At 44.3% G+C, this 144179-nt stretch overlaps 1 protein-coding gene across 2 annotated transcripts; it reads left to right on the top strand.

Annotated features, from left to right (window-relative positions):
• Positions 1-62856: 62856 nt before the first annotated feature.
• SNAP25 (synaptosome associated protein 25) lies at positions 62857-143316 on the top strand. 2 transcript variants are annotated; one of them, XM_028722226.2, is made up of 8 exons: positions 62857-63012; positions 116904-117040; positions 118677-118718; positions 125985-126033; positions 132705-132822; positions 137260-137385; positions 139227-139371; positions 141652-143316. In XM_028722226.2, the coding sequence occupies exons 2-8, from the start codon at positions 116969-116971 to the stop codon at positions 141718-141720; spliced, it is 621 nt and encodes a 206-aa protein (XP_028578059.1). In that variant the 5' UTR covers positions 62857-63012; positions 116904-116968; the 3' UTR covers positions 141721-143316. The 2 variants fall into 2 exon arrangements, with proteins under 2 accessions (XP_028578059.1, XP_028578060.1); XM_028722227.2 differs by lacking the exon at positions 132705-132822 and adding an exon at positions 132434-132551.
• The last annotated feature ends 863 nt before the right edge of the window (positions 143317-144179 follow it).

Genomic DNA, 144179 nt, shown 5'->3' with positions numbered 1-144179 from the left:
ACGGGAGCTCACCCCGTAGCGGGGATTCGAACCGCCGACCTTCTGCGGTTTAGTCCACAGTGCCACCCACGTCCCAATAGAATATTAAAAACACAATAAAACATCAAACATTAAAAACTTCCCTAAACAGGGCTGCCTTCAGATCTCATAAGAGATGCTTCAAGCAACCACATATTCAATCAGGGGCATCTTGCCCATAGAGGCAAGTGGCGCAGCGCGCCAGGGCACCAAGTTCTGGAGGGTGCCAGGGAAGAGGCGGAGGCTGGACGTGGCTCCTCCTGGCATCAGCTCGCCTCCATCACCCACCTCGCTGAAGCAGCACTGCACTCAGAGCCTCCGCCTCTTCCCTGCGGTAGAAGCCGCCCTCCAGCCGCTGCCCGCCTCCTCCAGCCCCGCAAAGCTGCCGGCAGTGCCATAAAAAGGTCGGCAACTCTGGGAAACCGTGTGTGTGTGTGTGTGTGTGTGTGTGGCACCAGAGTGATCTTTGTACCACAGCACTGGATATACTTAAGATGGCCCTGTATTCAATCCTTCTTCTCCATCCCATTCTTGGAGAACAACTATTTAGACAAAAGTGTGGGAGATTTTAATTCCCCCCCCCCCCCCGCAAACAGAAGAGAACCCAGCAGATTTGCATTGCAAACATCTTCGATATATAGAATCATAAAACCAAAGCAAAACATTTGGAAACACAACATTATTCCTCCTGTATTAGGTAAATGTCACCACTTCCCCCCCCAACCCCCAGGTACCAAACGGCTGCAAATATTTGAACCACCGCTGCCCTCTGGTGGCAATTTTGAAAGGATATTTTATATAGTCGGAGGATAAACCTATCAATGGCCGGTAGCCACAATGGCTATGTTCAATCTCCTCCGTCAGAGGCATACCATACTGTATGCTTGTGAAACATGGACCACCTATAACCACCATCTCCAACTCCTCAAAAGATTCCATCAACGTCTCTGGAAAATTTTACACATCACTTGGGAAGGCAGGCAAACAAATGCCAGTGTACTGGAAGAAGCGAAGACCAGCAGTGTCGAAGCAATGATTCTTCAATGTCAACTTTGTTGGACTGGTCATGTTGTGCGGAAGCCTGATGATCGTCTTCCAAAGCAACTACTCTATTCTGAACTTAAAAATGGAAAGCGTCATGCCGGTGGTCAACAAAAGAGGTTTAAAGACTCTCTCAGGGCAAATCTTTAAAAAATGTAGTATAAACACCGACAACTGGGAAACACTGGCCTGCGAGCACTCCAATTGGAGAAAAGCCTTTACCAAAGGTGTCATGGGCTCTAAAGATGCTCAAACTCAGGACGAGAGGGAGAAACATGATAAGAGGAAGGCATGCTTGGCAAATTCTCACCATGATCAACTCCTGCCCGGAAACCTATGACCCCACTGTAGAAGGGCATGTGGATCCAGAACTCCACAGTCACTTACGGACTCACTGTTAAAACCGTGTTTATGGAAGACAATCTTACTCAGCTATGAGTGATCGCCAAAGAAGAAGAAAGAAGAAGCTTCCAAATGGCCAGTTGCTGTAAATCACAGAAGGGGAAAGTGCTACTGTGCACAGGTCCTGTTTGAAGTCTTTCTATAGGCATCTGGTTGGCCACTGTGAGAATGCAATGCTGGACCAGATTTGCCATTGGGCTAACCTAGCAGAGCTTCTTCTTTGTGTGTATGTTAGAGTTGTTCAGCTGAATCCCTGGTCTGGAACTTGCATAGAAATAAATTCTCTCTACCAGAAAAAATGTGTTTCAAGGCTTTAAAGGTAAAGGTAAAGGGACCCCTGACCATTAGGTCCAGTCGTGACCGACTCTGGGGTTGCAGCGCTCATCTCGCTTTATTGGCCAAGGGAGCCGGCGTACAGCTTCCGGGTCATGTGGCCAGCATGACTAAGCCGCTTCTGGTGAACCAGAGCAGCACATGGAAACGCTATTTACCTTCCCGCCAGAGCGGTACCTATTTATCTACTTGCACTTTGACATGCTTTCGAACTGCTAGGTTGGCAGGAGCAGGGACTGAGCAACGGGAGCTCACCCCGTCACGGGGATTCAAACTGCTGACCTTCTGATCGGCAAGTCCTAGGCTCTATGGTTTAACCCACAGTGCCACCCGCATCCCTCGTTTCAAGGCTTTACTGCAGAACAATGTTAAATACTAGTTGCAATAAGTTAAATGTTACAAAATAACACATTGCAAACAAGCTACTGCTGCTACTTACCATCTCCCAGGCTTCTCAAGTTTCAGCTTCCTGCTGTGAGAGCTCTGCAGTTCCTGTTTCTGGAGATGAGACATCAGGCAGCTTATCTCACTTTAATGGAAAAATACCAGCCTTCTCTGACGCTTTTGCCAGAGTGCAACCTTTTTGCCTTAGGTAAACTTCCCATTGCAGCATTTTAAATACAATGCATTCAATCACAGCATTTTATGTACTTTAAACTTATTTTAACAGTTTATATTTGGCAAAATTGCCTAGGAACTTCCTTTGGGCAAGTCCCACTGAAAACAAGGAGAGTTCTTTTCTACTTCCATTCATTTTTGCTGGGAGAATGTCTCTTATGCATTGTGCCCATGTTGCTTCTAGTCTCGTATTTATATTTAACATTGTAAGAAGTGATTAATTTGTTGTATAGAATGATTTTATTTTTTTAATGTTATGACCTAGTTCTGGAAAATTTGTATCTGAGCTGTATCACTTTTGGTTCGCAGATGAAGGAATAACATGTTTAAATGCTCTTCCATACGAAAGCTGCACATAGAAAAGTAGGGTGTCAGGGAAAGGGATGTTAAACTAGCCTACTTCCTACTGTGCTTAGCATCCCTACCTGCAAGGTAAAAACCAGAGAGAAGTTTTGTAGGAATTAGGCCCATAGGATACTGTTGTTTTTGTTGGCATCTTTCTGCTAACAATGAAGTACAGCTCCAGAGGTGAAGTCCGGTAACTTGTAACTGCTGCCTCCCATATTGTTTTCATTGCATTAGCAGCACCAAAGTGACCTCTCTGGCCTGCAAGCCTGGGCAGTGTGTATGGAGTTCCTGGGCTGCCCAGACGACATTGATGTGGTCCAAAAGAAAGTAGAGCAGTACATTTGGTGCCAGCTTGGCTGCAGGATTTGCTGGAAAGAGGCATACACGATACCATCCAACCATCTTAAGGGTTCTGTCTGAATGCTGTCAGCGGCTCCCGGCTGGTTGCCCAGGAAAGTATAAAGACAAGGGAAAGCTTCTTACAGCCCTTTTTTATTTCAATATTACAGAGAGAGGCTATAGAACCCAGCCTCTTGGATGATGATGATGATGATGATGATAATAATAATAATAATAATAATAATAATAATAATAATAATAATAATAATTTATTTATACCCTGCCCTCCCCAGCCAAGACCAGGCTCAGGGTGGCTAACAACCAATAATAAAATCAAGTTGATTAAAATACAATTTAAAAAAGATTAGAATACAACATTAAAACATTAGGATGCAGCCTCTTCACAGGAGGAGAAAGGAAAAAGAAAGAGGGGGAGGGAATCAAACTGATTGTAAGCCAAAGGCCAGGTGGAACAACTCTGTCTTACAGGCCCTGCGGAAAGAAATCAGATCCCGCAGGTCCCTGGTCTCATGAGACAGAGTGTTCCACCAGGCCGGAGCCAGTGTTGAGAAGGCCCTGGCTCTGGTTGAGGCTAATCTAACTTCCTTACGGCCCAGGACCTCTAGGGTGTTGCTATATATGGACCTTAAGGTCCTCCAAGGGGCATACCAGGAGAGGCGGTCCCGTAGGTACAAGTGTCCTAGGCCATGAAGGGTGAATCTTTTCTGTTGTTTTTCCGTTGTTCTGAGTGAATCTCCACCCCTCATCTTGCCCACTTCCTCATTCGTCACTTCTACGGGTGTTGCTACGTGCCCTCTGTCTTTGAGCTCTTTGCTCTCCTACTTTTAAGGCTTGCCAGGTTCTGGGAGATGATGGGTCTGGAATGCTTTCTAATGGCAACATGTCAGCTGGGTGTTGCTCTGGTTCTCCCATGATTTCCCAACCCTTCCCCTCATCTGCCTCTGCCTCAAACTCCCGTTGTAAATCTATTCTGTCTTTCTCTTCCTTCTCCCTGGAGGGGTCAGGATGTGGAGGCGGTCTCCACCATTCCTCCTCTTCCCAGTCCCTGACAGTTTCCAGGTTTGGCTATTTCTTGTTAGCCATCCTTTGCAACATAATTCTATACATATCTGTTCAGAAGTAAATCCCTATAGTTGGGTACTCCTAGGACTGTAAAGCCAAATAATGCTTACCATATTTACTCAGAAGTAAATTCTATTGCATTTAGCAGGGATTACTCCCAGGTAAGGGGGATGGTAGCCTTGATTCAATAGGACATAAAGCATTCCACAGACTTATGCTCATTGCAAACTGACTGCAAGTTGGAAAATTATCACTTTTTTTTATAAAAAAAGTAGGTTTTCACATTTAAGTAGTAAGGATTAAATAGCATTTCACCCAATACAGCAGACAAAAAGCATCCGTTTGCCAGTATCAGTAAAGACCTAGAATATTAATAGAGTTATATATAACTTCATTTGCCAACTGTATATATTTGTCATTACCGCGCTAGTTGTTTAGAAGGGGAGAGGAAGAGAATGGGTTCCCCAAGGCTATTAAGATTCAGAGAAATCCTGAATAAGAGAGGTGGCAGGCTGTTATTGCTTGCAATATAACTAATTGATATTATTGATTGCTATGTATTTACTGGACTGAGTACTCCAGTCAGATACAGTATATCTTGGCTCAGTTGCTGTTCCAATTCTGTTGACGAGTGAATAAAGACACAGAACCTGATTCACTGCAGATGATTCTGAAATGAGAAACTCGAAAAGCAGCCCTCCTCTCTTTCCGGTATATTTATTTTCCTTTGGCATGTCTGATGTGGTTTGCATCCCAACTTTGTTATATGCAGAGCTGCAGATTTTGTGCCAGCTGGTCTTGACCTCGCTCTTCAGACCACAGGGTTTCAGATGGGCTTTGGTGTAATTTTTTGAGACCTTTTGCTCTCCATCCTTTGTGCTGTAGCTTGTTTCAGGCTCCTGTCCCTAAAGGCAGGCTTGGTAATTCTGCCGAATAGCAGTAGCAAGTGAACAGGAGATGTGGCCTATATTAATATGTACACACAAGGCAGGTGTTTCTTATATGTGCTGTTGTTAAGGCCTAGAACTTAGGATCAAACTACATTGCATTTTGGTTCTCTTTTCTCCAGGGATGCAGATTTTAATCAGGTTAGGCAGGCTGTCAATTGGAATCCTGGAAGGGTAGGAGGGGAGGGGCTGCTTCATCCTTTTCCCTCCAGTCATTTCTCCCGCAAGTGAGAAGATACCAGCATTACTGGGTGTTAAAGTTAAAAGTGTAACGTGCATAAAATGTAATGTCTGTATGCACTGAAGTTAAAACTTATGTAAAGGTTTGCATTTCCAAAGCAGAGAAGTTTGCATTAAGCAAGAGGTTTCACTCTAGGTGAAAGCGGAAGGCTAGTGCATTTCCATTTCAGAGAGTTCAGGCTACCTGATGACTCATCCCTTGAAACCTGAGCAGGTCCCTCCCTGAGAAGCTCTGTGTCTCTGTGTTGTGTGAAGCCAGCAGAGAGTTTGCCAGCTCAGTGTGTTGGGAGAAGGAATTTCCAGCAAACTGGAGACTCTCTCTGGGATCAGAGAAAGAAGTTACTGGACTATATTAAAGAACTTAAAAGACTGAACCACATTGCCTGTGACATGAGTGCAATGTGTTACTTTGTATTTTGTTCTTTGCAACATTTATATGTAACTGGTTTTAAGACTGTTTCACCTTTGGTCTTTGGGCCTGAGGTTCCCCAACCCTATGCTAACCCTTTGTGAGAAGATCTTTCCATCCTTTGTAATATATTAGTAGTAGCATTATATAGAATTTATTATTCTTTATGTGATTTAAATTCCATCCCACACAATCTCAAATGCATGGAGCAGGGCACAAGTCTTTTAACCATGGTTGTGATCCAGACATCCTGTGCTAAATGTAGGGCTGCAACACACAGCCCAGTGCTTTGATTCACAATCACCATCACTTAATCGAACCAACCCATTCATAAGTTAGAGGGGTCTGCTGGAATTCAAACATAACCAGAGGAACATTGAGCTGTAAAACTGCAAATCCTATCATAGTCTACCACAGTTTTAATGGATTAAAGGCATCCAACAGGGTATTTGGTGTAATGCTGTAGAAGGGACTTGTGGCCCTGCAGATGTTACCAGGTTCCCATCAGCCCTAGCCATAATGGCTCATGGTCAGATGATGGGAGTTGTAGTCCCACAACATCTGGAGGACCACAAATTCCCACCACATTCATGGAGCAAACTATGTTTTATCAATTCAGAAATCACAGAAAAACAGAGTTAAGGTTACTCAGCCATGATTTGGCAAAAATATCAGAATTGAGCCATTGTGTCTTGTGACCTGGTTGAAAACGAGTAGAATTTATTGCTGAATTATCCTAGCTTTGGAAAAGAGTTGAAATAAATGTAGGGATGGAGGAGAATTTCAGTTAGGTGAACATAGCAAATTCACATTTTTTGAAATAATACGCTAACCAAGTCCTTTGAAACCCACACGTCTCTGAATTTTGCAATGCAGCTCTCCAACCAAGTAAAAGCGTACCAAAAAAATGCACATTCTAGGATAGAGTGTGCACATAAATGTATATATTAGTGAATATGCTGACAAATTGTCATGAGTACTTTAAAAAAAAGAAATCTGCAAACTATGTGGAAATGTGACAAGCTGAACTTAAGGTTGGAAAAATGAAATACTGAAATTGGCATATTTCTCTGTCCCAAAATAGATAGACACACAAAAAAATCTGTTTCTAGGTGTAGCTTCCTCTCTTGCAGGTCTGCTCTGCAGTGTACCTGCTGAGTTTCCCCCTGACACTACAAGCATCGGCGTCTGATGCACCAGGAGATGGCAATCCTACCCCTGTTGCACCACTAAAAATTGCTTCTGTGTATTAGTTACCTGGACGCCGTGCTGAGGAATCCACCAGAAGCTGCTGTAGCGAGCACTTCATGATTTAGCATCTGTGTATGAGGAAGGAGGCCAGGACAATACAGCCTGCTGCTGATCTTTTAAGAAATGTCATCTTGATTTAAACCTCTGTTGATTTAAACCCTCCTCCCATACTGCAGCAAACTTTGCTAATGCGCTCGCTCGCTCTCTCTCTCTCTCTCTCTCTCTCTCTCTCTCTGCCCCCACAGCCTTGGGCAGCGGGTAGCAGCTTGGATTCCTTTAAGACAGACACCACAATGTTTGCACTTAATCTGTGCTAACCTCAAAACACCCAGAGTGTGGAAATGGCACAAGAGGCAAGAAAAGATCTTAAAGAAAGCTTCGTTGTCGCTTGAGCAGAGAGAGAGAGAGAGAGAGAGAGAGAGAGAGATTGAGAGAGAGAAGCTAGGGACCCGAATCAGCAAGTCGTATGAAGAAAATAAAAAGGTAAAGGTACCCCTGCCCGTACGGGCCAGTCTTGACAGACTCTAGGGTTGTGCGCCCATCTCACTTAAGAGGCCGGGAGCCAGCGCTGTCCGCAGACACTTCCGGGTCACGTGGCCAGCGTGACAAGCTGCATCTGGCGAGCCAGCGCAACACACGGAAATGCCGTTTACCTTCCCGCCAGTAAGTGGTCCCTATTTATCTACTTGCACCCAGGGGTGCTTTCGAACTGCTAGGTTGGCAGGCGCTGGGACTGAGCAACGGGAGCGCACCCCGCCGCGGGGATTCGAACCGCCGACCTTTCGATCAGCAAGCCCTAGGCGCTGAGGCTTTTACCCACAGCGCCACCCGCGTCCCATGAAGAAAATAACATCATCTAATAAGCAGCAATTGTTTTCCTGCTGCCTGTACAGATAACATGGCAAAAAGAGAGAGATGCTTTCAAGGCCTTGGTTTCTCCAGACCTAGAGCCGTCCCTGAAAGTTATTCTGAATCAAATCAACACAACTTTTTCTGTTCGTGTTTGCTTTTCGCTCGAGGCTGCTATATTTCCTCAGCAATCATGTCCTTGCTTTCTTTGCCCTTTCTTGTGACAGTGTTGTCTTGCTCGATTTCTTGCCTCCGTGTATCCTCCGCAAAGTTGATACGTCGTGGATTCCTTTCCCTCTCTCTGTGCTGCCTGTCTTTTTATATATAAGAAAAGAAAAGAAAAATATCTATTTCAAGCAGTAGAATGAGCATCTGTAATCAAGTCCATGACCCTACCCCAGAATATAAAATGTTTTTAAAATAATAAAGGGTGGAAGGGTGCTGCAGTGACCTGTGGCAGTCTCACTGGGCTCAAGCATGTTCAGTTGCAGAAGTGAGATCTGCTTGATGCTCTCTTCATCATCTGTCACTTTTCACATGATGTGTATGTGACCAGGATATGAGACTCTGGACTTCAGCGAGGGGTGGAATATAGTGATCCTTGGTCATATGATGCACTGAATGAGCCCACAATTAGGTGTCCCCAAATGAATCGGATGCAGGTGGCGCTGTGGGTTAAACCACAGAGCCTACGACTTGCCGATCAGAAGGTCGGCGGTTCGAATCCTCATGACGGAGTGAGCTCCCGTTGCTCGGTCCCTGCTCCTGCCAACCTAGCAATTCGAGAGCACGTCAAAAGTGCAAGTAGATAAATAGGTACCGCTGCGGCGGAAAGTAAACGGCATTTCCGTGCACTGCTCTGGTTCGCCAGAAGCAGCTTGGTCATGCTAGCCACATGACCCGGAAGCTGTACACCGGCTCCCTCGACCAGTAAAGTGAGATGAGCGCCGCAACCCCAGAGTCGGCCACGACTGGACCTAATGGTCAGGGGTTCCTTTACCTTTACCTTTAAATGAATCTTCTCAGTAATAGAATCATAAATTTGGAGAGTTGGAAGGGACCCTGCGCAATGCAAGCTGAGACCCTACCTGCTCACAGACTGTCTCACTAGAGTGGTGCATGCTCTGGTTATCTCCTGCTTGGACTACTGCAATGTGCTCTATGTGGGGCTACCTTTGAAGGTGACCCGGAAACTGCAACTAATTCAGAATGCGGCGGCTAGACTGGTGACAGGGAGTGGCTGCCAAGACCACATAACACCAGTCTTGAAAGACCTACATTGGCTCCCAGTATGTTTCTGAGCACAATTCAAAGTTTTGGTGCTGACCTTTAAAGCCTTAAATGGCCTCGGCCCAGGATACCTAAAGGAGCATCTCCACCCCCATCGTTCAGCCCACACACTGAGGTCCAGCTTCGAGGGCCTTCTGGCGCTTCCCTCACTGCGAGAAGTGAGGTTAAAGGGAACCAGACAGAGGGCCTTCTCGGTGGTGGCACCCGCCCTATGGAACACCCTCCCATCAAGGAAATAAACAACTATCTGACTTTTAGAAGACATCTAGAAGCAGCCCTGTTTAGGGAAGTTTGTAATGTTTAATGTTGTATCATGTTTTTAATATTCTGTTGGTGTTAAGTTGGTGTTAAGTTGTGGGTGAACATATCAGACGACACAGCAATTCCTCAAACAGCTCTTGTTTATTCACAGGCCAGAACAGAACTGAACTGAAGGGTTCAGCCAGCCTGCTTATATAGAGCTCCAGTACAACGTAACTGTAACAACTTTCTGCAACTATCCAATCACTGAACGTCACTTTTGATCCCTTATTTGCATATGTGGACCTGAACTATCTACAGTATCCCCCTGCTGGACCAGGGTGAGAACTTCAGTACATAACACCTGGGAGCCACCCAGAGTGGCTGGGGAAACCCAGCCAGATGGGCAGGGTATAAATAAATTATTATTCATGATGATGATGGTGATGATGATGGATCTTCTCAATTTTGCAGCTCCTTGTCTCATAGCCCTTGGGGGGGGGGAGGAACCATACACACCACCCTAAATCCAGCACACTGCTTCACCCTAGGCACCCTTCCTTTCCTGCACCACCTTGGGAAAGTCCTACAGAGGTGAGTTTCAGGTTGCAAGGATTAAGCAATCCCACCTGCTATTTCTCCCCGATAAATGCCCCCAACTCCCCGCTCCCCTTTTCCAATTAACTGGCAAACATGTGCTTTCTGGCGCATCATGTACTTCTGCCCCCGGCTCCTGACTCAACAAGGGACCTTTAATCAGCCCAGCGATTAACCTGCTAAGCCTCAGGTTGCACCAGGCAGTGGAGATTTGCCATGAAGCCATAACTCAAAGGGAGGCCTTGCCCTCCCCCAACGACTTGCGCCAAGTAGCACTCGAAGAGACTACAGAGGCTTGGAGCTGAGCCTTAAGATTGGCAGTTGCCATGTGCGCACACTTACTGTGCTGCCGCCTTCCTCTTTCATGTTTGCAAGCTCTCCGAAGCAGCGCTGCACCCGAGTCTTTGCCCTCAATTAGCCCCGTCTGCTGTAGAAGAATATATGGAGGCAGATTGAATACAAAGAGGGCTTCATCACCCTCCTCGACACACTGCCTCTGTGAGCTAACATTTTCAGGATCATTAATGCTCTCCGGCTTATCAGGGACAGACGACTGGCTCTTATCTCGCCATACCTCTGCCAGCAACTGTTGACTCCTCCTCATCTTGACCTTCAGCAAGATCTTCTCTTTCTCACTAGATTATTGCCCATTTCTCTGGAATCAAATGAACTGAAATGCATGTTCTTTGTTTTTTTAAATCATTTTTATTTGATTTTACAAATATAAATTTATAACAATACCAAATGCATATCCGTACAAAGAGATTTCTCTGAATCTCCAGACTTCAACCCCATCCCTTCCACGGGTCCTATTGTCAACATTTACAACTGCATATTATTCCATAATCTATGCTTTATATCGATCCATATAATCCATAGTATTTGTTACAGTACAAGTGAAATTAGAATCCTGCTAATGTTTTCATCTGCTTATAGTGGTCTCCTAAACAGATTATCATTTTTTCCCATTCTTTTTGAACGTTTTTGTCCTCTTACTTCCTGAACGTTCCAATCAGCTTTGCCATTACAGCGTAGTCCATCAGCTTAGTTTGCCATTCCACTCTTCTTTCTTCTTTCCATCTCTAGGCTAATAGCATCCATGTGGCTGTTGTCACATAAATAAAAAGTCTTTTCTGCTCCTTTGGAATGTCGGCACCTATAATTCCTAACAGAAAAGCTTCTGTTTTTTAACAAAAAATATTTTAAACGTTCTTTTCATTTCATTGTATATCATTTCCCAGAAAGCTTTTACTATCTTACACAACCACCACATGTGATAAAAGGTACCTTCTTTTTAGGGATGCGGGTGGCGCTGTGGGTTAAACCACAGAGCCTACGACTTGCCGATCAGAAGGTCGGTGGTTCGAATCCCCACAACGGGGTGAGTTCCTGTTGCTCGGTCCCTGCTCCTGCCAACCTAGCAGTTTGGAAGCATGTCAAAGTGCAAGTAGATAAATAGGTACCGCTCCAGCGGGAAGGTAAACGGCGTTTCCGTGCGCTGCTCTGGTTCGCCAGAAGCGGCTTAGTCATGCTGGCCACATGACCCGGAAGCTGTACGCCGGCTCCCTTGGCCAATAAAGCGAGATGAGTGCCACAACCCCAGAGTCAACCACGACTGGACCTAATGGTCAGGGGTCCCTTTACCTTTACCTTACCTTCTTTTTCTTTACATTTCCAGCAGCTATATGTGGATGTTCTATCCCAACGCTTTTCTCCAGGGTGGCATCATGGCAGGCAACTTCTTCAATATAGCACAGCATCATAAGAGCATGAAGCAAGCCCTGCTGGATCACACTCAATGGCCCATCTCATCTAGTATCCTGTTCTCACAGTTGCCGGCAAAATGCATCTAGATATCTGCTGTTGGGTGGCCATCTGTCACGTATGGCTTAGTTGAGGTTGAACTTGATGACCCCCAGCTTCCCTACCAAATCCATTTTTTAGCTTTTCTTGCAATTTCTATTTTTTTATTTTTAAATATAATTTTTATTAATTTTCTATTAAAAAAATCACTTCTACTTTCTATTTGAATCGAGTCTGCACCTTTGGTAACAAAACAATATTACATTGCAGACTTCTGTGTTGCCATTTTTGTTGAGAGGGATACTAAAGGGAACGATCTAGTCTGGCAAGACATCCTGGATAATGATAGAAAGCCACGCAGCTTCGTCCCAAGTTTCCATGTTAATGCTGCAAAGGGTGGTACAGTGGTACCTTGGGTTACATACGCTTCAGGTTACATACGCTTCAGGTTACAGACTCCACTAACCCAGAAATATTACCTCGGGTTAAGAACTTTGCTTCAGGATGAGAACAGAAATCGTGCAGGGGCGGCACAGCAGCAGCAGGAGGCCCCATTAGCTAAAGTGGTGCTTCAGGTTAAGAACAGTTTCAGGTTAAGAACAGACCTCCAGAACGAATTAAGTTCTTAACCCGAGGTACAACTGTATAGACTTAATTCTGCTAAACATGATGCTAACCATACTTAAGTGAGTTATGGGCATGATCCAGCCAAAGTTGATGTGTTTTGGATCCCATTGATTTGAGTAAGAGAGTTTAGTACATGTTTATACCTCTGCTGTTGAAATCAATGGAAATCATTAGAATTTAAAAGCACATGTTCATACCTCTCCCGTTGAAATCAATGGAGTTTTAAAGTGATTGATTTTTCTCTGGATCATGTTCACTGCTCTGAAGGGAGCACAGTAGTGTAGCTGGGGCTGCGAGGTGAAAGCGTACCTAATAACTGATGTTTCCTCTTCTGGGCAAACAGGAAAGGGGTGAACTATAAGCTTGGTGGTAGAGGACGTGCTTTCATGTGGATTTTCCCAGCATCCTTAGCTAAAAGGTATTATTCCTTCCTCTGAAGGAGCAGGTTCATAGCTTGGGGGTCCTCCTGGATCCTTTGCTGTCGCTCAAGGCTCAGGTGGCCTCAGTGGCCCGGAGTGCCTTCCATCAACTTCGGATAGTGGCCCAGCTATGACCCTGTCTGGACAGGGGTAGCCTAACTACTGTTGTCTATGCCCTGGTAACCTCAAGGTTAGATTACTGCAATGTGTTATAATGCAGTGCTGCCTCTGAAGATGGTTTGGAAACTTCAGCTAGTGCAGAATTCAGCGGCCAAGTTGCTCACCGGAGCAAGACGGTTTGAGCATATTACACTGATCCTGGTCCAACTGCACTGCCTACCAATTAGTTTCCGGGCCCATTTCAAAATGCTAGTTTTGACCTACAGTATAAAGCCTGAAATGGCTCAGGACCACAATACCTCAAGGACTGCCTCTTTCCATATGAACCTAACCGAACCCTGATATCATCTTCTGAGGTCCTTCTTCATGTGCCTCCTTCTCGAGAGATCCAGAGGGTGGCAACACGAGAACGGGCCTTCTCTGCAGTGGCTCCCCATCTGTGGAATGTTCTCCCCAGGGAAGTTCGCCTGGCACTGTCATTATACACCTTTAGGCACCATGCAAAAAGTTCCTTTTCAACCAGGCCTTAGGTTGATCTGATTTACATCCTATGCCCTTTTAAAATGTCACTCTTTGGGGGTGGGGTTTATTGGGTTGTTGTTTTATTTTGATTATATACAGTGGTACCCCGGGTTACATATGCTTCAGGTTACATACGCTTCAGGTTACAGACTCTGCTAACCCAGAACTATTACCTCGGGTTAAGAACTTTGCTTCAGGATGAGAACAGAAATCGTGCTCTGGCGACACGGCAGCAGCAGGAGGCCCCATTAGCTAAAGTGGTGCTTCAGGTTAAGAACAGTTTCAGGTTAAGAACGGACCTCCGGAATGAATTAAGTACATAACCTGAGGTACCACTGTATATATTGTGGTTTTTATGTTGATCTTTTCTGTGAATTGCCCTGAGACCTCTGGGTATAGGGCGGTATAATAATAATAATAATAATAATAATAATAATAATAATAATAATAATAATAATATATCTGCATGGGGAAGCAAAACCTCTGCCTGTGACCCAGAGCAATAGCTAAATCAGAATTGACAGTCCTGGGCTAGATGGACCGATACCCAATACCGACTTAACTTTATATACATCGTTGGTTGGTTGTTTGTTTGGTTGGTTTTTACTCCACCACAATATTGTTGAAGTGCAGGGGGTGTTTGTAGATGCCTTAAATAGCTTCATGTTTCCATAAGCAATCCAAGATGTGATGCTTGATGAAATGTTAATACTAATGCATTTGGCTTCTGGAACTTCTTCCAAAGAAAATGCCAACAATTTTTCGTGCCCCAAATTGGGAGGAGTTCAAGGAATTCTACTGCTGAAGCTGGGGCTTCCAAGGAATACTTGAAAGTCTGTCATGGTTTAGCACTTGCATTGAAATGCTACAGTGCTGATCATTTTACACCAACTTCGACATAGATTGGAATCCAGGAAAAACTAAAGTGTTCAGAGGAGCAGCTGGTACATTGTATCATGGCACACTGTCAGCTTCTGTTGGACAGGTAAATAGCTTGGCATGTTGTCACGGTGCAGAAAAGGTTAGCACTGCTACAGAGAGGGCCAGTATTCAGCAGAAATCAGATAATAAATTATAAGTGAGCATAAAGAGGAAAAATGTTAGCCGGCATAGTATAGTGGCAATGAAGGCTGTGTTCCTATAGATATTTACTTGGAAATAAATCCAACTGTATAGTTGTCCATATAGTTAAAGCTATGGTTTTCCCAGTAGTGATGTATGGAAGTGAGAGCTGGACCATAAAGAAGGCTGATCGCCGAAGAATTGATGCTTTTGAATTATGGTGCTGGAGGAGACTCTTGAGAGTCCCATGGACTGCAAGAAGATCAAACCTATTCATTCTGAAGGAAATCAGCCCTGAGTGCTCACTGGAAGGACAGATCGTGAAGCTGAGGCTCCGATACTTTGGCTACCTCATGAGAAGAGAAGACTCCCTGGAAAAGACCCTGATGTTGGGAAAGATGGAGGGCACAAGGAGAAGGGGATGACAGAGGACAAGATGGTTGGACAGTGTTCTTGAAGCTACGAACCTGAGTTTGACCAAACTGCGGGAGGCAGCGGAAGACAGGAGAGCCTGGCGTGCTCTGGTCCATGGGGTCACGGAGAGTCAGACACGACTAAACGACTAAACAACAACAACAAATCCAACTGAACTTCATTTCTGAGTTTGTTGTTCTCGTCATCCATCTCAAGAGAGAGAGACTGGAGTGCACCTCCAGGGGTGAAGTTAAACTGCTGTGTTAGTAGCACCGAAGTGACCTCCCCAGGGTGCAAGTCTGAGCAGTGTGTACGGAGCTCCTGGGCTACCAAGAGGACAAGATATTGGCCTTGATGAGGTGGTCCAAAGGAAACCAGTTGGGCTGCAGGAGTTGCCAGAAAGAGGCATGCAAAATGCCATCCAACCATCTTAGAGACTCCACTCTGGATTTGTGTACGGTTTACTTCTTAACCCTTTCTTCTCCCAAAATATCCCTCAGAGCAGCAGAGATTTAGGATCACAGTTTCCCTTCTACCTTCCCAGGTTGATGAACCCCACCTACCCCTCACTTCCCCTTCTTGACTGTTGGACCCACTATTGGTCTCATCCACTAAATCCACTGGAGCCTATCTTCACATTCCGGAAGAAGTCCCTAATTTACCAAGGCTTTGAGACCCATTGGCTACCCTCTGAGTAGACATGATAGAACTGTACTAGAAGAGACCAAGCTATGAATCACAATGACCCTACTTCAAATCTTGCCTCTACCAGGAACACAGCTTGTGGCCTTCCTCACCCTCTGCCTCTTCCAACAATAAGCGGTTCTACATTTCAGGATTCTCGAAAATATTGCAGCAATGTAATAGCTCAATTCAGACCCACAACCAAACCATGGTTTGGAGATGCTAAAATACGCCACACGCTCATTGATTTGCTTTACTTGCAGTTTAGTGCTCACCATAATTCATTGTGACATCAGAGTTGGAGCTCTATAGTCAGTGCTTGCTCTCTGGGCCAGAATGGATGGAAAACTCAATTTCTGCATTTTTAATATTTAGATCCTGCCTTATCACCCAGACACAAAACTGAAGGTGGCTTGTTCCAGTCAATAAATGCTTCTATGGGCCAAATATCCACATCACCACCAGCACCACTCTCACAGGACCAAAGTGTCAAGGAGCATCATACTCTTGGTCAAGACGTAGGCAATGTGATCTCCTGCAGACATTGCTGAACTATAAGTCCCACAATTCCTGACCATTGGTCATGCTGGCTGGGACAGATGGGAGTTGCAGTCCAACAAACATCTGGAGGGCACCATATTGACTTCTCCTGATTTGCAGCATTCTGCAGAGGCTAGCCATGCCAGCTGTTGAAGGAGTAACAGCAATGGACTGTTGTTGGCAATGTTCAAAAGGAAGGGGAAAAACTTCTTGCCATCTCATCTTGAATAAATAAAAAGAAGCCTCATGAATATTTATCTAGCAGTTGTGGGCATCTCTCCTCTAAAATGATGACTCTGGGCCAAATTCTTGGGCCCAGTGCTTACATTCAAAATTACAACAACAACAACAACAACAAAAACCCTAACTCAGAAAACAGCCTGATCTATAAAATTCTACTTTCTTGCTTTCATAAATATGACCCTTTAAAACTGGGGAAGTTAGTTCAGGTTGCCTTGACCATGCTGAACTGCTGAGGCTGTCACAGTCCAAGCTATGGCGACTGTGCCTATGCTCTCTTTGCCAGGACTAGTGGCCCTTTAAAATTAGGAGGGAGAGAGCTTGTGCATGTGGGAGTCCATGCAGCCGTCACAGGGTCATGTTGCTCTTCTCCTGGCAGAGGACGATGGCCTGGACTGTCCAAGTTGCCAACCGTAATCTTAAAAGGGCAAAGGTAAAGCATCTGGGGGAACAAAACTGCCTCTACATTGTGGTAATGCTCAGAGATGCAGGAGAGGATATATTGTCTGACAATATATCTTTCCAACTTGTGTTAACAAGTTCACAATTTAGCAGAGTAACATTCCCCCTTTTAAACTTGCAGCGGATGCGTTTGCTCAGGCTCGCTAAAGCCTCTGTAATAACTGTTCTGGTATTTCCCCCTTATTCCCTCATAAAAGATAAGACACGACACAGTCTTCTATAAAAGTATAAAAAGGTTTACTTACACATCATTCTGTTCACAATAGGATCCCAGAAGGCAGACTTAGCTTAGAAAAGTAATATATATCTAGAAACTATCTCATAAGAAGACAGTCCCTTTGTCCTCTCTTAGCTGGAAGCCAAGACGGCATCGTTGGCTAAGCAGATGTTGCTTCTTCGATGCATGTAGTCCAAGAGAGAGAGGTGGCTGCCCTGCCCTGTGCTTTTGTCGTTACCTGCACAGGTGAGGCCACACCCACCTCTAGTTACATGCAGAGGAAGTCTGTCCCAGCCCAGAAGGAAACAGAAAGTTTACCTGCTGGACAAACATTCCTCCCCATGTGTAAACATGTTCACTCTAGGAATGTTGTACTTGATTGCTCTTGTGTTTCACATTCCACATACATTTGTGTGGGCCCTGCAAATGGTGGTATGTCACTTTGCAGTGTAGGCAAAGGAAACATACTTTAACCCTGGCAACACAGCCTTTAGCTAAATTGAAGGGACAGAGTGAAACAGCCATTTTACCCATGCAAGAGCTGGCCCCTTCAATGTGCTGTCCATTCCCTCTAACATCATTACTATTATTACTACTACTACTACTACTTATACTCCACCCATCTGACTGGGTTGCCCCAGCCGCTGTGGGTGACTTCCAACATATATAAAAACATGATAAAACATTACTTTAAAAAAACCCAAAAAAACTTACAGTATACAGGGCTGCCTTCAGATGTCTTCTATTTATTTATTTTTGTAAACACTTTTTATTAAATTTTCTGTTTTACAATTTAAAATACTCATTTAAACATACTTAAAATATCAATGACTTCCCTTCTTCTCTTTCCATGGTTCATTTTGCATATCATAAATCCCTGCATATTTTACAAAAACTAAACCATTCAGTATTCCATTATTACATCCATCAAAACTTATTTACACTGCTGAATTTATCTTAATGCTGCCAACGTTTTCAAGTGTGCACATTTTTCCCCACATATATTCAATAAACTTTTTCCAATCTTCTTTAAATGTATATTCTTGTTGTTCTCTTATTCTATATCTTAGTTTTGCAAGCTATGCATATTTCAACAGTTTCAGTTGCCATTCTTCTTTGGTTGGGACCTTGCTCATTTTCCATTTTGGGGCTAACAAAACACGGGCTGCAGTAGTGACATACATAAATAACCTTATTGGACACCTGGGAATTTCCATCTGAATTATCCCCAACAGAAAGGACTCTGGGGTTTTTTTGGAAAAGTACTTTTAAACATTTTTTTCCAGTTCATTGTTATTTCAATTCATGATTATTTCCCAATACTCTTTTACCCTTTTACAAGTCTACCACAACGTTAGATGTCTTCTAAAGGTTGTATTTACCTCCTTAGCTTGGGGGTCGCATAACTCCATACCCTCCAACATTTCTCCAATGAAAATAAGGACATCCTAAGGAAAAGTGGAACATCAGAAACTGGGATGGCTTCTGTAAATCTGGGACTGTCCCTGGAAAATAGGTCTGCTGTCCTATTTCAAGGGGTAGCGCTGAGGTCATAGCAAGGAACTCCTCCACCGTCTTCAGTGAAGGGCATGGAAGTTATTTTCATGAACCGGCCTTTGGCAGAAATGTGAGTCGCTTTAATCATGCCAGCCAGACACTTAAACGATGAGGAGGCAGGGAAATCCTTAGCGAATTTCTCATTAGCACTGTGAAGATCAAACATGGAAAGTCACTGGCAACAAATGTTCTGTTCTTTAGAAGTGAAGGCTGATTGCTATGTGAGATTTTCGCAGTGCTGCCAAACCTCCAAAATCCAAACAAAATTAAAACCCCAATTACAGAGGTTCCCAAACTGTAGACAAGGGACCACCAGTGGTCTGTGAGTTTTTTCCAGGTGATCTGTGGCATACCTGTGGATTTGTGGCTGAAAATGGGAGATGGCCCACCCGACACATTAAATAGACATATTGATTTTTAATTGTATTTTTATTGCTGCTTTTATTTCTTATAATGTATTTGAGTGTATTGCACTTTGAGTTGTACGGAATACAATTCATTACAATATATAAGAAGTAAAATAAGCAATAAAAATGTAATGGAAAACCGTTCGGCATTTGGCACAGTGCTATAGCACAATTGCTATAGCAGGCAGAAAAATCATTAAGTGGTCCCCCAAGACCACCAGCAACTTTCAAGTGATCCATGGGGAGCGGAGAGATTTGGAAACCACTTCCCCATAAGGACCTGAAGAAGATACCCTAATTTGTACGTGGTCCTCCAGATATTGTTGGACTTCCAACTCTCATCAGTCCTAGGCAGTGAAGCCAATGCTCAGGGATGATTGGAGCTGTTTTAACTGAATTCACCCAATGGGCATGACTAAGTTAGAGCAAGGCCATCAGCAACTTTCAAGTGGGGAGATTTGGAAACCACTTCCTTATAAGGACTAAGTGGAATTAAATAAGGCGGCCGAGAGAAAATGGCTTGGGCAAGGTTTTTAGAGTTGTTGCATATATCGGTTGAAGGGACGCGGGTGGCGCTGTGGGTTAAACCACAGAGCCTAGGACTTGTCGATCGAAGGTTGACGGTTCGAATCCCCGCTGCCGTTGCTCGGTTCCTGCTCCTGCCAACCTAGCAGTTCGAAAGCACATCAAAGTGCAAGTAGATAAATAGGTACCACTCCGGCGGGAAGGTAAACGGCATTTCCGTGCGCTGCTCTGGTTCGCCAGAAGCGGCTTAGTCATGCTGGCCACATGACCCAGAAGCTGTACGCTCCCTTGGCTAATAAAGCGAGATGAGTGCTGCAACCCCAGAGTCGGTCACGACTGGACCTAATGGCCAGGCCTCCCTTTACCTTTTATATATGGGTTGAAGTAGGGTTCAACTGCCCAGTCACCATGTATACATAGATCACTGAGATATTTCTGGTGGTCCTCTACAACACCAGAGTTTGCTTGGCCTTTCCTAGGGACTGAGCTTTTAGAATGAGCTGGGGAACCTCTGGCCTACTGTTGGTCTCCAAATCCCATCAGTTCCAGTCAGTGGTCAGGGATGATGAGAGTTGTAGTCCAAGAATATCTAGAGGACCACAGGTTCCCCATGCCTGATTTAAACTGCCCTGCTGAATTGGCACCATAAACAGGCAGCCAGAAAGCAGCATTTTCTATTCCCAGCAGAGTGAAATAGAAATCTCTGTTCCCCACCCCTGGCCCCCGCCAGTCTCCCCATCTCCTGTCACTTAGTACAATGGGCTTCAAACATCCTTTTTGGTTAACGGGGTGTGTGTGTGGCAGAATGCATCTCTTTCTTTCATCTTAGACACTGGTGTCAGCATTTTCAGATGTGTTCCGCATCCTTACCAACTCCTCCTAAAGAATGTTTTATTTTCCCTTCATGAATTCCTCTGTAATTGAGGAGCTGGAGCTAGCTGATTGTGAATGATGGCTTCTCTATTTAGGGAAGAGCTGTTCTGCCTTCTGATTCCAGAGCACCGCTAGTACTTTCTGAATAATGCTGGTAGGAATATGACACATAGTTGGAATCGTTGTCTTTCTCGGGGTCTTCGGGGAGCAGAGGGGATGTCTCATCCTTTCTCACAGTGCAGAAATTTAGGACCCATCCAGCACATGTCTTCAGAGTTGAGAAGCCCAGAGCAATAAATGGAACTCTTCTGTTTGCTTTCCCTATTTATAAAAAAAGCCACAATAGAAAGTTCGCTTCTTAGGGGCCGGTGATGGTGGGGATTGCATCTTATGCAAATACCCAAGGTGAATGTTCAGAGAAACAGAGAACAGATCAGAGAATTATATTTCCCTTGTTTTGCAGAGAATTAGAAAAAGAATTTAGGCTGTTGTAAGCAGAGCTACTTTATTCCCACTTGAGTATCATGTTAAAGATCCAGAAGCAGTTAGATTGCTTTTGACCTCGAACCAAGGGCATAAAGACTGCTTGGGATTAGATTGTTGTTTTTTTAAATGCCAAGGTAGATGTGGTCTCGATGGGGCTAAAATGATCTAGGTGAAACGATCTAGGGGACATATTCTGTGTTGTAGCTAATGTCTTTTTGGAGATAGCAAGGAAAAGGGTAATGAAATGCTGAACTGGAAATGTCCCATGAACTTTTAAGCTTCCCTTACAATAGAACTGGTGGTGGTTCGAGTCCAGTAGATTATCATTAAAAGACAGACATATACACACACATAAGCAAATGTTCTGCCATGTGTGTGGCTACTTCTGCTAGCAATGTGATCCAACAAGAAACATCTCATCAAAGTATCTCTTTTCTTTTTGGATAATAATTTTTATTATTTTTCAATTATAATCCAATAATAGCCTCATTATAACAATGCCAAATTATAATACAGTTACTAATACGAATCGTTCAAATACCAAAACATGTAATTTAGGTACCCCCCCCCCTCCACATGCTAGAATTGATGGTTTGATGATTTTCTTTTCTTTCTTTTTTAAATGATATTTATTAAAAGTTTAACAGTTACAGAAAAAAGAGGGGGGAAAGACAATAAAAGGTTACAATACATCAAAAAATAAAAAGCAGAATAAAAAAAACAAAAAAACACATTTAAAAACAAAAACATTTAAAAACACATCCAGTATTTCCTTATCTTTGTCTTTCATTTACTTGTTTCATCGACCTCCTCACACCTCCCTTTTTTGTATTCTAATTCAATTAGCTATTTCAGCAAATCCTTTCCATCTTTCTCAATTTTTGTTCTATAATTTACCTTAACACAATCTGACCTTAAATTTTGCACTTTGGCCCATTAACAATCCATCTTTACTTAGTTCTTTATAACATTTCTGCTAAAACCATGTAACTTCATTCTAGCATCCTTCTAGCATTCATTAATTTTACAATGTTTCCGTAAATATACTTTAAATTTTTTCCAATCTTCTTCCACCGACTCTTCTCCCTGGTCTCGGATTCTGCCAGTCATTTCCGCCAATTCCATATGGTCCATCAGCTTCATCTGCCATTCTTCCCAGGTGGGTAGATCTTGTGTCTTCCAGTGCTTTGCGATAAGTATTCTTGCTGCTGTTGTAGCATACATAAAAAAAGTTCTATCCTTCTTTGGCACCAGTTGGCCGACTATGCCCAGGAGAAAGGCCTCTGGTTTCTTCAAGAAGGGATTTGATGATTTTCTTTATTTCTGCGTTTCAAAATCTTATTAATTTCAATTTCATTCCAGTCAAAATAATAATCCCTTATACAACAACTGCAATATTAATAACTTCTATTCGTATTGACACGTTAAATGATTTATAATTCTACAAGTGAGACACTCAAATGATATCCTTGTTCTTCCTATGTGTGGCAATTATTCTGTCCATGATGCTTCTTCCTGTCCTTGAAAAATGTTATGTCTATCTTTTCCCAGTTGTTGCTGTTCTCCATCATGCCTTGGGCGGAGTTAATATCCCATTGTTGTTTCAGAAATTCCTCCATTGCTCTCTCCCATCTCATCAAAGTATCTCAGCTAGTATATCTTATTAGCTTCCTTAAGAATGCTAATCAAACAAATGTACCCTGGATATAGAAACCTAGGGAAAAGATTTAGCTTATGGGTGAGGAACCTGTGGTCCTCCAAATGTTTATTTGTTTGCTTTATTTATTTGAAAAAAAAAGGTTTAAACCCCTAAAAAGACTAGGTTATGGTCAGAGGAGATGACCCACCCAACTTCCACCTCCAAGCCAAGGGCCAGGAGAACTAGTCAAAAAAAGGATCATGAGTCTACAGTTTTGAACAGAGATAGAGCTGAGTTTGGGCCCTGGAAGGTAGTAGAAATTTGAGGAGTCATTTCTACTTTGAGAGCAAAGAGAAATCAGTGGCCTTTGACTGTCTGATCAGGTGTCTTAAGTTCCACCACCACTTCGGCTGGCATATTTGTAATTAATACATAAACAGTACAAAATGGCATTATGACTTCAGAGCCTAGGACTTGCCGATCAGAAGGTCGGCGGTTCGAATCCCCGTGACGGGGTGAGCTCCCGTTGCTCTGTCCCAGCTTGTGCCCACCTAGCACTTCGAAAGCATGTCAAAGTGCAAGTAGATAAATAGGTACCACTCCTGCGGGAAGGTAAACGGCGTTTCCGTGCACTGCTCTGGTTTGTCAGAAGCGGCTTAATCATGCTGGCCACATGACCCGGAAGCTGTACACCGGCTCCCTTGGCCAATAAAGCGAGATGAGCACCACAACCCCAGAGTCGGTCACGACTGGACCTAATGGTCAGGGGTCCTTTACCTTTAACTTCCTTCCAAAGGGAACCAGTGGGTTGTATTCAATGCTAGTCTGACTCAACTGAAATAAAATGAAATGACTAACTTAGGTCCATTAATTCCAATGGGACTAACATTTGATTACACTTTAAGCACATTTCTACCACTTTATTAGTCATGGTTTGCCCCAAAGAATCCTGGGAACTGTAGTTTGTTAAGGGTGCTGAGAGTTGTTTAAAAGACCCCTACAAAGCTACAATCCCCAGAGATCCCTGGGAAGAGGGGTTGATTCACTCTGGAAATCATAGCTCTCATCTTGAGAAGCAAGGATCTGTCCATTTCAATTCTTTCAGTTTCTCATTTTTCTGGTCTTCAGTTCTCCACATTTCACAACAATTCACGTGTTTTAAAAATAATAGCCTTCGTGAAAATTCCTCAGCATGTTAGTTCAATTTCTTCTAATTAACTTATTTTTATATGTAGTTTTGACTAATGCTCACATTTTTACAAACAATTCCCCCTAATATAATGCATTTTTGTAAGTTATTTTCACCAGTATCTTCATTTTTATGCATACTTTCCCCTAATGTATTTGTAAACACACTACTTGAAGAAGTGGGGTGAGCAAAGGAATGCTTCTTTTTTTAAAAAAAAATAAAGAAGCAGTAAATTTGCTTATGTGATTTATTATCATTCCAGACTGTCAAATGGGATCAAATCACTGACATCATATTTTAACGTATTGGTTGTTAAGATCCATGGCTAATGGAATTTACAGTCATACATAAAGTGTCATTAAACATGAGCTGGCTTAAAATAAACCTCCATGCAATGAGACTCACAATCAGCAAGGGACCATTTGGTTAAAATAAATGGCCTTTCCTATCAAAAGCAAGACATTTCGCTCTCTCTGTCTGAAACATGTACACATCAAAGGAGATAAAGCATGAAAGTTAAATGAATGGCGGCAAAGAAAACTTTCAGATAGATCTTTTTCTTTTTTTAAAAAAAAAAAGTTTGTGTAATTTCCAGAAGCTATATTGTGACAACCAAAATATATATTATATTTGCACTAAGGTCACAGTATCAGAAGAAAATACGTGCTAGGAAATGGAATGTGTTTTCTACTGCAAAAGAGCTGGCTTCAACTTAGGGAGCTGATTTATCCCCAAAGCCAGGGGATTACATACAAATAAGCAATATTTTTGTCTACAGTATTGTTGCCACTGATAGGCTATTTGTGGTTTGTGTGTGTGTGTTTGAGAGATGTCCATTTAACCCCCCCCCCCAATGATATTTTCTTCCATTAATCTCTGTACAGTGGTACCTCGGGTTACAGACGCTTCGGGTTATGTACGCTTCAGGTTACAGACTCTGCTAACCCAGAAATAGTACCTTGGGTTAAGAATCGTAATAGTACCTTGGGTTAAGAAGAAATAGTACCTTGGGTTAAGAAGCCGCCACTGCACGATTTCTGTTCTCATCCTGAAGCAAAGTTCTTAACCTGAAGCACTATTTCTGGGTTAGTGGAGTTTGTAACCTGAAGCGTATGTAACCTGAAGCGTATGGAACCTGAGGTACCACTGTATTTAATACCTTGTCTGGTTTCCTAAATACATTACTGATGCCTCTCTCCCCCCAATTTACCTTATGAGGGGTGAAAACAATTCCATGCCCTCTTGATCATCGCCAATGGGCGATGGTGATTATTTGTCTCTATTAAATCTTTGCTAATTAATCAAATTGTTTAATTAATCTTTATTGGGTCTCAAGGCGACATACAGTAGATACAATAAACGTGATAACAAGCGATTCTACATTGATTCTCAACAATTAACCCCCCCCCCCATTCCCCAAGTACATTAGTATGCTCAACATTAACACAGTAAACAGAGCAACATCAGAAAGTAAAGAATCGATGGGTGGGTGTTATTTTATCAAAGGCCTCTCCTGCCCTCATCTCCCTTGCACTGAAGTCAACCAGCCATAATGTGTGACTGGCTGCTGAGTGTGCAAAGCCTCTCTGTGGCTTATCACACACTCGTGTGTTTTCTTCCTGCCCTGCCTGAAACTGTCCCTTATATAGATAGGGCTTTGAAAGGCAAGAGAACGTGTATGCATGAAACCCACAGTGCCTCATACCTGCATCTCTTCCTCCTCCTCGAGAGCCAGTGTGGTGTAGTGGTTAAGAGCGGTAGTCTCGTAATCTGGTGAACCGGGTTCGCTTCCCCGCTCCTCCACATGCAGCTGCTGGGTGACCTTGGGCCAGTCACACTTCTCTGAAGTCTCTCAGCCTCGCTCACCTCACAGAGTGTTTGTTGTGGGGGAGGAAGGGAAATGTTAGCTGCTTTGAGACTACTTCGGGTAGTGATAAAGCGGGATATCAAATCCAAACTTTTCTCCTCCTCCTCCTCCTCCTCCTTCTTAAATTTTATTTATACTTTTCAAATTAATACATTTCATCAAACTTACAATCATCTTGATATTTCAAAACTTGACTTCCTTCCCCTTCTTTCTGTGGTTCCTTAAATTCATTTTTAATATCTTCTGCATATCCAAATTAATTTAATTTGCTCATTTATTCATCTTCTTTAAATATATACTCTTATAAAACTGCAGGTTGTTACAATATCCCTACTAATGTTTTTATCTGTTTGCAATTTATCTGTAAATATTCAATAAACCATTTCCATTCTTTACAAAAAGTTTATTATCTTGATTTCTTATCCTATTTGTTATCTTGATTTCTTATTCATTTCTGCATATTCCAAGTTTTTGTATCCATTCTTCCTTTGCTGGGACTTCTGCTTCTTTCCATTTTAGGGCAAACAACATTCTTGCCACTGTAGTAGCATACATAAAAATAAAAAATAAATCTATAGAGTTTAGGCAGTTCTGTCCCTTTAATTCCCAAAAGAAAATCTTCTGGGTTTGTTTGTTTTTACAAAGGTTATTTTAAACTTTTCAATTCATTACAGTATATATCAAATTCCCAGTAAGCTTTAGCCTTGCTACAAGGCCACCACACATGATAAAAAGAACCTTTCTTTCTCTTTACATTTTCAACACTTAATCGGCTTAGATTTATACATTCTTGCCAATTTACTTGGTGTTAGGTACCATCTAGACACCATTTTCATATGATTTTCTCTTAAACTGTAACATGCTGCAAATTTTATATCCCTATTCCGCAATCGTTCCCGCTGCATCTCTTCCTTCGAATCGAGCCACGCTCTCTTCCCCTCTCCATCTCCCCCTCCACACTCCTTAGCGCCGGGTGAATGAGTCAAAAGTCCTCTGCGCCGAATGCTGCAATAGGAAAGCGAGATACAGAGTTCTCCTGCTTGCCTGTGCCAAGCCACTGCTGCAATGAATCGATTCTGCCACACTCGGCCGCGATTCGTTAAACCCCCCTCCACCTGTGTAGGGGTTAGCTGGATTGCTGCAGAAAAGCATACTGCTGTTTGTTTGTCTCGTTTAACCACGTGACCAAAGTCCTAGCAGCCATAAACATTTTATTTCTCCGTATTTATATATATATATTTCCTCCCCTCAATGGATGGAGATGAAATGGCTGCGTCTACACTCTCACGTCTCCAGAATATTATCAATGGAGAGAGAGAGAGAGAGAGAGAGAGAGAGAGAGAGAGAGAGAGAGAGAGAGAGAGAGAGAGAGCGCTCTGGCTTTATTAGTATTCCAGGGCATGCCTTTTCGCCCCTGCTGCATTTTGTTCTGTGGCACTCCAGGCACAGAAGGCAGAGAGGAAAGAAGCCCAGAAAATCTATGCAGGTGTCTGGAAGAAATCAGAGCTACTCAGCAGGGAAACACACTTAGATACAGTTCATTTTCAGGCTGCAGCCGCATCGAGATATTGCTAACTCATCTCTTTGTTTGTGGCTAAACATCTGAAGGGCAGAGGCTTGGTCAGTACAGTGGTACCTCAGGCTACAGACGCTTCAGGTTACAGACGCTTCAGGTTACAGACTCCGCTAACCCAGAAATATTACCTCGGGTTAAGAACTTTGCTTCAGGATGGGAACAGAAATTGCACAGCGGTGATGTGGCAGGAGCAGGAGGCCCCATAAGCTAAAGTGGTACCTCAGGTTAAGAACAGTTTCAGTTAAAGAACGGATCTCCGGAACGCATTAAGTTCTTAACCTGAGGTACCACTGTGTGTTGTACAAATTTCATTTGCTTTAAAAAAAAAAAAAAGTTATCCAGCATGACATTTCATTCTCCCTACAAAACTACTATTGTCAGTGTAGTCAACATTGAGCAAGATAGACCAAAAGGCAGTTCCCAATGTTCTTATGTAAGTTTTGCTGATAAGTATATAACAGGCATAGGCAAACTCGGTCCTCCAGATGTTTTGGGACTACAACTCCCATCATCCCTAGCTAACAGGACCAGTGGTCAGGGATGATAGGAATTGTAGTCCCAAAACTTCTGGAGGGCTGAGTTTGTTTATGCCTGGTATATAAGGATGGAGGGTGGCTTTAATAGATTGCTGCAGCTAAACTGGCGATGGGGAGCGACTGCTGGGACCATATAACACCGGTCCTGAAAGACCTACATTGGCTCCCAGTACGTTTCCAAGCACAATTCAAAGTGTTGGTGTTGACCTTTAAAGCCCTAAACGGCCTTGGCCCAGTATACCCGAAGGAGTGTCTCCACCCCTAAGGTCCAGCTCCGAAGGCCTTCTGGTGGTTCCCTCCCTGTGAGAAGTGAGGTTACAGGGAACCAGGCAGAGGGCCTTCTCGGTGGTGGCACCCACCCTGTGGAATGCACTCCCATCAGATGTCAAGGAGATAAGTAACTGGACAACCTTTAGAAGACATCTGAAGACAGCTCTGTATAAGGAAGCTTTTAATGTTTAGTGCTTTATTATGTGTTTGTAGATGCTGGAAGCTGCCCAGACTGGCAAGCATACTGTTATAGAGCTCCTCACCTCCAGCACATTCCCAGTGGTGGGGAGTTCCAGGTGCAATACGAGAAGAGGCTTTAGTTGCCTGACAGTACCCTCAAGACCCTGAGTGGTCTTGTGGTAAGGTTAAAGCTTACTGGGAAATGATATATAATGAATTGAAAATGATGTTTAAAATAACCTTTGTAAAAAAAAAAACAGAAGCTTTTCTTTGGGGAATTATAGGGACAGAACTACCTAAATTGTATAGAATTTTTTTTTAATGTATGCGACTACAGCAGCAAGAATGCTACTCGTCCAAAAATGGAAAGAAGCAGAAGTCCCAGCAAAGGAAGAATGGATACAAAAACTTATGGAATATGCAGAAATGGTGAAACTTGCTGGAAGAATAAGAAATCGAGATAACAAACTTTTTATAAAAGAATGGAAATGTTTTATTGGATATTTACAGATAAACTGCAAACAGATAAAAACTTTGGCAGGATTATTGTCATCATCTGCAGCTATATAAGAGTAGATATTTAAATTAGATAATTAAATGAGCAAACCAAATGAATTTGGATATGCAGATGATACTAAAAAATAATTTAAGGAACCACAGAGAGTCAAACTTTGAAATGTTACAATGATTGTAAAATTATTGAAATGTATAAATTTGAAAAGTATAAATAAAAACTTTTTTTAAAAGAGTACCCTGAAGAACGAAGGCATCTTTGTAACCCTGGTTGTATTTAAACCTATAATCCTGGCACAGTGAAGACAATTGGATACACTATTAAGGAGTGAGCACAGCCTACATCAGCTTTCCCAAGAGAAACTTACAAAGTCCTGCCAAAGTTTCCAGCTAATGAAGTCCTCACAACTCCCCAAGTTCCTTTGCAGGATGAAACAACATTTTGCTATCTCTTCATCCCTTCTCCCCAAGTGGAGGACTGTCACCATCTTTGAGCTCTGAGCTCATTCCAGAAGCTCAAGAGATATCCTCAGCTATCAGGAGGCCATCATTTGTCATTCGCTCCCACCGATGAAACATCTGCTGATCATGCTGAACTCTTTATCAGATGATCTGCCTAGAGGAAAGATGGTCTGTTGGCAGCTTTTAGCAATATAGAAGATAAAAAAAGACTCCCCAAACACATCTTTGACTCTCTCACCTAGTAGCTTCAAATCCATGCGACCCATTTTGCCAACTGAAATGAGTACATTCTCTGCATTCTCATTGAAATATGTAGCTTAATAAGAAGCATAGCACAGGGTGAGAAAAGCCTAGGTGTCCTACACACACCCACACCCACACACACCCACACACAATATATATATATATATATATATATATATATATATATATATATATATGCAGGTTTTGGTGTCCTCGGGTGTCTTCCCGTGTAAAAGTTGGGGTGTCTAGGCGACGTTTCGACGAGGTCTCACTCGTCATCTTCAGGCTGGTGCTTTTGGCTTCTTGTTACTGGAACAGAGCAGGATCTCAGTGTTTGAGTTCCTATAAATACTGTTGAGGGGTGTGGTGTATAGCCTCCAATGTTCTGGGCAGAGAGGAAGTTCCCAGGCTAGTGTGCCTTTTCTTCTTTTGTTCCTTAATTGCTTGAGGGATATCTAGAGTGATTTCTTGAGTGATATCCTGAGTACCACTTAGGTGGGTCATTAGGTGTGGATTAGTTGCTGAAGCCTTTGTGTCTTGACCTCTTGAACTTTGTGAAGAGTTTTTTTGAGAAGATGGCTGTACTGCATTTAGTTGTGCTCTGGCTTGGCTTCGTGTATAGGGGCGAGCTGTGGTTTTGTGGCCTGTGCCAGCCAGATCTGTGTAGGGATTGCAGGGGGGTGCATCATCCGGAGGTGCCACCATGGTTTGGCTACTGGATGGTGTCTGTAATTTATCTGTGGAGAGGGTCTGGGTTTGGGTCTGGTGTGGTTGATTGGTGATGGCGTTCTGTGTGCCTCTGGATCTGGTGTCAGTTTTTGTGGGGAGGGCTAATTTCCAGATGTCTGGCAAGCGGGATGTGTCGTCACGCTTGTTCATGTTGTGAGGGTGTTTCTCTATCTCGATGGCTTCCATGATTATTCTCTTGTGGTGATGTTCCATGTTAGAGAGCAATTTGGAATCTGCAAAATTAATTTCGTGTCCTGTTTCTTTCATGTGTTGGAAAAGAGAGGAAGTTTTTTCTTCTTTTTTGACGGCATTCTTGTGTTCTGCGATACGTGCATTTATTCGTCTGTTTGTTTGTCCAATGTACGTGGCTGGGCAGACTTTGCAGGGTATTTCATAGACCCCTTGGTTTTCCAACTGGATTTTATCCTTGGGGTTTCTGAGGATATTGGCTATTTTTTGGTTGGCGCAAAAGGCTGTTTTGATATTGTGTTTATGGAGGATTTTGCTAATTTTATCTGTAGTGCCCTTGATATAAGGAAGGAGGGCCATGCCATTGTTTTCTTCTGTGTCTTGGTTTTTGGGGGGTGTTTCTTTTTGGATTAGCTTCGTAACCCTGTTTTGCTGGTATCCATTGGCAATTAACACATTTGAGAGATTCTGTAACTCAGTTGTCAAGTGGTCTTTGTCAGCCAGGCGTTTGGTTCTGGAGATGAGAGTCTTGGCTACGGAGTTTATTTGTGCAGGGTGGTGGTGTGATTGTGCATGTAAGTAGCGGTTGGTGTGTGTTTTTTTCCGGTAGATAGTGTGTCCTAGGGAGCCATCAGGTTTTTTGTAGATTAGGACGTCAAGGAAGGGAAGTTGGTTGTTGGCTTCTATTTCCATAGTGAATTGTATTTTGGGGTGTAGGCTGTTGAGATGTGTGAGGAAGCTGTCCAGTTTTTCCTTCCCGTGTGGCCAAATTACAAAGGTGTCGTCAACATATCTGAGCCAAAGTTTAGGTTTGTGTTCTGACTTGTCTAAAGCATAGGTTTCAAAGTGTTCCATGTACAGGTTTGCGATGACCGGTGAGAGGGGTGATCCCATAGGTGCTCCTTCTATCTGTTTGTATCTTTGTCCATTGTGGATGAAGTACGTGTTGGTTAGGCAGTGGTTGGTCAGGTCCAAGATGTATTCGGGGGGATTGTATTTGTTTTGAATGGCTGTCAAGGCTTCATTAATGGGCACTTGTGTGAAGAGAGATACAACATCGAAGCTCACAAGTAGGTCATTGGGATGTAGGTTTTGCTTCTTTATTGTTTCTATGAACTGGAAGGAGTTTGGAACGTGTGAAATACACCCCTCAACAGTATTTATAGGAACTCAAACACTCAACAGTATTTATAGGAACTCAAACACTGAGATCCTGCTCTGTTCCAGTAACAAGAAGCCAAAAGCACCAGCCTGAAGATGACGAGTGAGACCTCGTCGAAACGTCGCCTAGACACCCCAACTTTTACACGGGAAGACACCCGAGGACACCAAAACCTGCATTCCTGTACCCGTGAAAATCTACGAAAGCAAATATATATATATATATATATATATATATATATAATGTGCTTTTGCAAAACATTTTGATTGCACATCGCCCTTAGATGTGTGGCCAAGCAACCCAGACACACGTTGAAATCATATTCTAAAAAGTACTGTAAATGTTAATTGGCACAAATGCCATCTTCCTTAACTGACGTAACCAGCTGTGCTCTTAGATAAATAAGATACACTATTAATTGTATCAAATTGTAAATTTCAACAGAAGTAACTCATAAAGTTCAACAAATGAACAAAGCAGTTGGTTGGGCCATTTGTCTGCTTAATTCCGATAACGAACGAGACTCTGGCATGCTAACTAGTTATGCAACCCCCGATCAATTTGTGGAACTGTAACAACCTTTCATGTGGATTGTTTGGACTTTATGAACAGACAGGTGGAATAGACACCATTACACGGATGGACCTTATGCATGAACCGACTAGAGAATGATCTGATCCACTGGGTCTTCTGCTTTGAACTTTACGAGTTACAGTGGTACCTCGGGTTACATATGCTTCAGGTTACATACTCCACTAACCCAGAAATATTACCTCGGGTTAAGAACTTTGCTTCAGGATGAGAACAGAAATCGTGCAGTGGTGGCACAGTGGCAGAAGGAGGCCCCATTAGCTAAAGTAGTGCTTCAGGTTAAGAACAGTTTCAGGTTAAGAACAGACCTCCAGAACGAATTAAGTTCTTAACCCAAGGTACCACTGTACTTCTGTTGAAATTTACAATTTGATACAATGAATAGTATATCTTATGTCTCTAAGAACACAGCCGGTTACGTCTTGTGTGTTTATTGAGGATGCTTTACATGACCATAGGTTTGTTTGTTGTTATCTTCCTTAACTGAGGCATATATTTTCAGCTATTTGGATCTTCTAGGACTGACCCCTTTAAGCATAATCTAGCATTGTAAACAAGCAACAAAACTGGGGATGCTCACCCAGAGCCTGGTCTGTGTGCCTAAATGATAATCCTCTCCCTTGATCTGAACCTCACCTCCCAGGTTTCTCGTCTCCCCTGTGACAAGGCAGCCGCTGACTCCTGATTTGCCATATTGCAACGCTCCCCGGCAACTGCTCTTACCGCTACAGGCTCTTAAGAGCCGCTTCAGACACTATAGAAAGATGAGGCATGGGGACATGCCAGCTCCATCTGAAAAGGCACTGTTTTATTTCTGCACTATTTATTTCCTCAGCGCAACTGCAATATCCTGGAAGGCATTTTGAGACTTCGGGGGCTGGATGCAGATGACTGTTTGCTGCACGACGTCAGCAGAGAAACCGGGTATGGAGAGGCAAATCTGACTCTGCCAGCCTCAGCTCACACGGTGAGATTTTCTGCGTGGTCAGATACCACCGTTTGTACGTGGCCTGAACCGCGGTCTGACTCTACCCCCTATTACAAGGGATTTCTTCTGGGCAACAGCAAAATAATACTGTATTGTTTTGACTACTGGGGGAAGATGATTGCGTGAATTATTCTGCTCTTTTAAAACTCAAGTTTCAAGATAACTTGACTGGCCTCAGATACTGAGCACCTTCACTTGTGGGGCAGCATTTGATTCTTCGTCTCAGACAGCAAAATGTCTTGGTCTGCCTTGTGAGCTATGACCACCACCAACCCCTCCAGCTGTCAGGGATTGTACTAAGACGTCAGATTCCTCCATCCCTATCCTTTTTAAAAAATATATATATTTATTAAGATTTTCAAATTTAATACAATAAAAAAGAATCAAAAAGAAAAGAGCAAAAAAGATTAAAAACACATAAAGTTCACAATACCTATATTTCAATAACATATTTCCCTGACCTCCTCATACCTCCCTTTCTTGTATTCCAGTTCAAATTGTTAATTCAGCAAATCCTTATCCATAATTTTTAACCTATTTCTATACTTAGTTTAACATATTATTATTTTACTTTTTCTCTTTCATCCATTTCCTCAATTTATTTTTGCTAACCTTATTTTCATTTAATTTAGTTCATTTTAAAAAAAACAATTTTACCTTATCCAAACTTAAACATCAATACTTATACATCAATACACATTCTTAAAACATTCTTTCTAAAGTCAACCCAAATTCCCTTCCACGAATTTCCCAATTTTCATACACATTACAAAAACAAAATAAAAACAGAACACATTGTAATTATGTACCCTTTGGATTCCCAAACCCTCCATCCCTATCCTTTGGCACAGTCCAGCTTCCTTTTTTATTTTTATTTTAGTATGAATCTTCTGGAGGGAAGGGCCTGTGGCTCGCAGCCAAACATTTCTGCCCCCTCGCCAAGTTTTGAAGTAGGCAAAAGAGTTGGAGCGTACATGGCATGATCTAGCCTATGGCAAGCAAAGCTGTCAAGGCAATTATCCAGCCATCGCCAGGACCTGTACAACTAGCAACTAGGATGATTCATGAGCTGATGCTGTTCTTCTGGTGGGGAGACTGTTCCAAATTTGTAAAATTCTCTGGAAAATGATCACTCATCATGCTCCCATCTTTTAAGAACCCTGAATTCAAGCCAGGTTTCTGAATTCTGAATTAAATATTAAGGCTGGGAATCTTGGGTCCAAAGACCTACTTTACGCATTCCCAAATGATTGGCCACACTCAGTGGGAGTCTGGATTTCTTTCTTTCTTTGAACATTTCCTCTGTGTTGTCTTTGCCACATGGCATTACATAAAACAAACACATACACACCAATCACAAAATCCTTTTTGGCATGCAGACTTGGTTGAGCAGTTCTTTGGAATTGAGAGTATTTGGGCAGGCTGTTGCTGTATCGCCTGGAATACATGGGGGAATGTTGGAACATCTGGAATGAGGAAGCTGGGAGGAATCAGTTATGACCATGCATGAGAGCCTGTTCCCTTCATTAAAGCAGCAACAACAAAAATAAAATGATGGCTATTTATATCTTTCTTGGGTTTAGAATTCGCAGGTTGAAATTGTTATGGTTTTTAAGCTGGGGGGGTTATGTTAATTCAGAATTATTTTTAATATAATGTTTTTCTGTTTTTCCCTGTAGCAATATACATCTTTAATGACAAATTGAGTCATTATTGCAGTCTGAGCATGGGCTGCGAAAGTAGTCTGATTTGAACAGAAAGCTTTTTTGCAGCACAGAGGTGCTGCATTCAAGGTATCTCATAATAATAATATAATAATTTATTATCTATACCCCGCCCATCTGGCCAGGTTTCCCCAGCCACTCTGGGCGGCTTCCAACAAAGATTAAAAATACATTAAAATGTCACACATTAAAAACTTCCCTAAATAGGGCTGCCTTCAGATGTCTTCTGAATGTCAGGTAATTATTTATCTCTTTGACATCTGATGGGAGGGCGTTCCACAGGGAGGGCGCCACTACCAAGAAGGCCCTCTGCCTGGTTCCCTGTAGCCTTTCTTTTCACAGTGAGGGAACCGCCAGAAGGCCCTTGGCACTGGACCTCAGTGTCCGGGCAGAACTTCAGTATATGAAGTGTCAGGTAACAGGTGGTGGCGCTATTCAGATTATGTGAAAGGCATCTTTCTACCTGATACCCTTGAGAGCAGGAAGTAAATGTATCCCTCCAGGCCTCTCTAGCTGCCCCTTCTCCTCAAGCCACCTTGAGCCACGCCTCATAGCAGCCCCACTTTGCCCCCACCTTGAGGGTGCACTCCAACGTGACCCTCAATCTTCCGTTTCAACAATGCAAGGATTTCTGCTTGTGCAATGAGAAGCTTGCCCCTTCTCCTTCACCTCTCTCCAGGCCCTCCCCGAGCCCAGATCTGTTCCTGGGGGTTCCCCTGACCCTCTGGAGCAGATCTGGGGAGGGCATGGGGTTTGCTCAGGGAAGGAGAGGGGGGAAACCCCATTGTGCAAGCAGACATCTCTGCATTGAGGGGCTGTGGCAGTTGAATACCACCCCACAAATGCTTTCGCCTAGCGAGTTTAAGTTGTCCTTAAACTCTGATCAAGCATTTTGCTTGCCTGGATGCAGGACAGAAAGGGTGGGTGGGTGTGGGTGTAGAATGTAAGTAAAGGTAAAGGAGCCCCTGACCATTAGGTCCAGTCATGACCGACTCTGGGGTTGCGGCGCTCATCTCGCTTTATTGGCCGAGGGAGCCGGCGTACAGCTTCTGGGTCATGTGGGCAGCATGACTAAGCCGCTTCTGGCGAACCAGAACAGCACACGGAAACGGCGTTTACCTTCCCACCAGAGTGGTACCTATTTATCTACTTGCACCTTGACGTGCTTTCGAACTGCTAGGTTGGCAGGAGCAGGGAACCAGCAATGGGAGTTCACCCCATCGCGGGGATTCGCGTAGAATGTAGAATGTAGCCTACTGTAAAAAAAATGTAAAATCCACATTGGTTGCTCTGTCTACTTCTTTCCTCTGGCAAGAGGAGAGCTATTGCCAGTTGGAATAGCACTGGGCTACATGGACAATAGCTCCTTTCACCCCAAAACCTTTCCTCATCTGTTTGGCCCCTCCCATCTCATTTTCATTCTCATCTTGGCTCACCTGGCCCCTTCTGCTGAGCCAGACACGACCCGGTTGCCTGTAGATTTCTGTAGATCTTCTGCACCCACTGCCCAGATTTAGTATGCACAGAGCAACAATTCTGCATCTTTCACCTCCACACACACACAATCAGCAAAGTGAGAGAAGCTTTTGTGGCAATCACACATCTTGGCTTTTATTTTTAGCTCTCCTCCTCTCCTGCTTCCCTTTCAGTGCCGCATTGCTCTGCATACTGTCTCTTCTCCATCAGTCTTGCCAGGGCTGTTTCTCTACCCGGCAGGAAAATTCTCATTGTGATGTTTTGAGCATCCCTCAGGTGAAAATTCTGGCCTGGAGATTTGCATTCAAACCCAGCCCTTGGCATCTACTTTATTTATGTTAACGAACCAACCCTTCCAGAAAGTTAGGCCCCCCCCCCCTTTTTAACAGTACCTCTCAGGCCAAATGTTTCTAACCATGCACCCTTCTTGCTAGTCTATTTTTGGTAAATAAATATTTTATTATGGTATGATAGGCTGACAAGCTGTGTTTGTTCCATTTCTGTTCACATGGCCTCATATAGAAGGGGGGAGAATTATTTACACTGAATGGGTGGCATCTGTTTCTGGCCCCTTAAGACTGCTCCAGTCTTTTTGAGGTCAAGCATTCAAAGCTCTTCTTAGCTAGGGAAGAATATGAAAAGCCTTAGGCTATAGAGAGAGAGGAAGGAAGGAAGGAAGGAAGGAAGGAAGGAAGGAAGGAAGGAAGGAAGGAAGGAAGGAAGGAGTTATAAGTAATGCAGGAGTTTGTCAATGACATATGAAGACCTAAAATACTAGTGGAACACCAGATGCTGTTAGACTACAACTCCCATCATCACTGACCATTGGCCATATTAGCTGGAGACTGGTGGGACTCAAGCATCATAGTGTTATGAGTTCAAGGGTGCTAGACTCCCCTAAAGTCCTGGGTCTGGTAGAGGTTAGAATCATATAAATACCTGGAGTCTTAACATGGGTGGCAAATTTGATGAGTGTTAAAATATAAGACAGGCCAGCTTCCTGAGTTCAAGGAATCACCTGGGAGAAGAACCATTACGGAGAATGAAAGGAAAGTAATAGGCCATTAACAAAGCAAATACTCTGTGCCAGATGGCAGATAGGTGTGAGCTCCTCCTTCAACAGAGAGTTAGTCAGAAGACAATGCCAGATTTTTAAGACTGAGTTTAGGATTGCAGTGATGCTGATGTGACCTAGAAGAAAGAGGTTGCAGTCTGTTAAATGCGGCAAGTTGCAGAGAGACAGAGCCATGGTTGGTCTCTGTAGTATCCACGGCTACAGTTATGGGAGAAGCAAGACACTTGGAGTGTTAATGCTGTGAACCCCTCCGTTGCACATATGTGTAAATAAACCATATATCATAAAGACACCACAGTCTCTGCTGTACCTCATTTCCAAAAGGAAGCATGGACCCTGGGTTAGCAAGACAGTAACTCCTGGTATCCCACACCACTAGGAGGTTGGGTGCTGTGCAACAATATGGAGGGCCGATGTCAGGGAAGAGCCAGAACGTGCAGTTTCGTCAGTAGCAGGGGAGGGTTCTGAGCAGGAACTGGCAGAAGAGGAAGACAGGGAACTGACACATGAAGCAGAGCAGGGGGTGGGCTGTAGTCAGGAGGAGCAAGGGGTCAGGGATGGTGAAGAGTCCTACAACCCAGGGGCTTTCACACCAGCACAGACAAGGAGGGAAATGAAACATAAAGAGCAAAGACATATCGCGAGGTTTCCACACCTACTTTGTTGGTGCCAAAATCGAAGGAAGCCACTCTCCTAATCTGACTCGACAGGTTCGGATGCGTGATTTTGAACTGCAGCTGTTCTTTGTATATATGTAATAAAGACTGTAAATATCACACTGTGTGTGCTGGAGTTTTACTGTGAAGAGGGAACACCACCTTAAGAGCCACTGATTGCCCATCACTGACCTAAAAGAAATAAATGGTGGCTGGATCTAGCTTGTTGGGAGACTGTTTGCTTCAGTTCCAGATATGAGATGCCATGGGGGTGGGGAGTTAATCCAAATGAAAATAAAACTGAACCAGAGCTTGAAAGCTCATGGCAATTTAGTCTACAATCCAGTGGGAAGTTCCATAAAACTGAACAGGGCTTACTTCTGAGTAGACCCACATAGGACTGAACTACTTCTTCTTCTTCTTCTTCTTCTTCTTCTTCTTCTTCTTCTTCTTCTTCTTCTTCTTCTTCTTCTAGCTTCAGTAAAAGCTGAACTGTAAATCTCTGAATTGCCAAGAACCAGAATTGGAACTGATTCCCTAAGGTTAAAAAAAAAGCGGGAACCATTTCAGAATAACAGGTTTGATGTTTAATCAAAGGAATGCATTGCTAAATTATCTGAACCCAGTGATTTCAGATGTTTCCATTGCTTACTCTGAGCTTTGGTTACCTTTGAATGAGAACACAAGAACATAAGGTGCTAGATTTAGTCAATGGCCCATCAAGTCCCTATTCTCACAATGGCTAGCAAACAAGACCTGAGCACAAGAGCACTCTCCTTTTCATTGGTTTTCAACAAATGGTATTCAGAAGCACCAGAGAAGGCCTTCTTGGGTACCAGGTTGACAATCCCTGACCTGGAGCAACAGAAAACAAACTTGGCTCCATCATCTATGTGATAGCCCAGGAGATATTTGAAGAAGGCTATAATCATTTCTTCTTCAGACTAAACATACCTGACTTCTCCCATTTTTCCTCCTAAGACCTGGTCTCTGAGGTCCTCACCCTTTTTGCCATCCTCCTCTGGACGCATTTTAGTTTGTTGATACCCCTTTTATATTGTCATCATTACTCAAAACTGGATGTGGGGCATTCATGCTCCTCAATGTGAAGGTGCGGGGTCAGATCTCACAAAAGATTTCAAAGCCAGAGTGAGTATATTACTCATTCTTGAGAGGAGGAAACAGAGCAGCACAAAGGAGATGATAGCGAGTGAATGCAGAGGGGAATATGGGATGTATTTACTTCAGGACAAAGAAAGGAACGTAAGCACAACATAATCATGGCTTGGCTCACTGCACTCAAGCTTACTCGACCCAGGTCAGGGATGAAAACGGTAGCTGGGAACAGGGAAGTGCCGGCTAATCAAAGATTCTCAAGGGAAAGCTAAAATACCGAGGGAGAAAGAGGGACTGTCACACTGGGTTGCCGGAACTGCCTGTCAAGATGAAAGGAAGTATATAATAAATAACCACATAGCCTGCCTCCCTGCCTGCATTAGAGTGATTCAGAATGAAATGGTTGATCAACACTCTATCCTTGAGAAATGATCCTGGCTTCTGCCCAAACACACACAGAAGCTCTTACTTGGAAGTAAGGAACAGGTCTTCATTCAGGCAAGTCATGGTACATATTCAGCAGCAGATACAGTTCTCAGGCAGGGCCATCGCAAAAAAATCTGGCACCTGAGGCAAGCCACAAAGTGACTCCCCCTTCCCCACCAGGGAAGAAGCTGGGGGTAAAGATTGACATCAGGAACAAAGGGGGGGGGTAAAGATCTACATCAGGATCCACTGCCCCTGTGGATCCAGCCACCTGAGGCAGCCACCTCACCTTGCCTCATGGGTGGGCCAGCACTGTGCCCAGGACTCACAATTCTGGAGTTCAGGAGCAGGGCAAAAAGGTCAGAACCGGAAGGAAGTGACATAGGTGTATGAACGAGTTTTCCCAACCCCTTCCAGCAAGCTTCTAAAGAGGAGGCATGGCATGATCTCTCACAAGGCTCCCTTGCCTTGTGAGAATAGCAAGGCTTCAAGAAAACACTCTGTAGCGGCAGGTGCATCTGCTCATACCTACGAAGGCAGTGCCTGGTTTGAAGTGAGATGACTGCACCTTCTGATTCAACATCCTGCTCAGTCACTTCTGTTTAGCCCCCACCCCACCCCACTTCATTGATCAAAGCCTACTGCATTCACAGAAAGTTTTGAGGGAAGAACCAACATCCCTGATCCCCCTTCCAAATCAACTGAAATTGGAGTGGAAATGGAAGACCCTCTTCCAACGCAGTTCAGCCACCTCCTTGTTTCTTCTTCCCAATCCCAGTCCTGACAGTGCTGAGGGACTTGTGACAGAAAACAGGAAAACTGGGTTGTGAGAGTCCTTTGCTTCAAGGAAAGCACTGTAGATGATGTTCCACTAGGGTTTGTAATATTTCACACACTATTTTTGTACCTAACATAGTTTTGTTTTTGTTTTTTACTCTGTGTGTGTTCATGAAAATGTCATGTATGGGATCTCTGAGCTGGAGAGAAATAGACCATGGTCCATCAAGACTTTGGTTATGACTACAAAACACACATTGCAGTGCAAGTGGGAGTGGATACACGTTTCTATATACAGTGGTACCTCAGGTTACATACGCTTCAGGTTACATACGCTTCAGGTTACAGACTCCGCTAACCCAGAAATACTGCTTCAGATTAAGAACTTTGCTTCAGAATGAGAACAGAAATCGTGTTCCAGCGGCGCGGCAGCAGCAGGAGGCCCCATTAGCTAAAGTGGTGCATCAGGTTAAGAACAGTTTCAGGTTAAGAACGGACCTCCAGAACGAATTAAGTACTTAACCCGAGGTACCACTGTATTTTAAAGCTTAAACACTCTGGTGCATTGGCCCGCTTTCATGTGTGAAAGTTTCCCGATTGGGGGGTGGGGGTGGCGTAGGGGCAGGGGCAGGGGCAGGGGAATGAGAGAGTGGAAATGCAACCATAACTAATATTAGAAGCTGTGGATTGTTTTTCCATGAAAATCCACTGCTTTGGGACAGGGGAATTGAGCGGTGAAATATACTCGGAGTCGAGTGTGGATTTCATGTTCTTTATTCAGCTCATAGTAGTGAGGATTGCAAGTTCCCCCAAAATGTCTGCTTTATATACATTATTTACACAATGGGAGTCACTGGATTGGATAAGTCCAGGTTTCTCCTGTAGGCCAATCAGGTTGCAGCTTCACTTCTACCTGGAGTTGGATTGGGTGGCTCCTGTGGACCAATCAGACTACTGCATTCTGGATCCTATTGTTCTAGGACCAATCAGACTGCTGCATTCTGGATCCTATTGTTCTAGGACCAATCAGACTGCTGCATTCTGAATCCTATTGTTCTAGGACCAATCAGACTGCTGCCTTTTGGACCCTATTCAACTCAGTACATAACAAGGGGGAAATTAAATTATTTCAATTCAATCATGCAGGAGGATGCAGAGAAAGCTTTATTCTTGCAAAAAAGTGAAAGGGGACTTTAAGTTAAGTTTGACCAAACTGCGGGAGGCAGTGGAAGACAGGAGTGCCTGGCGTGCTCTGGTCCATGGGGTCACGAAGAGTCAGACACGACTAAACGACTAAACAACAAGAAGAACAAGTTAAAATGAGTTCTGCAGAAACCATCCCACTGTCATTACATCAAACCGCTTTGTTTTTTAACTGTTTTGTTGATCTGAACCCAGTGACTCAGAGATCATATGCCTATCTGTGGCTGATTAAATGAAATGCAAAAACATTTTGGTCACAAAACCGGAGTTATTCAAAACATGAGCATGGCATTTTTATTGCAATGTGTCATACCTGTGCAAAGGGTTATGCACATTGGAAAAAACAATCCCAGATGCACATAGCACTTTAGCAGCGAGTCTGACTTTGTTTTTCCAGTGTGGGGGAGTTGCTCCTGTGTGGGAGAATTTCTTTCTATTGCAGATCTATACTCTGTGCCATGAAGGAGAACACAGACACACACGAGAGAAGAAGCTATAATTACCAAATAAGCAATAGAACTGGTGCATTGCATGGCAGGGATCCCAATAGAAATAGGATGAAGCCAGAGGGATAGAGACAAGCAATTGTTAGGCAGGTGAGCTTGACAGAACCTGCCATTCCAAAATGGTCTATGGTCTATTAATACACACAGAATGCTTTTGCCTGTACATGCTCATCATTTCTGCATACTAATTGAGCCCAAAATAAGAAGACTCCAAATGTCAGGCTAAGCAGGTCTTACAACCTTTTGATCCTGCTGAGAAATACACTTCCACCAGGACTTAAGTAGCTTTCATCCCACCATCATTGCGCATCAAGGCCACAATACCTGAAGAAGTGTCTCTACCCCCATCGTTCTGCCCGGACACTGAGGTCCAGCACTGAGGGCCTTCTGGTGGTTCCCTCCCTGCAAGAAGCCAAGCTACAGGGAACCAGGCAAAGGGCCTCCTCAGTGGTAGCACCCGCCCTGTGGAACACCCTCCCACCAGATGTCAAAGAGAAGAACAACTACCAGACTTTTAGAAGACATCTGAAGGCAGCCCTGTTTAGGGAAGCTTTTAATGTTTAACAGACCACTGTATTTTAATATTTTGTTGAAAGCCGCCCAGAGTGGCTGGGGAAACCCAGCCAGATGGGCAGGGTAAAAATAAATAATAATAATAATAATAATAATAATAATAATAATAATAATAATAATCCACCCTCCCAGCATTGGGCCGCGGTTTAAATAGGCCCCATGGCCATTGCCCCCCCCCCATGCTCCCATTGTAGCACCTCCCTGGGGTGACCGTGGAGCCATACTCTATTGCAAGAAAGGACACCGCCCCAACCAGTGCTAAAGAGGGGGGTGTCCTGTGGCCAGCGCGCAAACTGGTCCCTCAGTTAAGAGGACCCAAATTACACACAAGACATTACTGTGCAAATACAATGGACATATAAGCATCATTTTAGATTAGGAAACCAACACTGGTTGCTACTAAGATCACCATATTTCTAGAAGTACACAAAGGTTTTTTCCAATTCATTATAAATTATTTCCCAATACTTTTTTCCTCTTTTAAAAGTCCGCCACATATGAAAGAACGTTCTCTCAACCTCTTTGCTTCTCCAGCACTTATCTGATTCACTGGCTAATTTTGCTGGTCTATTATCTATTTTAAACATTTGATGATATTGTAGCCAGTCTGCAACATGGCTCCTTACAATTTCCATTGATTTCAGTTTAGGTTCGCCCTCTGTAAAATGCAGCAATTCCCTGTAAGCTGCCCATTGTTCCAGAACCAATCTCCATTAAAATGTTGAGTACAAACAGACTAACTTGCGTACCAAAGCCCTGTGGCCCACAGTTCCTCATTGACCAATAAACACACAAACACGTGCATTTAGGATTATGGGCTAAAACAGGGCACAACGTTATGGGTTACAGATCTGAGTGGTTTGGCTTAGGGATTGGGCAAAACCAGGCTATATCTTGACTCTTGCCCGTCTTCAGGGAGTCTAACTAAGGGTGAACCACCAGAAGGGAGAGCCCTAGGTGAGAGAGGAGAGCCCCCCCCCCCCTAGCCACGCCATGGTTTAAAACACCCACAACCACACACACCCTCACCAGCCCTGATTGGCCAGGCAAGCGTGACACGGTCAGGGTCGGCACGAGGGGGGCGTCATGAAAGGTGGGTGGTCTTTTTTAAAAAAACACCTGTCATAAATTATTATGATTGTTTATGTGCAGGATTTTTTTTTAAAAAAAATAAATTTTATTAGAGTTTATAAAGAAAAATACAAAACTTAATATCAAATATCTTTTTTATCCAACATTAGTCTAAATAAGATTTAGAAAAATAGCAAAAGAGAAAAAGAGAGAAAGATACAAAGAAAGAGAGAGAAAAAAACTTAAGAGAAAAAAGAAAAGATTTCAAATTCTTCATTTGTCTGCTCTGTATAATCAATACTCACTTCATCCACTCCAATATAAGACCCTAAATCCAAATATCATTATTCACTTTCTTTTTCATGAAAAAATCTATGAGACGTCCATTGTCCCTCAGACCTTGTCGGGGGCCAGACTATATTCTGAAGGGAAAAAATGAATGAATTCCTATGCCCCACAAATAACCCAGAGATGCATTTTAAATAAAAGGACACATTCTACTCATGTAAAAAAATGCTGATTCCCAGACCATCCACAGGCCAGATTTAGAAGACGATTGGGCCAGATCCGGCCCCCGGGCCTTAGTTTGCCTACCCATGGCCTAACCCACCTTGTGGGATTATATGAGGAGGAGGAGAACCATGTATGCCACCTTGAGCTGCCTGGAGAAAAATGTGAAATAGAAATGAAATATATATATATATAACTATTTACATGGAAGTAAGCCCCACTGAACACAGCGAAACTTACTTCTGGGTAAATATGTAGAGGTTTGCACATTAAGACTCATTCATCCATTCCTCTAATAATATTTATCACATCTCCTGAAACCTGATGTGCCATTCTTCAGCTTTCAATAATACATAATTCTTCACAATTACAGTCATATTAAAGTTAGAAATTTTAGTTCACCAGTTGCGTTCTCTCTCTCTCTCTCTCTCTCTCTCTCTCTCTCTCTCAAGCTGGCCCGGAAATTCGGATGATATAACAGGGGATTTTTAAAAAACATCTTCCCTTTCACTAAAAATTAAATCTGAGTGTTGCGGGGGTGGGGGGGTGTTGTCATTTTTAGAAAGGAGAGTTGTGAAGCGGGGACTGTTTTCCTAAAGGACCTCCAGCAACCTCTTCACACATCCACAATGAGAAACATGCTGTAATGAATACATTTTACTGAACATGTCATGAGCTGTATACAGTCGATTCCATTATAGCAAAATGTCCAGGGAGCTCGTGTGCTTCTGTGCTCAGGTGGCATTGATGAGTGTATACGTATTTTGTTATGGAATCACATTCTGCAGACCGGTGTGGTTTCTCTGGCGTCTAGAGTCAGATCTTATTAGCGTTGCCAGGCCCTTCTTCATGTGCAGTCAGCTTTCTTAGGAAATCTGTACATCTGCATGGAATATTTAAACCTTCTTTCACCTGGTCTCAGAGGGTTAGGAGCTCCCTGACCATCACTTAAAGGACAATGTCCATTTCAAGTTGTGAGTGTGTTGTATAGACACCTGAGAGTAATGACAGGTCTTCTGAGGAATCCCTGAATGGTTTGTTTGTTTTTAAAGTGGGGGCGGGGTCTGGACTTCCTCTGTTTAGGGAAGTGTTTCCCAAACTTGGATCTCCAGCTATTTTTGGACTACAACTCCCATCAACCCTAGCTGGCATTACCAGTGGTCAGGGATGATGGGAACTGTAGTCTGAAAATAGCTGGAGACCCAAGTTTGGAAAACGCTGGTCTAGGGCATAGGTGGGTATCAGATAAATCCATAGGTGCCAGCTCCTAGGGACTGAGGTACCCCCTCCCATTTTTTTTAGGGGGCCCCAATTTTTGGGGAGGGGGCAGTCTCCCTCAATGTTCAAAGGGTGTTTGGCTCCACCCCCTGGTGATGTCATGTGAATGATGTCAGGATGTTGCATTGAGCCCCCTCAATCATCTTGAGAAGTTGGCGCCTCTGAATGAATCCCAGTGATCCCATTGGTGGATCACTGGCAATTTCAGTTGCATGCTGCATTGAGCATGCTGCATTGAGGAGTCAGAATGGGTGGTCTTCAAGCTCCCTTTTCAGCTATGTGATTTGGTAGGATTTTACAGTCTTAGCCAACAAGGACTTTCTCCTGTTCTTGAACCAAAATCAATAAATGAATGCCTACTTAGGATCATTTAACACAAATTAGCTCTGCCTCGATGCGGGTGGCGCTGTGGTCTAAACCACTGAGCCTAGGACTTGCCGATCAGAAGGTCGGCGGTTCGAATCCCCGCGACGGGGTGAGCTCCCGTTGCTCAGTCCCTGCTCCTGCCAACCTAGCAGTTTGAAAACACATCAAAGTGCAAGTAGATGAATAGGTACCGCTCCGGCGGGAAGGTAAACGACGTTTCCGTGTGCTGCTCTGGTTTCGCCAGAAGCGGCTTAGTCATGCTGGCCACATGACCCGGAAAAACTGTCTGCGGACAAACGCTGGCTCCCTAGGCCAGTAAAGCGAGATGAGCACCACAACCCCAGAGTCGTCCGTGACTGGACCTAACAGTCAGGGGACCTTTACTTTTACCTTTTAGCTCTGCCTCAGGTGTCAAGAAATCCTGAGAATACACTCTTGAATTGCCAATTTAAAAACACAAACTGTGGACCAAGGAGATGAGCATAAAAAAGATTGGCTATCCAAGATGGAAGGCATGCTATAGCACTGATCAATGTTCTAAATCACAGAGGGAGCTCTATTCAGTTACCAACTGGATTGAGAATATTGGCTGAAAGGGGGCTTTAAGGTTCATTGTGAGTCTCGCTGACTCTTTGCCTCAGCTGAATCCACCTTAGATGGCATCCAACATTTCCCTGCAGCCCAAAATTGCGGGGGGGGGGGGGGGGGGAGAGAGAGAGAGAGCCTGTTCTTACTTGTGAATCCTGCATCACAGTTCAAAAAGCACTGACCTAGAATCCTTGCTAAACGATGAGGGAAGCATGCAGCGAACTCAAGTGAGGTAAAGAAAGAAAGAAGCTCATATCTTAGACTTCTTCTGGTGGGAAGAGCTGATACATTAATGCAGGCGCCCCAGGCTGCCTACATCAAGCGATGCTGAAGGAGGGGACAGTCAAAGCACTGCCATGTTTATTATAGATATTTCATCATTACATAACAATAATAAAGCCACACTTAATAAGGTTGTAAAGTGATGGTGGAGTAAAAATGTGACATGTGAACAAATCGCTCATGAGGAATGCATGGGAAATTGCATGCTTTGGACCTGCCATTATTATATAAGTGCTCAAGTTATTTCTGGAGAAGTCGAGGGAGGGAGGGAGGGAGGGAGGGAGGGAGGGAGGGAGGGAGGGAAGAAATTCCTTCAAGCAGGCTAATCAGCTAAGCAGCATTCAAACCTAGAAAGGCTTCTGTGCAATGCTGTGCAGAGACGACAGTTCTTTGGGGCTGCTATCCAAAAAGGAACTTGCTGAGAAATAAGCTCCGTTTAACCGAGCTGGGCTGACTTCCAAGTAGACCTGTATAGAATTGCACTGTCGGGTTTCTATGAAGCAATGGGAGATGGGTTTTGTGCAAGAAACCCAGGGTGCTGCAGTGGTTAGAACAATGACCTAGGACCAGGGTTGGAGTCCCCACTCAACTATGAAGCTATCCAGGACTGGCTGGACCCAGAGGAATGGTGGGAGACACCTGCTGGGGATCCCCCAAGGGAAGTAGGCTCAGAGACTGGGGATTGATGATGGGATGACAATGAGTGGTCAGGGGGAGAAGACTGGGGAAATGAGTTGTTGGAAGCTGATGGGATAGCTAAGCTGCTGCTGCTTCTCCTTCTTCTTCTTCTTCTTCTTCTTCTTCTTCTTCTTCTTCTTCTTCTTCTTCTTCTTCTTCTCATTGAATTTATATGCCTCCCTATATTCTGCACTAGCTGAAGTTTCCAAACCATCTTCAGAGGCAGCCCTACATATAACACATTGCAGTAATCTAACCTTGAGGTTACCAGAGCATAGACAACAGTAGTTAGGCTACCCCTGTCCAGACAGGGGCGTAACTGGGCCACCAGCCAAAGCTGATGGAAGGCACTCCGGGCCACTGAGGCCACCTGAGCCTCGAGCAACAGCAAAGGATCCAGGAGGACCCCCAAGCTACGAACCTGCTCCTTCAAGGGAAGTGTAACCACCAAGAGCAGGTGATCTCCCGGCCATCTGGTCTAGGGAACCACCCACTAACAGTGCCCCCATTTTATCTGGATTGAGCTTCAGTTTGTTGGCTCTCATCCAGTCTATTATCAAGGCAAGACACTGGTCCAGCACTTCTACTGCCTCACCTGCAGATGTAAAGGAGAAACAGAGCCAAGTGCCATCAGCATACTGCTGACAACGTACTCCGAACCTCCGGATAACCCCACCCAGTGGTTTCATGTAGATGTGAGCTGGGGGAATCTGTGGCAGAGAGAAGTCTAGAATCGGAGGCAGAAGCTGAAGCAGGGAAGGAGGGAGGCCAAGAGGCAGACAGGAGTCAGGCTGGTGAAGAAGCCAGTCTGTCTTCCCCTTCCTGCTGGACAAGCTCCCTTCCCCACTTGTCTCCCAGGACCAAGAGAGGTATGAAGTGGGAGGAGCAAAGACAGGTACACCAACACTTGGGAAGAACCTGGGTTAGGAGGAAGATTAGACAACTGCAGGAAGGTTGGAACCTTCAACCTCTACAACTGCCCCATAGGGGAAAGATCTACTGAGAAGAGTTTGTGCTCATTAGGCCTGGAACTCCTGAGCAGAAGACCTTGGTTCTTCTAAGAATGAGTTAACTTCACTTACTCTGTGTGATTTATTGCTCTCTCTCTCTCCTGACCATGGGTTCCAGTCATTCACTCTCAGCCTAACCTACCTCAAAGAGTTGTTTTGAAGATTAACTGGAGAGGGGAAGAACCAGATAAGCCACAATGAGCTCCATGGAGAAAAGTAGGGCTCTAAATGAAATCAATAAATAAAGCACCATTTTTAAAATTACACACACAAAACCAGATAAACATTAAAGTGACTGGCTAATCAAAGATAAACATCAATAATAAGCATTAAAAGGTATTCAAGAGAGAACTGAAAGTCAAAGGTGAGGACGCCTACCGAATCCCTGCTGGAATTAACAATTTTATTATTTATAATAATAAAAGAGTGTTCCACATTATGGGACCAGTGACACTAAATGGCCAGCTTTAAGTTGAAGCCAGTTGGGCCTCTGTAACTGAGGGGCAACTATCAGCACTCTTCAATATGGGCTCAGTGGCTCACACTTATAATGGGGGGCACAAGTGTATTTATTTATTGAAAATGTAATTTATTATAATACGGAACCTAATTAGTGTATGCATATGAGATATAAGTACATGAGATATGTGCTGATTAGTATAAGATTTGTATTTAGTATTCACTTAGACGTTGTTTTCAAGTAATCTCGCAACATATAAGTAGCAAAAGCAACACAAAATCCCCACATCCCAACCGCAAATCAAAAACCTCGCCGATAATCTTTAAGCCTTGAAAGAGTTTAAGACAGTCTTTCCCTATTCCTTATAAAGGCTTTGGAGCCAACAGCATCTGACACTGAGAATTTTGGACAAAATCCAAATGAAGGGAACATAAAGCTTGTGCAAGCACATTTGAGTCAGGATAATTGGCTTGATAATCCCTTCCCCTGATTTCAGATTCATACTTCATGCCCTCTCTCTAAGAAGAATGAGAAGAACTCTGCTGGATGCAAACAAGCGGTCATCTAGCCTAGTTTCCAGCAGCAGCCAACAACCAGAAGCTTCTGGAAAATTCGCACGAGCAAGGCCTGAGCACAGCAACCTTTCCCTGCTGGTATTCTGAGATAAACTCCCTGTGCATATGGAAGTTCTATTTAGCATTAAAGGCAGATTGTTGCAATGAAGCGGTCAAGCCCCTCTGAGAGTCATCTTAAGCCATTATCCCAAAAATGGAAAAGGAGAGAAGTCCCAGCTAAAGAAGAATGGCAGCATAAACTGATGAAATATGTGCAGCTTGCGGATCTAACATATAGAATAAGAGAACAAGAAGAATATACATTTAAAGAAGATTGGAAAATGTTGAATATATGGAGGAAAATTGTGTATATTTGAAAACGTGGGCAGCATTAAGATAAATTCAACAGTGTAGATAAGTTTTGATGGATGAAATAATGGAATACAGAATAGTTTATATAAAATATGCAGGGATTTATGTTGTGCAAAATGGACCACAGAAAATGAGGAAAGGAGGTCATTTAGTTTAAGGTTGTTTAAGTGAATTTTCTAAAATGTAAAACAGAAATATATATATATTAAAAAAGAGTCATCTTAAGCCAGGATCCGCAGCCACATCCCGTGACATCAACTGTGTGTGAGAGAGTGTGTGTTAAAAAATACTTTCGTTTACCTATCCTAAATTTACTGCCTATCAGTTTCATTTGATAAACCCAAGTTCAAGTTGCTTCAGTGTTGGCTTTATGGGATCAAATAAGGCCACAAGTTTATTGCTATGGCAGTACCCTCCTGCTAGCAGTACCACTAACGGGTAAAGCAAACCAGAAGGCATGCCCTATGACCTACGTCAAATTGGAGCATCCCCTAAGCAGTCCCCGTTGGAGGAGTGGTATGGCCCTAGCCCCCATCTGGCTGTCAGACAGGAGCCACTCCTCCTGGATCCTTTTAGTGGGATATCCTTAACCATGGAGGGGCAGGCAGAGGCTACAACTTCCCCTCCAACCAAGATCTAAGCTTACCCAATGCCTATCTGCCTTACAGAGTTGTGACAATTGCTATGAGGTAGGAGAAAACACAAATGGCGGAGGCAATTTGCCAGATGGGAAAAATTCCTGCCCGGCCCCCAAAATATGGCGACCGACATTGCCCATAGCAACATTGTCCCATCAGAAGACCACCCTAAACTAAGGGAGGGAGGGTGGGAGAGCTGGCACAGTGAAAAAGAGGCTGAAATGCCAGGCAGGCCTGCAATTTATCCTTGCCCTGGGCACGGGGCAAAGTGCTGTCATTGGTCCCTCCAATTCCTGCTGCCATTGGCCGATTGGGTGGTAGGAGGACAATCCAGCCTGCCATTCACTGGTTAACATGGCGGCCCGGGGCCCGTCCTCAAAGCCGCCCACTGAAGAAGAGGCAAACGGACTTCTAGTGGGGGAGGAGCTCTATTTGCATTTTTCATTCATCTCTGCTACACCCCTTCACCCACTATTTATATTAACTAAAAAGGTAAAGGTAAAGACCCTGACCATTAAGTCCAGTTGTGGACGACTCTGGGGTTGCGGTGCTCATCTCGCTTTACTGGCCGAGAGAGCTGGCGTTTGTCCGCAGACAGTTTTTCCGGGTCATGTGGCCAGCATGACTAAGCCACTTCTGGCAAACCAGAGCAGCACAGGGAAACACCGTTTACCTTCCTGCCAGAGCGGTACTTATTAATCTACTTGCACTGGCATACTTTCAAACTGCTAGGTTGGCAGGAGCAGGGACCAAGCAACGGGAGTTCACCCTGTCGTGGGGATTCAAACCTCCAACCTTCTGATTGGCAAGCCCTAGGCTCTGTGGTTTAGACCACAGAGCCACCTGCGTTCCAATTATTAACTAAAAAGCACAGAGCTTAATCTTTTCATCATATGGAAAGCGTCCCAGCCCCTTGATCATTTTAGTTGTCCTTTTTTATTATTTTAAAATAAGAAGCAGAGAGCTTCCCTCTCTCCCTTTCTTAACCTGAGTCCACACTTAGGTAAAAACTCATCTTCACAGCTGTTTAGGACTTGTGGGTTCCGCCCCTCCGAAAAAAATTATTATTTTCAGTTTGCTGAGTCACAGAGTGTTACCCAGAATTTTAAGTAGTTGGACAGACAGCAGCATCACTTTTCTTATATCTGAGAGGAATATCAAGGCAATATAAATTCAAAAAGCAGGGCTAAATAAAGCCTTCAAAAATCATCTCATGTCAAGGGTAGATCTCTCCTGGTTTTGATCAATGTCCTGTCATTTAAGTTGTTCTTTAAAAAATAACACCTTTGTAATGTAATGATAGGCTTTAAGGGAGAGGCTTTCTGGAGGAGTGGCAGGTTTCGACATTGTCAATGCCACTCTGGGAAAGTGTTCTAGACATTCAGAATTCCCAAATTCTGGGAGAAGTTCAGCAGGGTAATTTTTGCAGCAGTGCTACTCAGCATCCAAAGCAACTGCCTAGGAACCAGATGCCATTGTGCCATAGGGATATTAATGAGAACGCGGGTGGCGCTGTGGGTAAAAGCCTCAGCCCCTAGGGCTTGCCGATCGAAAGGTCGGTGGTTCGAATCCCCGCGGCAGGGTGAGCTCCCGTTGCTCGATCCCAGCGCCTGCCAACCTAGCAGTTCGAAAGCACCTCCGGGTGCAAGTAGATAAATAGGGACCGCTTTCTAGCGGGAAGGTAAACGGCGTTTCCATGTGCGGCTCTGGCTAGCCAGAGCAGCGATGTCACGCTGGCCACATGACCCGGAAGTGTCTCCGGACAGCGCTGGCCCCTGGCCTCTTAAGTGAGATGGGCGCACAACCCCAGAGTCTGTCAAGACTGGCCCGTACGGGCAGGGGTACCTTTACCTTTACCTTATTATAGTAGCAAACCTGGAGAGTACAATTTGCTGCCATGTTAATTAAATCGCCATAGCGATTGTGTGTGTTTTTCCATAGTAAATGGTTTTTTCTGCAATCCTATACACACTTGCAAAGGAGCAAGCCTTCTGGTTTTGAGCAGTCATGTATAGGACTGCACCTTTTAAAATTTTCATTTCATTGATATTTGTTTGTTTGTTTATATCAAAGGCCTGTGAGAGGAGCATTCATGTTGGGGGAAGCTTTTCCAAAACAGGTATTTTTAAGGGATATGAGCCCAATAGTCTCCTGTTGTACCAATAACTCCCTTGCATGCCTGGCCATGAGTGCAATGGAATGGTTGGTTCTCCATAGATACTTAAATGCTCATAAACTACACTGTGTACATGTGTTTATATGGCGTTGCATGAAACAGGTACTCTGCCTATTGTGGGGACACAGATGATGCAGAGTCCATGCTGAGAGCTCCTTAAATTCAGGGGGGTTGGGGGGTTAAAGTGTGTGTGCCATAGCTGTCAAGCGTCCCTTATTTGGCGGGACAGTCCCTTATCCCAGCGCCATGTCCCGCTGCTGTCCCTTATTGATGATGTCCCTTAAATAAGCTACTGAAGGTAATGGGGCCCTTTCTATGTCCAGCTGTCCTTTGTCAGCAACAAATTGTTGCTTTTTTTGTGTTGAATATATGCTATATGGTAATTTATGGACCTAATAGGTATATAAAGCCATTTGCATGCAACAAAATATGTATTTTATCAAAGTAATTGTTGATCCCTTATTTTGGCTGCTGATCCCTTATTTTCGAGGCTGCTGGTCCCTTATTTTCAAATCTGTAAGTTGACAGCTATGGTGTGTGTGTGTGTGTGTGTGTGAGAGAGAGAGAGAGAGAGAGAGAGAGAGACTATTTTGTGTTATTCAAGAGCTTTAAACCCTTTAGGCAGTAATCCTATACTCACTTCTCTGGGAACAAGTCCCACTAAACTCAGTAGGACCTACATCTCAGGAGACATGCATAGGACTGTACTGCAAGCCTGCAAGTCTATACAAAATTTACCTGGAAGCAAGCCCTAGTGGGACTTACTTTTGAGCAGACATGTACAGGACGGTGCTTTTAAAGAGCCTCGGCAGCCATAGTATAAAAAGCTTTCAAAGAGAAGCAAAAAAATGTCAGAGTCCAGTTGAAAATCTCCCATCGTTTGTAGAGTTTCTGTGAAGGTTTCAGTGCTGCAATGCAGTGATATTTTAGAGAAACAGAATGTGAAATGGAAGCAAGCGGAAGGCATTGTTGCTTACAGAGCTGCGAGGAGATATTGTTTTTTCTCAAATGGCTGCTGATTTGTTTTTTGATCCATATCTCTGAAACCTTTAGCCTATAACAAAAACCACACATACAAAAAATCACAGTGCCCTTCACTGCATGGTTAAAATGCCCCTCTTGGGATCTGTGCATATTCTTTCATTCCGTGAGTTATTGCAGTGAAACTGTGCTTCATTCCAGGCCCTGTTTAAAGTCCTGGTTCTGACCTTTCACACCTTCACAGCCTAGGAGCAGCTTGCTTGAAAGATCGCCTGGATCTATATATGTCTGGTGTTATAGGAAAATCATTGGGCTCACTTGGGTTGCCAAACAAAGACACCAGCCAGGAATATAGAAGCAAAACAGCAGCCTGTAGGCCTGATTTTTATTAAAAGAACTGTTGCAACAGGACTTCTAGCCACCACATGGAAGAAGCAGGAAGAAGCCCCGAACAAAGGATAGCTCCCTTTTTTTAATAACTTTCCCTTTTTACCCACAACACCCTTAGTGAAGCATCACACATACATCATATATACATCACAACTATGTCATAATCTGGGAGGGGTCTTCTGGCAGAAACCTGAGCATTCCTCTCCTGCCGGTCAAGTTAATCACACCCCTTTGTCTTGACCAAGATCCTAATCAACTGAGGTTGGGTTTTACTATTGTTTCTGGAATAGCTACCTGTCTGGCACTCAGGGCCTGGATGCCAGCTATTATCTCCCATGCAAGAGGCTGCTGACTATGTGGTGTCAGGCTTGAGGGATTATGGCTGCCCACATCCCAGACTCCCCCCCCCCTTGATAGCCATTTCTTTCCTGAGCAGAACAAAGTTGGAATTGCGCAAATCCGATACTGGAGCGATTTTTATATGACTTTCCTAAAGTTTTCCCATTGAGCCAGTACATAGATACATTTATCAGTGAATTGTTACATCTGGTAATGTGCAGCGGAGGCCCTTTGAATAGAGATGGGGGGGAATACTGTATGATGAAGTGTTTTGTGGGGACATTTGCAGGAGTTGGTGGGGTGTATGATGTCCACTGGAGGGGCAACCCCCCAACCTTTCCATAAATTTTGTTAACACCAGCCATACAAGATCTTCAACAGAGGGCTTCCTGTAGGTGCCCTCGCCATCTGAAATAAGACAGGTGGTTTTCCAGAGGCAGGGCCTTCTTGGTGATGGTGTCAGCTTTGTACCATTCTCTCCAGAGGCACCTACCTGGCTGTCTTTCCAGTGCTGCATGGAAGCCCTTTTAACTCTGTTGCTTCCATCCCATGTTGAGGTTGAATATATGTGTAAATAAAACCAGATATTCTAAATACATCTCAGTCTCCGTTGGCCTTCATTTCAAGGAAACCAAACCCTGGTTGGGCACAGGCCTTTGTGGAATCTCTCACCACTCAGAGATTGGGGTGTACAGTACTGCCAGGTGGCAGAGGAGCCAACCCCCACGGCAGGTTGCCAGGAACAGATAATAAAAGGAAAAGTCCTTACCATCTGCTTTTATTCAATATTTACAGAGAGAGGCTTGGAATGCAGCCTCTCTGAATAATAGCGTTGCCCTGAGTGAATCTCCACCCCCTCTGTCTCTCCCATTTCCTCATGAGTCATCACTGTTGTTGTTTAGTCGTTTAGTCGTGTCCAACTCTTCGTGACCCCACAGACCAGAGCACGTCAGGCACTCCTGTCTTCCACTGCCTCCCGCAGTTTGGTCAAACTCATGCTGGTAGCTTCGAGAACACTGTCCAACCATCTCGTCCTCTGTCGCCCCTTCTCTTTGTGCCCTCCATCTTTCCCAACATCAGGGTCTTTTCCAGGGAGTCTTCTCTTCTCATGATGTGGCCAAAGTATTGGAGCCTCAGCTTCACGATCTGTCCTTCCAGTGAGCACTCAGGCCTGGTTTCCTTAAGAATGGATAGGTTTGATCTTCTTGCAGTCCATGGGACTCTCAAGAGTCTCCTCCAGCACCATAATTCAAAAGCATCAATTCTTTGGCTATCAGCCTTCTTTATGGTCCAGCTCTCACTTCCATACATCACTACTGGGAAAACCATAGCTTCATCACTACAGGTGCTGAAAAGTGCCCTCTGCCTTTGACCTCTTTGCTCTCCTACTTTCAAGGCCCGCCATGTTCTGGGAGAGGGGGGCTCTGGAATGCTTTCTAAAGACACTGAGTCCATCAGCTGTCACTCCCCTGATACTGCTTCTTCTTCCTCCTCCTCCTCCTCCTCTCCCATTATTCCCCAACTTTCCCCCTCATCTTCCTCTGAGCTGTGACATCCCTCAAACCCCTGTTGTAATTCTGAACTGTCTTCTTCTTCTCTGGAAGGGTCAGGCTGGGGAGGCGGTCTCTACCATTCCTCCTCTGCCTAGTCCCTGGCAAGTACAATCTGTAGAAGAGAGGATCAGGAATAACAGGAAAACTGCAACTCTACAAAATCAAATCACAGCCTTCTTCTCCTGCTTTGTTTTCAGAGCTATTCCCTTACAAGGGAGTAGTGATTTCATAACTGAACATATGCACAGCAGTTGGTAAGCTGATTTCCCCCCATTATTTTATTTTATTTTATTTTTTCACCGAAACAAAATGAATCCCATCCAAAATGCAGTCCTACTAATTGGAAGTCCATAAGAAGAACCCACCTTTTGGGGCCATGGCAGTTCGCCCTGTTGCCTGCTGACAACATTTTGTGCATTTTAGCCCTGCACTTCTCTTCACTTAAATCCAAGAAAGGTTCAAGCTTATTCCCATTGATTCTAGGGGCCACTCCATACAACAGAGCCAGGCAACCGTGTTGTTATATGTTACTACAGTGGTACCTCGGGTTACATACGTTTCAGGTTACAGACTCCGCTAACCCAGAAATACTGCTTCAGGTTAAGAACTTTGCTTCAGGATGAGAACAGAAATTGTGCTCCGGCGGCGTGGCAGCAGCAGGAAGCCCCATTAGCTAAAGTGGTGCTTCAGGTTAAGAACAGTGTCAGGTTAAGTACGGACCTCCGGAACGAATTAAGTATTTAACCCGAGGTACCACTGTACTATCTGATTTTGCTGCAGCGCAAATTGGAGCACAAATTCAGACCAGCCGTGTTTCCCTTATTTAATGCAACAGAGTGCTTTATGATCTTTATGGCTCTAACCCTGGCAGCTCCCATAGCCGTTACTATGCATTTGTGTGGACTCAGGGGGAGTCATGATTGTTTTTCTTTGACCACCTGCCCATCCTTCCCTCCCTTGTGCAGCGTTTCAAACTGCTCTCATTTTCAGAAGAAGCTTTCTGGAACATAGGAAGCTGCCTGGTACTAAGCCACTGGTCCACTTAGCTCAGTTCTGTCTACTCTGCCTGGCCGCAGTTCTCCCGGGTTTCAGGCAGGGGACAATCCCATCTTTGCATGGAAATGCTGGAAATTGACCTTGAGGCTTTCTGCATCCAAGACCAAGACTATACAACTGAGCCACTGCCTTTCCCCAGCTACAGTCCTTCTGTGACATAAGGATGGAAAGAGTATTATTTTGGGGGATATCAGAAATCCAGCTGTGTGCAGTCCTCTTGGGTTTTGGCCTTTTTTATCCACCAGCTCAGCTTCTATGATGCCAGCGAGGAATATTCCAATTTCACATAGTGGAAATAGACACCAGAACTGAAAGTGAGATCACTTGCCAAGAATTTCCAGTAAGGACAGGCTAGACTGGAATTTAACAAAAAATAAAGACAAGTATCCTAGAGTCGGACACGACTAAACGACTAAACAATCCTAGGGCACCGATCAACATATATTGACAGGAAAACATTTGCCTTCCCACAGGGATGCTTGCAATATCTTTGTGGGGAGCGGGTACACGACATGTGCAAGGGTAGGAGAGGGGTAAAGTCCTGTTGCACAAGTGCTAATCCTTGCACTAGCATAATTACTTAGTTGAAGGCTGCCCATGATAGTACGTCATACTCCCTTCCTCTCATGCCCTCAGAAGTGCACGTTTTCAAATCCAGTTTGAATATGATGTGCCACATTAAAGGTAAAGGGACCACTGACCATTAGGTCCAGTCGTGACCAACTCTGGGGTTGCAGCGCTCATCTCACTTTATTGGCCAAGGGAGCCGGCGTACAGCTTCTGGGTCATGTGGCCAGCATGACTAAGCTTCTTCTGGCAAACCAGAGCAGCGCATGGAAACGCCGTTTACCTTCCCGCCTGAGCGGTACCTATTTATCTACTTGCACTTTGATGTGCTTTCAAACTGCTAGGTGGGCAGGAGCAGGAACCAAGCAACAGGAGCGCACCCCCTCGCAGGGATTCAAACTGCCGACCTTCTGATCAGCAAGTCCTAGGCTCTGTGGTTTAACCCACAGCGCCACCCACGTCCCTATGTGCCACATTAATTTCTGCTTATTTCAGTAGGCTGAATCTCTTTCCCAGTGCCTTTTTAGAAATGCATCCAGACATGGCTCGAGATTTTTGAGATTATTACAGTGCCACCAGAGTATTTAGTGAGAATATATTCAAAATAATCTGTATTCTGATGTGTAGAAGGTGGCAGCAGCACTCAGAAGGAATTGTAAGGCTATGTACACATTAGCATCTTAAAATGCTGTGGGATAAACAGCCTCATATAACCAATATGCTTAAGTCTAATTAATGCATGGACAGGTTAATACCATAGAGTAAGCTGTTCTGCTAGGCTTCACCACTGTCTAGCTGAGAAGCTCAGTGTGCAAAGAGGTTTGAGCTGGTTGCTCTAGCTCAACCGCATGGCTCTCACAAGCCACTCTTGAGTTCTTATATCAATAATTGAGGAATTTTCACCACTTGGTAACTAAGCTAAGTTTTACTGCCTGTGCAACATTTCTGACTGATGTATGAAAAAACACAAGAATCAGACCTTTGAAGAGTTTGTAATTCAAGCATTTTTAAACTTACCAAATGTGTAGTCTTTTCCTATGCTGGAGGAAGTGGGAAACTCTGGAAAGAACTTGGAAGGGCATATTTTAATGATCTAACAGCTTATATTTCCACACTGTACTTTGCTGCACATTCTTTGACTTTAAATCTCTGCTGGGGTTCTTTCACCAAAGAGTACTTGCCCACACAGAGGGCAACAGCCAAGTACATTTGGAGGGCTAGGTTGGCTGGGGCAGGGTAGTGGGTCCTGCCACCTACTTTTTGGTTTGAGTTTATAATTTTATTCTAACAAGACTCCCACACCTCAGACTAGCTCTGCAAGGGCTTTGAAATTGCTCCAAACTTGGATCTTGACATCCAGGAATGGATGGTTTTGTTTCCCTCCCTCTTTAACCTCCCATCCCAGAACTCTTAATTATTAAGGTGTCATCTGTTCATGCACTGTCATCCATGCATGTGCAATGGCCATCTCAAATGTACACACCTCAGTTTAACTGCAAACTGAGCATGGTTTACATTTTTGAATCTGATGGAAGCTGGTTTGAGGGGAAACATTTCATATACTATTTCTCAAGTGTGCATGCACACCAAAGCTCATACCAATAACAATCTTAAAGGAAAGGTAAAGGGACCCCTGACCATTAGGTCCAGTCGTGACCGACTCTGGGGTTGCGGTGCTCATCTCGCTTTATTGGCCGAGGGAGCCAGCGTACAGCTTCCGGGTCATGTGGCCAGCATGACTAAGCCGCTTCTGGCGAACCAGAGCAACACACGGAAACGCTGTTTACCTTCCCGCCGGAGCAGTACCTATTTATCTACTTGCATTTTGATGTGCTTTCGAACTGCTAGGTTGGCAGGAGCAGGGACCGGGCAATGGGAGCTCACCCTGTCACGGGAATTCGAACCGCCGACCTTCTGATCGGCAAGTCCTAGGCTTAACCCACAGCGCCACCCGCGTCCCATAACAAGTCCTAGGTTTAACCCACAGCGCCACCCGCGTCCCATAACAAACTTAGTTGGTCTCTAAGGTGCTACTGGAAGGATTTTTAAAATTTTGTTTTGACTACGGCAGACCAACATGGCTACCTACCTGTATCAAGAAACTACAGGATAGATATGGCTTGTGATGAAATGTCAGGTGTACAAGGATTCAAAAGACAAATCTTGGACAAAAAAATAGTCTGTGGCTTGCTTGCTTTTTTTCCTGGCTCAAATGCTAGGCACTTGTGTTATTTATTTATTCATTAGATTTATATTCCACCTTTCCTCCAAGGAGCTCAAAATAGCACCACACATGGTTTTCCCCCCTTCCCAATTCATCTTCACAACAACCCTGTGAGACAGGTTAGACTAAGAGACACTGACTGCTCCAAGGTCACCCAATGACCCCTGGTCTCCCAGCTCCTAGTTCAACACTCTTAACCACTACACCACATTGCCTCATGTGGCATGAACCTGGCTTTCTTGGAGCTGTAACATGCACAGAGCACAACTAGTGGAATGCATGCAAAACCCTTTTGAACATTTGTTCCCTTCACTTGTCATTTCTACGCTGAAGGAAACCTTACTTGACCTGGCTGCCTCTAGCCCTTAAATGCTTGGCGTTGCCAACGCCCGCCAAAACCCACTTCCTTACCAAGCAAGGCCCATTTCCTGTTGCTTCCCCACATCCCTCATGATGTAATCTCCCGCAAGACCAGGGAACTTGTCTCTGTTGCCTGGTAACGCGGCTGACATTCCCCTCCCAGACTCAGCTTCAGGGCCACCCCCACACATCTGTTAGGCATCCTCAGCCTTTTTTTAAAAAAAACAACAACTAGCAATCGAATCGAGAGCCAGATGGAATGATACATTTAATAACATTTCCTTCAAATGGAGATTGGAGATGTGGTGCAAAAGAACCGCAACACCACATTGCAGGTGATCAGGTGGACTTCAGCACATGGGTCAATGAGTCTGTGGAGAATGGGGGAAGTGGAGTTAGATAGGAACCTCAGCACATCTTATATAAATAATGATATAATAATTTACTTACCGTATATCTTGCTCTTCTGCTAAAAAATACCCTGGAGATGATCAAGATGGTATATGTGGTTCTCCCCATTTCATCTTTGAAATAGGGTAGGCTGAGAGATAATAATAATTTATTTCCCCAGCTACTCTGGGCAGCTCCCAACAGAATATTTAAAACACGATAAAACATCAGACATTAAAAATTTCCCAATACGGGGCTGCCTTCAGATGTCTTCTGAAAGTCAGATAGTTGTTTATTTCCTTGACATCTGTTTGGAAGGCATTCCACAGGGTGGGTGCCACTACCGAGAAGGCCCTCTCTCTGGTTCCCTGTAGCTTCACTTCTTACAGTGAGGGAACTGTCAGAAGGCCCTCGGAGCTGGACCTCAGTGTCCGAGCTGAACAATAGGGGAGGAGACTGTAACTGGCCCAAAGCCACCCAGTGAATTTCATGGCCTAGTAGGGATTTGAACCCTGGTCTACCAGCTCCTAGTCCCCTACTGTAACCGCTACACTACACTGGTCATAAAACCATATAATGTCATAATATGGTTCGCTAATGCTTTCCCCTGGACAATGCAAATCACACAGGCACTGTGGGAGACCAGAACTGGCACCCAGCATATGCCCTTTGCATCGACTGTGTTTGCAAATCTTTCAGTAGCGTGAGTGGCATGATACTATACTATGGAGCCATGCGTAACCACACACACCCTTGCTCCATATGGCCTTTAGACTATGGTTCACAAGTGTGGCCTTGTGCTCTGGATCATTGCACAAAAGCCTCAAAGATCTCCAAAGACGGCACCTAAATAAAGATTACGTATCTTTTGGAAGGTGAAGTTAGGGGGCCTAAGTTATGTTTAACTTGTTCCAAAAGTGTCATCCTATCTCACTTCATTCAATGGGAGTTTTGCTGTTGCATCCGAAAGAAGGAAGGACTGTTCTCACAGCCAACATAAGCCGGAAAACCTGGCAAAATCAGGCTCTTGTTGGAGCAGCAGTACAGATCACACAGACTGTTGAAGAGTCTTCTTTATTACTTGTTCTTCCTTTCCTTGTCACAGACCTCCTTTTCCTCATTTTAGAACACCTGTATTTAAATGAGGGGTTTTTCGTTTGTTTTTGGGTGGAAGAGCTATCCTTTCCTGGGTTTTCAGTGCACAATTAACTATCAAACTTTTGGTGGGGAGGGAGGGGTGAAGGAGAAAGAGCAATGCAGAAGGGGGGGCAAATAATCTGTATTTCTGCTTTTCTCCATGTCCCACATAAACTCAGTGCTTGACAGGCACACTTTTAAATTTTGCATGGTATTTGATCTCTCTCCTGGAGGGCCACATGAATCCAGCCAGAAATGTTTTTTAGTGGGGGGAGATACATTTCAGTCTCAACTCATAACGAAGCTTAGTTTCTTTACCATTCTGCTATACTGAAGTAAGCATGCAATGGTGTGATTGATGCTTGCTTGTCTTAATAATCTAGGAGTAATACTTTACGTATGTCATTAGACATGGATTAAATAGAATGTGGCATTTGGGCAGATAAGAGCAAGACAGCCTTCTCAGAGTTTAGCTTAAGCTTTTAAAATGAGCAAAATAGATACGATCTGAGAAATTTGGATTCATTCCATCAGTGTACTGCTGTTCTTTAGCCTAAGAGTTTTTATATATTGTAAATATAAAAAAATTACTTTTGAGGTTTTAACAGCTACTGTACATTGTAAAGCTACCGACAGGAATGTAAAAACAAAACAACAACAAGGCGATTTTGTTTGCATTCCCTTTGCTAAGGAGGAGGGGTCCCAACCAGACAGACTGGCATAATTAAAGCCCTTATGCAAAGTTGGCTTGCTTGGTTGGGGCACAGAAAACAACACAGAGAAGGAGAGAGAAATCTTACATAAAAATAGAAGCCCACGTCGACGGGCCATATATGGAGTACTGGAGACTTCAGAGGGATACCCTTTTCGGACCACCCCTTTGGCGAAAACAAATCATTACCGCATTATTGCTCTCCCTCCCCGCCCCCAACCAAAGCTTCAGCTAACAAATGCCCTGCAAAGGTGAACAAGATATCTTCAGGCTACGGCATGCACTAGGAAAGGTCACGCCCCGTCGTGTCTCCTTTAAATAATTTTAAAACAGATTTATCGCTTTTAATAACCGGTGGAGCAAAATGCAAAGGATTGCGGTACAGTGCAGCAACAGCAGCAGCTTCTGATGAGTCAAGCTCCCACAGACGCCAGCCTGCCTCTCCAGTTCCCCGCGCCCCCTCCCGCGCGAGCCCTCCTTTCACTCTCCTCCTCCCCTCAATAGATGTCTATTAAAAGCTGCTGACGTTGGAAACGACGGCCATCTTTGATGAGGGCACAGCTCCCATTCCATTGAAGAAGGAGACTCGGGGAGGTCAGCAGCGGCTGTGCTTACTTCCCGACTGCAGCAGTGCACCCCAGTCTCACATCCTTCGTCGGAGGCGACCGGACAGAGCTCTTCTGCAGCCAAGGTAAGAGAAGCGCCGGATAAAAGCCTCATAGGAAGCCTTTTCTCCCCCCGCTTCCGCCGCTCGCAAAGGTGTGGAGGAAATATATTGTTGGGAGAGCTGTAATCTCACCAACCATGTTGTTGTTTTCTGACTGAGCAAAGAAGAGGAAAGGAGAAGAAATGAAACCCTATTTCACACGGCCGATTTTATTATTCTTATTATTTTATGTTGCTGTGCGTTTTAAGAGTTTTCCTGCAGCCTTAACTCTTTGTGCGTGAGGGGGCGGTTTAGGGAGAGAATACTTAAACCTATATCGTGTCCTTCTTTTAAGATATGGTGGTTGTTTTCCTGTCTGGGAACAACCCTCTCTCCCGCATTGTGGTGCATGGTTCTCGTCTGCGTATCTGGCGCTGGAGTGTCGAGGTGGGATACGATATCGGGCGGAGGTTGGGGTTTTCTTTTTCGGTTGTTTTGCCTCCCCGCCATCCACATTAGCCGACAGCCTTCAATGGCAGATAGTGGTTCAGCACCCTGGATAGCGGCTACGGCTGCGGACTGCGTCGCCGCGGCGGTAGAAATCCATCAGGGCAGCTTGCGCAGCGGAAAGCTTCACTGCAGCAGTGGGCTTCGATTCAGCACCTCGGACAGCTAACCCCCTGCATGGAGACCGTAGGGTCGTGGTCAGCACCTTGGACAGCGCTCGCCTGGTTCCAGAGACCCGATTTGCAAATACTGTAACTGCAAAATGATAACGTGAGGTGGTGGTGGGGGGGTGGTTTAGAAGGCAGGGGACTGAAACCAAACTTAAATATGTCAGACAGATTGTATGTGCGCGTATAGAGGCACATTAAAATCTTTAAAAGGCGACTCCGATCTAGTCCCAAGTTTCCAGCTTCTCCTTTGCGTCTTTTTGTCAACAATGCTTTACCCCCCCCCCACCCGCCCAGCGGTGCCTCTGTTTACACGCCATCACCCGAGATCACGCTGTTTCTCCATCTCAGAATATCCGCATTCATCGCCACTTAGGACAGGCAAAAAGTATTTCCTAACCTCCGTATTGCAGAGTCCAGAGCTGCGAACCCTCGGCTTTTCGTCCACCCCCACCCCCCAAAAAAGTGGATCCTCGTTTTCCTGCGAGGAAAGCCTGTGTTTAAGCGGATAAATTCTAAAAGGTGACGGGGGAGGGGAAGGCGGTGGGGGAAGGGGCGTAAGATAGCTTTTGGTGCCTTCACTTTCCAATATTAAAGTTCGTATTATTTGCTTGTCACGTTGTGTGCTCTGTTTTCAATAAGTTTTTTTTTTTAAATCCGGTATTTTTTTTTTCTCTCCCTGTCTCTCCACCCACCCCGCCCACCTCATCATTTTAATGACGACGTTTGCAATGGCCAAATTGCTAAACTTCCATTGGGTTTGAAAACAAACCACTCGTGAGCCCGGCGCCCTGTAATTTTCCCATAGACTGGGCTGGGCACCTTCATTCATCTTTTCTTTGCTAGTACACGTCGGAGGGCCATTCCTACGAGGCTATGGGAAGCAATGGGGCCAGAGCCTCTGGGATGCAGTAGAGAGATCTGTGCTGGATGTGGGGGTTTTAAAATAAAAAACAAGAACAAATGTCCAACCCACTCCCAAGCCCTCGACTGGAGGGGAGGGGAACCGAGCGAAGAGGACTCTGGTCTCGTGTGCACCGCAGAGCTTCCCTTAACTGTGCTTGCATCTTATGTAACCGATTTGCTGGAATGTCTAAAGCAACATTCCTGGCCCACATAGAACATGCGGGATTCTTCCTGCCAAGGGGGAGGGGTTGCATTGAGAGGAGAGAAAAGGACAGCGGACCGGGGGCCCCTAAGCAAGGAAGCTTCAAGGGAGATTGTTTACTTAAGGGTGGGGGGGCAGGGTATTCACAAATACAGCTTTGCGCTTCCCCGGAGCTCCGGGCCAAAGAGCGCTTCACATGTTTGCGTCAGAGGAAAGCTCTTACGTGCGAAAGCACCAGTGAAAACGATTCCTGGGGGTTTTCTTCTTCATCGCAGGCGAAGGGGCGAAGAAGAAGAAAGGGAGCGGGAGCGGGAGGGGAGGAAGCCTGCAGTGTTACAGGGGGCGGGGGCGGAAAAAAAAATCCTTGCGTCTGAGACTGATAGGAAAACCAGGGGACCGTGAGGCTTTGTTTCCATCTTAGCAGCGTCTCTGGATAAGTGATGCGGGGTGAGATCTCAGGTGGCGCCCATTCATGGCTACAGGGTGGAAAGAGAGAGAGACGCGTCAGCTCAGCTCAGCTGACGGATTAAGAGGGCTGATTGAGAAAACTCCCGGAGATCAGGCAGCAAGCACCAGATTTGATGCGCCCAGCCCGGCGTTTGCTTCCCACTGTCACGTTTCCTGGCCTCTGCGTCCATCTGCTGCATTAACTGCTGGCGTGGAGGAAGCACGTTGAATCAAGGGGCGCCTACATCGAAAAGAGGCTACTTAGCTGGGAGTGGTGAGGTGCGGTGACTTCTTCCTGTCTCCCAACCCCCACCCCACCATTCGGTTGTCTAAAATGCTTTCAGGTCCAAATCGCAGGGGCTCTACTGAGCACAGCTTGCTTTCCGCTCGGGTCCTGGTCTTGGTGATAAGAATCAGGTGGGGTTATTATTAAACTAGCTGGCGACGGCTGCCCAAGGCCAGCTTCTCCCAGCAGATCTCTACGCAGCAAAACAGAAGCGAGCGAGACTTACCACGTGACAATCTAAACACGACTGATATACTTTCCCTTAATCGATTTGTTAAACAAATTAACCCCTCCATGAGATTGTTGTTATCGTGTTTTTGTTGTTGTTGTTTTGTTTTAAGGTGTGGGCTTGTCAGGTCCATCTGGACAAAGCAGAGAGGGGAAGAGGGGGGTGGTTTGAAGGATGCTGTCGCTGCAAACAAGGCGAGCAAAGGGTGTCTTCCTCGGGCTCACGACGTTAAGCACCAGCAATGTCCTTCGGGTGCCTCGTGACTCAGAGAATGGGAACCCAGAATAATCTCGAGGAACCGCGGGCAGCCACGACCGAGGAATCGTGCCTCGCAGTAGGAAGAAGAAACGAGGTGGGAGTGGAGAATGCAGCTGGTAGATCAGAAGAGGACCGATTGGGAGGGATGTGGGGTAGGCTGTAACCCCAGAATCTGATTTCGATGCCAAGCCCATCATGGTCTTGCTGCTTCTGAAGCACAGATTCTGCTTGAGGTCTTCCCATAGGCATCTGGTTGGTCCCCCATAAGAACATGATGACGAGTCATTGATGGAGCAGGAATCTTCTTATATCCCTATGAAGCAACAACAGGGTTTTCTAAGCATGGGCAGAATGCCTTTCTTGCAACAGCCATGTATGACTTCCAGGTGCCTGGATATCAAACACATGAGAAGATGGACCCTAAAAGAACTGCCAGCGTCACCTTGCAGTGGCTGGCATGTGGAACAGAGACAGAAGATGCACCAGCCAACCAGCAATGCAGACCTGGAAGCAAACAAGCCAACACAAGCAGAAGCGGAGACCATTTCTTAGGGAACAACCTGAACAAAATCTTTCCATTAGGACCTGCCAAGGCATAATTCCACAATGGCTCGTTTGATTGCCAAATGTTGCAGGCAGCGGGAACTGGATGGAGCTGATGGCTGCTGCTTTTGCAAAGACTGCAAATCAGCCAGGAGGATATTTCCAGACTGCAATAACTGAGATGACTTTGGGCCCTTGGTTCCAAAGAGCTGTCAGAGAGGGTATCCCAAAGAACAAGTAAATCATGCCCTAGTGTGTCAAGATTATTATTATTGTTGTTGTTGTTTATTAATTTTGTATAATAAATTTGTAGCGCCACTACAGAGGGCCTTCTCGGTAGTGGTGCCCACCCTGTGGAATGCCCTCCCATCAGATGTCAAGGAAATAAACAACTATCTGACTTTTAGAAGACTATCTGACTTTTAGAAGACATTGAGAAATTTTTAATGTCTGAAGTTTTCCATTTTTTTATATTCTGTAAGCCACCCAGAGTGGCTGGGGAAACCCACCCAGATGGGTGAGGTATAAATAATACATACGTTTTGCCCATTCCTAACACCCAAGTTTCTCACTCACTCAAGGATTTATGGCAAGGATTTAATGTTTAGTTTTATATCTTGGAGCAGCTAACTTTTTTGCCCTGAGCATTGGCCACCCCTCATAGGGTTATATGCCAGTGATGAACTGAAGTGGGTGTGGTCAATGCACACTCACATGCATGCAGCCCCAACACACACACACACACACACACACACACACACACACACATACACATGCATATGGACCACACTGCCACAGCAGAGTGTTTTTCCTGCCCGTTGCTGGCTAGGAGTCTCTTTTCCTACTCCAGTGCTGCAGTGGGGAAGAAGAATAAATGATTCAAATGTCTTTTTAATTTGCAATGACGCCGCTTCTCTGTCTGATGCAGCACCATTGCAAGAAAGTCTTAGGGCTCGGCGAACGGGATGCAGTGCTGCTTTGGGTCTCCTGTTTTCTTTGAGCAGTTGTATGTCTTTAAATATTATTCACAGATGGGGAGAGTGATGTTATGCTTAGGTTCTGCTTGCTATGGGCATCTGGTTGGCCACTGTGAAAACAATGTGCTGGACCAGATGGAGCTCTGGCCTGATCTTATGTTCATTTACATTTCCTGCTCCCTTTATGTTTAGATATGAGCAAAATGCATCTTTGAATATAGTATATGGTTTTTATATTACACTTATGCCTTGCTCTCAGCTGCCCATCCACTTTATGCTGTTCCTCTGTGATATTCCTTTGCCACTGTAGGTGGATTGGGTTGGGAACTGAAAATAATACCAGGCAGGGAACCATTTGACATTTGAACCATTTTCCCAGTCTAGGAATAGCAATTTTTAGCTTCTCATAGACTGTTTAGATTGCGTCCCACATGCGGTATAGTGTTTTGCCTGTTGGTCATTTCAGTTCTCAGACCCACTTCCAGTGCCAAGATAAACTAGCAAGGGGTGAACTGGCCACATCAGAAATCATAATAAATATCCTCAAATCAAAAATAAAACAACTTGTGCTGCTTTGTGAGACTCACGTCATGATAGTCAATAGCAGGCTTCCTCAAACTCGGCCCTCCAGATGTTTATGGCCTACAACTCCCATGATCAGGACCAGTTGTCAGGGATTATGGGAATTGAAGTCACAAAACATCTGGAGGGCTGAGTTGGAGGAAGCCTAGTCAATAGGGTACAAACCAGAAGTTCTTATAATTTATTACTATTCAGTTCCTCTCCCACCTTTCCTCCAAGGAGCTGAAGGTGGCATACATGATTCTCCCTGCCCTCCATTTTGCCATCACAACAACCCTGTGAGGTAGGGTAGGCTGAGAGAAGGTGACTGGCTGAAGGTCATCCAATGAGCTTCATGGCTGAGCTGGGATTGGGCTCCAGGGTCCATTATGCCATTCTGGCTCTCAACTCCTGTTAGCATGGCCAACAACACAGAAGGTGTCAGGTTGGCTACCCCTGGCTGTGTGGCTGCCCCTGGTGGTGCTGTGGTCTAAACCACTGAGCCTCTTGAGCTTGCTGATCAGAAGGTCAGTGGTTTGAATCCCCGCAAAGGGGTGAGCTCCCGTTGCTCTGTCCCAGCTCCCGCCAACCTAGCAGTTCGGAAGCACACCATAGCAAGTAGATAAATAGGTACCGCTGCAGCAGGAAGGTAAACAGCATTTCCATGCACTCTGGTTTCTGTCACGGTGTTCCGTTGCACCAGAAGTGGTTTAGTCATGCTGGCCACATGACCCGGAAAGCTGTCTGTGGACAACCGCCGGCTCCCTCGGCCTGAAGTGAGATGAGCGTCACAACCCCCTAGTCGCCTTTGAATGGACTTAACCGTCCAGGCATCCTTTACCTTTTTACCTTTTCTGTGTGACAAAAAACAGAGGAAGGCAATTCAGTCTTTGGGATGGGGCAGGTTAAAATGGCTTTCTGCAGGTGACACCATAAGGAAGAAGGGTGGGTGGGGATGCTTTAATGGTGCAAAAATCAATGCCTTAATGGTCAGCAAGTGGGAGCTGTAGTCCAATGACATTGGAGGGCACCCTGTTGGCTACTCCTGGAGCAGCCAGCACATACTGTATGCACTTAGGAAATAATTTAAGGATGTACTAAATTGCATGACAACGTTTTCCGTTGCACAATAGGGAAGCAGGAGCTTAGCAATAGAGCATAGTTGTCAACTTTCCCCCCTTTTTAAGGGAAATTTCCTTATTCCAAATAGGATTCCTCGCAAGAAAAGGGAAAGGTTGACAGCTATGGCAATAGAGACAAAACACACCCGCAGCAGCTCCATGTGATGTATCTGTGGTTGGATTGCACCACATCAGACTGTGCTGAATGGTTGAATGCCCCTGCTGCGTAAAGCAAATCAAAGTTAGCATGTGCCTAGCTAGATCATTCTCTCTGACATGCCATTACCCACCCCCAAACTCCATATATAGCCTTCTTCCGAGTCAGCAAATTGCAGGCATTCACCATCCCATTCCTCTTCTGCCCCATCTGAATTGGCCATACAGTCTGGCCGCCATCTTATAGCATGGGGCTGCTGATTGTGGAGCTCAGTTGCCCAGACACATTCTTAGCCGCATTGTTGAACCCGAGCCTTAGGGCTCAGCTGACATCCTTTGACAGAGTCTTGAAATATCATTACTGACATAAATTGATGGAGCTGAAGTGAATTCATTCTACTGTAATTAATTTCTTCTGGTGTTGATGCTGGACAATGGCCTGAGCAATCTTCCTTGCCAGCTGAATTTAACTTACATTGATGAACATCTCTGCTGAGCAGAGCTAAACTGTTTGCATTCTAATTTACTGGACTGGGAGGGTAGTCTTTATATATCTGCATTTCACCTCTGTAGCCGGCTAGATCTTTAGTAAGCAGCATTTAAATGTTATGGCTCATGTGGGGAAGCCCCTGTCATGCAGAAGACCTTGCTTTTCCGGCTTTGACTCTATATAGTGGTACCTCGGGTTAAGAACTTAATTTGTTCTGGAGGTCCGTGCTTAACCTGAAACTGTTCTTAACCTGAGGCACCACTTTAGCTAATGGGGCTTCCCACTGCTGCCGCACAATTTCTGTTCTCACCCTGAAGCAAAGTTCTTAACCCAAGGTACTATTTCTGGGTTAGCAGAGTCTGTAACCTGAAGCGTCTGTAAACCTGAAGTGTCTGCAACCCGAGGTACCACTGTACCTATTTATCTGGGAGTTAGTTCCCTTGAACGTAATGGGACTTGTTTCTGGGCTGCGCTGGCAGGATCTTCCACACTGGGGGCTATCATCCACCCAATTATTTCATGCTCTAGGGGTGAGTGTTGCAACATTGCTTCTCTCTGTCATAAATGCAGTAGAAATGTGCAAAGTGGAGCGTGTTATATAATTCCAGGACATGCAATTCCAAGATGCAGTGTTGATTCTCCCATCTCAGCCAGTTGGGAATGATGCATACAACCAATTTTCTACAGCTTACTTCCACTGCAAATTTTGGAAACCTTCTGCAATTTAAACATTAAGAGGCTACCCATCCACGCACATGGGTGAAATATATTGTTATGCCTCATCCCCTTTATCATAGCTTTATAGTGTCCCTTCTTTGGCAATGGTAGATACGGTATCTCAACTTTCCCAGCTGCAGAAGCTGAATTTCTAATCCAAGGGGAAAGAAAGACCAGAAGCAATTTGTCCTGAATGTTTCACTGTTACTTTGGATGATGAATTCTCATCTGGCATTGACCAAATTAAATTCATGCTGGCTGCAGCTATCAAATGCATTTAGCTTTTCAGCTGGAACTATCCCAAGCCATGTGTGTTTTGTGTTCTAAAAAGCCCCCATTAAAAACAGAGATCTGGGCATCAAAATCATTTATAACCACATTAACGACACCTATTGGGAATATGTTGATTTACACCCATCAGGTATTTTCTCCAGTTATATGTGTGCCACTACATTCATACAGACTGGTGATTTAATCTCAGGATTGCAAATCTGAATTTTTCTTCTTCTTCTTTTATGCATTCCTTGTTTCATAGATTTTGAAGTATTAGCGATTAAACTGTTGTGTGAATAGGTGAAATAGTTTCTCCTACCCCGACCAAAATGCATTTCTTTCAAGCTGTGAAAGTGATGGCGTAGTTGAGGGGTTTGCTAAAGAAAGAATATATAGCCCTCTGCTAAACAGGGAGAGGGTTAGTATTTGGAACTGGGTTTGTTGCATTCCTGGAAGTAATCATTTTTAGTCAAACCTTATACCAAGAGTCTGGTAATTCTGGGTCAGAATCTCCCCTTTCTAGCAAGCAAAAATAATTTTCAGTTGACGGGTTCACATATAAGAATCTAGTGCTGATGTTGACAATTTGAAAATATGAAACTGCTTTGAACATATGAAAATTGAGCCCCAGACACTGGCTCATCAGGCTCAAGAAAAGACATCCTTTCAAGCCCTTCTGCTACCCAAGAACCTCTTAAGTGCAGATAGTGGGACCTTGTGGGCTACGAAGAAATGCATCTATCAATCTTAAGCATAAATAAATAAAACTAATGGATGAAAGCAAATCTCTTACTTTGAAAAGAGCAGCATATTTTGCTTGCAATCATTGCCTTACCATGTCTGTGGGTAAGCCAGTCCCCCCCCCCAACCTGGTGCCCTCCATATGTTTTGGACTTCAACTGGTGGGACGATGAGGGTTGTGGTCCAAAACATCTGGAATGGGGGAGGCTGATGTTAAACTTTTGCTGGATTTCAGAATTTATTAATTTTGTATAGCACCCTTCATCCACAGATCCCAGGGCAGTACACAAATTTAAAAATTATATGACTTTGTCTTGAAGAATAACATTTTTTAAATGCACACACACACACACACACACACACACAAATCATTCTATCGTTGTTCCTCACTGTGCCTGGGATATGACTCAGCAATAAGAATATTTACATGTGGAGGGAAGGAACTATCATTGAAAGTACACTTCTAACAAGGGAAGGAGGGACCGTTTGTACAAGTAATTATGTTTTGCACGTCGTTTTCATTTTTCAAATTTTTAACGTCCACTATTTACTGCTAGAGAAACTGGATAACTTTAGAATGATTGTAGCTGAGCATAACTGCTGACAATAACTGTCAACTTCTGCCTTTAACCATAAATACAAAAAGATGCTTCTTTACATGTGATTTCTGACATGACTGCCTTGTATTTGGTTTCTCCTTTGAAGCCTGTTGTCTAATTTAGAAATGCGCCATTAGAGCCACAAACAAAAGGAAAACTTCTCATGAATCGTATCAACTAGATCAATAACTATTAGCAGAGCTTGTTTGTAGTCAGTAGGCTTCAACACATGCATACCCCACCTTAAAACAAAAAAGTTCCCTAGCCATATCAAGACTAGTAGGAAGTCAGTGGCAGGGAATATTTTGCAATCCATATCCAGAGCTATATTCCCTCCAGTACAACATTCTGGAGGCCTAATAATAATAATAATAATAATAATAATAATAATAATAATAATAGTTTATTTATACCCCACCCATCTGCCTCAGTTTCCGCAGCCACTCTGGGCGGCTCCCAACAGAATATTAAAAAACACGATAAAACATCAAACATTAATGCCAATGTGAGCAGGACCAGAGTCAAAAGTGGGAAGGCCAAAGGATGTGGTTCTTACTTTCGTACAGTAGGACTATATGTTGGTATGATGTGAACAGTGAGTTAAATTGCACAGGCTTGAGCTTGAGCTCTAGCACATTCCCCATGCCTGGATCTTGTGATATAAGGGTGCCGGGTGCACTGGGTTACCATAGCAACACCAGCAAGGTTGAATGTATGACTTGTTGAGTCATTCAGCCTCCCGTTGGTTCAGGAATTAAGCCTGCATGTGGAGGCAGGCATAGTAGTCTCTAGGGCATTGCTTTCATTACGTCTTGTCCTGTTGCACATCCATGTACTGTCATCTTTGCTGTCAGGGGCTGACTCTGCGAGAGTCAGGAGAAGAGGCTGTGGGTTTTACACAGCAGCGTTTGCTAGCATGGTGATAGTGTTAGGGGATCTTCCTACACGTATGTATCTTCAAAGGCCAGAAGAAATGCATATATAGTAGACAGTAGTGTTTTGCTGCATCTTAGAAACACTTTTTTACTTCGAACTGCGCGGGAGAGGCGCCCTCGCCCCCCTGTAATTGGGAACTCTGGGAGAAGCTGTCTGCTGGTGACAGGGAATCTCTGGAAGACTCTGCTGGGGCTCTGCATAGTTGACATATCACACTGGTTGAGATGTGGTGACGTCAGGGAGAGGGCAGAGGAGTGGTGCAGACAGCCTCCCCAGCCTTTTAATTCCAAGAAAAAAGAAGAACAGTGAGTTGAGGGTTTGGGGGGGCGAAGCAGTGGGATCGCCACTGACACTGCCCTTCCAAGGGCTTGACAATCCACCTACCTATAGTTGTCACATTATCACGCTGTGACTTGGCACATGGAGCCCCTTCGAAACAATATGGGGTGGTTATGTAATCATCTGAAGTGCCTTGTAGAGTCTGCCCAACATGTATTTAACTCCACAAATAAACTGCGTCACCAGCTAGAAAGCATTTCCTCTCTCATCATACAGGGCACAATATATTTAAGATGCTGATCGTCATTATCTAGTGTCGTTATATTGTATCCAGTGTATATTTTTTTGAAAACAGGCAAATGGCTCCGAGAGAGATGGATTTTGGATGCGGTAGCAGTTTGTGTTTGTGAAATCCTGTTCATCCAGTACCCTTTAGAAAAGGAGATCATAATGAAACGGAATGGAAAAACCTCCAGGGTTCTGAGTAGTCACTGAGCACTGATACATAGATGTCATCTTTCATGTTGTGCTGTAGGGAAAGCTTAACTTTAAAAAAAAAAAAATTCTACACTGTGCAGGGATTTCTAAGACATCAATATTCTCTCCTCCCCTCTGGTGGCAGAAGCCTATTAGGCTATTGTGTCCATCCATTCTGTATCTCAAATTTCACAGTTTCGGTCCCTGCCCTGAGAACACGTTCTGACCTTGAGAATGTCCCATTCACTTATTAATAAAAAAGTACACCCTTATATTTATGGCCACAGAAGAAGTGACAATCCATTGCAACCTACTGTTGTCAAGGAGAAAAACGGCGCCCGGGGAAATTATCATTTGTCATTACTGAATCTATCACGTTTGTGTACCACCGTTCCCTCAGTAAGATAAAGGTGGTGTCTGGAGATGGGGAATAAATGTGACTCTGTTCAGATTCATGAAGCTGAATATATCTAATCTGTGCTTTCCAAAACAATATGAGCATTGAAACACAGCCATCCCTCAAGATTCACACTTATCTGAATTTTGTGATGCAGTTCTCCAGCCAAGCAGTGTTTATAAAAATGCATATATTAGGGGAAATGTGTGCAAAAAGGAATATATTTGTGAAAATGAAATACAAAAATGCATTGCTTGCAAAAAAAGTGCATATTAGTCAAAACCACAGGGAAAAACCTATTTCTTAGAAGAAATTCACGCTAAAATATTGAAGAATTTTCATGAGAATTTTTTTAAAAAATGCAAATCGCTGCAGAAACATCAAGGACAGAAATTAAGATTAGAAAGTGAGAATCTTAGAGAACTGAAATTAACAGACCCTTCTATCCCTAGTGGTGAACATAACCTCCCTCCCATTGGGTATAGGTTAGACTGATATATTGGGATTGGTCCAAGCTGAGATAGTGAGCTTCATGACTGAGAGTGTATTTGATTTAAATCTCCTAATTCAAAATCCAATGCTCCAGTCCCTATACTACACTGGGTACATGAAGGGTGGAGCTGAGCAGTTTTTACTGTGCAGCAGAACAGATAAGTAGCACTTATCTATCTCTGTCTGTGTGTGTCTGTGCGTAAACACTAGCTCTCTGAAGGGAGGACCTTAGCCATTGCTAGATACTCAGAGCAGACGCAATGTATTTTGATGCCCTGGGTCAGAACAGCAAATGGTGCCCCCATCCCAAAGTCAAGACGCATAATACTAAAGGCAGGCAAGTTATTTTGACATCTGAGGCAGAACATTCAACAAGCACCTCTCCTACTCCTTAGCAGTAAAAACACAATAAAAACAAATTACATAACCAACATTTTGCTGCCCTTTCCTGACACCCAAACTCTGCTGCCTGAGGTGGTTATTTTACTCTGCCTAATGGGAGGGCCCTCCTGCCAACCTAGCAGTTCGAAAGCACGTCAAAGTGCAAGTAGATAAATAGGTATTGCTCCAGCGGGAAGGTAAACGGCGTTTCCGTGCGCTGCTCTGGTTCGCCAGAAGCGGCTTAGTCATGCTGGCCACATGACCCAGAAGCTGTACACCGGCTCCCTTGGCCAATAAAGTGAGATGAGGGCCGCAACCCCAGAGTCGGTCACGACTGGACCTAATGGTCAGGGGTCCCTTTACCCTTTACCTTTAATGGGAGGGACAGTCTGAGTGCACTGCAGAAGAGGCTGGTAGCATTCAATGGATCTGTAGATATGTTTTTATTCATATAGGTTTAAAAATGAAGACTGCATGCATACCAATACTCTCTCTCACACACACATACCAGTAAATATTTGGGACCCAGGAAATGAGGCCAGTATTTTGATAATTATCAGTTTTCTCATTTTGCTCTGGATTTGGATGATGACTGGCTGGACGCGGAGGAGTGCTGGGAGGAACCAGCTGGCAAACCACCAAGGGAAGAAAGCTCAGACCCCAGGGAGAGGCGGTCGGACAACAATGAGTAGTCAGAGGGAGAAGACTGGGAAGAGGAGGTGTTGGAAGCTAAAGAAGAGACAGGGCTTAGTGAGCTGGGAGAGTCCGTGGCAGAGAAAAGCCTAGAATTAGAGGTAGAAGCTGAAGTAGGAAAGGAGGAAGAACAAGACGTAGATATGAGTCAGGCTGGTGAAGAGTCACAAATGTATCCCCCTCCTGCTGTGACAAGCTCCTCTCCCCACTGTCTTCCAGAACCAGAAGGAGACTGAAACGATCAGAGCAGCAGCAGGCTGCATGTGGGCACTGTTAATAATAATAATAATAATAATAATAATAATAATAATAATAATAATAATAATAAATTATTTATACCCCATCCATCTGGTTGAGTTTCCCCAGCCACTCTGGGCGGCTCCCAACAGGATATTATAAACATGATAAAACATCAAACATTAAAAACTTCCCTAAACAGAGCTGCCTTCAGATGTCTTCCAAAAGTCAGATAGTTGTTTATTTCCTTGACATCTGATGGGACTACCAAGAAGGCCCTCTGCCTGGTTCCCTGTAGCTTCACTTCTCACAGTGAGGGAACCACCAGAAGGCCCTTGGATCTGGACCTCAGTGTCTGGGCTGAACAATGGGGGTGGAGATGCTCCTTCAGGTATACTGGGCTCAGGAGAAAGCCATTGAGAGCAGAGGATTTAAATGGCTGTGAGGAGACAGGGACTTTCACCCTCAGCAACTGATTCATGGGTTAAGACCTACCAGCAGGGCTTTTTGCAGCCGGAACTCAGTTCTGGCACCTCTCAGGTGGGCACCATTGCCATTCTAAGAGAACAAGGGAGGTGTTCGTGGTGAGTTCCGGCACCTCTTTTTCTAGAAAAATAGCACTGCCTACACGAATGAGGTGTTGTGCTCATTAGGCCTAACATTCAGCCAAGTCTGTGCAAAATGTGTTTTTGTTAATAAAGAGTTAACTCCAACTTTGAATGGTGTGATTTCCTGCCAGCTCACTCTTTGACACTTACTGATATCAGAAAGAGGACTAATTATACCTTGTTATGATAGCCAGAAATAGCAAGTAGTCTCATGGCATCTTGAAGAGTATTCTGGCTGGCCTTACATGGGCAACAGCCTACTTTGCCAGACGTGTGAAGAGGTCCAGAAAAAATTGTGTGTGTATATACTACTATGAAAATCAATCTAGCACAATGTAGCAAAGGAAATGCAAGGAATTATAAAGTCAGGTGTAAAAAATATTACAGTCCATTTACAGTGATGAGGGTAGATGCAGAATCTATTGACAGTCTTTCTGCAGATCTATTTGTCCTAAATTTGATTAATTGGGTTGGGAGTTTATGGTTTTTTCCTTCCTCAATTCTTCTTCCATATTTCTCATTCTGTTTGGCTTTTTGTCAAACATTCTCTCAGCTTTATCATTTGACCTTCCTAAGCTCCTCTAAAAATGATTGATCCAGAATCCTTAGGCCAAAGTTTAATAGTTTCAGAACAAATGGTGGGGACAGAGTGAGCCACTGGAAACTCATAGCTGAGTCCTTTTGGTACCTTAATTGGGTCTCCAAAAATCAAGTGAAGCACTTCATTTGATTTTTGCCTATAAACCAGCTTGAAGATAGTGAAGATCTTTAAGTACCGGTGGAATATGTTCAACATGACAAACAACTTGGCAGCCATCGGGGTGCCAACTTGAATAAAATATGGGGCCTTACTTGCCCCATATAATCAATCACAAGACACAGTGCATGCACACCATTTGAATGGCAAGGCCCATCAACTTGGGGGGGCAGCCCCCTCAAATATTTTATTGGGGGAGCCGAAGGGCCCCTAGGAGTTGGCTCCTATGGCTGCCATATTCTAGAACCACTGAAATTTCCCAACACTTTTCAGAGGTAGCCCCATGTATAACACATTGTGGTAATCATGCCTGGAAGTTATGAATAACTGTGGACAGGCTATCTTAGACATTCTAAACTTTGTGCAAATAAAACCTTTTAGATGCTTTGGTCCTTGAGATACGTCTATAACAATATGAAACTGATTTGATTACAAAGCACTTTGACACGCCCCTTAGATGATTGTGGACAAGTGTTTTTCTCTTACATTAGCACCTGTGTGCAATGAAAAGAAGATAAAAGAGGGAGAGCACTTGATGAAGTATAAAGTAAAGCCATTGCACGGTGGTTGCAACCTATGGTTCTTTGATTGGCAAGACACAAAGATTGGTATGCTTTAAGTCCCCTTCACCCCATTAGCGTAAAACCTTCTGGCATGTTTCATCCATCTGGTAAGTGCGAGTAATAGAGGAAAACCCAGAATTATTCGTGAAGCTGACTCCATCTAGACTGCAACCACAGGAATCACTATGGCAATATCTTTGTATAGCCCAGTTCATTCCTTTCTCTCTGTGATTATATGCACTTGTGTGTAGGAGAATACAGGCCTTTGGGCAGCCTCAGTGCAAAGAGTGAATGACATTGTAATTCCTTCCTCCTGTACAACTTTAGTGTGAGTCTAATGCAACAGAGGATGAAATAAACTTCTTGACCTCCATCTCCACCCCACCAAATCTAGCTCTTCTGAACAGGTCCAGCAGGTCAATGATGAACCCTCAGCAGTCTAACTCTCTAGAGATTTTGCATGGGGAATGTGTAGGCCGATTATTGCATCTCTTTAATGTTTCTTCATTTTTCAAATCTAGCATCCACAAATCAGCTTTCCTGTTGTTAGCTAACAGCACAGCTGGTACCAGCTTGCATGTGCCCAGATGCCTGCAGGAAAGTAATGTTTACAGAGGGTGGGTATTTTAACGGCAGCTCAGATGGCATCTTATCAGAGAGTCAGGCCTGTGAACAAAGCAGTAAATATTGTCACACAGTTGGGTGTGGCATTTGAAATGCATGGTGGAGACCCGGCAGACTTTCACAGCATGCCAGCAGCATAGCAATGTTTTGGATTAAGTCAAGGTGTAAAATGTTTGAGCAAATGTTCAGTGGATTTCATGAGAGGGGGCTGGAATATTTCAGAGATGATACAGCTGAAATGATGCATCCTCAGCAAATATTTGAAAGGTAATAATAATAATAATAATAATAATAATAATAATAATAATAATAATAAAAATTCCCCCTGGAGAGAACATTCCACAAATGAGGAGTCAGGGCAGAAAAGGCTCATTCTTGTATTGCTACCCTCTAGGCCGCCTGTGGAGGAGGCACGCGAAAATGGACCTTTGATAATTATTGCAGGATGTAGGTTGGTTCATATGGGGAGAAGTTATCCTTGAAGTATTGTGGTCCTGAGCCATTTAAGGCTTTATAGGTCAAAGCCATCACTTGGAATTGGGCCTGGAAACTAACTGGCAGCCAGTGCAGTTGGGCTAGGAATGGTGTTATATGTGCAAAATGTCTTGGTCTAGTGATCAACCCAGTTGCTGAATTTTGCACCAACTGAAGTTTCTGAACTTTCTTCAGAGGCAGAAACAATCCAGTAATCTAACCTAGAGGTTAGCAGAGCATAGACAACAGAAGTTTGGCTATCTGTATCCAGATAGGAGCATAGCTGGGCCACCAGCGAAAGCTGATGGAAGGCATTCCATGACACCGAGGCCACCTGAATTTTCAGCGACAGGATGGGTCCAGAAGGACTCCCAAGCTGCATTCCTGATCCTTCAGAGGGAGTGCAACCTCATCAAGAGCAGGCAACCTCCCATCTATCCAATCTAAAGAACCACCCACTATAAGTGCCTGTCTTATCTGGTTCGAGCTTCAATTTAATGGCTTTCATCCAGTCCATTCTTGAGGCAAGACATCAGTCCAGGACACCCAGTGCCACAGTTGCAGATGTAAAGGAGAAGTAGAGGTTTGTGTCATCAACATGTTGCTGACAACATACTCCAAAACTTTGGGTGACCCCACTCAGCAGTTTCATGTAGATGTTAAACACCATGGTGGTGCTGGTGGGGATTCAAACCCTGAGGAACCCCACATTGAAGGTTCCACAGGGCTTAAAACACTCCCCAAGCACCACCCTATGGAAACAACAATCTAAGTAGGACCAGAACCACCCCAAAGCAGTCCCACCCACCCCTAACTCAGACAGCCACTACAGAAGTATACCATGGCTGATGGTATCAGAAGCTGCTGAAAGGTCAAGGAGAATTAACAAGGACACCTTTGCCCTGTCTCCTGACAGAGATCACCATCCAGGGCAACCAAAGCAGTTTCTGTGCCAAAACCAGGCCTAAATCCCGATTGAAATGGATCGAGAAAATCCAAGAGCACCCATACTGATAATAATAACCATAATTATGGTACACATTGTTTATGGTCTAAGAAAGCCTATGTAGTTGGGTCCAACCTAAGGATCTAGCCCAGAAAAGAAACTTTTGAAATCATTAGAAAATGATGCACAAGAAAGAAGTGCCTTGATTATCAACATCATATGCAAGAGCTAGCGTGTTCAGACTTCCTAATTTATCTATTTATCGATCTATCAAGCCAGAAATGGTTGAATTGCACCTAATTATTTAGCACAGAAAATGAAATATCAAGCAGAATGTCGCAGGGAGCCAGCCAACTCATCAGCAGTTCAGTAACTGTCTGACCATCTAAAGAGAAACACTTGAAATATGACTCAGCTGTTTATGTGGGATGATAATTTGCATTCAGTCATTTCTAATGGAATGTGGCCTCTCTTTTTCATTCATGGATATTCCATTAGCATGTTCCCAAGACAGGTAACCTGCTTACAATTAATTGCTGAATTTCTACAAATAATTACTGCCTTATGTTCTGGGTTTCTTATGAATTGACTGCAGATATCCAAGTTTTAACCCTGCACTGCTTTGTTTTCAAATGGGAGTCATAATCATACATATACCATTCTATAACGTTGATGCTATGTGTTGATATTTATTTACTTGCTTACTTACTTACCTTAGAAATGTTGTTTGCATGTGAAAATCCTTTGAGAAACGTATAGGTTTTGTATTTTTCCTCCTGTAAATATGTTTTATTTCTTTATTTTGCCTCACATTCTTAGCACACACATAGACACACACAGAGTTACATAAAATGCAACACAGCAAAATCTGGTAGCTATTAACTTTATGAGATTGAGTAGTTAAGTCAAGGTACTCAAAGTCCAAGAATGAGCTCTGTTCAGCTCAATTTGAAATTGGCTTGGTATTCATAAGCTTTCTTGATGAGTATTGGGGGAAAGCTAATCTCCTCTCTGAGGGTTCTGTACAAACATGTAATGTTGGCACACATGACCAGCCCACCCATGAGGCAAGGTGAGACAGCTACCTCAGGTGGCAGGATCCACGGGGGCAGCAGATCATGAACCCAAACATCATGAACCTTCTGCTTGCTTCTTTCACACAGAGAAGCTTCCAGAAGCTTCCAGAACCCTCTTGAATTAATTAGAATAGGAAAGATCAATACTTTCTGCGCTAAGAAATGCAAACTGACTCTGGGTTCTCCTGGGCTCTGCACCTGGCTGGTGTGATTCAGAACAGGGGCCCTTCGCTTCCACAACAGCCGTTGATTTCCACTTCAACTGTTGGGTAAGGTTAATTTGATTCCCCACCTTGCTCCCAATGTAGATCTTTACTCCTCCCTTGTTCCTGAATTAGATCTTTACTCACCCTTTCTTCCCTGGTGGTGGTTGGACGCCACTTTGTGGTCTGGCCAGCACATAAGCTAATAGTGCTACACATGTGCATTATTGCATTGCTCCCTGGTGTTCTGTTCTTGGCCTGGTTTCAGTAGCACCCTGGACAGCTCCATGCAGAGACTCCATAAGAGCAGGGCTCAAATGTTGTTTCAGCACCAGGCATCCTCAAGCTGAACCTGAGGAGCTGCAATTCTGTCTCAGTAACTACCACTGCTTTCCATGCGAGAAATCTCTTCATCTAACGGGGCACAGCTCAGTTAGAGTCTTCAGAATCAGAGAAGGGTAATGCTTTGGGTTCAGTATACACATCTGGGGCTCACCCAGAGAGCAATTTCACTCTGAATCCTGACTTCACCCCTGAAGAAGAAGAATCATGGCACTTAGGTACCTGGAGTATTATGTCCATTTATGTGTTACACATATACTAAAGTGTGCAACCAGGATGGTGAGGGAGAAGCTTTAGGAGACAGTCAGCTCTTCTGCAAGATGCTGCTTCACAAAATGGCCGACACCCCAAAAAAGTCTGCCCAAATTCCAAGCAGTGTTTTATAACAACAAAATGAAGCATAGAGCACAAAGCCAAAGTGTGAGAGGAAGCAACTTCTCCCTTTCTTAGGCAGAGGCCCAACTGAATCTCGTCCCTCGTCTTGTCAGTCTTCAGCAATGAAAGAGGATTCAGCATTTCTGTCTTACGACTGTAACATTCTAGAGCTGGATTGTGCAGCAGACAGAAAATCCTTGCACAATCCATGTGTTGCAAAAGGGCAGTTAGCATTAAATATTTAAAAAGCAGCTGATTTTCCAGCATTATTTAAAAGGAGTTGCATTGTCTTCTCAGAAGTAAGTCCAGTTGCATTCAGTGGTGCTTACTCCTCTGTGAGTAGGGTTTGCTGACTGACTAACCTGGTTATTGGAACATGTACTAAGAATGCAGTATATATCCAGAGTGCATATATTTCTGAGGCCAATGCTAGGTTGCATCACAATCACCAAAAATATTATTATTATTATTATTATTATTATTATTATTATTATTATTATTACTACTACTACTACTACTACTACTACTACTACTACTATTACTATACCCCATCCATCTGGCTGGGTTTGCCCAGCCACTCTGGGTGGCTTACAGCATATATCGAAACATAATAAAACGTCAAACATTTAAAAATTCCTGATACAGGGCTGCCTTCAGATGTCTTCTAAAAGTTACGTAGTTCTTTATCTAAGTGACATCTGAAGGGAGGGTGGTCCACAGGGAGGGTACCACTACTGAGAAGGCTCTCTGCCTGGTTCCCTGTAACCTCACTCCTGGTGTTTCTTGTCATCTGAGTTGTCCGTTGATTATATCTCTTTAAATATTACTTCATCTGACTGTAAATAAAGAGAGATGTTTACTTCTGTGCATCGTGATTAGCTAGGATTATATTCTAGTATCGGTAATGAGACACCAAAGCAGAGTTCCAGAGTCTATTAGCTTTGCAACAAGGCAGCATGCAACAGCATAAATATTTTGTGTTTTTGATACAATGGTGCTACCCTCTGTCTCCGTGCTCAAGGACAGAAAGAGCCCTCAGACGTATCTATCATTCCCAGGATAGAATACCCACAGTCTAGGGGAAATTATGAGAAGAGTCATAGCCCAGAGGTAGACCATCTGCTTGCATGCGTCAGTCCCTGGCATTCCAGGCAGGGAAAGATAACCCTAGAGAGCCCTTTCCATTCAGTGTATACAGTATTATACAAGATGGACGGTTGGTCTGATTCAGTAAAAGGTAGCTGCTTTTAGAAATGGCAAAACTGACAGAGAAGATCAGGAACCAGGAAGATCAAGTATTTTTTAAAGACTGGAGTAAATTCTTAATTTATTTAAAAGACCACTGTAAACAGTTAAAATCATGGGCAGGGATGTAATGACACTTGTAATGTGGAACTAATTAGGGTAACTATGGATATATAACAGATGCATAATGGTAAAAGATGCAGAAACCCTTATCTTAAATATGGAACCCATGGAGGGAGGGAAGAAGGTGTGAAGGTTCAAAAAAAACCTTTTATTTTAATGTTTGAAATGGTCAAAGTTAAAATGTATAAAATTATGTAAAACCAATAAAAAAGTTATTAAAAAAATGACCCCCCCCAAAAAGGTAGCTGCTTTTGACCATTAAAAACAGTGGTGCAGTTTCATGCCTCGCAACTGCGTCTACATTCCTGATTTCTTACAGCAAGCTAGCAAAGAAAACATTTGCCAATCTTGATTTTTTTTTTTTTATTTTTTTTTGGGGGGGGGAATGAAAAGAAAACAAATGCTCCAATCGTGTACAGTTTTGCATATAAATTGAATCATAGCAGTATCGTGACGAAGGGAATAAAGATGAGATTTGGTTTCTGCTGCTGTGGTGGTTAGCACATTTGCTGAGAAGAATCACTGCTTTGCTGAATATTTTTAAAGTAAAAATAAAACCACGAGCATCTCAAAACATGCACTAGCCATTCCCCTGACATATATACATATTGTTACAAAAGTTGGGTGCCACCTCCATTCTCTGCCGAGCGATAGCAAGGTCCCAGGGGGTTCCAGGGTTTAGGTTCCTTCAGAGAATTGGGACATGGCAGAGACTGTTGTAGCTTTAATAAATATGGTTTATTCACCTGTTTACGCCTTCAGTCTGCATGGAGGGAGTCCAGATCTCATAGCATGAACATTTCAAGAGGGGTTTGCCCCCCACAGCAGGGCAGCCATGGAGTCCCAGCTATATCTCCCAGATAGTCTTCACACAGCCTGCCCAAGTTGGTTCCCAGTCTTTCTTTCTCCTCCTTCTCCCCAGCAAGGCTCCCTTTCCCAGTCACCTCACACCCAGTTACCCTGGCAACCTTCCCAATCCCCAGTCTTTGTTCACATCTCAGGGCAAAGTGGAAGGGCAGTTCTCTTGCATTGCCAATGGCTCTCAAGGGCCCTGTATTGCTTCTTAATGGCCTTCCTTGGCCAGGTCATTTTACATAGGCTAGCTCAAGAATTCCTCTGCAGCTTGTATTCTCTCTTCATATCCCAAATAAGCAAAATCCTACTGTTTATTGATTTCTAGGGTTTAGGGCTGTCGACCCCCATCAAATCTATAACAATATGACAAAAGGAAAGATGCTACAGTGTCCAGCCTCGGTAGACCTGTTTGCTGCTGCCCACATCATTTATAGCCCACCCATCTGGCTGGGTTTCCCCAGCCACTCTGGGCAGCTCCCAACAGAATATTAAACAGAATAAAACTTCAAACATTAAAAACTTCCCTAAACAGGGCTGCCTTCAGATGTCTTCTAAAAGTCAGATCGTTGTTTATTTCCTTGACATCTGATGGGTGGGGGTTCCACAGGGCGGGCGCCACCACCGAAAAGGCCCTCTGCCTGGTTCCCTGTAATTTTGCTTCTCGCAGTGTGGGAACCACCAGAAGGCCCTTGGAGCTGGACCTCAGTGTCTGGGCTGGACGATGGGGGTGGAGACACTCCTTCAGGTATACTGGGCCAAGGCCATTTAGGGCTTTAAAGGTCAGCACCAACACTTTAAATTGTGCTTGGAAACGTACTGGGAGCCAATGTAGGTCTTTCAAGACCGGGGTTATGTGGTCTCTGCGGCCACTCCCAGTCACCAGTCTAGCTGCCGCATTCTGGATTAGTTGTAGTTTCCGGGTCACCTTCAAAGGTAGCCCCACGTAGAGCACGTTGCAGTAGTCCAAGTGGGAGATAATTAGAGCATTCACCACTCTGGTGAGACAGTCTGCGGGCAGGTAGGGTTCTTTTAAAATGAGATTCAGAAGTCATACAAAACACAAGTGAGTGAGAAGATTAAAGATTTTTTTAAAAAAACAGCAAGCAATATATACATACCAAGCTAGCGCTTCAAACTGCTACTTGGAAGCTCTCAAGAAGCGGCAAAGTGACTCCCCCAAGTAGCCTCAGTTTGCATGGCCCCGCGACTGATCGATCCGTGCACAATATTCTCCCTAACTCTGCCCAAAACTATCCAATTTAGACATAGCTAGCCTATGTGACTTGCCCAAATGACTACGTGCAGATCATTCATTACTGGCTATGTGCAGATTATTCATTAGTGGCTATGTGCAGATCATTCATTAGTCACCTCCTCCCAATGCCTCACTTTCTCAAAACAGTGTCGAACATCAAAGAAGGTACCTAGCACTACCCCTTCCTTCTGATTAGGGCATTAAAGGCTGTTCTCATGTCATCGAAGAACTTAACAAGAGATAAGAAGGGGAAGGAACAGAGGCAGTAAGGGCAACCATGTCAGATCACTAACTCCTCAAAATACAATTTATCTTCCAGATAGTTTGCCCATACAGTGCCCTCCAGTGGACCACAGCTCCCATCATCCCTGACCATTGATCATGCTGCCTGGGACTGATGGGAGCTAGAGAACAACAGCATATGGAGAGTATCATGTTGCCTGCCCATGCTTTATAGCTTAGCTTTGTTGCCAGACTGTTGGAGAAACTGCTTTTCTCCATGCATCAAGTCCTTGTAAGCCTGGCTCATAGCCAAACAGAGGGTGTTTAAGTTATTGCTTGTCCACTTTATTTCCAAACTGAAAGTGCAGTAGACCAGCCCCCAACAAATCAAAGGTGCATGGAAATAAAAAGAATCTTCCTAGGAGCTGGATTTAGAAATCCACTGGTAAATCCAGAGAATCTTTAAACACAGCCATTCACACTGGAGTTTACTCCCCATTCGTTGCTGCCACTTTTGGAGAAACAAAAGGAACATCATAAGGAGATTTTTCAGGCCAAGGAAGTTAAGGTTGCAATGCACACTTAACCTGGGAAGAAACCCCATTGAACTCGAGGGGCCTTACTTCTGAGTAGGCATGTTTAGGAGTGCATTGCTCAGCTATCATGCGACAATTACAGCTGTACCTCAGAAGTTGAACAGAATCCGTTCCGGAAGTCCATTCGACTTCCAAAACATTCGGAAACCAAGGCGCAGCTTCTGATTGGCTGCAGGAAGCTCCTGCAGCTAATCAGAACCTGCGTCCGACGTTCGGGTTCCAAAGAATGATCGCAAACCGGAACACTCACTTCCGGGTTTGTGGTGTTCGGGAGTCAAATCATTCGACTCGCAAGGCGTTCGGGATCCAAGGTACAACTGTACAATGAATGGTTGTCTGAAGCCATCGATTTGTGATTGAGGCACAGCTGAACATGAGAATCACTTCCTTGAACTCCCACCTCCCATCCCCCCCAAATATTATTTTACTCATGTTTCTATGCTTCTACCTGTAGATTCTATATGCACACCCACACAATCCCCCCCACCTCACCTCTCATATACCAGAATAACAATGAAAGTAAAAGACTTGGTATGAATCAGCTTGTTTTATAGTTCTCCTGCCGCCTGGTAATAAAGCAAGGCAAAGATTGTTAACGTAACAATTAGTTTCAAGCAGTTAGCTTGCAGTTGGATTTTCCCTTGGTGGGAGTGTCATGAGGGAATGGGGAATTAAGGTTCGCTGTTAGAAAGGAGAAGGCTGTCGAGGGGGAAGTACAGGCTGCAATTTTCAAATTGTTTGCTTCCAAGTTGACATGCTTGCTCAATTCAGGCATCACACTAAGCCATGGTTTGTGCTAACAATTGTTTAGAACGGAAGCCTATACCTACTCAGACCCGCAACCACGTGCTTCTCTGAGTGCCGTCGCTAAATGACAATGGGTGGCTATGAGAAACAGAGTGTTTCTTGGTGGTAGCACCCCAACTGTAGAACGCCCTACCCCAAAGCAGCACGCCTGACCCCCATGTGGATTTCAGTGGGTTTAAGGTCTTTTTGCCCTGCTGTCGTCTCTATGGTAGGTATTGATTCCCCTGCTGTTTTACTCTGGTTATTGAGCATGTGTTGTTTGTATTTCTGGTTTAAAATAGCTTTACAGTGGTACCTCGAGTTAAGTACTTAATTCGTTCCGGAGGTCCATTCTTAACCTGAAACTGTTCTTAACCTGAAGCACCACTTTAGCTAATGGGGCCTCCTGCTGCTGCCGTGCCACTGCAGCATGATTTCTGTTGTCATCCTGAAGCAAAGTTCTTAACCTGAAGCACTATTTTTAGGTTAGCGGAGTCTGTAACCTGAAGCGTATATAACCTGAAGCGTATGTAACCTGAGGTACCACTGTATTGTGCATCACCAGAGACCCTGACAGGAAATAGTTTGCTCGGCAGAGCTGGGGTGGGGTTAGGGATGTTCTGACACCGACCTTGCTGTCGGCCAGGTCAGTGGGCTTTGTTGCCCCCTGGCCTGGGGGAGGCAGATAAGACCCTCCCCCTATTGTGTGGGCAGGGTGGTCTGTCCCCCTACCTGGCCTGATCACCTTGGCAACGCCTCCCCAGGCGGGATTGGGCAGCTGGCTGAGGTAGGCGGAGACCTCCAGGTATCCCACCTGGGGAAGGCGAAGGCAAGCCTGTTTTAATGGTGCTGCATACGGTCCAGGGGGCTGCGCATGACCACGCAAAGGGCGCCCCTGATTTAATGTGTGGGGAGCGGTCATTGCTGAGATGTACCGAGTGCCAACCAGCTAGAGGGCTTTGCAGCTTGCAAGCCACTGGCTAAAATGATGTATCACATCACACTTTATAATGACACAGAAAGGACACTGCCTCCACCTGCAGTTCAGTCCTTGGCGCATGAAGGTAACGAGATGAGGTTGGCAGCAAAAGGAAGAACACCTGCTCAGAGTTTTGTCCTGTGAACCTGCATTGCAGCAAGCTAGTGGCATTGAGCGGGTAGAGGCGCCGTAGAGTCCTGACTCCATTTGAGGCCACAGCGCACCAGGGATCACGCCAGGCAACGGGCGAGAGACCACTGTGGCAGCAGAAACAGCAGTTCTGCTCAGGATTCCTCTTATTCTCCGGGAACTCAGAGCTCTCGAGCCAGAGCCCCGCAGATGACAGGCAGAAAGGCGCAAAGTGCTTTGTCACCCAGAGAGATCAATTTTTACACCGTTCTCCAGGAATCTGCAGTGGTGTCTGGTTCCCCTCTGTGCTTACCGCAGTGGATGTCAAACGCAGCGTTTGTCTTACTCACGCTTGCCCTGAAATGCAGCCCGGCTCTCCGAGAGAGGCCTCCCTGTAGCATTGTAGCCATGATGATGCTGATTTGTGCCCGCATGCTGTTTCCTCGGTGGTCTTGTCAAATCCTCTGCCTCATCAGGCCAGCTCCGTATAAGGCAGGATGAATTCGGAGCTCGGCATCCTCAGTGCCACCCTGTGGTCAGTCAGCAAGACTCAGAAAGCCTTGTGACTAAGGCCATTTTTTTAATTTTTATTTTTTTGCTTTCGAGTATGGCTGCTGGCTCTGAGTCATTCCTCCCCCTTTGGCCCCCACCGCTTTTTTAATATGTTGCTGTGGAGTCACTGTTATTAACATTGCTCTTGGCCTGGGGCCCAATGTGCCTCTAATTCCTAATGACAAGAGTCTAATGTGGCTCCGCTGAAGGTTACTTTGGATTCCTAGCCATGTAAATAAGAACAAATGTAGCCCACGGAGCATTTGTGTGCAATCCAACCTGCCCTTTTCATAGGAGGGGGGCAATTCTGTACAGGCTTATAGAGAAATGTAATACTTGTTTTTCCGTCGCTCCTAATGAGTGCTCCTTTTAACGATTGCATTTTGTGGTTTTAGTATTCTGTATTGGGTTCCGGTTTCTTTTGTAAGCTGCTTTGAGTATTTGTTTTAATTGAAGACTGGAGTAGAAGCTGTGGGCACCCGCCTGTCTTGGCAGATAATAGAAGGGGGGACCTTGGGGGCTGGTTCAACTGTTGGACAGTTGTAATGCCTGTTGTGGCTGTAGAGACCGATACAGGAGGGGTTGTTGTTGTTGTTTAGTCATTTAGTCGTGTCCGACTCTTCGTGACCCCATGGCCCAGAGCACGCCAGGCACTCCTGTCTTCCACTGCCTCCCACAGTTTGGTCAAACTCATGCTGGTAGCTTTGAGAACACTGACCAACCATCTCGTCCTCTGTCGTCCCTTTCTCCTTGTGCCCTCCATCTTTCCCAACATCAGGGTCTTTTCCAGGGAGTCTTCTCTTCTCATGAGGTGGCCAAAGTATTGGAGCCTCAGCTTCACAATCTGTCCTTCCAGTGAGCACTCAGGGCTGTTTCCTTCAGAATGGATAGGTTTGATCTTCTTGCAGTCCATGGGACTCTCAAGAGTCTCCTCCCGCACCATAACTCAAAAGCATCAATTCTTCAGCGATCAGCCGAACAGGAGGGGTAGGAGGATTAAAATAATAAACAATAATTTGGAGACACAGTTCATTTCTTGAGGAAAGAGTGATGGGTGGGGGTTCCACATGATGGGCGTCACTACCGAAAAGGCCCTCTGCCTGGTTCCCTGTAACCTCACTTCTAGCAATGAGGGAACCACCAGAAGGCCCTCGGAGCTGGACCTCAGTGTCTGGGCTGACCAATGAAGGTGGAGATGCTCCTTCAGATATACTGGGCCGAGGCCATTTAAGGCTTTAAAGGTCAGCACCAATGCTTTGAATTGTGCTCGGAAGAGCCAATGTAGGTCTCTCAGGATCGGTGTTATATGGTCTCGGCGGCCACTCCCATTCACCAGTGTAGCTGCCACATTCTGGATTAGTTGTAGTTTCCGGGTCACCTTCAAAGGTAGTCCCACCTTCGGGGGAGGAGGACAGGGGTCCTGTGTTGGTAGCTCCATACATTTCAGTAGGTTTAGCCTTTGCAGGAGAGAATTTCCACTTCTAAGATGGCTGTTGAAGCCCTCTTGCTGGGCTAGAACTCCAACCACCCCCAACCATTGGCTATGCTGCCTGGGACATAGACTTGAAATCAAGCAACATCTGGGAATCCACAGATTCCACCCACCCCTGCATTAATGATATAGGAAGCTCTTCCTTCTCTCATCTTATCACCTGAATTGGTTTTAGGGGTAGAGTGTTAGATATCTGAGATCCCAAGAGAGGGAGGCTACTAAGATTACAACTAAGATTGCTACATCAACATGAACTGTCACTCAGATTGATTGATTTGCAATGTTCACATTGCTAGAAATATATTGCATATCCTACAATATTAAACAAAGTCGGAAACTTCAGCTAGTGCAGAATTCAGCGGTCAGGTTGCTCACCAGAGCAAGATGGTTTGAGCATATTACACTGAACCTGGTCCGACTGCTCTGGCTACCAATTAGTTTCCGGACCCAATTCAAAGTGCTGGTTTGGACCTTTAAAGCCTTAAATGGTTCAGGACCACAATACCTTAAGGACCGCCTACCTACCTAGATCCTGAGATCATCTTCTGAGGCCCTTTTTCATGTGCCTCCTCCTCGAGTCGTCTGGAGGGTGGTAACATGAGAACAGGCCTTCTCTGCAGTGGCCCCCATCTGTGGGATGCTCTCCCCAGGGAAGTTCACCTGGCACCTTCATTATACACCTTTAGGTGCCAGGCAAAAATGTTCCTTTTTAACCAGGCATTTGGTTGATCCAATTTACATCACTTCTTAAAATGTGGCTCTTTTCTGGGGGGTGGGGAGGGTGTTATTGGATTGTTGTTTTTATTTTGATTATATATATTGTGGGTTTTATGTTGATCTTTTCTCTGTATCGCCCTGAGACCTCCAGGTATAGGGCGGTATGTAAATTTAATAAATAATAAAAATAAGTCCCAAACAACTTGGTTTTGGCACAGCTGTTGTTTATTCGCTACATATGTGAGTTTCATGACTAGGCAGAGATCTGATTCCAGCATTTGGTGATTTCAGTTCATTGCTCTACCCCAGGCATAGGCAAACTCGGCACTCCAGATGTTTTAGGACTACAACTCCCATCATCCCTAGCTAACAGGACCAGTGGTCAGGGGCGATGGGATTTGTAGTCCGAAAACATCTGGAAGGCCGAGTTTGCCTATGCCTGCTCTACCCACTACACCAGACTGCCTTTTGTTTTTTCTGTGGGATTCCTCTTTCGGAGCTGCTTGAATCATTTCCTTATGTTTCAGCTCCTGAACCTTTCAGTGAATATAAAGGTGGCCAGGGAAAGAGAGTGAGGGGAGGAATAGTAACCCCAAGCTGCGATTTGATAAGATTGAAGTGAAATGTATCTTGAAACATGCTGAGGTCATTCCCTCACTCTCTCTGTTGCATTTCAAATTGCACTTGCATGTCGCAGAACACATGCGCTCCCAAGTTCACACTGTTCACACTGAAGGAAAACGCATGAAAATACAGTATTTCTCAAGAAAGTGCAGGTTGGTTGTGGATTGCAGGTTGTGGATTTCAGGTAATGCATTCCGTACAATGGTTCTCTGATGAAAATAGGGACGTCCCATTCCATAATGATAATTTTACTTTTTTTTAAAAAAAAAGTATGTATTTGTTTTTTAAAATTAAAAATTCACAGAGCTCTTTCAAACATAAATCATAAAAACAAGATTCCAAGGAATCTCATGGACTTCCCTCTTCCCCTTTGTGGGTCCTTTTGTTAGTCATTTCCTCCTGCATCTTTTGTAATAATCCAAGTCTTTTACATCTCCACTGTGTCCAGAATTCACCCTTAAACCACAAGTGATATTCCAATCCTGCTAACAATTTTAGCTGTTTAACAATGGTCTTTAAGATAAGTTATAATTTTTCCCCATTCCTCATTAAAAGTTTGGTCTTCCTGATTTCTGATTCTCATGATGATAATTTTACTATTTATACCCCACACATCTGACTGGGTCTCCCCTGCCACTCTGGGCAGCTTGTAATATTTACAAAAACATAATAAAACATTAAACGTTAAAAAAAAGAAACTTCCCTATACAGGGCTGCCTTCAGATGTCTTTTAAAGGTTGTACTGTTATTTATCTCCTTGGGTCGGGGGTCACAAAACTCCATACCCTCCAACATTTCTCCAATGAAAATACGGACGTCCTAAGGGAAAGCGGGACATTCTGGGATCAGATCAGAAACCAGGGTGGATTCTGTGAATCCTGGACTGTCTCTGGAAAACAGGAACACTTGGAAGGGTCTGGCAATGGTGTGTGTAAACGGCTTCACAAACCATCAACAGGAGTGCAGAATAACAGGAGCCAGTACCCAGGCTGTAATCTAATCTTACAGATTTGTAATCTAATCTTACAGATTTCTAATCTGCTGAATCAAACCTCTGATCTGTTTAGCTCAGAACTATCTGCAGCTATCCCAGGTTGTCAGTTCAAAGCCTCTCTCAGCCTTGACACCTTTTGACTAAAAGTATCAGGGATTTGGGAAAATATGAGCCCTGTATATGATCTGTGATCCCTTTCTACAATCACAGGAATGAATGAATGGACAGTGAATCTGCATGTAATGGTAGAAGGAATCAAAGTGTTCTCTGAGTCAGTACATGGAGAGAAGCAGTTCTGGGAAACACCAAGAGAGGATATAAACCCAGAGCAGAAGCCATTTTGAATTCAGTTGTAGCAAAGGTATCACATTTATTCGTACCATCCTTCAGTCCCTTGTGTTGTCTTTTTAGAAAGTTTGCAGTAGCAAACAGGGAAACTTGGGAGCTCTGCCGACAATCGCTTTGTGAAATAAGATCCAATATATATATATAGGTTTTACATAAGTTTATACAGTATAACTTTAACCGTTTCAAAACATTAAAATAAAAAGGTTCTTTCAAACCTTTGGAACTCCTCACCTCCCTCCATTTCCAAAGAAAATAAATTCTTTTTTCTTTCTCTGCATCTTTTACTGTTAGTAAAGGTGAAGGGACCCCTGACCATTAGGTCCAGTCGTGACCGACTCTGGGGTTGCGGCGCTCATCTCGCTTTATTGGCCGAGGGAGCCAGCGTTTGTCCGCAAACAGCTGTGGCCAGCATGACTAAGCCGCTTCTGGCGAACCAGAGGAGCGCACGGAAACGCCGTTTACCTTCCTGCCAGATTGGTACCTATTTATCTACTTGCACTTTGACGTGCTTTCAAACTGCTAGGTTGGCAGGAGCAGGGACCGAGAAATGGGAGCTCACCCCATCACGGGGATTCGAACCGCCGACCTTCTGATCAGCAAGTCCTAGGCTCTTTGGTTTAACCCACAGTGCCACCCGCGTCCCTCTTTTACTGTTATCTATCTGTTATAGATTCATAATTTCCAAAGTTCATTTCACATTACAAGTGTCACTGTATCCCTGCCAATGATTTTAACTAATGGAATCCATTATCCAGCCTATGGTGGTGGAAGACGAGATCAGCCCATCTTGTGCCATTTTCCGTAGTTCTGTATCAGCACCCATACCGAAACGCAGCAGCAAAACAAACCTAAAGAAGGAAATCAATAAAACCTTCTGCAGAGGGGAAGGGCTTGATCCTTGGATAGAAACAGTCTGAGCAGAAAGGATTTTGCTTGCTGCATCTTTCCATTAATCTGCTGCTCACGCGACATGCTGATGCTCTAGAAGCCTTCTGATTGGTCACGGGGAGACAGAGGGGGGTGCAAGTTCAATGCCTATATTAGTACAAGATAAATCCTCCCCTGCCAAGCTATGATTTAATCGCTGGAAACACAAAGGTTGTGTGTTTGCGTGTCGGTTTGTGTTGAGTACTCCGAGGGGTGGAAACGAAATTTGGTGTTCACGTTCTTCTATCCTGGCTTCCCAAACCAGGCATGTGCAACCACTTTAGCATCCTTAAAATATCAATGATTTCCCTTCTTCTCTTTCCATGGTTCATTTTGCATATCATAGATTCCTGCATATTTTACAAAAACTAAACCATTCAATAATAATAGTAATAATAATAATAATAATTTTTATTTATGCCCCGCCCATCTGGCTGGGTTTCTCCAGCCACTCTGGGTGGCTTCCAACAAAAGATTAAAAAGACATGAAAGCATCAGTCATTAAAAACTTCCCTAAACAGGGCTGTTTAATATTCAACATTCCATTAATATATCCATCAAATGTTATTTACACTGTTGAATTTATCTTAGTGCTGCCAGTGTTTTCAGGTGTACACAATTTCCCTCCATATATTCAATAAACATTTTCCAATCTTCTCTAAACAAATGTTCTTCTTGTTCTCTAATTCTATATCTTAAATCTGCAAGCTGTGCATATTCCATCAGCTTAAGTTGCCATTCTTCTTTAGTTGGGACCTCGCTCATTTTGCATTTTGGGGCTAACAAAACACGGGTGTGTGGTTCTTGGGGCTTCTTTGTATTAACATTGCTGAGCAGGATGCGTGCCGTAGCTGAGGACCAGAAGTCAGGGAGTCAACCGGCACCGTGCTTTGGAAACAAGCAAATAAGAATTATGCGTCTGTGGGATTCTGTTGAACACTCCTGTGGCTAATATAATTTGTTAGTCAGCCTACAAATGTCAAACGCTATCAAATGTGTATGAATAGCAAAGCTACGGGTTTTTATGCAGTCGTCGGCCTCGGCTCCGAAACATTATCGCAGGAGCAATTTGACCTCCAATTAACGGATTGGCGTGAATGCTTATATGATTTTGCCTTTCAAGTGGATGAATATGCCTGCCAAAAGGGATGGTGGCAAGCCTAAATCAAATCATTTGTACCTTTTCTTTAACGAGTCACACCTGGAGAACCCAGGGATTTTATTTCCAACGTCAAGCCGTTGCTGTCTAATGATCACGTTGGGAACCATTGACGTTGGTGAATGTTTGCTTACTTTGCCTAGACCAACAACTAATGGAACGAGTAAATGCAGTGCTTTTTTCCTGGGGGTGGGGTCGCAGGGGTAAACATACCCCTAAACATTTTGTGAATCTTTGTACTTTTGTCCATTTACTGTATTTATTTTTCCCCGATTTGAACTATAAAATGGTGGTTTTCTTGAGTCAAAATAGAATACAGTGTTACCTCGGGTTACATACGCTTCAGGTTACATATGATTCAGGTTACACACTCCGCTAACCCAGAAATAGTGCTTCAGGTTAAGAACTTTGCTTCAGGATGAGAACAGAAATCGTGCTCCGGGGGCGTGGCAGCAGTGGGAGGCCCCATTAGCTAAAGTGGTGCTTCAGGTTAAGAACAGTTTCAGGTTAAGAACGGACTTCTGGGACGAATTAAGTACTTAACCTGAGGTACCACTGTACCCCTAAACATTTTTTAAGGGAAAAAAGCACTGGGCAAATGTGTTGACTATCTAGGGTTCTGAGGCTCTTGGGACCATTCCAGTCAGAGGTCAAGGGATGGAAATGATAAGACACAGCACAGAGCTAAAATCAAAGAACTTACCCTTCTTCCCCCCTTCCAGATAGGCAGATTTATGCAGTCTTCACCACCTGATTCATAACTAAGCAGCATCATGCCACTTTCAAGAGTCATGGCTTTCACCCAAAGGATCCCAGCAACTGTAGTCAGTGGCAGAGGAAGCCTTTCTGGCACCTGGGGTGGGGTGCCGAGGGGCGGGGCAAACCGCACAGCGGCACATGGACAGCGCCCATACGGACGGTGCTTGAGCGGCAGTCCATACCCTTGGCCGCTCTACAGCTGGGGGGGGGGGGGAGGCAGTGAGCGATCTTGTCAACCCTCCCCAGTGTGGCACCTGGGGCAAACCGCCCCCCCGTCCCTCCCCTTCATACACCCCTGACTGTAGTTTGTTATGGGTGCTGAAAGTCGTTAAAAGGTAAAGGGACCCCTGACCATTAGGTCCAGTCGTGACCGACTCTGGGGTTGAAACGCTCATCTTGCTTTATTGGCCGAGGGAGCCAGCGTACAGCTTCCGGGTCATCTGGCCAGCAAAACTAAGCCGCTTCTGGCGAACCAGAGTAGCGCACGGAAACACCGTTTACCTTCCTGCCGGAGCGGTACCTATTTATCTACTTGCACTTTGACGTGCTTTTGAACTGCTAAGTTGGCAGGAGCAGGGACCAAACAACAGGAGCTCACCCCATCGAGGAGATTTGAACCACCGACCTTTCGATCAGCAAGTCCTAGGCTCTGTGGTTTAACCCACAGTGCCACCCGCGTCCCTGCTGAGAGTCGTTAGAAGACCCCTATTCCCTTCACAGAGCAACAGTTCTCAGTACAGTTTAGCAACCCAATTGCTGTTCCTGGGCAACTCTGAGAAATGTGAGGGGGGGGGGAGTAGGAGGTCTCCTCACAACCCTCAGCGCCCTTAGCAAACTACAGTTCGCAAGATCCTTTGGGCGAAGGCATAACTATTTAAGCTGGCATGACGCTGCTCAAAATGTACAGTGCAGATGGAGCCTAACGCTAAAACAATTTAATAACTTATAGTGCAATCCTAACTATGTCAGCTCTCTTAAAGTCAACAGGGCTTATTCCCAGCTAAGTGGGGTTCGAAATGGTAGCCTGAGATTGTTTCAACTGCCTAACTCCTAATTTTAAAGGAGTATTTGAGAGAGTTCAGTTAAATACAAGAGGGAAGGCAGTGGAGGGATGCCTTTGGAACTTAGGTTCTAAAACAGTAAAGGTAAAGGTACCCCTGCCTGTACGGGCCAGTCTTGACAGACTCTAGGGTTGTGCGCCCATCTCACTCAGAGGCCGAGGGCCAGCGCTGTCCGGAGACACTTCCGGGTCACGTGGCCAGCGTGACAAAGTGGCATCTGGCGAGCCAGCGCAGCACACGGAAACGCCGTTTACCTTCCCGCCAGTAAGCGGTCCCTATTTATCTACTTGCACCCGGGAGTGCTTTCGAACTGCTAGGTTGGCAGGCGCTGGGACCGAGCAACGGGAGCGCACCCCCGTAAAACAGTAAACGTTTCTAAATTATTTGAAACACAAAGATGGCTTGCTTAAAGCCACACAGTCTAAGCTTGGAGCCTCCAGATTAGACCTCCTTACTGGTGGGATTCACATGGTGGAAGTAGGAGAACAAAGAGTTTGGTAACCCTTCCTGTCCCAAGGAGAGGAGGTGTGACCTAGCTAACCCTGGCAGGACAACTTAGTCTATGGTCTTAACCCCTTCATGCATGAATTAAGCATGCTGATTAAATGAAGCTGGATTTATCCCGCAGAGGGCACCACTGTGTTACCCCTGCCTTCAAGAATGGACACACACTTGTGTGGGTCAGCCAACGATTACTCAATTGGTTGCATTGGGGGGACGGAACGATTGCAGGATTTAGGAAAAAGCTTTGGGGAAAGACTCTGCAGGCTGACTTTGTCTGCCGATCTACACATCAGTTCTGTGAAAGGTCTGGCATGTGATCTCGCCTTCCAGAGGGATTCAGGGAGCTGCTCCTCACAGTTCACGGAGAAGGTCCATGTGACAGGCCTCTGTGCAGGCGGCACGAGGGGGTGGAAGCTGCCTGTTCCCTCCCCCCTCCCTCCCCTTTAGTGCTTACTCATTTGCCTCGGGGCTTGCCACAGAGCTGCTCAGATCCTTCTTATTAGTCATGACTGTACGCCGCTACATTCGGTCGGCTTCGTAAGATGACAAGGCTCGATTAAAACACAGTCATATCTGGTGGCTGGCTGAAGGGAGATGGTGAGGGCAGAGTGTGTGTTCTATGCACACATTATGCACAGCAGTTAACATGGAGGAGTGGGTGGGGACTTGCATGGCTGTTTGCCATTCCTAAGCTCCACACACACACGCCACAAGGAGTTAGCCAGTATTTTGCATTAGCACACATGTGTGGGTATGCATCAGATGTTAGTGGAAAGCCTCCTATGTGTGTGCATGTGTGCATCTTTGCACATTTGTGTGTGTGTGTGTTTTTTCACACATGTATATGCACAAGCATGTGTGTGTTCATATGCAAGGCTGTGTGCATGTTTTCTCCTGGTGATTTTATTTTATTTTTATTTTTTTGCATGCTAGATCAGATACTTCCACTGACAGCAGCTCCTTCTGCCTACATCATAATATTAGTGGCTCCGCTGCTCAGAAAACGTAAAGGGCGGTGGCGATTTCTTCTCCTCGCTGCATTTTTAATTTTTTTAAAAAAATTAATACAGCAGCTATTCTGCAATGATATTTTGTTTGCTTAGCTTTTACTCAGGGCCGAGAAGGAATAAAGAGATGCACATTGCCAGAACATCAGGTAATGAATTGGAGACTAGAAAAGAGAGAGAAGGAGAGCTGTTAATCATCCGTTCTGTGAAATACTAGAGCAGAATTCTAGTTCTCTGTTGTTGTCAATTTGGAATTATCTTGTTATGAGTGGGGGAATGGGGTGGGGAGTAGGCTGTATGCAATACCCTTCTAACCCCTGGATCCAGTGTTAGAATATAACCAGGCTAGCTTTCTAATGAGCCGATCACCTGGGCAATGGGCCAGTAAGAGAACAAAGGGTTAAGGGGCTTGGTGTTAGATGGCAAACGGATGGGGGCTCCCTCCCTTAACAGACAAAACAAGTGTTTGGGGGCTGTGGTGTGAATGAGAGGGAAAGCAGCAAGCTGGAGAGAGAGCACCACGTTTGATTTCTGTTTGAATCCAAGGCTGCATGTGCTGGTCCCGGGGGGGGGGGGTTACCGTGCGGCGTGGTCTGAGTCCGGTCCTGGGTCGAGGGTCTGGAGGCTGTTCGTCAAGGGCAAAGCGGGGTCCAAGGCAAGGAGCCAGGCATGGTCAGGAACTCTGGAAGAGCAGGGCAGGGTGCTGGCAGGAACAGGTTTCCAACCATGTTGCTCCCGCAACCTGGAACTGGGCTGACTGGCCTTTATCTCCTCTGAGGCCTAGGGCGGTCCTGGCCCACAGGTGACTCGCCTCTCCTGGCCTTAAGGCAAGCACTCCTCCTGATAGAACTTAGTTCCCTCCGCCTCTCTGCCCTGAGCCTCTGCAGCTCCGGAGAGGCTGGAGGGTTACTGGACCCAGGAGCAGCCTCACCTTCCCCTGACAGGGCTGGGAGAGGCGCACCTGCAGGCTATGGGTCCTCAATCACCTCCGGAGCCAGAGCGGATTCATCTGGTGTCTGCTCCTGAGGATCCAGCACAGGTGCAGGCGCTTCAGATTCAAGCCCCTGCCCCAGCTCAGCCGGCCCTGGAGGCGGGGACTCCTGTGCAGGCTGGGAATCCTCAGGTTCAGCCTCTGAATCTGATTCCCAGGCCATCACACTGCAGCTAAGGGAGAAACAGGACCCTCTTGGAGCGTTAATGCCATGAGCCCCTCCATCACTGGCTCCATTTGTGTGAATAAACCATATATCCTCAAGACACCACAGTTTCTGGTGCTCCTCATTTCCAAAAGCAAACACAGACCCTGGAATCTCCCACCGCTCAGAGATTGGGGTGCCATGCAACAATACGTTACCAGGGTAGAAGTTAATCATATTTTTTACATAACCAAGGCTTCTGTTTTGTTCTTGTTGATGATGATGCTGATAACGATGTTTAAAAAAACAAGCACTGCCTTAGCTTGCAACGCGTGCATTTGAAAAGAAAAGCAAAACGTAACATCGGGGGCAAATAAAGCACACAAATAAAATATCCGCTGTTTGTTCAGGCAGCAGAGCTAAAATGTATTTGGGTTGGTCTTCACTGCCTTTTAACAGAAAAGCCCCAAGGCAGCTCTGTCTTGTTGATGCTGTCCCTGTGTGCATGCTTTGAAAGGGGCTGGACTTTGAAAAGAGAACCAATGTGCTGGTTTTGCTGTGGAAAATTACAGTACTTTATATGACTTTCCTGCAAGGCATGCACACACTTCAGCCGGGTTGCCCTGCCAAGATTGTTAATTCTAGTTTTCCTTTTTTATGGGAAGAGAGACGAACTGTGGAATAACAGCACGGCATCTGGGCAGGAATAAAACTGAGCATTAATAGAATACTATCCAAATTTCAAGTTCATAATAAAAGGAGCAGCACTCGATTGCTGGGCTGTATTTGTTTGACTTCCTTTCGTTCTTAGGCTGAAGTCTGAAAACTGATGAGTGGCCTCTATAGAATTTCACTGGGGACATGGCGTACTTTGTTTTGTGGCCAAACCATAAAATAAACAATCGGAGGCATATGGGATCAAGGGAAGAATGAAGCAAGCATTGCATTGACTCGGTGCAGCTGCATGCTGCTCTTCCACATGAAACCATAGTTTAACATTACATGCTAACCGGTTTAGCATATGACTCAGGGAGTTCCAGATTTGACTCTTGCCATTGTCCTGAACTCTCTGCAAGTCTCTTTCTCTCAGCCTCAGTCTGGTGTCTGCAATATGGGCACGATAATGATTGTTTGCCTTACATAGTTGTTGTAAGGTTGCAGGTTTATATACATTTGAAACACTTGGATGCTAAAAACAAAAGCAATTGTCAGGGGCTCAGGAGCAGAGGCACAGGAAAGGGAGGAAATAGAGAGCAAGGGGGACGAATCCGAAGGAAATGTTAGCGATGACAGCGGTCCGAGGTCTCTGAGTCTTTCCAGCGAATCAGAAGATTCACAGAAAGGGGCTCCCATGGTCAGAGCAAGGGGGGTGCCTAGGGGGACACCCCAGGAAGAAGGGGCCAGAGGGGACTCAGAGAGCAGCAGTTGGAAATCAGGACCAGCTTCCCCACCAGAGCGCAGTAGGGGGGAGGAGTCCCAGGTATCGGGACCAGGAGGCTCACCGCCAGCGGGAGGAGAGGAGTCAGGATTGGCCACGCCTCCATCGGAGAGCGAGGAAACGGTCAAGAGGAAGGTGGAAGGCTGGGCGCGTGCGCCAAGTTCAAATGTACAGGAGGGCGGCGCAGTTGGCAGCCCGGATAGGGAGCCAGGTCCCAAAGCCCGCCGAAAGGAGGGGGAGGAGTCAGGGGGGTCAGCGTCAGCGTCAGAAGAGTCCAGAAAGGAGGAGACCCCGGGGGGCAGAAGGACCCAGAGGAGAAAGGAGAGACGGAAGAGGTGGAGTAAGGTTAGAGTCTTAAGCTGGTGTACAGGGGGTGGAGACTCAGATGGAGCTTCGCCGGTCTAGCCTCTAAGACGTAGAGCTGGGGCGCTGCGGCTTGGAAATGGAAACTGTAATTCAATAAAGACTTTTGTACATTATTACCGGCTAGCGTGGGTCCTCTGTGAGCTGGGACCTGGAGCCAGCTCTGACAGCAATTATGAGGCATTCAGGGTGAGGTGCTTCCTTCTGTCTGAACCCTCTTATCTGTGTACATACAACATTCAGGAAAGTTTGGGGTTTGCTGTTGATGGGGGTTTTCAAGGAGAGAGAACAGATTGGAACCGCTGCAGATACGCACCCCGTTTCCTGCAGGTGGAAGATGCCTTCAATGCACATATAACCAATACTGAAAAATTTGCACATTTGGATGTGCATTACATGGGCATTACAATCATCATCTCAGTGTCCTTGAACACATTTGATGCAGCTGTGTGTGAACATCCCCATCCAAAACTATTGGGCGGAATGAGGGCCAGAGTATTCTTTGAATTAAGTAAGAACAGATGAGCTCTGTGGTCTTCCCAACCAGTTGTGCTAAAAAAAAGTACACTGGGATTTGGACCAAGTGGGCCAACTAAGTTTTACTCACAGTAGACTCATTGAAATTGATGAACTAGCCCAAATTAGGTTAATTATGTTCAGCAAGTCTACTCTGACTAAAACCTAAGGTTTATCCACACTTACATTTTGCTCTGCTCTATCCAGGCAGGTCCACACTTAGAAGCTCTGTGTCTGAGTATATGCTTTGTGTGTGTGTGTTGCCCTGAGCTTTCCCCACGAAAGCCTGCTCTTTAGCGTTCAGTTGGCACAAACGCCAATCTGGGATTTCTGCAGATTCCTGTTTGTGCCGACTGAGCTTTAAAGAGCGGGCTTTTGAGGCGAACACTCTGGAGCAAAAGGAAAAAAGGGCACTCAGACACAAAGCTTTAAAGCGTGACCTGTACCTGGAAAGAGTTGAGGAAAAGTAAGTGTGGATAAGCCCTTTGTAGGGGACGCAGGTGGCGCTGTGGTCTAAACCGTTGAGCCTCGTGTGCTTGCCAATTGGAAGGTCGGCGGTTCGAATCCGCTCAACTTGGTGAGCTCCCATTGCTCTGTCCCAGCTCCTGCCAGCCTAGCAGTTCAAAAGCATGCCAGTACAAGTAGATAAACAGGTACCGCTGCAGCAGGAAGGTAAATAGCGTTTCCATGCGTTCTGGTTTCCGTCATGGTGTTCCATTGCGCCAGGTGCAGTTTAGTCATGTTGGCCACATGACCCGGAAAGCTGTCTGTGGACAAACGCCGGCTACCTCAGCCTGAAAGCAAGATGAGCACCGCAACCCCATAGTCGCCTTTGACTGGACTTGACCGTCCAGGCGTCCTTTACCTTTACCTTTACAGTAGACTCCATGATAAAATTGCTGCTCTCGCATCAACAAGAGCATCATTACAAGAGTTATGAGTAATCAAAGATTTGATCCTGTGCTTGGAGAGGTCAGATTACATTGACATCAGCCCAACCCAGAGCTCTTTAAAAAGAGCTCAGCACCTGACCTCAGCAAGCATTTGAGAGCTAACCTGAGGCACTCCTGATGTCAACTCCCATAAGCATCAACCAGCATGACCAAGGGTCAATGGAGATGGAAACTGTTTTGCAGCAACATCTGGTTAGCTATCCCTGGCTTAGCGCTTGAGCCATGGATCCACTGCATAGATTTATTTGTTGAATTTGACCAGGGGTTGTTGAGCCGAGGAGAAAAGGAATCTTGGCTTACAACCGTGGAGTGCATCATAGCCTTTTATCCCCCAGGAAGAGACATAAGGAAAAGAGGGACCTAAATTTCCCACAGCCTGCAGTTCCACAGACGGAGAAGTGAACAAAGGATATTCCTCACCAAGAAAAGACTTTGTATACTTTCCTTTGGAGCTCTGCACAGATAGATTGAGCAGAACAGAAATGATTGTGCTTCTGAGTATTTCTGAGCCATAGGACTTCACCACAGCTACCCTGAGGGTGGGAAATGAATTTCCCAGCACCGGATCTTCTCTCTGACTTAGCTTCTGCTACCCAGTGGCTTGGCATCTGCTCCTTGAAAACTCTTTCCAGCTAGGGAAATTTGCAGAGAGCAAGGCATGCAGCACTATTTAGAAGTTCTTTCCAGTACAGTGGTACCTTGGGTTAAGAACTTAATTCGTTCCGGACATCCGTTCTTAACCTGAAACTGTTCTTAACCTGAAGCACCACTTTAGCTAATGGGGCCTCCTGCTGCCGCCGCGCCGCCGGAGCACGATTTCTGTTCTCATCCTGAAGCACAGTTCTTAACCCAAGGTACTATTTCTGGGTTAGCGGAGTCTGTAACCTGAAGCGCCTGTAACCCAAAGTGTATGTAACCCGAGGTACCACTGTACTTGGGAACGGTCATCTATCTATGGGTAGATCCATCTGGTATGAACCAGATGAAACTCAGCAATTTTAGTGTGATTCAGAATTAATGTGTGGATTAAGATTCTACAGCGGGTTCCCCCTCCCAATACTAAGGGTTATTTGAATCCCGTTGATTTCTTTATTTATATATACAGTGGAACCTTGGTTCTCGAATGGTTCTTGAACAAATTGGCTCCTGAATGCCAAAAACCCGAAACCGTTGCGGTTGTCACTATTGTTTCCGGGGCACCTGTGCCAATTGGAAGCTGCGCCTTGGTTTTCGAATGTTTCAGTAGTCGAAGAGACTTCTGGAACAGATTACGTTCAAGAACCAGGGTACCCCCCCCCCCTCTCTCTCTCTCTCTCTCTCTGTGTGTGTGTGTACAGTGCTTTTTTTCAAAAAAAATCTTTAGGGGTACTCTCATTTTCCTACTCATATTGAAATAATGCCCCTCAATGAGGCCAAACTTAGATTCACAAAATGTTTAGGGGTATGCGTACCCCTGCATCCCCCCAGAAAAAAGCACTGTATATATAGATATTGATATACATATAGATATAGATGATATAGATATACAGTCATGCCTCGGGTTACAGACGCTTACGGTTGTGTTTTTTCACGTTACGGACCGCCGAAACCTGGAAGTACCAGAACGGGTTACTTCCGGGTTTCGGCGGTCGTGCATGTGCAGAAACACTATATCGCGCTTTGCACATGCACAGAAACGCCGAATCGCAACCCGCGCATGCGCAGATGTGCCGACGTGGGTTGCGAACACTGCAGGTTGAGAACATGCATCCCGCATGGATCACGTTCACAACCCAAGCATCCACTGTAGTTTTCTGTTTTACAATTTAAAATACTCCTTTTACATCCTTAAGATATCAGTGACTTCCCTTCTTCTCTTTCCATGCTTCCTTTTGCATATCATAAATCCCTGCATATTTTGCAAAAACTATACCATTCAGTGTTCCATTATTGCATCCATCAAAACTTGTTCACGCTGTTGAATTTATCTCAATGACGCCAGCGTTTTCAGCTGTACACAGTCATTTCCCATATATTCAATCAACGTTTTCCAATCTTCTCAATCCCATTGATTTCAGTCAGATAGATATAACTGGGATAGCTCAGTTAGTAGAGCATGAGCCTCTTAATCGCAAGTTCGTGGGTTTGAGCCCCATGTTGGGCAAAAGAAGAAGAAGAGTTTGGATTTGATATCCCGCTTTATCACTACCCGAAGGAGTCTCAAAGCGGCTAACATTCTCCTTTCCAATTTCTCCCCCACAACAAACACTCTGTGAGGTGAGTGGGGCTGAGAGACTTCAGAGAAGTGTGACTGGCCCAAGGTCACCCAGCAGCGGCATGTGGAGGAGCGGAGACGCGAACCCGGTTCACCAGATTACGAGTCTACCGCTCTTAACCACTACACCACACTGGCTCTCTAAAGACTCTCAAAAGACTCCTGAGGTTGAACTAAATGATCCTCAGGGTCCCTTCCAACTCTATAATTTTATGATTCTATTATTTAAGCATTATTTAAGATATTGCATGCAATTAGCTTTAAAAGTGTTTAGCTTTGGTTGGCTTTTCTTCACTGTGTCATTCTGATTAGGGAATATTTTTTCATTGTTAGACTTTGGCTACAGTCCACGGTGGAGCTTACACTGCAGTGCAGGCATAGGGGAACTTTGGCAATCCTGATGTTGCAGAATTACAACTCCCATCATCCCAGTCCATTGGCCATGCTTGCTAGGGCTGATGGGAAATGTAGTTCAGCAACATCTGGCCAGCCAAGGTTCCTCACTCCTGCTGTGGTGGGCAGTTCTTTGAACCAAGTGGCTCCAAACCTTTTCGGAATGGCAACCCCCAAGTCCAAATTTCAAGCCCGTTGATTTATTGTCCCATGAACTGTGTACCTTAGGTCTTTGCCAGCCATCAGTTTGAGGCATCTGAGCAACAATTTTCTTGCCGTCCCTATTAATGTGGAATTTCTTGAAATGTGCACAGCACTGACTGGAATGTAATTTAAATCAATAAGATTTTAGAACGCAGAAATAAAGAAAATCGTCAATTCTAGCCCTAAACGGCCTCGGTCCAGTATACCTGAAGAAGCATCTCCACCTCCATCGTTCTGCCTGGACACTGAGGTCCAGCGCCGAGGGCCTTCTGGCAGTTCCCTCCCTGCGAGAAGCCAAGTTACAGGGAACCAGGCAGAGGGCCTTCTCGGTAGTGGTGCCCGCCCTGTGGAATGCCCTCCCACCAGATGTCAAAGAGAAAAATAACTACCAAACTTTTAGAAGACATCTGAAAGCAGCCCTGTTTAGGGAAGCTTTTAATGTTTAATAGGTTATTGTATTTTAGTGTTTTGTTGGAAGCCGCCCAGAGTGGCTGGAGAAACCCAGCCAGATGGGTGGGGTATAAATATATTATTATTATTATTATTATTATTATTATTATTATTATTATTATTATTAGATGTGGGGGCGACCTTATCTAAATTATCTAATTTGATATTTGAATGATTGATATTATTAATTGTATTATAAATTGGTATTGTTATAATGAGGCTATTATTGGATTATTGAAAATTTATAAAAATTACTATCAGCAAAAAAAAAGAAGAGAGAAGGAACGATAGTATAGAACACTAAAAAGAAAAGAAAAAGGAATGTGCACAGCTCTGACAAAGCTATTTGCCATTATTTTGATGGGAATGTCAGAACCCCAATCACCCAATTGCAGGATATTGCCTTGTAAGCTATAAAACATTATTATAAAATTGATTCAATCTAAAAATGGTTTATTCTAAAAATGGTTACACAAGCAATGTGTAACCAACTATATATATATATAACCAACTATAAATATTCTTTTTTTAAAAAAAAATCACAATGAAGTCCCATTTGGGCAAGTATCAGCGGGATGGCTGAGCTTGCATTTTGCCAACAAGTAGGTCAATGCAGGGTTTGATGGCTGTCACCCATGGTCTCAGATCATTATTGATATGTAGCCTGCCGCTGTATTTCATCTTCACAGCAGTCGTTGCTGAAAAATCTGTCTTGCAAAAATATGTACCACCAAATGGCAGCAGCACAAATATAGCTTCATCGGCAAGGTCAGTGGAAACTCAGTAATTTAGTAACATGAAGCCAGAATTCAGGTAACCTCTCTTCCAAAAATCTATCCTTGAGGATCCTATGTATCGCATGACAATGGGTTGTTCTTCTCGTGCAGTCAAAGACAACTTGGCAACATCACTTGCAAATGAGTTTCGCACCCACTTGAACGTATGTTTCTTTTTAAAAAATAAATAAATTATACTTTTCAAGTTTATACATTTCACTAGTTTTACAATCATTTTGACATTTCAAAACTTGACTTTCTTCCCCCTCTTTCTGCGGTTCCTTAAATTTATTCTTAATATCCTCTGCAGATCCAAATTAACTTAATTTGCTCATTTATTCATCTTCTTTAAATATATACTCTTATGAAACTGCAGGTTACTACAATAATCCTGCCAATGTTCTTATCTGTTTACAATTTATCTGTAAATATTCAATAAACCATTTCCATTCTTTTATAAAAAGTTTGTTATCTTCTTATTCTTCCGGTAAGTTTCGCCATTTCTGCATATTCCATAGGTTTTTGGATCCATTCTTCCTTTGCTGCGACGTCTTTTTGTTTTGGGGCAAGTAACATTCTTGCCACAGTAGTCGCATACATGAATAAGTTTCTATACAGTTTAGGTAGTTCTGTCCCTATAATTCCTAAAATAAAAGCTTCTGGTGTTTGTTTGTTTTACAAAGGTTATTTTAAACATCCTTTTCATTTCATTGTACATTCGTACCTTGTTTTGCGACCGGGATCTGTTCCGGATCCCCGGCCGCTAGCTGAAAAAGACACAGGGCAAAGTGTCGTGTCTGCAAACGCACACGGAGCGGTTAGCACTTTTGCACATGCGCGAAGCGCGATTTAGTGCTTCTGCGCATGCGTGAGTGGCAAACCTGGAAGTTACCCATTCCGGTACTTCCGGGTTTGCCGCGGACGTTCGCCAGAATGGATGCTAGACAAGGCGGATGTTAGTGGAGGTATTACTGTATATCATTTCCCAGTGGAAAATGAACTTCTGTTTCTTCAGCAGAAAAGTAGTGACAAATTTTGACTAAACAAACTTCAAATCACTCTTAGCTAAACTATTAATTAGCCCTGGTGGCAGATCTGGTGAAATTACAACTAATCCAGAATGCAGCAGCTAGACTGGTGACTGGGAGCAGCCGCCAAGACCACATTGAAAGACTTACATTGGCTCCCAGTACGTTTCTGAGCACAATTCAAAGTGTTGGTGCTGACTGCGTCCTTTATCACCGTAACCATCGTCTATGTTATATCCAATACAATATTTATCACTCATGCAATTTGCGAAAATTAGTCTAGGCAAATAAAGATTTTAGTTGGGAACAATGTTTTTTTTTAAATACCCTCTATAACATTCCCACCCCTTTGTAAACTTTTGGGTTGTTTGATTCCTGATTATTTCTGTCATTTTTGCAAGTTCCAAATACTCAAACATTTTTATCTGCCTTTCCTCATTCGATGGGGTTTTCTCTCCCTTCCAATCTCTGGCAACCAACATTCTTACTGCTGTTATTGCGTATTAAAATATCCTTTGCTTATCACCTGGGATCTCTGTGGACAAAATACCTAGATGGAAAGTTTCTGGTTTTTCATTTTTTGTTTTACAAATGTTTGTTTGAACATTTTCTGGGTCCTATTATCAATCATTTCCTCCTGCATCTTTTATGATAACGCAAATATTTACATCTCCCATTATGTCCAGAATTGAACCTTAAACTACAAGTGATATCCTACTTATGATTTTAACTGTTTACAATGGTCTTTAAGATAAGTTATAAATTTTCCCCATTCCTGCCAATGTTCTTATCTGTTTACAATTTTTCTGTAAATATTCAATAAACCATTTCCATTACAATTTCACACCCCTCCACAAAGGAGTCTTTAAAAATACCCCAAACCTGGGGGCTTAATTCATGGATGATGAAATGATCTTGAAAGATGCTGTCACCATCCTTCCCCCATTTTTGGCTTAACGCTACGAGAAACTATTTTTCTAGCTGCTACAATGAGTGGTTGTCTGAGTCTCTGAGCATCAAACAGATTCAGAATCATTACCTGAGATATTTTTTGTCTCTCCCTCCTCTAGCCTATGCACCACAGTACAGCTGTAACGTTAATTGCACGCAATTAAGACAATTTATTGCAAAGATATCAATTAGTAGTAAATTGTGCAGATTCTGCGGGGTCCGTAGCTGGAAATCTGGAATTATTCTTCTGTGCAACATACTTTTTGCAAATGAGTAACCTTGTTGAATTGCTCTGCTGTTTCTATAAATAAAGATGAGCCAGGCCTCCTGTGGGGCATCGTTAATTATGACTAAATACTGGTATACAATCCCCTTTTCTTAAAGAAATCATTTGCGGTGCTTTACAAACACGGATGACCTTGTCAGAGCAATCCACATATTACAAAACACGTCTGCTGTTCTGACCCCTGAGGAGCTGGATGTGGGTGGTACAGCTCATCGGAAGCTACACTTCTAGGAATAAGGAAAACCTCTGTTATAAGACAGCATCTTAAAAAGTAGAGACATCACCTTGCCAACAAAGGTCCGTATAGTAAAAGCTATGGTTTTCCCAGTAGTGATGTATGGAAGTGAAAGCTGGACCATAAAGAAGGCTGATCGCCAAAGAATTGATGGTTTTGAATTATGGTGCTGGAGGAGACTCTTGAGAGTCCCATGGACTGCAAGAACAAACCTATCCATTCTGAAGGAAATCAGCCTTGAGTGCTCACTGGAAGGACAGATCCTGAAGCCGAGGCTCCAATACTTTGGCCACCTCATGAGAAGAGAAGACTCCCTGGAAAAGACCCTGATGTTGGGAAAGATGGAGGGCAGAAGGAGAAGGGGACGACAGAGGACAAGATGGTTGGATAGTGTTCTCGAAGCTACCAGCATGAGTTTGACCAAACTGTGGGAGGCAGTGGAAGAGAGGAGTGCCTGGCGTGCTCTGGTTCATGGGGTCACAAAGAGTCGGACACGACTAAACGACTAAACAACAACAACAACTGTTATAAGAATCTCAAATATAAAATAAATGTTCATAAATGCACTGCTTTTTTATAAAAAAATGTTTAGGAGTACTCTCATTTTGACTCAAGAAAATCACCACTTTATAGTTCAAATTGGGGAAAATAAATACAGTAAATGGACAAAAGTACAACGATTAACAAAATGTTTAGGGGTATGCATACTCCTGCGTACCCCCAGAAAAAAAGCACTGCATAAACGTACAAGGCAAACACACATACACAAGCATATAAACCACGTGTCTAAAATAGTACAGGAGAACAATCCTGAAGCCATTTTGACTCTCCCAAATTGACCTCAAATATTTCTCTGCAAGGAGGAAGGAAATGGGAAAAGCTTTCCAATTGTCTTTGGACTGTAGGGGCTTACACCTCCCTTTTCAAATACAGTCGGGTAAATATCTGTTAAGCTGAGAAACTGATCAAACTATCAATATGCATAAGAAATTCAGGAACTAAAGCACAGTGGTACCTTGGTTCTCCAACTTAATCCGTTCCAGAAGTCCATTCCAAAACCAAAGTGATCCAAAACCAAGGTGCGCTTTCCCATAGAAAGTAATGCAAAACAGATTAATCCGTTCCAGACTTTTAAAAACAACCCCTAAAACAGCAATTGAACATGAATTTCACTAACAAGACTAACAAAAAATAAAGCAATAATCAATGTACTGTACTATAAAATAAATAAGACAGTATTGTATATGATAAAAATTAAAATTAATTGTTTTTCTTACATGCACTGATGATAGTCATTGTTTGGATGGGGGGCTTTTATCCATTTCCGCGGTCACACAATCAATCAATCAGTAGCTGAACTGGGTTCCACACAGTCACAAAACCAAAAGAACCGAAAAAGCCTCAAAAACAAAAACGCAAAATAAATAGCAAAAACAAAAGCGCCAAATACAGTGGTGCCTTGGTTCTCAAACTTAATCCGCTCCAGAAGTCCGTTTGACTTCCAAAATGTTTGAAAACCAAGGTGCAGCTTCTGATTGGTGCAGGAGCCTCGGAAACAATAGCCGACAGCTGCATCAGATGTTCGGCTTCAGAAAAATGTTTGAAAACCAGAACACTTACTTCTGCGTTTTCGGTGTTTGGGAACCAAGGCATTTGAGTACCAAGGCGTTTGAAAACCAAAGTACCACTGTATTTACCATCTCAAAGGAATGGCCAGGCTATCCAGAAAATGCAACCAAGTAAGGCATTATGAGGTATCCTGGCAGACAGGAGAGGAGCAACACTCAAATTTCCGCTGTAGACCTCCTCCTTTTGTGATGTATGTATGTTTTGGAGGGGGTGGTCTTGGGCTACAGAGGGGGCAATTTCAAAAGTCTATATAGGGGCTCACACACCATTGTTCCGTGTTCTCCTCCCTCCTGTGTGTGGTGAGTGGGGACTCTGTTGCAACAGTTTATTTCCTTTAATAAAAATCAGGCTTACTAGCCGCTTTGCTTCTCAATATACTCTGGTTGGCCTCTGTTATTTTCTCCTACCTATAGGGAACCCACGTAAGGACTCTATACGGGCTCTGGAATACCCCTTAAAGGAAAGGCAGCAGTTTTTCTTATAACATCTTGCACAGATTCAAGACCATATAAGCTGTGACATAGCATCCCAACCAAAAAGGGAAAGAGAATTTCAGTTTCTCTTTTTTCCGATCTTAAATTCGCTACATTTCTGCATCAATTTGCATTTTTTAAAGTCCTCGTGCAAAGCTGTCAACAATCTCTACTAATGGACACCTTTTCATATGCATCTTTTAACATACACATTTTGGCCAACGAACTTCCCTAACATAATTCATTTTTAGTTTTTTGAAATGATTCTACTCTTTTAGGACCCTGTGTGTTTGTGTTCTATTCTCTTTGCATCTTGTGCACTGCTTTGATGGCATCATGCTCTGAAATGCTGCATAAATTTGGTAAACAGATGATAATATTTTTGTATATTTTCATGAATGTATGCATTTTCTGCACATTTCTTTATCTGGAGCACCGCACGGCAAAAATGTGGAGAAGTGCAAATGTGAAAGGATAGCTGTAATTCAGTTTTCACGGTTTTTCAGTGAGTTAAAATTAGGTCGCTTCTCATTAAAATGTGAGCTGAGCTGATTTCTCCCCGCACAGACCCATCCTTACCGCAAGAAGACCTAAATGGCTTAGGTGCAGGATCCTTTAAAGATCACCTCATCCCATACCATCCTGCCTGCTCCCCTAAGATCCAAAGAACAGGCCTTTCTCTGTGTCTCACCAAGGCACAGCTGGGTGGAAAATAGGCAGGGCCTTCTCAGTGGTTGCCCCATGCAAGAATGAAATACTTTGCTCTGGGAAGTGCAGGTCCCCCACACATTTTTCTCTGGTTACTGAAGCCCTATTTATTCTAGAAAGCTTTCATTTTATGAGACTGTGTTTTTATTATTTCTTTAAACTACTGCATCCCCCCCTCTTTTTTTTTTGCTTTATACTATGTTACAAAAGCACTTTATGTTGTCGCAAGCCACCTTGAGTGTGTTTTGTGTGGTGCCAGTGTGGTGTAGTGGTTAAGAGCGGTAGTCTCGTAATCTGGGGAACTGGGTTCGCGTCTCCGCTCCTCCACATGCAGCTGCTGGGTGACCTTGGGTCAGTCACACTTCTTTGAAGTCTCTCAGCCCCACTCACCTCACAGAGTGTTTGTTGTGGGGGAGGAAGGGAAAGGAGAATGTTAGCCGATTTGAGACTCCTTTGGGTAGTGATAAAGCGGGATATCAAACCCAAACTCTTCTTCTGACATTTAGAAGGCTGGGATAAAACTTTCAGCTAAATAAATAAATTGCTGTTCAATAAGTCACCAAGAGGCAGCTTACAGTAGTTGCTGTAACTTTTGAAAGATATTGGTCTGCAGAAAGTGAATCTTAATGCGTGAAAAAATATATCAGCTTACTGCGAAGAGGAGATGCACAGCCCTGGGCTGTAGTCCTTGTATTTTGCCCTGTCTTGCAAAAGTAGCATAGAAAGAAGTTCTCATAGAATATTACGAAATCTTATTGTCCCATCTCCTGCAACCTACTTTATAGCTGCCTGAATGGCTTTATTCCTTTCAATTTTATTGTGGCCACATATGTATTTGCAATCTCCCTGGTCCTGAATGGGGTATCTGTGCCCCTGAAGGACCAGGTGTGCACCCTGGGAGTCATTTTGGACTCACAGTTGTCTATGGGGGCGCAGGTCAATTCTTTGTACAGGGCAGCTGTCTTCCAGCTCCATCTGGTATGCAGGCTGAGTACCCTACCTGCCAGCAGACTGTGTCGCCAAAGTGGTGCATGCTCTGGTTATCTCCTGCTTGGACTACTGCTATGTGGGGCTACCTTTGAAGGTGACCCAGAAACTACAATTAATCCAGAATGTGGCAGCTAGACTGGTGACTGGGAGTGGCTGCTGAGACCATATAACACCAGTCCTGAGAGACCTACATTGGCTCCCAGTACATTTCTGAGCACGATTCAAAGTGTTGGTGCTGACCTTTAAAGCCCTAAACGACCTTGGTGCAGTATACCTGAAGGAGTGTCTCCACCCCCATCGTTCAGCCGGGACACTGAGATCCAGTGCCAAGGGCCTTCTGGTGGTTCCCTCATTGTGAGAAGTGAGGTTACAGGGAACCAGGCAGAGGGCCTTCTTTGTAGTAACGCCCACCCTGTGGAAAGCTCTCCCATCAGATGTCAAGGAAATGAACAACTATCTGACTTTTAGAAGACATCTGAAGGCAGCTCTGTTTAGGGAAGTTTTTAATATTTGATGTTTTATTCTGTTTTTAATCGGTTGGGAACCACCCAGAGTGGCTGGGGAAACCCAGCCGGGTGGGCTGGCTAAAATAATAAATTATTTTTATTTTTACCTGAAATGCCCATGTTTACCACCCTGAAATCCATTTCTGGATGAAGGGTGATTTATAAATTTTAAAAATAAATAATCAGGAGCCACAACTGCTATTCCTCCACATAAATGCCATGTGTGCCATCTCTGTCTCTGGCCACTTCTGTGTCTGTCATTTTTTTGCTCCACCCATCTGCACGTCTAGTCCCTCTTCATTGCCATTCCTGGTTGTTTTTCCTCTTCATATTCTGGTGGGTGCCCAAGATGCTCCCCCAATCTCTATCTACCCCTCACTTCCAAGTCAATCTTCCTGTTGACAGCCAGATTGCTGCACAACGACAGTGGTACCTTGGGTTAACAGATGCTTCAGGTTACAGACTCCAATAACCCAGAAATAGCACCATATTTTTCGTTCTATAAAACGCACCAGACCATAAGACGCACCTAGTTTTTGGAGGAGGAAAACAAGAAAAAAAAAAATCTGAATCCCAGAAGCCAGAACAGCAAGAGGGATCACTACGCAGCGAAAGCAGCAATCCCTCTCGCTGTTCTGGCTTCTGGGATAGCTGTGCAGCCTGCATTCGCTCCATAAGACGCACACACACATTTCCCCTTACTTTTTAGGAGGGAAGAAGTGAGTCTTATAGAGCAAAAAATACTGTACCTCGGGTTAAGAACTTTGCTTCAGGATGAGAACAGAAATTGCGTGGCGGAGGTGCAGCAGCAGCGGGAGGCCCCATTAAGTAAAGTGGTGCTTCAGGTTAAGAACAGTTTCAGGTTAAGAACGGAGCTCCGGAACGAATTAAGTTCTTAACCTGAGGTACCACTGTATTTCTGAAGTGGAGGAGACACTGAAAATACATTCATGTGGAATACAGTTTTGACAATCTGAGTCTCCGATATAACGCTTGATGGCTTATTTAAGGTTTGTTTGGTTTGTCATGTCTGCGAGATAGCGGTTATGTCAACATCCAGGCAATTGCCTCTTGTTCAGATTTAATTAACAGTTACATCTCAGTGAGAAGAGTCCTTTCTCCCACAGTGGTGATGCGTCATCGAGGAAAAGCGATTTCATAAACTGAAATCCTCTCACTGTCGAGGGGCACAGGTTTCGGAGGAGTTCCCTGATGCCAAGTTCATCCTATCAACTAAAGTAGGGAAAGATTGAGGGCACAAGGAGAAGGGAATGACAGAGGATGAGATGGTTGGATAGTGTTCTTGAAGCTACCAGCATGTGTTTGACCAAACTGCGGGAGGCAGTGGGAGACAGGAGTGCCTGGCGTGCTCTGGTCCATGGGGTCACGAAGAGTCGGACATGTCTAAACCACTAAACAACAACAACAAAGTAGTTTAGATGCTCTCTGAAAGCTGGGTCAGCCTTAACCGCTGTAAATTATGACTGATGGTCTTCAGTCCTTATAGAAGACAGGTGTCTGTTCAGGGACTCAGCTTCTCTCCGCCCCCCCTCGGCAGTAGATAAGTAGAACAAAGATAAAGGAGTCTCTTACCAGTTAGACATTTTAATGATCACAGCGAGAGAACAAAGAATCCATTCCGAGGGATGAAGGTGCTCCCAATTAAGGGTTCCACCCACTTCCTCCCTAGTCACCCACATCACTTCTACGTCTGGCAACCTGATCTCGCAACCACTGTGCTTTCTGTGCTGCCACCTTATCTGCTTTCCTTGACCTTGGGCTGAGCGGATGGATGCTTTCCAGCGAAAGTGCGTCTGTTAACTCTCTCTGCCCCAGTTCTTCTTCTCCTAGCTGTTCACCGCCCAGTTCTTCCCAATTTCTGTCTTCTGAACTATGTCCCTTTGCAAACCACTGTTCCAAATCTATATTGTCCCACTGTCCCTGGGAAGATTCAAGATCCTGATCAGGAGCAGGGGGAGAGGGAGACTCCCACCATTCCTCATCCGTGCAGCCCTCCTCAGCACGGTCCCTGACAACAGGTGTGCTTCATCAGTTTTGCCAATAGTGAAATTTCACCGTTAGGAATTTATGGGACCTCCCATGGTGTGTCATAGAAAAAAGAAGGGTGTCCTTGCTGCTTTTCCTCAGAAGCTCTTCCTCAGTGGGGATCATTTTGTGCTGTACAACATTCATGATCAGAAAGCATTATGGCATTATGGAAACCAGCTTTGTAAGCATGGCAATGATGCTCAAGGATGCTCAAGTTCAGCTTGTATTCCAATGTGAATGGACCTGTTCCATGCCTCCTTTTTCAATACACATTTTCACATGGATTTGAGAGTTTCTAAAAATCTGCACAATAACATGGAATGGGGTGTGTGGAACAGACTTTATAATGTGCGACTGACATGGACTGGAAGTAGACTGGGGAAACTCAGTCAGATGGGTGGGGTATAAATTAGTATTAGTATTATTACTTAATAAGTTATCATGCTCCATTGCTTTATCCTTTCCTGAGGGCATAGGGGGTAACAGAGAAGGCCATGTCCCCATATTTCTTCTTTCAGTGAAGACAACTTTCATGCAGGACAAAGACCCAACCCACAGTCCAACCATTTCTACTCAAGTTTTGAAGCTTGGGGAACAGCTGGGGCTTTGTGGTACATTCTGATCCTTAGAAATTGCTGTTTTAATTCTGTCACCAACTTTGAATAAAGTTCTGACCATCTGAGGTAAAATGTTGTTTGTGAGATCTTTCCATGCAGTCACTTTGCATCGGATTAGCAGCTCCACGGAGGCTGACTTGGTGTCTTTAGAAAACAGAAATGAATCAGTTCTTCTTCGTGATTGTACCAAGGAAGCAAACATTTGGGTTCCTATTGAAGAGAGTGACTAATACCCCAGAAATAGAACAACATCACCTTGGGAACAATCTATGACTGTTCTCTAGCTCATGAGAATTGCCTGGCACAGTTAAATGATTTGACGGTGAGAGCAGTAATCTAAGAGGGTTCTTTGAAAATACCTGGCACTGACGCACAGATATAATCCAGAAGAGAATTGTTTGTGTGAGGTCACTAATCTGATGTTGCTTTTCAAAATGATCATCATAGCACGCAAATGTCCAGAGTGAAACCTGTTTGATTTCGCTTCACTGAATTTCTTTCTTTCTTTCTTTCTTTCTTTCTTTCTTTCTTTCTTTCTTTCTTTCTTTCTTCTTTCTTTCTTTCTTTCTTTCTTTCTTTCTTTCTTTCTTTCTTTCTTGTGTTCTAGGCTTGCTGGCAGAGCCAAGGAAATTTGCTTGACGCAGAGGGCCAGCCCACACACCCACAGCCGAAATGGCCGAAGACGCTGACATGCGCAATGAGTTGGAAGAAATGCAGCAGCGTGCTGACCAGATGACCGATGAGGTGAGGGAAATGTGGCTGGAATGATAAGCAGGGAAAAAACCACAGCCTCCTCATGCAGCCTGTTGCCTGCAGGCTAAGATCCTCACCCAGAGAAATGTAGACTTTTTCTGTTGGTTCCTGCTTTCTCAGCTCCGTCATTTTGATGTTCTGAACTCAGAAGTGAGAAAGCTCCTGCTACACCTTCCACCATCCCTAGCAGTTGGCAGGGGTGGAGGAAGGGGTGTGTGGTGGGTGCGGACCGCCCCAGGTGTCACCACTGAGGGGGTGACAAAATGCCAGGCGGCACTCACCATGGGGCCTGCAGTGCGCCCGAGCCATGCATCTCTCCTGGGAGAGATGCTGTGGCTTGGGCGCATGCAGGCTCCGTGCTGCCCAAACGGTCCGCCCACTGCCTCCCCCCCCCCCAGCTGTAGGGCGGCTGAGTAGGAGAAGGCAAGCAGACTCCAGAGGCCCCGTGGTGCGCCGTGCCCCTAGGGGCAGCTCGCCCCACCCCTTGGCATGCCGCCCTAGGTGCCTGAGTGGCTTCCTCCGCCGCTGGCCGTTGGCTATGCTGGCTGAGGGCCATGACTTCCCCACCCACTAGAGAGGCAAAAGTTTGAACCTGGGGCCTTCTGTGTGAAAAACCAGGTGCTCTACTAATCAGCTGTGACCCTTCTCATGAAGGAAGCAAAGAATGCAGAAGAGTAATTCCAGAGGGGTCGAAATATTGTCCAACGACAAGGCCTCTCCCAGATTCTGCTGTTGACTTTGTGAAGTCTTCATGTAGGAAGGAAGAGCGCCTCTGGTGATTTAATTTTTAAAGTGTCTTTGTTTAAAACATACCAGAAAGTGCAAATTGAGTCATTTTTCTGTGCCTTTCATTGATGCACCTCGGCAAGCAAAGAAGAACCTGTGGCCCTCTAGAAGTTGTTGGACTTCAGTTCCCATCAACCCCAACCAGTATAGCCAGTGGCCAGGGATGGTGGGAATAGTAGTCCACCAACATCTGGAGAACTACAGGTTCCTCTTCTCTGTTCTAGGCTTTACAACCAACAAACAAGCTAGGTACAGATCTAACAAGCTTCTTTGGGCAGCCTCTTTGAGCAGTATTTTGGGTGGGGGAAAGGTGGCATAACTTGTCTAAATAAGCAACCACACATGTATTGCTCCTTGTGGGATTTAGTCCATGATATGCTGCTATCACAAAGAAAATGCTTCTCCCATCTAACCTGCAAATTTTTGGTTGTAAGGTTCTCATGACTTCCTCTACTTAGAACCTGGGCAAGAACCTTGTCCTTTTCACACACACCCAACCTGAAGCAGCCATAGTCTGTTGTAGTATAGTTGGAAAACAACCAGAAGAGTTAGAGTGGTATAGTGTTAGACTAGGAGTAGAGGGACCCAGATTCAAACCCCTGCTTCACGAAGCTCACTGGCTGGTTGTGGGCCAATCACTATCTCTTAGCCCAGCCTATGTCACAGTGTTGTTGGGAAGATAAAGTGAGAGGGGGAAGATAACCATGTAAATAAATTAAAATAAGACAGATGTCATCTTTTTTTTTTATTTGACGTACTTATGCTCTGCATGTTTCTGAGCTGAAACGGTTTAGCAATTCTAACTCTCTTCCTCTGTCCCCCCCCCCCATTTCCTTCTCAGTCACTCGAAAGCACTCGGCGTATGCTGCAGCTTGTTGAAGAGGTAAGGAATCCATGGCTTAACTTCAGTGTTTTCTCAGGAATGCTGAATGGTTTGCAGGAGTTGACCCATCTCAAAGCCCATGATGCAAATGATGGCGAAGGTCACACTCATTGCCTCCTGGAGATTGTCCCATCTATGGAATGACCTCTCTAAACACAGTGGTTTGTTTTTCTTTCAAAGCACTTCTACAGTTTTGGGTGAATGCACATGCTCATCTAGCATACATTAAGCCAGGCGGTGGTGCCCTCTCCAATGTGGCCAGCCAGAGCGCAGCAGAAGAGTCAGCCTCAGAAACTGAGCTAAGCGAGCAAGAGGCCAACTCTGCAGATGAGAGCTGGCTGTCAGTCTAGAAAGGGCAGCCCAGCTCCCCTCCTTCCCAGGGAAGATGTTATCTCACAAGGAGCGGAAGAGTTAGAAGGTGGCCAGAGCATTGCCAGGCAGCCAGCAGATAAGCCAGTGTCTGATGCTGTGTCTTCTGGGAGTGGGGAGGAGGCAGGCCAGCCGTTCAGTCCCCATACTAGGAGACTGGAGAAGCTCAGAGAACAGAAGGGAAGGAGAAGAAAGGCGGGATTTTGGCGTCCTTCTTGTTGGAGGAGGGACGATGATTCAGACTGATCAACTACTGTTAATGCAAGCAGGCAGGGGCTGTGCTCTGGATATTTATCTTGTAAATAAACATACATAAAACTGACGGAGAGTCATTGCTGCTTATCAGACTGCTTGCCTGCCAGAGATCGTTATACTCATAGGCACATAGTTTTCTGGTAACATGAAGGGCAATGCCACACAACGGAAAGCTTCCTGCAGCTACTTTTTGGTGGTGTGGCAGAAGAATGCATAATACCAGGAATGTTGTGTTACTGCTGTCCTGTTAAGATGGATAGAGCCAACAACTTTCAATTTGACATCAGTATGAATCCATCAGATTGACAGGTATCAAAGTTGGCTTTCTCTGTGGTGAGTCATGAATTCAGAGCTCTTCTGTCACTTCTGGATGGAGGTGGTAGCTCTCATTGCACCCTCCCTTTCAAATGCAATGCTGTCCAGAGTAAACGCAACCCAAACCTGCAAGTGCACTTGTGCATAAAATAGGCTCCAGCACTACTGCTCATCACCCAGCACTGCTGCTCTAGGCAGTAGAGCTGGATTTGGTGGTCACATACCGTGCCTGGGCTGGGCATGGTGTTTTGAAGTCCTGATTTTGGGACTTCCAAACTCCTAATTGCTTGGCGACAAGGTGGGCATTCCTGCCCCCTGTCAAGACTAGACCCTGGCCTGCATGGAGCCCAAAAGGTTCAGGACCCCTGAGCTACTCTGCCCACCAGCAGCTCTCAGACGAGGATCATGCCCATCAGCTGCTTTCTGATCTTTCTTACTGGAGATGCCATTGACTGAGCCCAGATACTGGCTGAGTGTCAGCTATTTGCTCTAGTGCTGAGCCTCTCCCCAGTTGATGGTGATGTCTTGGCTGTGATTGTGCAGCAAATTTATAACAGGGCACTAGGGCAGAATGAAGGCCTTTTGCAAAGGGGAAGAAGGCAAGTTTCACATATAGGTGGGTGTCACCAAATCTGGAGCAGACATCCTTTCCTATTGAAACATTTGACCTCTGGGCCAAGTCTGGAGGACAAAAACATGAAGGAAAAGGCCAGTTCTCATGATAAATCAGCTTGGCATTTAAGCATGCTGCTTTCAGAAAAGAACAGCTATCGAGGGAAATGTCATGAACTACTGGTGTTAGGGATGGGTTTAATTTTTGTGCTGTTCTATTTTTCATTTTTGCAGTGATAACGATTGGGAGGGTAGGGAAAGCATGTATGAAATCTTCTCCCAAAGATCAGCACTGTCCTAGCATAAAGCTGCAGACCTGAGCACATTTACTTAAGAGAGTAAGCTCATTGGCCACTGGGAGGGCCGTAGCTCAGGAGTCTGCATGCATCATCATTGCATGCAGAAGATGCCTGTTTTGAACCCTGGTGCCTCTAGGTGGGGTTGTTAGTATTCCCTGCCTGAAACCATGGAGAGCCACTTCCATTCGGTGTAGACAATACTGAGCTTGATTGAGTCACTAGTCTGATTAGCTTCAGACTTTAGATTAGCTTCAACCAGAGCCAGGGCCTTTTCAACACTGGCTCCGGCCTGGCGGAACGCTCTGCCTCATGAGACCAGGGCCCTGCAGGATCTGATTTCTTTCCGCAGGGCCTGTAAGACAAAGTTGTTCCGCCTGGCCTTTGGCTTGGAGCCAATTTGATTCCCTCCCCCTTTTTCTTTTTCTTTTCTCCTCCTGTGATGAGGCTGCATTTTAATATTTTAATGTTTCAATATTTTAATGTTGCATTTTAATCTTGTTTTTAAGTTGTATCCATTCAACTTGTTTTTATTATTGCTTGTTAGCTGCCCTGAGCCTGGCCTTGCCTGGGGAGGGCGGGGTATAAATAAAAATAATAATTATTATTATTATTATTATTATTATTATTATTATTATTAGTGTAAGAAATCTTCCTATATGCCTAATTAATGCTGCACATCACCTTTTCCTCTGAAGTCATGACTCCCTTGAAACACACACACAAATGCACACATTATGGCAAAGATTTGCCCCATGTTCACATGCCCCAATGGAAATGAAAAGGTTCCTTTATGATAGGGGGAAGGTTCTGTGAAAAGGGGCTCCCTTTTTTGCAGAAGTCAAGAAATGAGCAGGAGCTTGGTGGCTTCTTGGGGGAGATGGTTTGCCTTCCAAGTGATTACAGTGGTGCCCCGCAAGACGAATGCCTCGCAAGACGGAAAACCCGCTAGATGAAAGGGTTTTCCATTTCTGAGTTGCTTCGCAAGACGATTTTCCCTATGGGCTTGCTTCGCAAGACGAAACGTCTTGCTAGTCTTGCGTCCGTCCCCCCCGCTTTCCCCCCCTTTTTCTAAGCCGCTAAGCCGCTAATAGCCTTTTAGCAGCTTAGCCGCTAATCCTTTAATAGCCGCTAAGCCGCTAAACCGCTAATAGCGCTAATCCGCTTAGCCGCTAATAGGGTTGCTTCGCAAGACGAAAAACCCCCTAGACAAAGAGAATCCCGGAACGGATTCTTTTCGTCTTGCGAGACACCACTGTACCTTTCCATATTTTAATGGGCCATTGGGCTACGCCAGCCTTTAACCTGGTCCTCTCCAGATCTTTTGAACTACAACTCCAAAACGTAGTAGTCCAAACCATGTGGAGAGCACTTAGGTGGTTAAGGCTGGGCTACAGGATGGTGTCAACACACACAAATGGTAAATAAGGAGTTCCTTGTACAGCTGGGAGGCACAGGACTGAGAAAATAAATTGTAACTCATGCCTAAGAAATGGTTCTGCAACCATTCCTGTGTCCTTAGGCAACTGACTCATCCTTTTAGTGTCTTCTAACTGTTGGCAATGTCAGGCTGTCCTAGTAGTTTAATGTCTCTCCTACCTCAATCAAAACAAGGTTGCTACCCCAGAGTAAATGAAATGAAATGTATTTAATTGCCTGCTTTTAGATTGTGTGCTCTCTTCCTCCAGCAGACATGATATGTTCCCTTTCGATCCTAAGGAGTGCTTATGGGAGATGCTGACATACAAGTGTTTGGAGTGTTTCTCACACACAATCTCTTGCTGCACAGCCCATCCTGTTCAGGAGGGTCTCCTGACCCCCAGGAGAGGCTTTTCATTTCCATGAGCAGGTGGGAACAAGGGATGGACAAGTCCTCTTCTACCATCCCCCTTCCATGAGCTCTTCTTAGCAGGGCTGGCCCACCCATGAGGCAGAGGGAAGTAGCTGCCTTGGGCGGCCGAAGCTCCCAAGGTGGTACCCCTGTGGGTGCCCCACTGTCCCCCTTCCTCCACCGGTGGCAGAGAAGCAGTGCCACCATCAACACTGATTTCACTGAGAACGTGCAAGACCTTGCCAGAACCTACAGTAGGTGCTGCCACTTTGCTTCTTAGGATTCAAGCCTTTCTCTTTGCTTAGACAACTTTTGACCCACCAAACTGAAACCATAACATCTCAGAGAGAGAATCTTCTCATAAATTTTCCAAGAGCTCCCCTGTCCCCCCAGCCTCTCCACTTTGGGGGAAATTCTGCCTCCCTCAAAAGAGACTGTTCAGCGAAATCCTCCACTCCCTATCCCTGTTTGACTCAGCATGGGTATTTGTGAAGGCCATTTTCCATCAAACTATGTGTGGTATTCACTAACCAAGGTTCAGATTCTGTTTCCGGTTCTCACTCAAGCAGACTATTCTTTGTCTTGTCCACATTCCTGCCTCTGCCTTCTTTCACCTTAATCTTGATTTCTGGTTTTTTAATATTGTATTTATTTACCCTTATCGTGACACGAGTGGCACTGTGGTCTAAACCACTGAGCCTCTTGGGCTTGCCGATCGGAAGGTCGGCGGTTCGAATCCGCTCGATGGGGTGAGCTCCTGTTGTTCTGTCCCAGCTTCTGCCAAGCTAGCAGTTCAAAATCACACCAGTGCAAGTAGATAAATAGGTACCGCTGAGGTGGGAAAGTAAACAGCATTTCCGTGCACTCTGGTTTCCATCACAGTGTCCTGCTGCACCAGAAGCGGTTCAGTCATGCTGGCCACATGACCCAGAAAGCTGTCTGTGGACAAACACCGGCTCCCTCGGCCTGAAAGCGAGATGAGCGCAGCAACCCCATGGTTGCCTTTGACTGGACTTAACCATCCAGGGGTCCTTTACCTTTTTTTACCGGTAGAATATCACCCACTGGCTCCATGACAAAATTGCTGCCCACCTCAACAATAGCATCATTGCACGAGTTATGAGTAATCAAAGATTTGATTCTGTGCTCCGACAGGTCAGACTAATTGAGTTCAATGGAAATTTTACTGGACTTAACTGTCCAGGGTCCTTTAACTTTTTTTAGCATATTTACCCTTAGTGACTAGCCACATATGCATACAGAAGCAATAGTAATAATAATAATAATAATAATAATAATAATAATAATAATAATAATAATAATAATACCCTGCCCATCTGGCTGAGTTTCCCCAGCCACTCTGGGCATCTCCCAACAGAATATTAAAAACATGAAGCAAGGCCTCATGTCAGTGGTAGGTGGCAGAGGGGGGGAATGGTGGAGCAATTAATGAAAGCTAACTTGGTGAGTGTGCTTATGCATCACAACTCTCTGTCCTTCAAGCAAAAGGCACTGCCGAAATTTAATAATACATTGCAGCCAGGCCAAAACACCCAGGGTGGAAAGCAGTGCCAATGAGGGGTGTGGTCTAGGTAGACTGGGTGTGGCCTGGAGCAGAACCAGACAAAGAACCCTTGAAGGCCACATTCTGAAGTTCTCCATCCCTGCCTCACATGAACACCCTACCGGATAGTCATGCCCTGTAGGAGAAGGGAGAAGATGTGATCTTATTCCCCCATCATTTGTAGGAGAGACTAGAGGAGAATATTGTCCAAATGAGGCCTAGGTCACAAATATTATTAGTCCAAGGGTTGCACGTATTTGATATAAACCATTTCTTAGCTGTTTTGCTCACCTTGGCATTAGCAGTTCTGTTTCCATTGCATTTCAAGGGTGTCAGGATTTTGGGGGGAAGGAAGAGGATCAGAGCTGCCGCCATTTTGTTTTCTGTCCTGGGGTGCATTGTGAATTTTGGGAAGTTCAGAGTAGCTACCGCCATAAAATATGGCAGCCACTCTGAACTGGACCGCAATAATAAATTATTATTATTATTATTATTATTATTATTACTACTACTATTGTTATTATTATTATGGCAGCCACTGGCAGAGGTAGAGGAGTGCAGGGGGAGCACACTGCCCCCGGTAGTGCAATCCCGGTGGGGTGCCATCGCAGCTGCCCTCCCCCGCCCATGCTGGGCACCACGCCCCTACAGGTGACATGCCATGCCCCCAGGATGTGTTCCACGCCCCCAGGACATGCGGCATCCTTGCCCCCGCCTGCTCTCCACCCCCGCATCCCAGTGCTGGAGCATGAAGCTCCGCCACTGATGGCACCTACAGAAAAAGACAACCTTTGAAAGAATGGGTGAATCGTTCCACCAACAGCTCATTTGATTGGAGAGGTGCACTCTAGACAAAGGGCAGTGGCTTGTTAAAAATCTAATATCACACAGAGCTATTCCATGCAGCTCTTATTTTTAAAAGCTGAGCTACCAGGGGAAACTCCCCTGTTTCTTTCCTTCTTTTTTAACAATGTCTTGCAATAAAGCTAAAGGTGATTTATTCAAAAGCAGACCCCAAGGTTTAAAAATGCTGCTTGGGGGCTAGGGAGGCACTGGAGGTTAACAAATTACACCTATGTATGTATGTATGTATGTATGTATGTATGTATGTATGTGTAATCAGAAGTCAGAATAACTGAGTTCAATGGAAATTATTCCCAGACAAACATGCTGAAGAATGAGTGGGGGGAAATTGAAAAAACCAAGTGGGGAAATGGACCATTTCACCTTGAATCATGGGGTCCATTTCACAAACTTTAAACCACTGTTTCTCCCCAGCCCAAAAATTTGGTTCACACATCCAGTTTTTTTAAGACGAGCCTCGCTTTTCCTTTTGCTCCTTCTCAAACTGTCAAGTATTGCAATGAATACTAATGCAGTAGAGAATCTTCCATGCATTACATAGTGTTAAAGGATGCGACTGAGGAATTAGATTCACTTAGCATTTAAACTAAGTGAACCTACCTGATTCACATTCCCCCAAAACAAGATGCAAACTGAAGCACAGCAATCCCTCAAAAATCACATTTTTCTGAATTTTGTAATGGAGTTCTCCAGCAGAGCAATGTGTTCAAATATGCATATGCCAAGGTAAAATGTTCATTAAAATGCATATATTAGTGACAATAGCATGCGGAAAGGCATTATATTAGGGAAAATAGAAATATTGAAGAAAAAAGGTCTATATTAGGCAAAATTGCATTTTAAAATCTGTATATTGGGATAAATTTTCACTAAAATGCTGGTGACTTCTTTTTTACAAACATTGCAAGCAAATGTGGAAATGTGGAGAAGTAAATTTAAGGCTGGAAAAATGAGAAACTAAATGAAACCAACTGACAGCTTCATCATCTCTCATGTGATGGGTTCCTATTGATTCCCATATCCCTTGCCATTCCCTTTTCACTGTTGATCTTTGAGCTTCTAATTTTTTCCAGATCTAGGGCTGCTTGTTCTCCCACTAATTTCTTTCTTTCTCTATCTCTGTCTCTTCGTTTCATCCTCTTATTCTTACTGGAATGTAGAGCAAAGATGCTGGTATCAGGACCTTGGTTATGTTGGATGAGCAAGGAGGTAAGTTCAGATCATTTACATAATAATTATTATTATTATTTTATTTGTGCCCCGCCCATCTGACTGGGTTACCCCAGCCACTCTGGGCAGCTTCCAACAAAGATTAGAAGTCAAAAGCATCTTTTCAATGAAGTGAATGATTAACTGTAGATATCTTTTAAAGGTATCAGTAACGCATGCATGTACGAACCTGGTTACCAGTGACAGAAAGTTGAAAAAGTCTTTTCCCAGCACCCATCGGAATCAACAGGAATTCCTGAACCCAACGTTTCCAAAATAACCCCACTGCTTTTTAGAGTGTGTGCTTCGAAGACTGTGGCCTTTCAATTTTGCCCATGCCTATCTACACAAAGGATCTGTAAGCCAAAGCTCTACAAGTCCGCAGTGCGCCTACAGAATTCTGCGCAACCTGAGATTGCCCCATCATCTTCGATGTCAACAAACATAAGCCTTTGCACACTTGGAACATGGACAACATTGAACATCCACCTTGCTGTTGGTTCACTAGAGCTCTTTCCAGAGTAGTTAAATTGAGGCAAGGGTGCTTAGTAGTTCATAATCAGTTTGACTGATGGAAGCTCTGTTTCACTCCTACGTACAAGTTGCTTGGGGGATCAAATTCTCTAAACTCTGGATTTAAGAAGTAATCTCAATGCTCAATTCCTATTGAGCATTGAGACCTAAAGGGCAAAGCTGGATATAGAGAGCATGCAACCATATTGCAGAGGCAGGTGACAAGATTTTGAAAGTGATCACCGCACCAATTTCAATGTTATTTAACCAAAAAATTTTAAAAGCGTTTGCAGGTTGGATAAATGTGACTTGGGGAAAATGTGATTTGCCTATTGTGTGCAGCTGGAGCAGCTGTGTCTCTGCTGTTTTCAGGGACCCCTCCTGTCATTTGTGCCTTAGCAATGTATGCCTCGGCAGATGATCCGATTAATGAAACCGTTTGTTAACCTTGCCATGTGATCTTTTCCCAGATGACCCTGACAGCAGAAGTTACTTAGGATTGTTAGGTGTTATATAGAGGATTCTGATATGGATCATTGGAACGTGCAGATGACAAAGAGTATCACATTCCTTTGTGTGCCATACCCCTTTTCCCTGCCCGGTTTTCTTAAGGCACCTGTTTACTTTGATGTTGCGAGTGATTTGCAAGACAGAAGCCTCCTGAGTCAACTTCAGTGAAAGCGCTATATAGGAGAACAAGGGTTTGTTTCTGGTATAGAAAGCAAGTGTCTTTGAGGTCATCAGTGCAGTGACGTGACGTGCTGAGTGTGTAGCCCACATGGCAAATCACAAAGCACCTCCATGAAGCCTCTTGGTTCTCTTGCCAGTGTGGTGTAGTGGTTAAGAGCGGTAGTCACGTAATCTGGGTAACCGGGTTCGCGTCTCCGCTCCTCCACATGCAGCTGCTGGGTGACCTTGGGCCAGTCATACTTCTTTGAAGTCTCTCAGCCCCACTCACCTCACAGAGTGTTTGTTGTGGGGGAGGAAGGGAAAGGAGAATGTTAGCCGCTTTGAGACTCCTGAAGGGGAGTGAAAGGCGGGATATCAAATCCAAACTCTTCTTCTTCTTCTTCTTCTTGCTGATATCTTGAGAAATTCAGTTGCGTGTGAAGACTCCCCAAACCACCCCCAAAATAAAGACACAGTAGACACAGATTTTAGTTTAAGGTTTTTGGCATTAATTTTGGCCACAGCTTTATTGATTACAGCATGTGAGTGGTTGCTTAGGCATTGGTTGCAGACTACATGAACCTGCACAGTGGCAGGAACAGGACTGTCAGTAAGAGAAAGGGGAGTAAGAAGCTGACTTCCATCTCACAGCTCACCCCAGATGCTTCCAGGGGCTCTGGTGTGGCCCTAGCCCCTGGACAGGGTTCGGACAAAAGCAAGGAGAGCCTCTGGATTCCTTTAGCAGAATTGCCTAGCAGCCGTGATGGAGGGGCAGGCACAGCCAACCACTTCCCCTCCACAAAACATTGAACCAATGCCTAACTGCCAACCTTACAAAGTTGTGACCACTTGCTACACAGTAGGCAAAAACCAAATGGCAACAGCCAATCAGCCAAATGGCAAAATTCCTACCGGTCCCCTGCTCCAAAACAGATGACCCCTAGACAGGCATAGCAAAGCCAAAGGACAGCCCTAAATATAGGGCAGGACAGCCCTCGGTAGCCAATAGACGACCCAACAGGCCAAATTTCTGCCCCAGCAACTGAGGGGCAACCAATGGGGTGTTGTGGCTATCCAAATGGTCCCGCCCCACAACAGGGAGGCAGTTTAGGTGGTCTCACCACAACACGTGCCCTCCATGGTGGAGGACACGATCCGCCATCAGAAGGGTTATTAAGCACATTTAAAGGGTGTGTTTTCGTGAGACGTTTTGGCATGTCCCATGTATCTAATTCTCCTCCAGGTGAAAAAAAAATCTAGTTTCAGTTCTATATGCTTTGGTTTCCTATCAATGGTTAGTAAAACCAAGCCCAAAATGATAAGACTACACTAGTGGCCAAAATTGTGGAAACCTTTTGGGAAAAGTGTAATTCTTTGGTTTGATGGCTCTTAACACCATTTTCTTTTAGAGTAATAGCATAAAATTATATATCAATGGAAAGATAATTTAATGAAGAATGTAATGCAACAAAGTTTGTTCAATTATCTGTATTCTATCAAAAGTTATAGCCAAATAACCAGAAAAAGAAGCACAGCTTGCTTAGGTTGATATGCAGTAGCTTTCCTTCATGTGAATGTAGCCAATGAGCATGAGTGTTTAGAGAGCCAATCAGGTGTTATGAGCCATCAAACCTCGGAAATACACTTTTCCCAAAAGGTTTCCACAATTTTGGCCACTAGTGTAGCTGTGCTAGAGAGAGCACAATATGCAGTGCTGTCCTAAACACATTTACTCAGAAGTAAGTCCCACTAATCAATAGATTTTACCCCGTAAAAAGTGTGTTCGGTACTGCAGCCATAGGTTCCCATTCCAGAAACATATAATTCAGTCACTGTGGCTGTGTTACATTGAGATATATTAGGGGTCAAAACTGGATTAAGTCCAAGCCCTTTGGGTTAATTGGAGTTTACTAGGTCTTAATTTGCAGCAGGTCTTGGTTTTGCCGAATTCTGGGACACACTTTCAGTCCTAGGCTCATCCCCACAACATGCAAAGTAAACAACAAAAGGCCTCTGAGCATGTACAGAGAGCTGAGTCTTCATAATTGAATAATGTTAAAGTGTGCATGCAGCAAGTGATTAAGGATATGGAAGTCATGCGGGAGAGCCTGGTTTCCAGGCATGCATGAGCCACTGCACCTTTCTGTGCGGCAAAATTAATTGTCTGTTGCATCAGGCATTCTTCCTGCGCATTCTCTCTACTCCTGGCAATTGTCCCTTAGCCGGCTGCTCAAGTCTTGAAATAGAAACAGGCAGCTGCTGCTTCTACTCCAAAGCCACCTGAACATTGCCCTACACTGAGGTCATCCTCCTGCGGCTAACTAAGCTGGCTTCCTGGAAGATTTGCACAGGCAGAGCAATGTAAAGCTGCCCTCGTGGCAAGCAAACTCTGCCCTGATGTACCTGACTCTTCCTCTCTTGCTATCTCATCCATTCCACAACAAGCTCTCAAACCAGGACCCTGAAACTTCAATTTGATTTTACTCATTATGTTTCTATGCTGCTTTTCATTCATGTGAATCGCAAAGCGGCTTGCAAGCAAGCAATAACTGTAACAGAACAGAGCATCGGAAAGGCAATGTAAATCATATAGAACGATTGACAAATCGTCAGTAAAACAATTGCAATCTGTTCCAATTACGCTATTGGCAAAAAAAAAAAAAAAAAGGTAAACAGCACAATTACAACAAAATTCTTATTACAGTCATACCTTGGAAGTCGAAAACAGAATCCATTATGGAAGACCATTCGACTTCCAAAACGTTCAGAAACTAAAGCGTGGCTTCTGATTGGCTGCAGGAAGCTCCTGCAGCCAATCAGAAGCCATCGAAGCCCCATCGGACGTTGGGCTTCTAAAAGAACATTCAAAAACCAGAACACTCACTTCTGGGTGTCGATCGTTCAGGAGCCGATTTGTTTGTGAGCCAAGGCATTTGAGATCCAAGGTATGACAGTATAGGATTCACAAAGTACAATTGTCCCCTGTCTCCCAAACCAGTCTACCAGTGCTCATTGTACAGAGGAAGACCTTGTAAAAGCTCAAGGGCCTTGATTTCCTCCGCTATGAACATGGATTGAATTTTCTCTTTATGTTCTCATGTCTTCCTCTGTTCCGTGGATAGTTAAGGCCTCCAGAAGCTGTTGGACTCAAACTCCCATAATCACTAACAACTGGCTATGTGGTTTGGGGCTAATATGAGCTGTGCATCCTAGTTCCAGCAGTAGACACCATGGTGCCCTGCAGAGTACCACTCCCATCAACCCCAGCCAGTACGGCCAATGATCAGGAGTGATGGCAGTTGTTATCCAGAACATCTGGGGATCACTGCATGGGCTACCCCTGTCCTAGTTTATGTAGTCTAGACCAGCAGGTACTCTGCATGCATAAGACCCTATGTTCAATCTTGCTTAGGAATGAGGGAGGAATTTGGTTCCGTAAGGCTATTGATGCAAATCTATCCAATTAATGCTTTCCGAAACAGTATGCAAACCATTCTTTTCTCTCTCTCTTCTCTTTAACTTCAGGAACCAGCATTGTATTTGTTGTTTGTGAATCGATTTCTTCTTTTCTTCTACTAATCTGTCGAAACATGCATCTATATTTTCGTTCCAATGCAGAAAATGAGAATAGAACTTGCTTCAGGATTCTAATATTTCATTTCTTTTCCCTGAGTAGCTGCTATGATTTTTCCTCCTTGGATTAAAATGTTTCTTTCCTATAACTGGCCATCACACTATGTTTGAAAGCTGGGCTCTGAATCAGATTGATCTCTTAAGGAGAACCAACTTGGGACGGGCCAGTAAAGTGATTTGGTCTACACTGGTGTTGAAACAATTGACTAAGAGGGTGGTGTCTGACCAAGTTTTACTCAGTAGACCCATTGAGATTCATGACCATGACCAAGTTAGGGCCGTTTATTTCAATAGGTCTACTTTGAGTGAAACAGTTGAATACCACCTATTGTCAGTAAGGTGGCAACTCTACCCATGCTTAAATTGTGCTGCATGGTTGCTTCTGCAATCTCAGCACGTATCATTACATTGGGCTGGGTTATTTTTGCTTCTATAGATATAATAGTGGCATGGAACCACTGTCTCCCACTTGAGAAAATGGGGGGGGGGTGCAATTTGTGCTACCCTAAGTAAGCACCAGGCTGTAGGTGTTCATGAAAGTCATTTATTGTTTGCATGTGAACCCACTGTGATGGGCCGGATAGTTATGTTAAACTGTTATGATGAAAAAACAGGTGTAACTCCATTGAAGTAAAAGGAATTACATTGGCCTAATCATGTCCTGGAAGTCATGGCAAAGTGAGGTAAGCAGCAGGAATAGGGAATTATGCTAGTCAAAAACAGGAAAATGCAACAGTTTGTATCCTTACGTAGTCCATCTGCTCTGAAGCTACTTTGGAGCATATAGAAGTCCTCTCATCGCTTCTCTGGGCATCAAACTAGGTCTGCCGATTCTTGTAGTTCCTCCTACTGCAGTGGGGTTACTCCTGAAGTATAACAATGTCACGGACAGAGGAATAAGACCCATGGTCTTCTCTTCTTTAGAGATGGACCACGGCCAAATAATCAGATCTGAAGAGCCTCAGTCTTTGAAAAAGTTTGTATCTAGACATGGATCTTAACTCAACTCCTCATATCCATTCTTAATACCATTGTTAACTGTCTACTTTCCCACCAACTCTCAAATCAAACCAATTACATTTTCAACCACCATCAAATTCATAAGTGGAAGTACTGTAGATATTTTCCATGGCCACCATTTAAATTGTGTTGGAGTTTTTTTGTAATTAATGTACATACATACAAGGTAATAACCCCATTTCTTTCTTTCTCTTGGATGCCATTGATGTCTTAGTATCTGGATGTATAGTATTATGTTTCTGGATACTGAGGTATTTGGTAGCACCTCCACGTTTACATTTTGTTCAAATGACTAGATCTCATTTTATTTTTTATTTTCATTGTATGTGAATGTGTGTGTGCTTTACCATATTAGCAAAGGGGATCACTCTTCAGCCTCTAGGTTTGCTTCCATCTTTGCTTCAATGCATCATTTGCAATTAATGCATTGAAATGGCCCCATCACGATTCAGTTTCTCTATCCATTGTATTTGTTCATCATATTTGTTCAAGACAAACAGCTGCAACAGTGAAACGAAACAAAAGTACAATTCATTCCATACTGTCATCCCTTTGTCCTGACCAGAGCAACTCGATCGAGTCGAAGAGGGCATGAACCATATCAACCAAGACATGAAGGAGGCCGAGAAAAATTTAAAAGATTTAGGGAAATGCTGTGGCCTTTTCATATGTCCTTGTAACAAGTAGGTACTGGGTACCAGCTCTGCTCTGTAATGTCCAGTTCTTTGTCATGAGTGAATGTCTGAAGTTTTCTTTTCTTTTTTGTCTTCTTTTCTTTTCTTTGTCCCTTTCCATCTGCTTCATACTGTGGGGATAAAATACTTGTGTTTAATCAGAACAACTGGAGCGCATCGAAGAGGGAATGGACCAAATCAATAAGGACATGAAAGAAGCAGAAAAGAATTTGACGGACCTAGGAAAATTCTGTGGTCTTTGTGCCTGTCCATGCAACAAGTAGGTGTTGCCTGCCTGCCTGCCTGCCTGCCTGAAATCTTGAGCACCCAAGGCTGATCGCAAGCTAGCAAGCCTTGTGATGCTCATCCTTGCTTAAGGCACTTGGGCAGGATGAGCATGTGGCATGCAGAGAGAACAATTCTGGTTCCAATGTGTTCATCTCATAGCGTAGACCAGAGGTTCCCAAATTTTAGGGACCGACAAACCACTCTTGCCCTGCTTTTATGAAAATAAAAAGTAAAACCCTCCCGGCTTCCTCCTCTTCTCCCCACTGTCAGCATCCAAATTCCCAAGCGCTATGGATCCAACCATTTATTCCCAAAAGCAGTTACCTTGAAATTTGAATGCTGACACGGAGGGGTTGTGGCTTCACATCAGTCCCAGTGGAGAAGAAGTGGCAGATTGCCCTTCCCCTCCATGGATGGTCACTGGTGTGACATGGGAACTAGACGAGGTCGGGATCATGGTGGCTTCGTTAGCTATTTGAGAGCCACTTGCCATCATCTCAGAGTTCATGAGTGGCTTATGGGTTTAATGTTTGGGAATCTTTGGCAAAACAGTGAGATCACCGTAGCTGCATTTAAAATCAGGCATACCACACTGAAACCTTCACTGTGGACACTTTTAAATGATGAAGATTTCAACATTTTACAGAGTGTGTACTATGTCGTAATAACCTAAGCTTCAAAAATTATGGCGCTATCTCAGAATACTGACTTTTCTCTCTCGTTCTCAAGCTTTAAAGGAAATGCTTTCTTGACCATGAGCTGTGCTCCAAAATTGCATAAAATGACCATTTGGAGCAAAAAACAATACCAACATCCTATTTAATCAGTTAATCTCTCTTTGCGAGGTCTGGAGACATGCCGTGGTTTCTTGTTTGATCCCAAGAAATGGGGAGTTTTAAAATATATTTATATATATTGGCAGGAAAACTAGACCCATTTTGCCAATTGTCGTTCCCCAATTGGGTAGTGTACACCAAGCAGAAATGTTGAAATGTGCTGGGTTTGTTTGCATGTTATTGTCACAAAATGAAAATGCAGCATTAAAAAATGTGATGTCTGGACTTTGGAGGGAGGCAGTAGCCATGAAAGAACCAGCTTTCTGATGGATAGCAGACTTAGTATGCACTGACACTGCATGAAGGAATTACTAAAAGTACATTAATAAGTAGGCTGCCCCAAATGGTGTGTATGTCAGCGAGTGACTGTGTTCAAGTGTGTTTGTAATCTTCTGTTTCAGCATTTCATTAGTCCAGCTTTACAGTAGGATATTTGCCTACTCACCTGGGGGGAATAATAATTCCTCTGGGTGAATAAATTGCCAAACATTTCTGGGAAGGTATGATTCTTGTTCTGATGTGCAAGGCTGGATCAGTCCTTCAAAGCAAGCAGCAAAAACCAGCCAGAGCCCTTGCAGAACTTAAAGAGAATATTGAAACAGGAGATGCCAAAATCTGCAATGGCAGTAGAAAGTTTGGATGGCTGAACTTTACGCTGGCTACCCTTTTGCATAGATAAGAGAGTCAACCAGTGGGTAAAGTGGTGTGTGTGTGTGTGTGTGTGTGTGTGTGTGTGTGTGTGTGTTTTGAAAGGGGGAAAGAGTCTATTGTCCTAAGTAGACCTGACAATCTAAAGGAAATTCTAATCTCAAGTGTCAATTACTGTGCTAAAAAAAGTCACCTGAACTATCAAAATCCAACTAGCATTCAGGCTGGTAGAATTCTTTGTTTACCTGTTCAATCATGTATTATCATCATTATTATTATAAACATTTGTTAGCGACTTTATACCAAAAGAGTCTCAAAGAGATTTAACAAGACGAAACACAAACAGATAAAATCAAGTCAAAGCCAAAAAGATAACCAACAGCATACAACAAAAAATTTCTGGATTGCTTATCAAGCAACACAGCAACTTCTTCTAACAATCCCTGCTAGTATGCAGCCTGTTCATCTGTATGGTTATTAAGAAGCACACCCTAATGAGTTTTATGGGCCTTACTACCAAATATCCCTAGGATTTCAGCTGGACAGCACAACCCTAACTATATTTATTCAGAAGTAAGGCCTCTTGATTTTAATGCAACTTACTTCTAACTTAGGGACACGGGTGGCGCTGTGGGTAAAACCTCAGCGCCTAGGACTTGCCGATCGCATGGTCGGCGGTTCGAATCCCCGCGGCGGGGTGCACTCCCGTCGTTCGGTCCCAGTGCCTGCCAACCTAGCAGTTCGAAAGCACCTCCGGGTGCAAGTAGATAAATAGGGACCGCTTACCAGCAGGAAGGTAAACGGCGTTCCGTGTGCTGCGCTGGCTCGCCAGATGCAGCTTGTCACGCTGGCCACGTGACCCGGAAGTGTCTGCGGACAGCGCTGGCTCCCGGCCTATAGAGTGAGATGAGCGCACAACCCCATAGTCTGGCAAGACTGGCCCGTACGGGCAGGGGTACCTTTACCTTTACTTCTAACTTAACAATGCAGTCCTATGCATGTCTACTCACAAAGAAGACCCACTGAGTTCAATGGGATTCATTCCTGTGTTGACATTGAGGGCAATGAAACTAACACCTGGGTCAGCAAATATATGTTTGTGCTATTAAGTCCAATGGTGGTTTATGGAACTGCAGTCAAACCTTGGTTGTCAAACGTAATCCATTCTGGAAAACCATTTGACTTCTGAAATGTTTGACAACCGAAAACTGAAAGCGGAAGCCTCAATAGAATAGGGAAACTCAAAACAGAAGCCATGTAGCCCGTTCAGCTTCTGAAAATCGTTCAAAAACTGGAGCAGTTACTTCCTGGTTTTCAGCTTTCGGGAGCCAAAACGTTAAAAAATGGAGCTATTTGAGAACCGAGGTTTGACTGTAGTAAGGATTCTTCATTTAGCCCACTCAGTCTCCAAAAGTACCCAACTTAAAACATCTTTCTTCAAGCAATTTATAAAATACAGCACTCATTAAAAGTGTTGTTGATTAGCACATTGTTTGAAATCTATGGCCAAATGGAAAACATTGAACAGTGTTCAGATCATACGTGCCACTATTACGAAATAGCAATATTGGACATTTCTTACTAACGGCACTCCAAATTTTCGTCTTCTCCTTTCTTCACTCAGATAGGAGAGCTTCATATTTAAAGCACAGACTTGTACATACCTCATTAATAAAACTAATTGCCATCTTTGGTTTAAATCCCCAAGAGGGACTTCCTGAAAGGCTGATAATTCTGACAACGAGCTTCCATCACGTCCAATTTGTAATCTGGGATAGCTTTTGTTCTGAAACAACCCAAAGGAATGCTGCGCATGCTAATATTATCTGTCGCCTCCTGGTATGCCTGGATTTTAACTTCTCTGTGGCGACTCAGTCAAAGATGGCTCCTCGGTTGCCCTGTGCAATTGAATTCGCAACGTGGCTCTCCAAGACGTGGCTTTCCAGGGCTGAACATTTTAAGATTTGCAACATAGCTGAAGATCCATTTTTGCCTGTGTCCCACTCGCTGCGTAGGCTGTTACTGCTAGTGCATTAAGAGAATGTTTGAACCACTGGGGTGGTTCTCTGTGCTTTACGGAGAATGCTTCACTTTCTTATTCATGCCTGTAGCTGGTGCATGAAAAAAAATTATATCTAGAAGAATTTCCCTTTCTGATGCTCAACTGCTACACATGCTTGTATTATAGTTATTTATCTGTTTCTTCATTTTTCCCGCACTCATCCCACTATGGCCTAATTTTACTTTTTGTCTCTGTGGACAAAGGTTTGTACATCAACTCTGGATGTATATTCTTTCCAAGTACCGATATATTATTAAAATATCTAATCTAAATTGCCATATATGACCCCAGAAGTCAAACAAGCCAAGACTGATTTCACTGGAAATCACTGAAAAGTTTGGCAGATACAGAAGATTATTGTGCCACACATAAAAAAGCAAGTTGGCCATGGTTCTGTGTTCAAAAGAGGCCAGATCTGTGTGTTTTTTAATCTTAATCTGTCGCTGTGATGTACACACTACCCTCTGTGGTTTCTGTCTTCATGTCTGTACGGCAGTATGTTCTCTGTGTTATATGTCCAAATATCCCATGTGTCATGAAATACAGGTTTTCTAGTTGTGTTTCATTAAAAAAAAATTAAAACAAAACAACAACAAAAACGCAAGCCCAAATTCTTGTAGACTTGGCAATCGCAGGCGACTTCATTGGAAATGAAATTTCTAAACATCGCAGTCGTTGTGGCAGCAAAACGATGAAAATGAAATCAATCCTTTTGTTCAGTTGTATGATATATCGGTATACCAGACTGTCCCGTCCCACCCCTTGTATGAAACGCTCATTTGCTTGACTCAGCTCTTAGCTTGAAGAAATAACAATTGTCACATTTCTTGCAGTTGCTTCCGCCCAGTTTCTGCTTCGTTACTCACCTTCTCTTTTTGCATAGGCTTAAATCGAGTGATGCTTATAAAAAAGCCTGGGGGAATAATCAAGATGGGGTTGTAGCCAGCCAGCCGGCACGCGTTGTGGATGAGCGAGAACAGATGGCTATCAGCGGTGGATTTATCCGCAGGTGAGGGTTGTTCTGGGAATCTTATTTTTACCCATTCTTACCCCTCTTTCTTTCCTGTAACTGGCACATTCAAACCATATGGTCCTACGGAGAGGGTCTGTGGTGATGCTGTACTGTTGTTTATTCTCCAAGTTGAAAACATCCAAGTGAAATGAGTCCGAGTCGTTTGTAAATTTCCACTGACATCCTATGTCCTATGTGGGAGGGGTTCTGAAAAAACTTCAGATTGGCCCGCAGGTTGGGGGACTTGTAAAAGGATAAAAGAGTACAGTGGTACCTCGGGTTACATATGCTTCAGGTTACATACAACACAGGTTACAGACTCCTCTAACCCAGAAATAGTACCTCGGGTTAAGAACTTTGCTTCAGGATGAGAACAGAAATCGCGTGACGGCGGCGCGGCAGCAGCGGGAAGCCCCATTAGCTAAAGTGGTGCTTCGGGTTAAGAACAGTTTCAGGTTAAGAACAGATCTCCGGAACGAATTAAGTACGTAACAGAGGTACCACTTTACTGTACTAAAAGAGTACAGTGGAACTTGGGTTACGTACCGTCATCCTTACGAAAGCTTCGGGTAACGAGCTCCGCTAACCCAGAAGTAGATGCTCCTGGTTGCGAACTTTGCCCTGGGGTGCGAGTAGAAGTCGTGCGCCGGAGGCGCGGTGCCAGCAGGAGGCCCCATTAGCGAAAGCGCGCCTCATGTTAAGAACGGTTTCTGGTTAAGAACGGACCTCCCGAATGAATTAAGTTCATAACAGGAGGTACCACTGTACTAGTACTAAAATGTACTATCATCCCCCTCTCATTCATGGGCTCTGTGGGCTGCACTTCTGGACAGGAGCACTGTTCCTAGGAGAAAGGATGAATCACAACAGGTTCTGCTTGCATTGCCAATGCAGCTCTCCAGATGTTTGGACTCCAACTCTTATCAGCCCCATGGCCATCAGTGAAGAGTTGATTATGAGTTGTAGTCCAGAACTTCTGGGCAAAGCTATACTAGTTGGTATTTCTTTATAAAATAGCTCAGAACAGCAGCTAAAGGAGTACAGTCTTTCGGCTAGTTCTAAAATATTATGTTCTCCCTCTCCCTATCTTTTATTGATTTTTAATTTAAAGTAACAAAACACAGCCATAAGGTAGACAGAAAAGGGTTCAGGACTGAGATGTTGCCTTGGTCAGTCCAGTGGGCTCCAAGGGTTCATTATGGTGAAGAATCTATCTGATAGAGAAGTATTCTGGTGGCAAATTATTATCTCCGTCTTTTAAGGATGTATATATCACACTTTTGGCCGGGACGCGGGTGGCGCTGTGGGTTAAAGCCTCAGTGCCTAGGGGTTGCCGATCGAAAGGTCGGCGGTTCTAATCCCCGCGGCGGGGTGCGCTCCCGTCGTTCGGTCCCAGCGCCTGCCAACCTAGCAGTTCGAAAGCACCCCCGGGTGCAAGTAGATAAATAGGGACCGCTTACTAGCGGGAAGGTAAACGGCGTTTCCGTGTGCTGCGCTGGCTCGCCAGATGCAGCTTTGTCACGCTGGCCACGTGACCCGGAAGTGTCTGCGGACAGCGCTGGCTCCCGGCCTATAGAGTGAGATGAGCGCACAACCCTAGAGTCTGGCAAGACTGGCCCGTACGGGCAGGGGTACCTTTACCTTTACCTTCTTATACCACACTTTGGGATAAAATCTTTCCTGCGTGGCTTAGAAATGAGCACCTGTTTCATGACTTTCTGACAGTAAGAAGCGATCAAGTGCATTGCTCTGAATAGGCAAAGAAGTCTAGCAGTTTGGGATGAATATGTAGCTTTATGATACAGTTCAGATCACCTTTACTCCTTACTGCTTGACAGGGTAACAAATGATGCCCGAGAAGGTGAGATGGATGAAAATCTGGAACAAGTCAGTGGCATCATTGGAAATCTCCGTCACATGGCCCTGGATATGGGCAATGAGATTGACACACAGAACCGCCAAATTGACAGGATCATGGAGAAGGTAAGAGCTGGCCTGCTGTTCGTACCCTATATTGCTTGTTCTGAGCATGATAACAAGTTTTTTTTTTTTCCTGGATCAAAATGTTGGGATAAAAACTAAGAGTGTGTTTAATTTCCCCTCCAGTTTGTGGGGTTGTAGGGGTTGTAGGGATGTGGGTGGCGCTGTGGTCTAAACCACAGAGCCTAGGGCTTGCCGATCAGAAGGCCGGCGGTTCGAATCCCGGCAATGGGGTGAGCTCCCATTGTTCAGTCCCAGCTCCTGCCAACCTAGCAGTTTGAAAGCACGTCAAAGTGCAAGTAGATAAATAGGTACCACTCCGGCGGGAAGGTAAACGGCATTTCAGTGCGCTGCTCTGGTTCGCCAGAAGCGGCTTAGTCATGCTGGCCACATGACCCGGAAGCTGTCTGCAGACAAACGCCAGCTCCCTCGGCCTATAGAGCAATATGAGCACGCAACCCCAGAGTCATCCGCGACTGGACCTATTGGTCAGGGGTACCTTTACCTTTACCTTTCGGGGCAAAACATTTAGCTTTTATGCTAAAGTGATGGGTGCAGGGACTTCCCTTTTAGCGGTATATAAAGGCTTCAAGGCATAAGCCCCATGACATTTGCATGAAATTTGCATGTGGTGTTGTTTGTGGCCTCTAGGCCAGCTTTTCTCAACCTTGAGTTCCCAGATCATAGATTGTAGACTTGAAAGGGACACTGAGGTCATCTAGTTCAGCCTCCTACAAGGCAGGAATCTCAACTAAAACATCCATGACAGATGGCCACCCAACATCTGCTTTGAAACTTCCAATAAAGGAGAGTTCCCAACCTTCCAGAAGTCTTTGGTTGCCTCAGAAGATAATTCCTCCATAATGCGTATAGGACTAGGTATCAAAAGATAAAATCAGAAAAAAATAGACAGGTATCTCACCATGCGCAAAAGATAGGAATGTAAGATTGAGACTGCCACAAATGCACACCTTCAGGGAATGAAATTCGCAGCTAGGTAATTTTCTTTATCCAGTAACTGAATGTAGTGACAGATCCTCATCGGACTCGAGAATAAGTATAGCAACGTTAGCTTTTCAATGCCCAGCTGTACCATTTGTTAAGGGAACCGGAATGGCCCCTTTCAATCCAAATATAAAATGCATCATGCTTTATCCTGAAGTTCTGGAACTCCTCATCACTGCAGAAGACCTTTTTACACTTGCACACAGTAGCTATCAGTAAGTGGAAAGTTCAGCTCATCTGAATGTGAATTTGGCTTTATTGTCTACTCTGCATGTATCTAGAATCAAAGAATCACAAAATCATAGGATTGTAGAGTTGGTCATCTAGTCCAAACCCCTGCAATGCAGGAATCTCAGGTAAAGCGTCCATGACTGATCCAACCTCTGCTTAAAAACCTCCAAGGAAGGAGAGGCCACTACCTTCTGAGGGAGCCTGTTCCACTGTCAAACAGCATCTTACTGCCAGAAAGTTCTTCCTGGTGTTTAGTCGGAATCTCCATTCTTGTAACTTGAAGCAGAGCAGGAGAAAACAAGCTTGCTCCATCTTCCATGAGACAGCCCTTGAGATATTTCAAGATGGCTATCACATGTCCTCTCAATCTCCTCTGTACCAGCCTAAACATACTCAGCTCCCTCAACTGTTCCTCACAAGGGTTCTTTCCAGGCCCTCTCTCATCTTGGTTCCCAGATGTTCTCAAACCATAACTTCCATCGTCCATGACACTAGCTAGAAATGATTGATTGATTGATTGATTGATTTTTATACTTTGCCCTCCCCGGCCAAGTCCGGACTCAGGTATACCATCAGGTATAAAAACAATTGATTGAAATACAACTTAAAAACAAGATTAAAATACTACTTAAAATGCAGCCTCATTTCAGTGGAAGCCCAGATCAAAAACTGTTTGGGGGGAGAAAACGTCAAATCTTCACCAAGGCCAACTATCCAGACTGGTCCTACATGGGCCAGAAAAGCCAGGGAAGTCCCCAAATAGGGGTTCCATCACAGAAGGAAAAGGAAAGGAATGATAGTTGTAGCCCAACAATTTCTTGGAACCCAAGGTTGAGAAAGGCTGCTCTAAGCAAATAAAGATGGTGGTTTGTTCGTTTCTCGCCAGCACTGAACTTTTAATGCACCTAGCTGCGCTCTAAGCAACCTGGGTCATCCCCAGGTAGACTGGACTGGAACATTACTCAGGATAAACTTCAGACAACTCAGTTGCTCTGTTGCATCTATTCCACAATTACATCTCTCTCTCTCTCTCTTTCTCCCATCTAGGCTGTTTCCAACAAAACCAGGATTGATGAGGCCAATCAACGTGCAACAAAAATGTTGGGCAGCGGTTAGATGTGCCCCTGTGCTGATTCTCCTTCTAAACACTGTCCGCAAGGGCAGCACTTTCATGCTATTTTCTCATGGTATTTACCAACTAGGTTTGCACACATGCACATATCAAAAAAACCACACACAACAACCACCCCACCCCTCTTTCTGCCATATCCCAGTTGTAAATGTTGTCCTGTGTAGGTTGTCAGCTTTCCAAAAATGATACTTGTAAATTATTATCTTCCAGATCTCTTCCTTTCCAAAGGTTGTATATAGTACTGATTCGATGGCTATAGCTCATGACAACGTTTGATATATTTGTTGGATTTCTATTGCCCCCTCCCTCCCCTCTCCCTCTCCCCGCATTTCTTTCTTTCTGTCTGTCTGTTTTTGGTTGGTGAGGTTTTTTTAAACAACAACAACAACTTTATTATGTTTTTTGCTGAATGACAAAAAATGTAGGAATGCTCAACGTGCTGTTAAACTTTTAACTATACAGTATTGTTCTTGTAAAACTGTTAACATTCCACAGAGCCACCCGCAAGAGTATTTTCTTTGGGTGTCATGTCGTTTAAGCACTTAAGAATTTGGTGTTTTTCTCTCTTTCTCTCTCTCTCTCGGTTCTCCATCGCTCTCTCCATTGGTCGTTATGAGTTCATTGATTAGACAGTGTGGAATTCTATAAGTTATAACAAGCATTGCACTAAAAGAAATAATACTAATAAATAAAAAGTGACGTGATTTTATGCATTTATTGCATGAGAAATAGACTTTTAGACTCCTTAACTTAAGTGAGACTTTTCCATGGCAGTAGCAACATCGACGACAACAAAAAGAAAACAATTAAAATTAGCATGCTCCGTATTGGGACACTGTCAGGACTATGTTATAATACCAGCAAGTTTGCAGTAGTGCCATTTATTTCTTCTTGTCAATATATATATATATTATATTATATTATAAATATAAATATATATAGTTATGAGCCATGTTCATTTCTTTTCTTTTCTTTTCTTTTCTCTTTTTCTTTTTTCCCCTTACTTTTAATTTCAAAAAGAGATGGATTTGGCACTCATTTAACCATTGCCAGCAAATTAAATGTTTGGCTGATACTATTGTCGACGACAAAAAAAATATTTAAAAATGAAGAAAAAAGCATCAACAAATAAGAAATAAGTGTAATATATATAGTTTGTCTGCTGCTTTCAAAGACTGTCTTTTTTCGGGGGGGGGGAGGGAATGGCTATCATATGAAATGTTGCAGAGAAATGTAATTTTTATAAGGCTCTCTCTATCTTTCTAGCTACTCTCTCTCTCTCCTCTCTCTCTCTCTCTTTCCATTTCTCTTCCCCCTCCCCCAATGTGGTTTGTTATTGGTAGAGTTCTCTGTTTGCTTACCTAGAGCTATGCACACCAAAATCACTGCGATGTTTAGTAGCTGTTATTAATTAAAAAACAAAAAACAAAAAATAACCTACATGAATGAAAATCTAGATAAAACTGTGAGATTAAATATAGTTGCCGCATGTACTATGAAATTCCTTCTGTCTCCTGTCAGTTTGTGACGTGATTGACATTTTGTAGCTAGTTTAAAAATATTAAAAATTATAGACCCTCCGAAGGCTTTTTTCTTAATCTGTTTTTGTTGGCTCTTTGCTGCTCACATCTTGTTATTCCCCACCCATCAGGAAAGAAAGGGATTCTATGCCGATCAGGTGGCCCAGGTGATTCTGAGCAAGCAACCTGCCTCCCGAAACGCAATGGAAATTTTGTGTTTGAGGTCAGCAGTGAAAATAGCCCTGCCCTGCAGATCTGTGGCATCCTTGCAGCCCTAGGATATTTCAGTTCTCCCTCTTGTGAGGGTAGAAAGATAGAGGGAGATGCTGCTACCCTGGGCTCCTCGCCACCTCCATGGAATCTCCCCCAGAGTGCGCCAGGAGATGCCTTGCCAAATGCAAGGTGCTTCTTTTAAAATGAGTTTCAGAAGCAATACAAAACACAAGTGAGTGAGAAGATTAAAGATTTCATTCTAAACGGCAAGCAATATGTACATACCAAGCAAGTGCTTCATTCTGCCACTGGGAAGCCCTCAAGAAGAAGAAGAAGAAAAAGAGTTTGGATTTGATATCCCGCCTTTCACTCCCCTTCAGGAGTCTCAAAGCGGCTAACATTCTCCTTTCCCTTCCTCCCCCACAACAAACACTCTGTGAGGTGAGTGGGGCTGAGAGACTTCAGAGAAGTGTGACTGGCCCAAGGTCACCCAGCAGCTGTATGTGGAGGAGCGGAGACGCGAACCCAGTTCCCCAGGTTACGAGACTATCGCTCTTAACCACTACACCACACTGGCAGTAAAGTGACTCAGTTGGCGCGGCCCTATGACCAATTGATCTGTGCATGAGCTTCTCCTTAAAAGGTAAAGGTACCCCTGCCCGTACAGGCCAGTCTTGACAGACTCTAGGGTTGTGCGCCCATCTCACTCA

The sequence above is a fragment of the Podarcis muralis genome, chromosome 3 (assembly GCF_964188315.1).
Source record: "Podarcis muralis chromosome 3, rPodMur119.hap1.1, whole genome shotgun sequence".
NCBI classification, from domain to species: Eukaryota; Metazoa; Chordata; class Lepidosauria; order Squamata; family Lacertidae; genus Podarcis; species Podarcis muralis.
The sequence above is the reverse complement of the archived record's forward strand: the minus strand, read 5'-3'. Positions and strand labels throughout refer to the sequence as shown.

Coding starts and splice junctions, on each gene's coding strand:
- SNAP25 (XM_028722226.2), top strand. CDS start 116,969: ATGGCCGAAGACGCTGACATGCGCAATGAGTTGGAAGAAATGCAGCAG. Junction 117,041..118,676: donor CTGACCAGATGACCGATGAG/GTGAGGGAAATG, acceptor TTTCCTTCTCAG/TCACTCGAAAGCACTCGGCG. Junction 139,372..141,651: donor TTGACAGGATCATGGAGAAG/GTAAGAGCTGGC, acceptor TCTCCCATCTAG/GCTGTTTCCAACAAAACCAG.